This window comes from Papio anubis, chromosome 11 (genome assembly GCF_008728515.1).
Source record: "Papio anubis isolate 15944 chromosome 11, Panubis1.0, whole genome shotgun sequence".
Lineage (NCBI taxonomy): Eukaryota > Metazoa > Chordata > Mammalia > Primates > Cercopithecidae > Papio > Papio anubis.
In genome coordinates, this window is record NC_044986.1 from 87,184,129 (window position 1) to 87,327,992 (window position 143,864).

General features: G+C 43.3%; 3 protein-coding genes and 1 non-coding gene across 16 annotated transcripts; 3 read left to right on the forward strand and 1 right to left on the reverse strand.

Moving 5' to 3' along the window:
* The first annotated feature begins 18,049 nt into the window (after positions 1–18,049).
* Positions 18,050–60,151, forward strand: ZNF487 (zinc finger protein 487). Of its 9 annotated transcripts, none has more exons than XM_031652367.1 (5): positions 18,050–18,287; positions 19,096–19,173; positions 53,616–53,803; positions 54,063–54,158; positions 58,996–60,151. In XM_031652367.1, exons 3-5 carry the CDS (start codon positions 53,770–53,772, stop codon positions 59,478–59,480), a joined length of 615 nt encoding a protein of 204 aa, XP_031508227.1. In that variant the 5' UTR covers positions 18,050–18,287; positions 19,096–19,173; positions 53,616–53,769; the 3' UTR covers positions 59,481–60,151. The 9 variants fall into 9 exon arrangements, with proteins under 9 accessions (XP_031508227.1, XP_031508226.1, XP_031508229.1 ...); XM_031652366.1 differs by lacking the exon at positions 19,096–19,173 and adding an exon at positions 36,101–36,320; XM_031652369.1 differs by lacking the exon at positions 19,096–19,173 and adding an exon at positions 36,101–36,320 and having other exon boundaries at positions 53,636–53,803.
* Positions 38,178–38,239, forward strand: LOC116269584. The gene has a single exon (XR_004177206.1). It is a non-coding gene; the product is annotated as a U7 small nuclear RNA (small nuclear RNA).
* A 27,580-nt stretch (positions 60,152–87,731) lies between the features above and the next one.
* Positions 87,732–89,295, forward strand: LOC100998070 (zinc finger protein OZF-like; the record flags this gene model as incomplete). Its single annotated transcript, XM_021942964.2, has 1 exon — positions 87,732–89,295. A coding segment is annotated over one exon (1,404 nt), but the record flags the coding sequence as incomplete, so codon positions are not given.
* A 29,908-nt stretch (positions 89,296–119,203) lies between these two features.
* ZNF239 (zinc finger protein 239) lies at positions 119,204–136,354 on the reverse strand. Of its 5 annotated transcripts, none has more exons than XM_009214318.3 (4): positions 136,282–136,354; positions 135,356–135,396; positions 129,665–129,783; positions 119,204–121,032 (listed from the first exon to the last, which is right to left on the reverse strand). In XM_009214318.3, the coding sequence occupies exon 4, from the start codon at positions 120,938–120,940 to the stop codon at positions 119,564–119,566; it is 1,377 nt and encodes a 458-aa protein (XP_009212582.1). In that variant the 5' UTR covers positions 120,941–121,032; positions 129,665–129,783; positions 135,356–135,396; positions 136,282–136,354; the 3' UTR covers positions 119,204–119,563. The 5 variants fall into 5 exon arrangements, with proteins under 5 accessions (XP_009212582.1, XP_009212581.1, XP_009212583.1 ...); XM_009214317.2 differs by having other exon boundaries at positions 129,661–129,783; XM_009214319.2 differs by lacking the exon at positions 129,665–129,783.
* Positions 136,355–143,864: the final 7,510 nt, after the last annotated feature.

Genomic DNA, 143,864 nt, shown 5'->3' on the forward strand with positions numbered 1-143,864 from the left:
GGCCTCCCAAAGTGCTGAGACTGCAGGCATGAGCCACCGCGCCCGGCCGAGAGCCTCTTTTGGCTACTCCTCTCGCCTTTCCGGGGCCAGGCGTGTGCAGCTCAGTGGAGAAGGGTCCCTGCCCTCTACGAGACGTCCTGGCTGCCGAGGTCAGAGGCGGAGAACGGGAGACCTGAGGTGCGTTCCAGCATGTTCCTGCAGCCCTCCACTCCCTCCCGCAGTTGCGTAACGTCAGATCCCTGAAACACATCTCCCATACGCTACGCGTGACTGGTGGTGTTTCTCCCTTTGAACCCTGATAGATACAGGAGGCCACTAACAGAGATAAGGAATTGTACCATGTACTCCATACTTCAATAACTGGGTGCTTAGAGACGAGGCTGAGTTCTTACTGCTATCCTAACACCCACGGCAGAGGTTAACCTCCTATCTGACAAGTGGTCAACTTTTCTGCCTTCGGGAAGACTTGGGGCTGGGCTGAGGGAGATAATCTAGAACTTTTATAGTGATCCCGTGTACATTTCCCTAGAATGATGGATTAGGGTATAGGGATTAAATATACAATGTATACTTTAATATACATTAAAAAGTTCTGGAAGGATGTACCTCAAAATGTTTTTAGTGGTTTCTTTTTTCCCGTTTGGAACACTGGAACAACCGACTCTGTTATTTTAGCCCTGTCTCCTTCATTGCTTCTCCAAATTCAGGGACCTCATTGGAGCAAACTTGTTTGCAGGTCGTCTGGGCACCCTCTTGAAATAAATTGTCTCTCTTTGCTCTTACAGGTCTCAACTGCTTCTTACCAATGTTAATTCCACCGACTACTATCAGAATCTGATGAGCAATCCACTCATCAGATAAGCTGTTTCTACACTGTCCTGAATGACCATATTATAGATGCTGGGAAAAAAATTGTATTAAAGACTGAGTCAGTTGGGCATGGTGGCTCATGCCTGTAATCCCAGCACTTTGTGAAGCCGAGGTGGGAGCATTGATTGAGCCCAGCAGTTCAAAACTAGCCCTGGCAGCATAAGCGAGACCCTATCTCTACAAAAAAATTTTAAAATTAGCCAGGTGTGGTGGTGTGTACCTATAGTCTTAGCTACTTGGGAAGCTGAGGTGGGAGGATTACTTCAGCCTAGGAGGTTGAGGTTGCAATGAGCTGGGATCATACCACTGCCCTTCAGCCTGGGTGACAGAGCAGGACCCTGTTTCAAAAAAAAAAAAAAAAAAAAAAGTCGTGGACTTTGTTATCTTTATGCATATGACTCATCGATATATCTGTAGTTCCATATAGAAAGCACACTTAGGGCCGGGCGCGGTGGCTCAAGCCTGTAATCCCAGCACTTTGGGAGGCCGAGACGGGCGAATCACGAGGTCAGGAGATCGAGACCATCCTGGCTAACACGGTGAAACCCCGTCTCTATTAAGAAATACAAAAAACTAGCCCGGCGAGGTGGCGGGCGCCTGTAGTCCCAGCTACTCGGGAGGCTGAGGCCGGAGAATGGCGTGAACCCGGGAGGCGGAGCTTGCAGTGAGCTGAGATCCGGCCACTGCACTCCAGCCTGGGCGACAGAGCGAGACTCCGTCTCAAAAAAAAAAAAGAAAGCACACTTAGATTGGGCACAGTGGCTCATGCCTGTAATGCCAGCACTTTGGGAGGCCAAGGCTGGCGGATCACTTGAGGCCAGGAGTTCAAGACTAGCTTGGCCAACATGGCGAAACCCTGTCTTTACTAAAAAATACCAAAATTAGCTTGGTGTGGTGGCACATGCCTGTAATCCCTGCTACTCCAGAGGCTGAGGAATGAGAATAGCTTGAACCTGGGAGATGGAGGTAGCAGTGAGTCAAGATTGCTCCACTGCCCTCTAGTCTGGACAACAGAGTGAGACTCCATTTCAAAAAATAAATAAATAAAATAAAACATTTAGGAACATGCTATAGAAAACTAAAATTATAAATGTTAAAAATTTAATCTGTTATTTGTTACTGGAATATGTTCATTCTTGCACTTGGGACTAGACTTAGAGATTTTAGAAATTGCAGACCAAATAATGAAGCTCCCATGTAGATCTGACTCAGAAAAACACGGAACACTGTTGCGGAACACCATCCCTTTTCTCACTTTTTACCCCTATTCTGCCTCCTCCATCCCTGGAAACAAGGCAACAGTCCTCTTCTGTGGTTACACAGTACCTTGCTTTAGACATTCTAACTGCCTTCTTCATCCTCTCAAAACTCGATAATTTAGGTAAGACTTAAGAAGTTTCAGACTAGTGGCCAGACATGGTGGCTCACGCCTGTAATCCCAGCACTTTGGGAGGCCAAGGTGGGCAGATCACCTGAGGTCGGGAGTTCAAGACCAGCCTGACCAACATGGAGAAACCCCATCTCTACTGAAAATACAAAAATTAGCTGGGCATAGGAAATATATATGTTTCCATAAAGTATTGAATCTTCTGTTTAATCACATCAGTAGGAATCTAAAAGCAATTTTGGATTTTTTTTTTTTTTTTTTTGAGATGGAGTCTTGCTCTGTTGCCCAGGCTGGTGTGCAGTGGTGCCATCTCGGCTCACTGCAACCTCTGCCTCCCAGGTTCAAGCGATTCTCCTGCCTCAGCCTCCCGAGTAGCTGGGACTACAGGTGCACGCCACCATGCCCAGCTAATTTTTGTATTTTTAGTAGGGATGGGGTTTCACCATGTTGGCCAGGATGGTCTTGATCTCTTGACCTCATGATCCGCCGGCCTTGGCCTCCCAAAGTGCTGGGATTACAGACGTGAGCCACTGCACCTGCCTAATTTTGGATCGCTTTTTTTTTTTTTTTTTGAGACGGAGTCTCGCTCTGTCGCCCAGGCTGGAGTGCAGTGGCCAGATCTCAGCTCACTGCAAGCTCCGCCTCCCGGGTTTACGCCATTCTCCTGCCTCAGCCTGCCGGGTAGCTGGGACTACAGGCGCCCGCCACCTTGCCCGGCTAGTTTTTTGTATTTTTTAGTAGAGACGGGGTTTCACCGTGTTAGCCAGGATGGTCTCGATCTCCTGAACTCGTGATCCGCCCGTCTCAGCCTCCCAAAGTGCTGGGATTATAGGCTTGAGCCACCGCGCCCAGCCTAATTTTGGAATTTTCTACAAAAAATTTAGATTTTATTTCTGCTGCCATAAATATTAACTATTCCTACTCAAAAGCCTGGCAGCTGTCTGCCCACTGCTGTGTAGAACATATTTATGTGATCACTACCTTGCATGGTAACTCTGAGAGATGAGTGGTTTTATCTCAGAGGGACTTGTCCAATGTCATACAAATACATTATACAGCCAGAATTCATTGTACAAGGCCCAGATATGCATGGATTTCGCTAACCGTGGTTTTGTTAAGTAACATCAGTCTCCCAACAACAGGGTTCAAATATCAGTTACTACAGTATATTAAGTGTGAGCAATTACATAAAATATAAACTTCTTTGCTAGCTCGTCAGTGCACAAAGCACTGTGTGAATAACAAGTGTACATGATCAGTGACAAGTTGCATAATTTCTTTGAAAGTCTGTTATTTCATTCACTTATGCACAGAAAGGCATGTGGTTGTGTTGCTTCTTGTCTCCCACCACACCGGGCCTCTTGGTAGGTTTTTACAAAAAAACCTAATTCTCAGTATTTCTTTCTCTTTTCTTTCTTTCCTTTTTTTTTTTTTTTTTTTGTGTTGTTGTTGGGGGACAGAGTCTTACTCTGTCACCCAGGCTGGAGTGCAATAGTGTGATCTCAGCTCACTGCAAACTCCACCTCCCGGTTCCAAGTGATTCTCGTGTCTCAGCCTCCCAAGTAGCTGAGACTACAGGTACCCACCACCACACCTGGCTAATTTTTGTATTTTTAGTAGAGACGGTTTCACCATGTTGACCAGGCTGGTCTTGAACTCCTGACCTCAGGTGGTTTGCCTGACTTGGCCTCCCAAAGTGCTGGGATTACAGGTGTGAGCCACTGCGCCCAGCCTCAATATTTCTAATGTATTAAATTACATAGTACCAGATAAATATTAGTTTTACTATTTTCATTTCCCTGGACATTTAAAACTAAAAGAGTTTTATTGTTTTGGCAAAAAAGTTTGAAGGTTACAGAACAATCATTTTTCTTATTGCTCATTAAGATTGCTTTGCATGGTATCAGCTTGTATGTTCATTTTTACAGTCTTACACTACTTTGTGCTTACAGTACAGTACTTTCAGTACTTTTTACTGGGCAAAGCAAGGAGACACACACATGCACACACACATAGCAAATAAATCAGTCTGGCTTTAGAGGAAGATGATTAGAATAGGACCCAGGCACAGTGGGTTTCTGTGCAGCTATTTACCACTTAGGCAACTTTTGCAAAGTTGCTTAGCTTCCCCGGGATGAGTTTTCTGGACAGCAAAATAACCGGTCTTAACTGGGACTCTTTCTCTTCTATCCCAGCCAGTCTGAATTCTGCCAGCCAGGCCTAACTTTCATCCCCTAAGAGAGAGAGGGCCACTTGATTCAATATGTAACGAAGTAATGAATACTGAATCTGTAAAAGCAGTGAAAAGCAATTTGGTTTTCTGAAAATGTTAACTATAAACATTATTTCCTATCAGTTTGCTGATTTCCTATAAGTTGGCTGACTTAGTCACAAAGTTAGTTTTCATTCATCCTGACCACACCTGACAGGTCTGTTTCCATGACTGGGATCCCTCCTCATGGTTCTTTCTGGTGCTGAAATGCACTTGGGCAATCATGCCCCTTAAATGTACCTTTAATGGGTTAGATGTGGTGGCTCATGTCTGTAATTCCAGCACTTTGGGAGGCTAAAGCAGGAGAATTACTTGAAGCCAGTTCGAGACCAGCCTGGGCAACATAGTGAGACCCCCCCCCCCGGCCCTGCCAATCTCTTTAAAAAAATGTTTTTGGACGGGCACGGTGGCTCATGCCTGCAATCCCAGCATTTTGGGAGGCCGAGGTAGATGGATCACCTGAGGTTGGGAGTTTGAGACCAGCCTGGCCAACATGGAGAAACCCCTGACTCTACTAAAAATACAAAATTAGCCGGGCGTGGTGGCGCATGCCTGTAATCCCAGCTACTCAGGAGGCCAAGGCAGGAGAATCGCTTGAACCCGGGAGGCGGATGTTGCAGTGAGACGAGATGGTGCCATTGCACTCCAGCCTGGGCAACAAGAGCGAAACTCCGTCTCAAAAAAAAAAAAAAAAAGTATTTATGTTTATAAAATCTGAGAGGACAGCTGGGTGTGGTGGCACATACCTGTAGTCTCAGCTGTAGATCTCAGTGTAGATCATGCCACTGCACTCCAGCCTGTGTGCACAGTAAGACCCTGACTTGAAAAAAGCAAAAACAGAGGATGTAAAAAATTTCACTTTTGCTCTACTTTTTAACATCTGAAATATTTATAAAATATGGAAGTTCTTTCTAAGGACTGTTTCAGCATTGCTCGTGTCCTTCCTTCAGGCAGGGGCCTTGCCAGCTGTACTGGATGCAGCAGTAACTAAGCTGAAGTTGGTTGTTGCCCTTGATTACTTGTTAAATAAAGCCATTTCCCCTTGTTAAATAAAACAGGATAATTTAATTCAAAATACATGTGGGGCTGGGTCCAGTGGCTCACGCCACTTTGGAGGCTGAGGCAGGTAGATCATTTGAGGTCAGGAGTTCAAGACCAGCCTGGCCAACATGGTGAAACCCCATGCAGTAGTGGCATGTGCCTGTAATCCCAGCTACTCAGGAGGCTGAAGCAGCAGAATCGCTTGAACCTGGGAGGTGGAGGTTGCAGTGAGCCACGATCGCACCACTGCACTCCAGTCTGAGTGAGACCCTGTCTCAAAAAAAAAAAAAAAAAGGCCGGGCATGGTGGCTTACGCCTGTAATCCCAGCACTTTGGGAGGCCAAGGTGGGTAGATCACCTGAGGTCAGGAGTTCAAGACTAGTCTAACCAACATGGTGAAATTCTTGTCTCTACTAAAAATACAAAATTTAGCCAGGTGTAGTGGCGGGCGCCTGTAATCCCAGCTACTCTGGAGGCTGAGGCATGAGAATCGCTTGAATCCAGGAGGTGGAGGTTGCAGTGAGCTGAGATCGTGCCATTGCACTCCAGCCTGGGTGACAGCCTGACACACTATCTCAAAAAAAAAAAAAAGAAAAGAAAAGAAAAAAGAAAATACATGTGGGCTGGGCATCATGGCTCACGCCTGTAATCCCAGCACTTTGGGAGGTTGAGGCGGGCCAATCACTTGAATTCAGTAGTTTGAAACCAGCCTGGCCAACCAATAGTGAAACTCTGTCTCTACTAAAAATTTAAAAATAAGCCAGGCATGGTGGTGTGTGCCTGGAGTCCCAGTTACTTGGGAGGCTGCGGCAGGAGAATCACTAGAACCCAGCAGGGAGACTGAGGCAGCAGAATCACTAGAATCCAGGAGGTAGAGGTTGCAGTGAGCCAAAATTGCGCCACTGCACTCCAGCTTGGGTGACAGAGGAGACTCTGTCTCAAAAAATAAAAAGAAACCAAAACCAAAAAAAAACACAAAATATACGCGAACATGTGCTCACTTCAGTAGCATATGCAGTAAGATTAAAATACGCATGAACTCTTACAGAAAAACATTTCTAGTAGTCAGCAAATACTGAGAACTTATAGAAGATAGGAAGAATTAAATTGTTCTGTCCTTGCTTTTATTTATTTATTTATTTTATTTTATTTATTTGTTTTTTTTTTTTGAGACGAAGTCTCGCTCTGTCGCCCAGGCTGGAGTGCAGTGGCCGGATCTCAGCTCACTGCAAGCTCCACCTCCCGGGTTTATGCCATTCTCCTGCCTCAGCCTCCCGAGTAGTTGGGACTACAGGCGCCCGCCACCTCGCCCGGCTAGTTTTTTTTTTTTTGTATTTTTTTAGTAGAGACGGGGTTTCACCGTGTTAGCCAGGATGGTCTCGATCTCCTGACCTCATGATCCACCTGTCTCGGCCTCCCAAAGTGCTGGGATTACAGGCTTGAGCCACTGTGCCCGGCGCTTTTATTTATTTTTTAATGTCTTGGATACCAGCATCCTTGCTTTGTGTTTTTTTTTGGAGACAGAGTCTTGCTCTATCGCCCAGGCTGGAGTGCAGTGGCACGATGTTGGCTCACTGCAACCTCCACCTCCTGGGTTCACATGATTCTTCTGACTCAGCTTCCCAAGTAGCTGGGATTACAGGTGTGCACCACCACGACCAGCTAATTTTTTGTATTTTTAGTAGAGACAGGGTTTCACCATGCTGGCCAGGCTAGTCTCGAACTCCTGACCTTGTGATCTGCTTGCCTCGGCCTTCGAAAGTGCTGGGATTACAGGTGTGAGCCACTGTGCCTGGCCAGCATCCTTGCTTTTTAGAGCGCTTACTGCCAAGCTGAGGGATAAGTCAGATATTATACATTTTCAGAAAAGAAGACATATGCAGGAGCTGCATGTAACTGAAAACAAACAAAAAGAATATTTGAGAATCGAAAAGTTTGATTAAATCACACAGCAATGAAATATAAAGACTAATATAAAAATAGCACATTTCCAATCAATACTTATCTGAAATAAATGTATATTGTGCATCTGTTAGGAACCCTATACTCTACTAAAAACTAAATTAAAACCAACCACAAGGCAAAGTCAGAGCAAACCCTTCTGATGCTTATGGGGCAGCATTCCTTCACCCTGTTTCAGATATCAAGTCTCTGTGCTGTTCATAAATGAGACAACCTTACAATAAGCTGCTTTCAATTCATAGACATTGGATCATTGCCTTTGGTGTGAAGTCATCCATGTTAGGGTACAATTTCATGAGGTGACAAATGGAGTTAGAGTAAGCTCCCTATGCCTCCATTCTGATAAATTTTGCATCCACAGAGTAAAAGTGGATGGATAGCATATTAGAAGGCTGCACTTTCTTCTATACTTTTTTTTTTTTTTTTTTTTTAAAAGACAAGAGTCTCACTCTGTTGCCTAGCCCGGAGTGCTGTGACGCGATGTCAGATCACTGTAACCTCCGCCTCCTGGGTTCAAGTGATTCTACTGCCTTAGCCTCCCGAGTAGCTGGGATTACAGGTGTGTGCCAACAAACCTGGCTAATTTTTGTATTTTTAGTAAAGATGGGGTTTCACCATGTTGGCCAGGCTGGTCTCGAACTCGTGACCTCAGGTGATCCACTCACCTCAGCCTCCCAGAGTGCTGGGATTACAGGCGTGAACCACTGCGCCCGGCCTCTTCTATACATATTAGTAAGACTCCCACAGCATACTGCAGCATTTTGTGAAATAACAGAATAATAATCAAGGCTTGTCAGATAAAGGGGCTCCAGCCCTTCAGGATAAGTCAAGAAAGGCAGTACCTTAGCACACAGACTGAGCAACAGGTCAGATTTAAGATAGGACTTCCATTGTTCTGTCTCAGACTAGAGCTCATTGTATGATACAGGGGCCATTTAGCCATGCAGAGTTGTTGAGCACTTGAAATGTGGTTAGTTTGGCCATGGTGGCTCACGCCTATAATCCCAGCACTTTGGGAGGCCAAGGCTGTCGGATCACATGATCAGGAGATCGAGAGCATCCTGGCTAACATGGTGAAACCATGTCTCTACTAAAAATACAAAAAATTAGCCAGGCGTGGTGTCACGTGCCTGTAGTCCCAGCTACTCGAGAGGCTGAGGCAGGAGAATCATTTGAACCTGGGAGGCAGAGGTTGCAGTGAGCCAAGATCGCGCCACTGCACATCAGCCTGGGCGACAGAGCAAGATTCTGTCTCGGAAAAAAAAAAAAAAAAAAAAGAAATGTGGTTAGTGCCACTGAGAGCCTGACTTTTTATTTTATTACTTTTTGAGCCAGGGTCTTGCTTTGTCTGTAATCCCAGCACTTTGGAAGGCTGGGGTGGGTGGTTCACCTGACGTCGGGAGTTTGAGAACAGCTTGGTCAACATGGTGAATCCCCGTCTCTACTACAAATACAAAAATGAGCCAGGCGTGGTGGCATGTGCCTGTAATCCCAGCTACTAGAGAGGCTGAGGCAGGAGAATTGCTTGAACCTGGGAGGCAGAGGTTGCAGTGAGCCAAAATGGTGCCACTGCACTCCAGCCTGGGCAACACAGCAAGACTCCGTCTCAGAAAAAAAAAATAACAATAAACTCTACTGTATGTATATACCACATTTTGTTCATCCATTCATCTAACCAGTGGACACTTGGCTCACCTCTACCTTTTGACTATTGTGAATAATGCTGCTATGAACATGAACATACAATATCTGAGTTTCTGCTTTGAATTCTTTTGCATATAGACCCAGAAGTGGTATTGCTGGATCATATGTATGGTAATTCTATTTTTTGTTTCCTGAGGATCTGCCAGAACTGTTTTCCATAATGACTGCACCATTTTACATTTCTATCAACAGTACATAGTGCTGACATTTCTTCATGTCCTTGCCTTAATTTAAATTTAAAAACAAGTACTCATTCAGTTATTGGAAGACTTTTAAGTATGTTTGGATTAACTTAGGTATGTGAATCTACTTTTTCAACTATTATTTTATTTTTGAGATGGACTTTTTTAGTCCTCTTCTCCCTCTTTTCTGCCCTTAACATGCACATTCATCTTCCTTTTATTAGTGGATTCCCTGAGTGGAAACATCTGTCCACTGTTACTGCAGAAGGCTGGGCTGTCCCATGGTGACTGTCTGGTGTCCAGGCTGGAGTTTTTTCTGTTTTGTTGCTTTGTTGCCAGGCTGGAGTGCAGTGGCCTGATCTCGGCTCACTGCAACCTCCGCCTCCAGGGTTCAAGCAATTATCCTGCCTCACCTTCCTGAGTAGCTGGGTCTACAGGCACCTGCCACCATGTCCAGCTAATTTTTATATTTTTAGTAGAGACAGGGTTTCACCATATTGGCCAGGATGGTCTTGATCTCTTGACCTCGTGATCTGCCTGCTTCGGCCTCCCAAAGTGCTGGGATTACAGGCTTGAGCCATTGCACCCGGCATCAACTATTGTTTTTACGGGTTCTAAATAAAAATTAAGTATACCCAGGAAAATATAGCATCTGCATTGAGATGTGCTGTGATACCAGGTTTCAAAAACTTAATACAGAAAAAAAGAATGTCAAATGTCTCATGGATAACTTTATTAATCACATGTGAATTATAATATTTTGGATATATTGAATCAAATAAAAATACAACATTAATTTCACCTGTTTCTTTTTACTTTTATAAATGCAGCTAGTAGAAATTTTTTTTTTTTTTTTTTTTTTTTTTTTTTTTTTGAGATGGAGTCCTGTTCTGTCACCCAGGCTAGAGGGCAGCGGCGTGATCTCGGCTCACCACAACCTCCGCCTCCTGGGTTCAAGCAATTCTGCCCCAGCCTCCGGAGTAGCTGGGATTACAGGCATATGCCACCATGCCCGGCTAATTTTATATTTTTAGTAGAGACAGGGTTTCTCCATGTTGGTCAGGCTAATCTCAAACTCCTGACCTCAGATGATCCACCTGCCTCTGCCTCCTACAGTGCTGGGATTACAGGCGTGAACCACTGTGCCTGGCCGGCTTATGTATTTCTGTGTTCTATTCTACAGCACTGCTACAGAGGTAGCCTCCACTCTTACCACATAATTATGAAAGCCATCAGATTCCGGAAGACAGGCTCCTTCAGTCAAAGTTACAATTGTTATAAGTCAAGTAATCCCTCTTCTCCCTCTTTTCTGCCCTTAACATGCACATTCATCTTCCTTTTATTAGTGGATTCCCTGAGTGAAAACATCTGTCCACTGTTACTGCAGAAGGCTGGGCTGTCCCATGGTGACTGTCTGGTGTCCAGGCTGGAATACCCTATTTTCTGTTTTGTTGGTTATCCTGTACAGTGTTGATTAATTTCTGTGTCTGGGGAAGTCTGGGAGTAGGGGATGGGGTTGGGGGATGCTGACACCACCAAGAAAAGCTCAGGAGATGTGTCAATGTGTTTGCAGAGCCTAAGAGATACCTTCCTTCCTTCTCCTTTGATTTGACAATGCCGCCTTACCAAAACTTTTCCTGTTCCTACTGTAGATTTGTGGTTTTTATTTCTTATAGAGACAGGGTCCCACTATATTGCCCAGGCTGGTCTCAAACTCCTGAGCTTAACTGATCCTCCTGCCTCGGCTTCCCAAAGTGCTAGGATTATAGGCATAAGCCACTGCACTCAGCCACATTTGGGGTTTTAAATTTAATTTTATAATTATTTTAATTATTTTTAGATAGAGTCTTACTCTGTTGCCCAGGCTGTAGTGCAGTGGCATGATCATGGCTCAATGTAGCCTCAATGTCCTGGGCACAGGTGATCCTTCCACCTCAGCCTCCTGAGTAGCTGGGACCACCAGCACTTGCTACCACACCTGGCTAATTTTTTTGTTATGTTTTTTGTAGAGACGGGTTTTAGCCATGTTCCCAGCCTGTTTTAGCTTATTAATTTTTTTTTTTTTTTTTTGAGACGGAGTTTTGCTCTTGTTGCCCAGGCTAGAGAGCGGTGGCACAATCTCGGCTCACCATAACCTCCGCCTCCTGGGTTCAAGCAATTCTCTGCCTCAGCCTCTCGAGTAGCTGGGATTACAGGCACCTACCACCATGCCAGGCTAATTTTTGTATTTTTTGTAGAGACAGGGTTTCACCATCTTGGCCAGGCTGGTCTTGAACCTTGAACTCCTGACCTCATGATCCATCTGCCTCAGCCTCCCAAAGTGCTGGGATTACAGGCGTCAGCCACTGCACCCGGCCTAAATTTTTTTTTTTTTTTTAGAGACAGGGTCTCACTACGTTGCTTAGGCTGGTCTTAACCTTCCAGGCTCAAGTGATTCTCTCACCACAGCATCCTGAGTAGCTCGGAGTACACACATGAGCCCCTGTGCCTGGCTACATCTGTGGTTCTTTTTTTTTTTTTTTTTTGAGACGGAGTCTCCCTATGTTGCAATGGCACGATCTCAGCTTACTGCAACCTCTGCCTCCCTGGTTCAAGCGATTCTTTCACCTCTGTCTCCTGGGTAGCTGGGACTATAGGATCGCGCCACCACGCCCAGCTAATTTTTGTATTTTTTTTTTTTTGAAACGGAGTCTCGCACTGTCGCTTAGGCTGGAGTGCAGTGGCGTGATCTCTGCTCACTGCAACCTCTGCCTCCCAGGTTCAGATGATTTTCCTGCCTCAGCTTTCCAAGTAGCTGGGATTACAGGCGCTTGCCACCATGCCTGGTTAATTTTTTTTTTTTTTTTTTGAGACAGAATCTTGCTCTGTTGCCTAGGCTGCTCTGCCACCCAGGCTGGAGTGCAGTGGCCCGATCTCGGCTCACTGCAAGCTCCACCTCCCAGGTTCACACCATTCTCCTGCCTCAGCCTCACAAGTAGCTGGGACTACAGGCGCCTGACACCCACACCCAGCTCATTTTTTTGTATTTTTAGTAGAGACGGAGTTTCACCATGTTAGCCAGGATGGTCTCGATCTCCTGACCTCGTGATGCGCCTGCCTTGGCCTCCCAAAGTTTTGGGATTCCAGGCATGAGCCACTGCACCTGGTCACGCCTGGCTAGTTTTTGTATTTTTAGTACAGACGGGGTTTCATTATGTTGGCCAGGGTGGTCTTGAGCTCCTGACCTCCTGATCTGCCCACCTCCACCTCCCCAAATGCTGGGATTACAGGCATGAGCCACTGCACCCGGCCATGTTTTTTTTTTTTTTAAGTAGAGATGGAGTTTCGCCATGTTGGACAGGCTGGTCTCGACCTCCTGACCTTATGTGATCCGCCCACCTCATCCCCCCAAAGTGCTGGGATTACAGGCGTGAGCCACTGTGCCTGGCCTCATTTGTGGTTCTTACTCACTTACAGCTTGAGTAATTTCTACTATGGGAGCAGTCGGGAATCCTGGGCTCACTTGGATCTACGTGCCAACATAGACCGGGTGTGGTCACTTTCAGTAACTGATGGCTGCATGCCCATTTGAGGCGTTGTGTGGCAATTCAGGAGGGAACCCTGAAATGTCCAGTAGGGAGGAGTGGGTGGCAGGAAATGTATATGTTTTGAAACAGGGTCTTGCTCTGTCACCTAGGCTGGAGTGCAGTGGTGTGATCACAGCTCACTGCAGCCTCAACCTCCTAAGCTCAAGCAATCCTCCTGCTTCTGCCTGTCAAGTAGCTGGTATCACAGGCACATACCAGCAAACCTGGCTATTACCATAATTCTGTTGCTCATACCAGGGTCATTTATGATGAAATAATTATCATCACCGCCCCAGTCAAAAGCAAAACTAAAGCTCCTTCCTGAAGAGTATATTGTGCGTAAGAGTTTGTTTCAATACAACTTTTTTTTTTTTTTTTTTTTTGAGATGGCAGTGTTGCTTTGTTGCCCAGGCTACATGGTGTGATTTCAGCTCACTGCAACTTCTGCCTCCTGAGTTCAAGCGATTCTTCTACTTCTGCCTCCCAAGTAGCAGGGACTACAGGCATGTGCCACCACACCTGGCTAATTTTTGTATTTTTAGTAAAGACAGGCTTTCATCCTGTTGCCCAGGTTGGTCTCAAACTCCTGACCTCAAGTCATCTGCCCACCTCAGCCTCTCAAAGTGCTGGGATTATAGGTATGAGCCACTGCGCTGGCCTTTGTTTTGAGAGGGAGTCTTGCTCTATCACCAAGGCTGGAGTGCAGTGGGAGACCTCTCAGCACTTTTTTTTTTTTTTTTTTTAAGACGGAGTCTCACTCTGTCGCCCAGGCTGGAGTGCAGTGGTGTGATCTCAGCTCACTGCAAGCTCCGCCTCCCGGGTTCAAGCCATTCTCCTGCCTCAGCCTCCCGAGTAGCTGGAACTACAGTCGCCTGCCACCACGCCCGGCTAATTTTTTGTATTTTTAGTAGAGACGGGGTTTCACCGTGTTAGGATGGTCTCGATCTGCTGACCTTGTGATCTGCCTGCCTTGGCCTCCCAGCATTTTGGGCAGATCACCTGAGGTCGGAGTTTGAGACTAACCTGGTGAACATGGCAAAACCCCGTCTCTACTGAAAATAAAAAAAATTAGCTGGGTGCAGCAGTTCACGTCTGTAATCCCAACACTTTGGGAGGCTAAAGCAGGCGGATCACTTAAGCTCAGGAGTTTGAGACCAGCCTGGGCAACATGGTGAAACCTTGTCTCTACCAAAAATGCAAAAATGAGCCGGGCGTGGTGGCGTGCGCCTGTAGTCCCAGCTACTCGGGAGGCTGAGGCAGAAGAATTGCTTGAACCTGGGAGGCAGAGGTTGCAGTGAGTCGAGATCGCGCCCCTGCACCCCAGTCTGGAGGACACAGCAAGACTCAGTGTCAAAAAAAAAAAAAAAAAAAAAAGAAATGCTTGTTTTGGCCAGATGCAATGGCTCACAGCTGTAATCCCAGCACTTTGAGAGGCTGAGGCAGAAGGATCACTTGAGCCCAGGAGTTAGAGACCAGCCTAGGTAACACAGCAAGTCTCCCTATCTCCAGAAAAATTTAAAAATCAGCTGGACGTGGCTGGGGACGGTGGCTCAATCCTGTAATCCCAGCACTTTGGGAAGCCAAGACAGGCAGATCACTTGAGGTCAGGAGTTCAAGACCAGCCTGGCCAATACGGTGAAACCCCGTCTCTACTAAAAATCCAATAATTAGCCAGGCGTGGTGGCATGAGCCTGTAGTTCCAGCTACTTGGGAGGCTGAGGCAGGAGAATCGCTTGAACTTGGGAATCGGAGGTTGCAGTGAGCTGAGATTGTGTCACTGTACTTCAGCCTGGGCATTGCAATGAGACTCCATTTAAAAAAAAAAAAGCCAGGCACGGTGGCTCATGCCTGTAATCCGAGCACTTCGGGAGGCCAAGGGCGGATCATGAGGTCAGGAGTTCAAGACCAGTCTGGCCAACATAGTGAAACCCCCTTTCTACTAAAAACACACAAAGTTAGCCGAGTGTGGTGTTGTGCACCTGTAATCCGCTACTCTGGAGGCTGAAGCAGGAGAATCACGTGAACCTGGGAGGCAGAGGTTGCAGTGAGCTGAGATCCCGCCGTTGCAGTGAGCTGAGATCGCGCCATTGCACTCCAGCCTGGGAGACAGTGCAAGACACCGTCTCAACAACAAAAAAGGGTAGAAAAAAAAAATTGGCTGGGTGTGGTGGTGACCCCTGTAGACCCAGTTACTGGGAGGCTGAGAGGCTGAAGTGGGAAGATTGCTTGAGCTGAGGTCAAGGCTGCAGTGAGCTGAGATCCTGCCACTGCACTCCTGCCTAGGGGATGGTGCAAGACCCTGTCTCAAAGAGGAAAAAAAAAAAAAATTTATTTTGATTTCTCATTAGAGTATAGGCTCTGAAGTTTCATTTGTGCATATGAGTTATGTATCCTTCACACATAAATATAAGTTTATCTATATTGGCCATGCCTACTGGTCAGACTACCAGAGGCATACACATGATGGAATGATGATTTGCTATTTCAGTGAATGGATATATTCCTCACTGTGAACCAGTTATTATTTGGGGCTATTAGTTGCTGCAATGAGACATCACACCTCTGAAACCATGGGGTGTCTTAGACTTGTTAGAGGGCTTGTTATATCATTTGGACTTGTGGCTGGCGATTTTGGGGAGGGTCCAAGGACAGGGGTGTGTTTTGGACTGGGTGTTGTACTAACGCAGGGGCAACTCAGAGATTATTTTAACAATTTTAGGTCGGGCGCGGTGGCTCACGCCTGTAATCCCAGCACTCTAGGAGACCGAGGCAGGCGGATCACTTGAGGTCAGGAGTTTGAGATCAGCCTTGCCAACCTGGTGAAACCCCATCTCTACTAGGTGGCAGGTGCCTGTAATCCCAACTTCGGAGGCTGAGGCAGGAGAATTGCTTAAACCTGGGAGGCGGAGGTTGCAGTGAGCCGAAATTGTGCCACTTCACTCCAGCCTAGGCGACAGAGCAAGACTCCCTCTCAAAAAAAACAAAACAAAACAAAACAAAACAAAAACCTAATCCAGAAAGCAGGAGGAATAGAGAGGACCTAAAGCTGTCACTGGAGAAAAAGCAGTAATTACTCACACCAGCTGAAGAAGGGATGTTTATTCTTCTGTGTGTGTGGTTGCGCAGTGCGTTTTTATTTATGCAGAGAAGATTACTGATTGGAATTATTTTCTCCTTCCCTCAGTCACAGAGAGAACTCGTCTGGATCTTCTGTGAACCTGTTTATGTTCAAGTAATCCAGGCCAGCTACCGTGGGTCTCAGGGCTTTTTTTTTTTGGGACAGTGTCTCGCTCTTGTTGCCCAGGCTGGAGTGCAATGGCGAGATCTCGGCTCACAGCAACCTCTACCTCCCGGGTTCAAGTTCTTCTCCTGCCTCAGCCTCCTGAGTAGGTGAGATCACAGGCATGTGCCATCACACCCAGCTAATTTTGTATTTTTTTTTTTTTTTTTGAGACGGAGTCTCGCTCTGTCGCCCAGGCTGGAGTGCAGTGGCCGGATCTCAGCTCACTGCAAGCTCCGCCCCCCGGGTTTACGCCATTCTCCTGCCTCAGCCTTCCCGAGTAGCTGGGACTACAAGCGCCCGCCACCGCGCCCGGCTAGTTTTTTTTGTATTTTTTAGTAGAGACGGGGTTTCACCGTGTTCGCCAGGATGGTCTCGATCTCCTGACCTCGTGATCCGCCCGTCTCGGCTTCCCAAAGTGCTGGGATTACAGGCTTGAGCCACCGCGCCCGGCTAATTTTGTATTTTTAGTAGAGATGGGGTTTCACCATGTAGGCCAGGCTGATCTTAAACTCCTGATCTCAGGTTATCCACCCGCCTCGGCCTCCCAATGTGTTAGGATTACAGGCGTAAGCCACCACGCCCGGGCTTTTTATTTTTTTTCTTCCAAATGCTGCACCTAACCACATTTAGGTGGCAGGCAAAAGGATATTGCTTAGCAGCTTTGCTACAGAAATGGTAACTCTTGGGCAGGGCGCGGTGGCTCACGCCTGTAATCCTAGCACTTTGGGAGGCCGAGGCGAGTGGATCACCTGAGGTCAAGAGTTAGAGACCAGCCTAGCCAAAATGGTGAAACCCCATCTTTGCTAAAAATACAAAAATTTAACCGGGCGTGGTGGCGGACGCCTGTAATCCCAGCTACTCAGGAGCCTGAGGCAGGAGAATCACTTGAACCCGGGAGGCGGAGGTTGCAGTGAGCCGAGATCGCGCCATTGCACTCCAGCCTGGGCAACAAGAAAGAAACTTCGTCTCAAACAAACAAACAAGACAACTTTTGATCCCTGAGGCTGCTAATTCCAACTGTGTGCATGTGCTTAACAAATACCTCCGCACCCAGGCCTGGAAAGCTGGCTGCTTTGTTTAGAGCAAATACAGCAGGCCTGATGTAGCAGGAACTGACGATAACGAACTGGACGCGTGTTTCTCCTGCAGCGAAGGTTATGGTGCTGACAGCCTCTGCCTTACACTTTGTCCCTGGGAATCAGGCCTGTGGCCAGTCCTGCCTCCTGGAAAGCCGCGGTGCGTGAGAGGACCTGATGCGGAGAGGGACCCCGTCCTCTCCGTACTTCCCCAAGACCCGGCGGCACAGGCTGCCTGCGCTCCTTAAGCTAGGTCAGTTCTCAGGTCCACAGTTCTCGTTCTCCGGCCCGGAGTTCTCGTTCTCCTAACATCCTCCGCAGAAAACTACCTTCATTTTTCCCTCTTGCGCCGGTCTTGAAACGGGGCGTCCTTTGGGCTCACGTTGCGGCGCTCAGCGGCCTCAACCGTCAGCCGCCTCCCGGGCCTCAGGAGCAGTGGTTGGGGCCCGCCCTCCAGCGCCCGGTGCTCGGCCCAGCCCTGCTCCGAGCGCGTCACAATGGCGTCGCGGCCCCGCCCCCGGACGACCGGGCGCGGTCCCAGCCTCCTTCGGTTTCGTGGGGAAGCCGGACTGCGCCGTGTCTTCTAAAGAAGGTTGGGGGAAGAGTCCGGCCAGCGAACAAGAGGGCAGCTGGTAGCAGGGTGGGATGCCAGTGGCGTAGGGACGAGGCCCAGCCAGGCACGCGGGAGCAGCAGGACTTCCGGAAGCGCAGGCAGCGCTCGACCGGAAGGGGCCCGGGACTGGCGCAGGCCCCGCCCCTCGGAGGCCCCGCCCCTCGGAGGCCCCGCCCAGGGAGCGCTGCGGCAGTTTCCATGGTGAGATGGTCAACAGGCCCGAAAGTTCCTCAGCTACGACGACCACCAGGTACCTCGGGTTCCTCCCTCCTCCGAGAGACCGCCGAGGTGCGGGCTGTAAGAGCGGGAGCGTGGAGCCTCCGAGGCCGAGGTGAGGGGCGGCCGGCGGGCAGGGGCCGGGTCTGAGGTCGAGGGCCGCACACCCAGGGTCGAGCGGGGACCGGGCCCGTTAGGGGTGGGGACGGGATTTGGGATCAGGGAGAGTCATGGCAGAGAGAACACAGAGGATCCTTGACTCCATGCCGGAGCGGCCAGCCCACCCTAGAGAGGCGAGACAAGGGCAACCAGAAGTAACCAAGTCTGCGGAAGCGCTTCCTCCGGGCATGGATATTGGGAGAGTCCTGGACCAGTGACCCTGGACCTAGGAGGCATGAGAGGTCTACACACACTTGCAAGGATACCTTCATGGTTATTGAGTTGTGGTGAGAAAAGAGGCTCTTTTTAGTTTATTTTTTAAGGCAGTACATTCACATACTTGAGAGTCAGAAACTTACACAAGGCTTTATTACTCAAAACTCCCTTTTCCCAGTTCCTTCTGAGGAAATAGTTTCAAATCTTTGAACTTTTTTCTCCAGAAGTTTTCTTTCTTTCTCTTACATCGGCAGCTCTTCCCTGTGTTCTTCCTTCATTAGCTTTACTAAGTTTGTATTCTTTGGTCGGAAATACTTATTTATTTATTTATAAATAGAAACATGGGTATCATTAATGTTGCCCAGGCTGGTCTTGAACTCCTGGGCTCAAGTGATTCTTCTGCTTTAGCTTCCCAAAGTGTGGGGATTACAGGCTGAACCACGGCCTCTCGCCGAAATAGTTCTTCATTGATTTCCTTTGCCTCCTAGTCTTACTTTTCTGGTGTGTGTGTGTGTAATAGCCATTTGTTTTTTCTTTCTCCTTTCTAGTCATATCCTTAAATACATTTTGCACTAATTCCTTTTGAAACCTCATCATGGAAAGAACTTGAATTTAGCAGATTAGGGGTGAGTGCAGGCCTTTGTCTTAGCTTCCATATATATATATATATATATATATATATATATTTTTTTTTTTTTTTTTTTTTTTTTTTGAGATGGAGTCTCCGTCTGTCGCCCAGGCTGGAGTGCAGTGGCGTGATTTTGGCTCACTGCAACCTTCACCTCCTGGATTGAAGCAATTCTCCTACCTCAGCCTCCCAAGTAACTAGGAGTACAGGCACATGCCACCACACCCGGCTAATTTTTGTATTTTTAGTAGAGACAAGGTTTTGCCCTGTTGGCCAGGCTGGTCTCGAACTATTGACCTCAGGTGATCCACCCGCCTAAGCCCCACAAAGTGCTGGGATTACAGGCGTGAGCCACTGCACCCAGCCCCCATATATTAAGAAATATATCCTTGTGTATTGTTGGTAAGAATGTAAAATGGTACAGCAGCTGTGGAAAACAGTATGGCAGTTCCTCAAAAAATTACATAGAGAATTGCTATATGATCCAGCAGTACCACTTCTGGGTCTGTATCCAAGAGAAATGAAAGCGGGGACTCAGTTACTTGTACATTCATGTTCATAGCAGCATTATTTGCAATAGTCAAAAAGTAGAGGTAACCCCAGTGTCCATTGGTAGATGGATAAACAAAATGTGTCATATACAATAGAATATCATTCAGCCTTAGGAAGAAAATCTTGGCTGGATGCAGCAGCTCATGCTGGTAATCCCAGCTCTTTGGGAGGCCAAATGGGAGGATTGCTTGAGTCCAGGAGTTCCAGACCAACCTGGGCAGCATAGCGAGATCCTGGTTCCACAAAAAATAAAATAAAGAATACAAAAATTAGCTGGGCATTGTGGCATGTGCCTGTAGTCCTAGCTACTCTGGAAGCTGAAGTTGAAGGATTACATGCGCTTAGGATGTTTAGGCTTCAGTGAGCCATGATTGCACTGCTGTACTCCAGCCTGAGTGACAGAGCGAGACTCCATTTGTTCAAAAAATAAAAATAAGATTGCCGGGTGCGGTGGCTAATGCCTGGAATCCCAGCACTTTGGGAGGCCGAGGAGGGCAGATCACCTAAGGTCAGGAATTCAGCCTGGCCAACATGGTGAAACCCTGTCTCTACTAAAAATACAAAAATTAGTTGGGCGTGGTGCCGGGCGCCTGTAATCCCAGCTACTCAGGAAACTGAGACAGGGAGAATTGCTTGAACCTAAGAGGCGGAGGTTGCAGTGAGCCAAGATTGCACCACTGCACTCTAGCCTGGGTGACAGAGTGAGACTCCGTCTCAAAAATAAATAAATAAATAAATGAAAATAAAAATAAAAAAGAAAATGTTGTCATATGCTGCAACATGGATGAATGTTGACAATATTATGTTAAGTGAAGTAAACCAGTAATGGACAAATATTGCGTGATTCCACTTATATGAGAATCTAAAGTAGTCAAATTCACGTAAACAGAAAAGTAGAATGGTGGTTGCTAGAGGCTGGGGTAAGGAGGAATGGGAAGTTGTTTAATGGGTAGAGAGTTTCAGATTTGCAAGATGAAAATGTTCTGGAGATCTGTTTCACAACAATGTAAATCTACTTAAGATTGAACTGTACACTTTTAAAAGGTTAATTGGCAAGTTTTGTTACTTGTTACCCAGGCTGGAGTGCAGTGGAGACATCTCAGCTCACTGCAGCCTTTGCCTGCCTGGCTCAAGCAGTTCTCCCGCCTCAGCCTCCAGAGTAGCTGGGATTACAGGCGTCCGCCACCATGCCTGGCTAATTTTTTACATTTTTAGTAGAGGCGGGCTTTTTTTTGGCATGTTGGCCAGACTGATCTCGAACTCCTGGCCTCAGGTAATCCGCCCACCTCAGCCTCCCAAAGTGCTGGGATTACAGGTGTGAGCCACTACGTCCTGCCTATATTTCTAATCAAAAGAGTTTAAGGACAGGCACAGTGGCTCACACCTGTAATCCCAGCACTTTGGGAGTCTGAGGTGGTAGGATCACCTGAGATCAGCAGTTTGAGACCAGCCTGGTCAACGTTGTGAAACCCTATCTGTACCAAAAAATACAAAAATTAGCCCAGCATGGTAATGCCTGCCTGTAGTCCCAGCTACTTGGGAGGCTGATGTGGGAGAATCTCTTGAATCCGGGAGGCAGAGGCAGCAGTGAGCTGAGATTGCGCCACTGCACTCCAGCCTGGGCAACAGAGTAAGACTCTGTCTCAAAAAAAAAAAAAAAAGAAACAGAAGACTACCCTCATATTTATGGTCCTTTGTGTAGTTTTTCTTCATGGCTCTCTCCTTTGCCCTAGGGTAACCACTGTCTTCAACTTTATGCTTGTCACTTAAGTTGCCTTTCTTTATAATTTGACTAAAATTGTTTGTATCCCAAGAAAAAGACATATTGAGTAGTTTTGCATGACCTTGGACTTTTTTTTTTTTTTTTTGAGACAGTCGCTCTGTTGCCTAGGCTGGAGTGCAGTAGTGTGATCATAGCTCACTGTAGCCTCGATCTCCTTGGCTCCAGAGATCCTCCCACCTTAGCCTCCCAAGTAGCTGGGATCACAGATATATGCCACCACACCGGGCTACATTTTTTTTTTTTTTTTGGTGGAGACAGGGTCACCCTGTATTGCCCAGGCTGATCTTGAACTCCTGGGCTTAAGCAATCCTTCCACCTCAGCCTCTCAAAGTGCAGGTATTACAGGTGTGAGCCAGGCTGCTCTCAAACTCCTAACCTCAAGTGATCCACCTGGCTTGGCCCCCAAAGTGCTGGGATTATAGGCATGAGCCACCACACCAGACCAGTTTGCCTTCTTTTTTGTTTGTTTTTTGAGACGGAGTCTTGCTTCTTCGCCCAGGCTGGAGTGCAGTGGCAGGATCTCGGCTCACCACAACCTCCGCCTCCCGCGTTCAACTTCCGCCTCCAGGGTTCAAGCAATTCTCCTGTCTCAGCCTCCCAACTAGCTGGGACTATAGGCGCCTGCCACCGTGCCCGGCTAATTTTTTGGATTTTTAGTAGAGATGGGGTTTTACCTTGTTGGTCAGGTTGGTCTCGAACTCCTGACCTCAGGTGATCCACCTGCCTTGGCCTCCTGAAGTGCTGGGATTACAGGCATAAGCCATCGCACCCAGCCAATTTTTGTAGAGACAGGGTTTTGCCATGTTGCCCAGGCTAGTGTCTAACTCCTGAATTTGAGCCGTCCGCCTGCCTTTATTATGAGTGCTGAGATTACAGGCGTGAGCCACTGTGCCACACCGAGCCTTCTCTTGCCTTTTCTTTTGCTCTCATGCTCTTTTTTTTTTTTTTTTTTTGAGGCAGGGTCTCACTCCATCACCCAGGCAGGAGTTGCAGTGGTACGATCTCAGCTCAGTGCAACCCCTGCCTCCTGGGTTCAAGTGATTCTCCTGCCTCAGCCTCCTGAGTAACTTGGATTATAGGTGCATGCCACTGTGCCTGGCTAATTTTTGTATTTCTGATTGAGACAGGATTTCACCATGTTGGCCAGGCATGTTCTGAACTCCTGACCTCAAGTGATCCACCCTCGTCGGCCTACCAAAGTTCTGGGATTACAGGTGTGAGCCGCCATGCCTGGCCTTCCCCTGCCTTTGCATATACATTTTAGAATAAGGTTGTTTATAAAATATCTTGCTGTGGTTGGTCACATAGGCTTATGCCTGTAATCTGAGTGCTTTGGGAGGCAGAGGCGGGAAAATCAAAGTCAGCAGTTCAAGACCAGTCTGGGCAATGTAGCTAACCCTGTCTGTATGAAAAAAAATTTTTAATTTAGCTGGATGTGGTGGCACATGCCTGTAATCCTAGCTACTTGGGACATTGAGGTGTGAGGATTGCTTGAGCTCAGAAGTTTGAGGTTATAGTGAGCTATGATAATGCCACTACACTGTACCCTAGCCTGGGCTACAGAGGGAGACCGTGTCTCAAAAAAAAAAAAAAAAAACAACTCTGCTGTGAATTTGATAGGAAAAATGTTACATTTATATATTGTTTTGGAATTTTGGAGAGCATTGATGTCTTTATTATCTTGAGTCTTTTAATGCATTAATATATTACATCTCTTCATTTGCTTAGATTTTCCTGAATTTATTTTGTAAGCATTTTGTAGTATTCAGGGTATAAGTTGTGTTCAGCATACAAGTCTGATATGTATTTGTTAGATTTATAGCTAAGTGTGCTTGCTTCGACAGCACATATACTAAAATTGGAATGATAGATTAGCAATTTAAAGTATTTTTAAAATTTATAGCTTAGTAATTTTTTCAGTTATTACAAATGGTGTTTTATTTTTAATTTAGGTGTCCATGTTTTATTGCTAATATATAGAAATACAGTTGATTTTTTAGTTGAGCTTATGTTCTATGACTTTCTAAACTTACTCGTTCTAGCCTTTTTTTTTTTTGGAAACAGAGTTTTGCTCTTGTCGCCCAGGCTGGAGTGCAATGGCACGATCTCTGCTCACTGCAACCTCTGCCTCCTGAATTCAAGCAATTCTCCTGCCTCAGCCTCCCAAGTAGCTGGGATTACAGGTACCCACCACCACACCTGGCTAGTTTTTATATTTTTAGGAGAGACGAGGTTTCACCATGTTAGCCAGGCTGGTCTTGAACTCCTGACCTCAGGTGATCCACCCACCTTGGCCTTCCAAAGTGCTGGGATGACAGGCATTAGCTACCCTGCTCGGCCTAGTTTTTTTTTTTTTGAGACGGAGTTTCGCAGGCTGGAGTGCAATGGCATGATCTCAGCTTACCACAAGCTCCACCTCCCAGGTTCAAACGATTCTCCTGCCTCAGCCTCTTGAGTAGCTGGGGTTACAGGTATGCAGAGACAGGGTTTCCCTATGTTGGTCAAGCTGGTCTTGAACTGCCAACCTCAGGTGATCCACCTGCCTTGGCCTCCCAAAGTGCTGGGATTACAGGCGTGAGCCACTGTGTCTGGCTGGTTTTTTTGTTTTTTGTTTTTTTTGAGATGGAGTCTTGCTCTGTCGCCTAGACTGGAGTGCAATGGAGCGATCACAGCTCACTGCAACCTCCCCCTACCGGGTTCAAGCGATTCTCCTGCCTCAGCCTCCCAAGTAGCTGGGATTACAGGCACATGCCGCCGCGCCCAGCTAATTTTTGTATTTTTAGTAGAGACGAGGTTTCACCGTGTTGGCCAGGCTGGTCTCGAACTCCTGACCTCAGGTAGTCTACCTGCCTCAGCCTCCGAAAGTGCTGGGATTACAGGAGTGAGCCACCGCGCCCGGCCTGTTTTTTTTTTTTTTAATCAATTTTTTTTGTAGAGATGGAAGTCTCACTATGTCTCCCAGGCTGGTCTCAAACTCCTAGTCTCAAGCAATTCTCCCGAGCTCAGCCTCCCAAAGTGTTGGGAGTACAGACATGAACCACTGCACCTAGTGGAGGAGTTGTCTTTTTGTATATTGCTTGAATTTTTTTTTTTTTTTTTTTTTTGAGACAGAGTGTTGCTGTCACCCAGACTGGAGTGCAATGCCACGATCTTGGCTCAGTGCAACCTCTGCCTCCCGGGTTCAAGCGATTCCTCTGCCTCAGCCTCCCGAGTAGCTGGGACTATGGGTGTGCACCACCACGCCCGGCTAATTTTTTGTATTTTTAGTAGAGACGGGGTTTCACCATGTTAGCCAGGATGGTCTCCATCTCCTGACCTTGTGATCCGCCCATCTCGGCCTCCCAAAGTGCTGAGATTACAGGCATGAGCCACCGTGCCCGGCCTTTAAAAGTTTTCTAACAAAGCTCCTTCTCTCCTTGTCCTTTGGCTAGAAAGCGACGGCTCTCCTTAGGCTTTTAAAATCTGTACCCATTGATGTTTTCAGGTTGCTGGCTTCTCTAACATCTAGTCTGGAATATATGAGGCAAAAAGAATACCCAGCGAACCTAGCACCGTGTCATTCTTTGAGTTCCAAGATCCCGTGCTGATCTGCCATTTTCTACCTTTCAGTCCGTATCATGTTTATTTATATATACAATTTCCAGGGTGTTTAGCTTTACTTTATGGGAGGAGTATGAAGCAGTACCCTAAACTGGAAGTGTTGCTTTCATTTTTGAAAGACATTTTTGTTGCCGGGTGTGGTGGCTCACACCTGTAATCCCAGCACTTTGGGAGGCCCAGGTGGGCGGATCACGAGATCAGGAGATTGAGACCATCCTGGCTAACAGGGTGAAACCCTGTCTCTACTAAAAGTACAAAAAATTAGCTGGGTGTGGTGGCGGGCACTTGTAGTCCCAGCTACTGGGGAGGCTGAGGCAGGAGAATGGCGTGAACCCAGGAGGTAGAGCTTGCAGTGAGCCGAGATCATGCCACTGCACTCCAGCCTGGGCAACAGAGTGAGACTCCATCTCAAAAAAAAAAAAAAGAAAGAAAGACAATTTTGCTAATCTCTAGAATTAGATTTTGAGTTTTTCTTTCAATATTTTAAAGATTAATTCCATTGTCGTCTTTTTTTTTTTTTTTTTTTTTAAGAGATAAGGCCTCGCCATGTTGCTCAGCTGGAGTGCAGTGGCACAATCATAGATCATTGTAGCCTTGAACTCCTGGACTCATGTAAGTTTCCCACTGCAGCCTCCTGAGTAGCTGGGACAACAGACACTTGTCACCATGCCCAGCTATTTTTGTAGAGACCAGGTCTTACTATGTTGCCCAGGCTAGTCTTGAACTCTTGGACTCAAGCAATCCTCTCATCTCGGCCTCCCAGTGCACTGGAATTACAGGGATGAGCCATCAGGCCCAGCTCTGATTTAAGATTTTAAAAATCACTTGTTTTAAGCAATTTGATTATTTGACGTTCCCTGGTATCATTTCCTTCATGTTCCTTTGTTTAGGTTTCATTGGACTATCTTGGAATTATAGGTTTACAGGTTGTTGTTTTTTGTTTGTTTTTGAGATTGGGTTTCACGCTGTCACCCGGGCTGGAGTGGCATGATCTCAGCTCACTGCAACCTCTGCCTCAGGGCTCAGGTCAGCCTGTCATCTCAGCATCCCAAGTAGCTGGGACCACAGGCGCACACCACCACTCCAGGCTAATTTTTTTATGTTTTTGGTAGAGATTGGGTTTCACCATGTTGCCCAAGCTGGTCTTGAACTCCTGAACTCAAGTGATCCCCCTGCCTCGGCCTCCCAGGCAGTGTTGGGATTACAGGTGTGAGCCACTGCACCTGGCCTTAGATTTATGGGTTTTTATTTTAAGGGTGGAAAGATTTAGGCCATCATCTCTTCGAATATTTTTTCTGCCCACAACCCCCCATCCTCCTTCCAGTTATGTGTATCTTAGGCTGCTTTATTTATTTATTTTTTTTATTTTTATTTTTTTTTGGAGATGGAGTCTCACTCTGTGGCCCAGGCTGGAGTGTGGTGGCTCGATCTCAGCTCACTGCAACCTCCACCTCCTGGGGGGTTCAAGAGATTCTCCTGCCTCAGCCTCCCAAGTAGGATTACAGGCATGTGCCACCACGCCTGGCTAATTTTTGTATTTTTAGTAGGTACAGGGTTTCACCATACTGGCCAGGCTGGTCTCGAACTCCTGACCTCAAGTGATTCACCCGCCTCAGCCTCCCAAAGTGCTGGGATTACAGGCGTGAGCCACCGTGCCCAGCTTTCTTAGGCTGCTCTAAATCATCACATAGCTCAGTGATGTTCTTTTCATGATGTTCTTTTCATTGTTTTGGATTTTTTTTCAGAAGTGAACTTAGTTGCCTTCAAGTTCAATTATCTTTTCTCTTTTTTTTTTTTTTTTTTTTTTTTGAGACGGAGTTTTGCTCTGTAGCCCGGGCTGGAGTGCAGTGGCCGGATCTCAGCTCACTGCAAGCTCCGCCTCCCAGGTTCCCGCCATTCTCCTGCCTCAGCCTCCGGAGTAGCTGGGGCGCGGTTACCTCGCCCGGCTAGGTTTTTGTATTTTTAGTAGAGACGGGGTTTCACCGTGTTAGCCAGGATGGTCTCGATCTCCTGACCTCGTGATCCACCCGTCTCGGCCTCCCAAAGTGCTGGGATTACAGGCTTGAGCCACCGCGCCCGGCCTCAATTATCTTTTCTTTTCTAATATCTAATCTGCTGTTCATTTCATTCAGTGTATTTTTCATCTCAAACATAGTTTTCATTTTCAGAATTTTTTTTTTTTTCTTTGGAGACGAGATCTTGCTAGGTTATGCAGGCTGGTACCGAATTCCTGGGCTCAAGCAATTTTCCCACCTCAGCCTTCCAAAGTGCTGGGATTATAGGTGTGAGTCACCATGCCTGGCCCATTTTCAGAATTTTGAGTGGATGTTTTTATATCTTTCCTATACTGTAATTCTCATTGTAGGTCATGTTTTCTTGTCTGTTTGCATGCCTGGTATCTTATTGTATGTTAAACATTGTGAATTTTACTTTTTGGATGCGGGATATTTTTGTATTCCTATGAATCTTCTTGAGCTTTATTCTGGGATATAGTTAAGTTATCTGAAAACAGTTTGTTCTCTATGGTTTTTGTCTTTATAGGATTATTAGGCAGGTCCAGGGCATTGCTCATTCTGGGTCGAATTATTCCTCACTGCCAGGCTAGATCTTCCTGAATACTTTACCCAGTGGACCATGAATTATGACATTTTCTTTTCTTTTCTTTTCTTTTCTTTTCTTTTCTTTTCTTTTCTTTTCTTTTCTTCCTTTTCCTTCCTTCCCTTTCCTTCCTTTCCTTTCCTTCCTTCTTTTCTTGGACAAGTCTCACTCTGTTAGGCTGAGTGCAGTGGCGCGATCTTATCCTGCAACCTCCTGCCTCCAGTTCTGGCGATTCTCCTGCCTCACATCCTCCTGAGGCTGGGATTACAGGCATGTGCCACTAATGCCCAGCTAATTTTTGTATTTTGTGAGACGAGGTTTCACTATGTTGGCCGAGCCAGTCCTTGGGCACTCCTGACCTCCACTCCTTGGCGATCTCTTGTCTCGGCCTCCCAAAGTGCTGGGATTACAGGTGTGAGCCACCACGTGCAGCCTGAATTATGACATTTCTAATCTGCCTGGTAGGAACAGGCACTATTCCATGCCCTGTGTGAGCACTGGGCACTGTTTCCTCTGATCTTTTTAGATGGTTCTTTTGCCAGATGTGGGTAATGTCCTTATACTCATGTGCTGATCAATATACTGCTGAACTCTCAAGGGGTACACTGCAGGTCTCTGAGGTTTTCTGTCCATGCAGCTCTTTCTTCTCTGGTGCTGTGTTCTATGAATTCTAGCTGCCTGTGTTTCCCCAGACTATCAAATCTATCTTTTCAACTCAAGGAATCTGCCAGGCTCTGCCGTAGTTATTTTTCCTTGTAGCACATTCTATAAACTACCCAAGTCAGTAAGCTGGGGCACTTGTAGGACTCATCTCATTTGTTTCCTATCTCTCAGGGATTCCTCTTTGTTGTCTGATGGTCAGGGTCTTGGAAACTGTTTTTATCCTTATATTTTGTCAAAAAAATTTTTTCAGGTGTAATCTGATCCTTACTCAATTTGTCTTGCGCAGAAGTGGAGAATTGAAGATGGGGCATCAAGCATTCATTTAATCTCTTATTGAATTCTAATAATAAAAGTACAGTTGACCCTTAAACAACATGGGTTTGACCTGTGTGGGTCCATGTATATGTGGACTTTTTTCTTTTTTAAAGAGACGGGGTTGGCTGGGCTCGGTGGCTCCCACCTGTAATCCCAGCACATTGGGAGGCTGAGGCGGGTGGATCACTTGAGGCCAGGAGTTTGAGACTGACGTGGTCAACATGGCGAAACCCCATCTCTACTAAAAATATAAAAAATTAGCTGGGCCTGTGGCACACACCTGTAGTCCCAGCTGTCGGGAAGGCTGAGGCAGGAGAATCGCTTGAACCTTGGAGGTGGAGGTTGCAGTGAGCCAAGATCATGCCACTACACTCCAGCCTAGGTGACAGAGGAAGACTCCATTTCAAAAAAATAAATATATGAAAATAAAAAAAATGAGCTGGGCATTGTGGCGGATGCCCATAGTCCCAGCTACTGGGGAGGATGAAGCAGGAGGATCACTTGAGCCGGAGATAGAGGCTGTGGTGAGCTATGATTGCATCATGGCACTCCAGACTGGGTGACAGAGTAAGAACCTGTCTCAAAAAAATAAAAAATATAAAAAATATAAAAAGCCGGGCACAGAGGCTGATGCTTGTAATCTCAGCACTTTGGGAGGCTGAGGCGGGCAGATTACCTGAGGTCAGGAGTTCAAGACCAGCCTGGGCAACATGGTGAAACCCTGTCTCTACTAAAATATACAAAATTAGGGTGTAGCAGCATGTGCCTGTAATCCCAGCTACCCTGGAGGCTGAGGCAGGAGAATCGCTTGAACCTGGGAGGTGAAGGTTGCAGTGAGCCAAGATTGTGCCACTGCACTCCAGCCTCGGCAACAGAGCAAGACTCTGTCTCCAAAAAAAAAGTGAACTGTATATCTAATGGTACTGAAAACAGAGAAACCACAAGACCCTGGTATATATTGACATACACAAGTTACAGAGAATAGAAATGTACTGGATGTTGAAGCACAGTGATGCGTATATTATTAGTCAAGTCAGCTCACTATTTAAAGCTAATTTCATAGGAAAATTCTACTTAATTCAGTCTAACATTATGTAAGTAACCAAGGAACAGTTAACAGCTGTGTTACAGAAGTGGAACTGTGCGCTTGTGAAATCAGTATTTAAAAAAAATTCCTTTTCAGTATTTTGTAATGCTTCAACATGTATTTTGAGCTTATTTCTGTTTATGTTGTTGTAATGTTCCTCAGCAGTTAACATCTATTGAAGCTTTTTTTTGTTTGTTTGTTTTAATGAGACTGAGTCTCACTCTGTTGCCCAGTCTGGAGTGCAGTGGCACAATTTCAGATCACTATAACTTCCACCTCCTGGGTTCAAGTGATTTTCCTGCCTCAGCCTCCCAAGTAGCTCAGATTACAGGCACCCGCCACCACGCCTGGCTAATTTTTATATTATTAGTAGAGATGGGGTTTCCCCATTTTGGCCAGACTGGTCTCAAACTCCTGACCTCAGGTGATCCACCTGCCTCGGCCTCCCAAAGTGCTGTGATTACAGGTGTGAGCCACTATGCCAGGCCTGAATGTTTACTTTTAATTTTAATCTAAGTTTTAATTTAAATACTGATACTTGATTCAGTTATTGGAAAACTTTTTTTTTTTTTGAGACGTAGTTCTGCTCTTTTTGCCCGGGCTGGAGTGCAATGGCGTGATCTTGGCTCACTGCAACCTCCACCTCTCGGGTTCAAGTGATTCTCCTGCATCAGCCTCCCAAGTAGCTGGGATTTTTTTGGCATGTGCCACCACGCCCGGCTGATTTTGTGTTTTTAGTAGATACAGGGTTTCTCCATGTTGGTCAGGTTGGTCTCGAACTCCCAACCTCTGGTGATCCGTCCGACTTGGCCTCCCAAATGCTGGGATTACAGGCATGAGCCACCAAGCCTGGCCTCTTTTTTTTTTTTTTTTTTTGAGATGGAGTCTCACTCTGTTGCCCAGGCTGGAGTGCAATGGTGAGATCACCAACCTTTGCGGAGACCTCAAAGATTGAGGTCACCACAACCTCTGCCTCCTGGGTTCGAGTGATTCTCCTGCCTCAGCCTCATGAGTATCTGGGATTACAGGAGTGTGCTACCACACCTGGCTAGTTTTTTGTGTTTTTAGTAGAGATGGGGTTTCACCAGGTTGGCCAGGCTGGTCTCGAACTCCTGGTCTCAGGTGATCTGCCCGCCTTGGCCTCCCAAAGTGCTGGGATTATAGGTGTGAGCCACCGCATGCCCAGCCGGAAAGCTTTTAAGTGCCCAGAATAATTTGGGTATGTGAATGCCTGTTTATCCATAGTCAATTTAATAAAATCTAATTATAGATCAAGTATTTCTGATGAAAATTTATCATCCAAATTTAAATGGCTGTTAAGTGTGAAATAATAGTAGATATCAACAATTTAGAAGAAAAAGAAGCCTTAACATCTCTATTTCCTTATCTCTAAAGGTGATAACACTTGCACTGTGGTGATCCTACTAGTAATACATTTGGAGCCACGTTGGAAACCTCAAAGTTTGCACCATTATTATTATTATTTTTATTATTATTATTTTTTTGAAATGGAGTTTTGCTCTTGTTGCCCAGGCTGGAGTGCAATGGCGTGATCTCGGCTCACTGCAACCTCCATCTACCAGGTTCAAGCAATTCTCCTGCCCCAGCCTCCGTAGCAGCTGGGATTACAGGCATGTGTCACCACACCCAGGTCATTCTGTATTTTTAGTAGAGATGGGGTTTCTCCACGTTGGTCAGGCTGGTCTTGAACTCCTGACATCAGATGATACACCCGCCTCGGCCTCCCAAAGTGCTGGGATTACAGGCGTGAGCCACTGCACCTGGCCAAAGTTTGCACCATTATTATTATTATTATTATCATTTTTCTTTTGAGATGGAGTTTTGCTCTTATTGCCCAGGCTGGAGTGCAGTGGCGTGATCTCGGCTCACTGCAGCCTCCATCTCTCGGGTTCAAGCAATTCTCCTGCCTCAGCCTCCTGAGTAGCTGGGATTACATGCATGGGCCACCATGCGCAGCTAATTTTGTATTTTTAGTAGAGATGGAGTTTCTCCATGTTGGTCAGGCTAGTCTCGAACTCCTGACCTCAGGTGATCCTCCCACCTCAGCTCGCAAAGTGCTGGGATTACAGGCGTGAGCCACTGCACCCGGCCAGTTTGTACCATTATGGGAGCACTTGCAGAGCCTGCCAACTGATAGTAGGGTGGAAAAGAAGAGGACAACTAGAAGAGAGTTCCTACACCACAAAGTAAACTTCGCTGGCTCTGCGAGGAGCAGGAAACCTGCATGATGAGAACAAGGACTGGGTGGCACTGCAGGAAATGCTCAATTCCAGTTTCAGTTCCTGTGTTACGACTTTTTCTTTGCTGCAATTTCATCTTTGTTGGCCAATTCTCTCTTAATTTTCCATTTTTTGTATGTTCTATGTAAATGTAGTTTTTATGAACTAGAGAGTCTGACTTCATATTTGATCTTTGACTACTGACAGCTTTTAAACCCCACCTCTTCCCGCCCCTTCTGTCCCACACCTGGATGACTGATTTGAAAGCCCAGGTGCTTCCTCCTTTGGCTCTAAAGGCAATGCAAGCCACACAGGCCCCAGCATGTGCATTGGAGCCTTCACTTCTGCCCCATTCCTTGACCTTAATAACACCCAAAGCCAGTCTCTCCTCCCTGCTCTCGAGCCATTTTTTTTTTCTTCTTTTTCTTTTTCTGGAGACAGGGTCTTATTGTGTCGCCCAGGCTGCAGTGCAGGGCCATGATCACAGCTCACTGCAGCCTAGACCTCTGGGCTCAGGCAATCCTTCCAGCTCAGCCTCCCCAGTAGCTGGAACCACGGGGGTGTGCCACCATGCCTGGCTAATTTTTAAATTTTTTTTGTAGAGATGACGAGTGCCACTATGTTGCCCAAGCTGGTCTCAAAACTCCTGGGCTCAAGTGATCCTCTCTTGGCTTGGCCTCCCAAAATGCTGGGGTTACAGGCGTGAGCCGTTGCACCCAGACTCAAGCTATTTTTGAACCTGTTTGGGATTCATCCCTGTTCTACCCCAGAAAGCCTCATGTGAGTCATAAGCCTTTACATATTCTCTCTGTGTGTGTGGGGCTGTCACCAGTTTTGAAAAACCAGGTTTTGGGTGGGGAATCTATCTCGTATCTTTGGGTAATATCAAAGATAAACACAGCAGACGTTAAAGTGGTGAAAACATTTTATTCAGTAACCACTGACAATAGAGGAAAGAGCTGAGCTCCATTCTGATTTGTGCAGTGATGATTGGGCTTTTTTTCTTTTTTTGATGGTTGGATATTTCATATCTTTTTTCCATTTTCTTCCCTTTTTTTTTTTTTTTTTCAAATACTCTCCACTGAATGTAGTCGATTGGTGATTTTAAAGGGGGAATGAGGGAGTATGGAGGGGTACGAGTGGGGGCTCAGTAGAGTTGTGGATATGAAAAATTACAAGGGACCAGTGTAGATGTGATGAGGCCAGCGGTGTCTGCCTGCTGGCAATGATCAAAGTTAGGATTCTGTCCTCCCACAGAGACTGGGAGACAGAGGCCTTATCTTTCCCAGTCACTACATTTCAAAGCAGTGGCTCCTCGAGGAAGCAGTGTTCCTTGAGAAAGACACTTCTGAGCTGTAGGAGATACACACATGCATACACATACACAACGTGTATCACATAAACATCTCAAAGGGACAGAGGAAAGATTCATAATTGTAAGTCCTTTTTACTAAATGCTCTAAGAGAGGGCAGTCAGGGGCTTATGGTCCGATGTTGGCAAGAACAGTAAGTTACCCTGGCAGCACTGAGATTTCTCAGGGAGGCAGTTTAATGGTGGGGACTGGGGTCATCCTGGGAACACAGGCTATGCTACTAGAAACCATGCCAATTTGTCTCTCAGTGCAGAGTTTCAGATGGAGTTATGTGGGGAGAGTTCTGCAGTTCTCAGTAACCACAACATTGTATATCACTGGAAGATGAAGCCCACACAACTACAGATGTTACTGTTTCTGAGTGAGCTGAATAACAAACTTACAGTGAGCAGTCACCAACAGACAGAAGTGATGTGACTGGTTACTGATCATGACATGCATTTGTTTTTTTTGTTTTGTTTTGTTTTTTACATGCATTTGTTATTAATATAATGATGTGTAGACTGAAGAGCTAGCAGCCAAGCCTGCACTTTATGTGAAGACTCACAGTTAATATACTGTGTACTTGAAATTTGAGTTGTGTTGTTGGGGGACTGGTGTTATTAAATCATGGTGACTGAAATTCGTGTATATTAGAACTGTACAAAGCAAGGGTTGCCTGATGAGTATAATGCTCTCATGTTTTATGGGAATTTATACAGATTTAAAACAACATGAATAAATATTTGAAAGTTGTATGTTATGCACAAGGTTTGAAATAATGCAATTCTTTTAATATTTTAAAAAATTGTTAGGACTCAGATTTTCTTTTATCTCTTCTTTTTTTTTTTTTTTTTTTTTTTTAGGGACGGAGTCTTGCTCTGTCGCCCAGGCTGAAGTAGAGTGCAGTGGCATGATCTCAGCTCATTGCAACCTCCACCTCCTGGGTTGAGGCAGTTCTTCTGCTCAGCCTCCTGAGTAGCTGGGAATACAGGTGCACACCATCATGCCTGGCTCATTTTTTGTGTTTTAGTAGAGATAGGGTTTCACCATGTTGCCCAGGCTGGTCTCAAACTCCTGAGCTCAGGCAGTCCTCCCGCCTCAGCCTCCCAAAGTGGTAGGATTACAGGCGTGAGCCACTGCGCCTGGCCCTCGACTCACAGATTTTCAAAGTACTTTTGAACAGTAAGCCGAGGACAGTGTTTATTATGACTATACTGGTCTCCTTTCACTAGCTTACAAAATTTAACTCCATCACTTGTCAGTCTCCTACAAATGCCATCTATGTGCTTTGAAACTTGTGAATGATCTGCTGATTTGTGCTATTTTAATATTCAATGTTGTTGAAAGAATAGTTTTTAAACCAAGTAATGCAAAAATTCATTTAGTGTAACATTAATGCTTGTGCTGTAAAACATGCTGGAAAATCGATAGCTCTGGAATAAACTTTGGATTTTTAATTAAAATTGATTTTGATGTACTTGATGCAGTTAAATTGGTAGAGACTAGTCTGAAAAGCTGAGAAAAGATAAAGCAGAATTAAAACAAAATTTCCCTTATTCGTAGAACCATGTCAAGAATGCATTCTCTCTACACCTATTCCAATGGGAACATTAGCACTTGATTATGCAGGGAGTGAATCATGCCAAGTCTTCACATACACATTGCTTCCATCACCGCTGTGCAGTTAGCCGTGACTGCGCCCCTGCACTCAAGCCTGGGCAACAGAGCCAGACCTTGTCTCCAAAAAAGTCCTTTAAGGGATACGAGGCTGTGTGTGATAGTCGTTTTCTTTTAGTTTGCACTTTTATTCACCCCCAAATTCTGTGTATTGCAAGTAAGTCTCAAATTTTGAGAAGCGAGCACCATCCCATTGGCATTGTGATTACAGCTGCATCACAAAGCCGCTTTGCTTTCCGGAGGAATCCATGCGCCACGGGCTCTTTCGCTTTTCCATGCCTGCCGTGCAGGCGTCCTTTGCGGTCTTTTGTCTGCGACCGGGTCAGCGCCTGACGCGCCCCCGCCCAGCTAGAGGACGCGGGGCGGGGCGGGGCGAGGCGAGGGTTCGTAGCGGAGCCTGACGGGAAACGGCCCCCCTAGGTCCCTGGTGCGAGGCACGCCTGTGACAGCGACGGGCACTGCCGCGCATGCGCTGCCCATTTCCCGTAGTGGCAGGGCTGGGCCGCGGTCGGGTCACCTTTGGGGTCAAAGAGCACGCAGAGCCCGCGGGAGGGTGGGGCCGCGGCCTTGGCCCTTTGGTGCGTAGGAGACAGCGCGCCAGGCTGGCAGCAGGTCATGGCGGCATTTGCCGCTCTTGTGCCGACGCTACTGCGCACCCTAGTGGGGACTACGGGGATGCTTCGCGCTCCAGAAGGGAGGCGGGCACCGCCCGCTCTAGCACAGCCCGGGAGCTGGACCTCGGGGCTCACCGCTCTGCCTGCCCACTAAAAGCCCATTCGGCGGAAGTCCAGCGTTGCGTCGTTACAGCACTGAGCGCCAGACATCGTTGCCAAGTATAATGCCAGCTCCGTTTTTTCCTGGGGCACTTGTAGTCAGGGTTTGTGGGCCCGCATTTAATAATGGAGGGCCCCAGGCCTCGTCTGAACCGTCCAGCCAATGTGTCCTCAGTCGTCTTAATGGATTTTTGAAGGACCAACCCGAGATTCTGGGGCACAGGGAGTCCCAAGACTTAGGGCCCTGATGTAAGCCCCAAATAAAATGATTTTGGCCCCTAGGGCCAGTTCCTAATTTCTGAAAACAGAGCAGCACTTGTGAGGTAGAGGAAGCATGGCCCACCTGAATGGAAACCTCTCACCAGAGTTTTCACAGCAGCAGAGGACGAGGCTGAGAAAGAACACGACCCAGGTTTGCACGGAGAGATGCAATATGTAATGCTTGTGCTCCACAAGCCATCCCAGCTGACTCAACGGGAGTTGTGCTCCAGCTGTCAGAGAGGTGAGCTGGACCTAAGGCTAGGGTCAGGCTTGCCCAGGAAATGTCTCTCCATCTTCAGGGTTGAGAGAACCTGGTTGGGAGGGAAAGAAATGCTACCTACTTCTTTTTTTTTTTTTTTTTTTTTTTTTTTTTTTTTTTTTTTTTGAGGCGGGGTCTGGCTCTGCTCGCCCAGGCTGGAGTGCAGTGGCGGGATCTCAGCTCACTGCAAGCTCTGCCTCCCGGGTTCCGCGCCATTCTCCTGCCTCAGCCCCTCCCGAGTAGCTGGGACTACAGGCGCCATACCTCGCCCGGCTAGTTTTTTGTATTTCTTAATAGAGGCAGGGACAGTGGCTAGCCAGGATGGTCACCGATCTCCCTGACCTCGTGATCCATGCGTCACGGCCTCCCAAAGTGCTGGGATTACAGGCTTGAGCCACAGCCGGCCATGCTACCTACTTCTAAAGAAAATTTTTTTTTTTTTTCTTTTGAGATGGAGTGGCAGTGTAAGCCCAGGCTAAGAGTGCAGTGGCGATCACCGGTACTGTATTCTCTGCCTCCGGGTTCAGCGATTCTCACCACTCCGGCCTCCCAGTGGCACAGAGATTACAGGCATGACACCCGCGCCTGGCTAATTTTTGTATTTTTAGTAGAGACAGGTTTTCCCCACGTTGGCCAGGTTGGTCTCGAACTCCTGACCTCAGGTGATCGACGCACCTCCACCTCCCAAAGTATTGGGATTACAGGCGTGAGCCACCACTCCTGGCCAAGAAAATTCTGTCTTAAACACCCCAACGGCCTTTGAATTTTTCTGAATTATCTACTCTTTCCAGATCCTGAGCTCCCTGTGCTATGCCCGTTACCACAGTGGCCTTGAGAGATGTGGGTGCTTCCACCATGCTTACTCAGAAAGTAGAGGAGGAAACAGCTTCCTGGATTACCAATTTCTGCCTGACATGAAAGATGAAAACCATTGAACTCCAGAGGGGTGAATGTCCAGGTCATCCCATTCATTAAGTATTCCAGAGGCTGAGGCAGGAGAATCCCTTGAGCTCGGAAGGCAGAGGTTGTAGCAGAGAGCTGAGAATGGGCTGCACACACTCCCAGCCTGGGTGACAGAGTGAGACTCCATCTCAAAAAAAAAGCCTAGTGTGGTGGCTCATGCCTGTAATCCCATCACTTTGGGAGGCCAAGGCGGGGGGGTGGTGGGGGCTGCAGGATCACAAGGTCAGGAGTTCGAGACCAGCCTGGCCGACATAGTGAAACCCTGTCTCTACTGAAAATACAAACAATAGCTGGGCATGGTGGTGCATGCCTGTAATCCTAGCTACTCCAGATGCTGAGGCAGGAGAATCGCCTAAACCCGGGAGGTGGAGGTTGCAGTGAGCTGAGATCGTGTCACTGCACTCCAGCCTGGGCGACAGAGCAAGACTCCGTCTTGGGAAAAAAGAAAAGAATTTCTCATGAGACAGCTTGAACATGCGAGTTGGAGGTTGCAGTGAGCCGAGATCATGCCACTGAACTCCAACGTGGGCAACAGAGGGAGACTCCGCCTTAATTTAAAAAACAAACAAACAAAAAAGAATTCTTCATGAGACATTAAGATTTACAGCTCTTTGCTGGGTGCGGTAATCCCAGCACTTTGGGAGGCCGAGGCGGGCGGATCACGAGGTCAGGAGCTGGAGACCATCCTCGCTAACACGGTGAAACCCCATCTCTACTAAAAATACAAAAAATTAGCCAGGCATGGTGGTGGGCGCCTGTAGTCCCAGCTACTCGGGAGGCTGAGGCAGGTGAATGGGGTGAACCCGGGAGGCGGAGCTTGCAGTGAGCCGAGAACCCGCCACTGCACTCCAACCTTGGCAACAGAACTAGACTCAAAAGAGTTACGGCTCTTAGAATTTGTCTAGCAGGCTTTCCACTTTTTGCCAGTGTGAACCCAAAATATCTGAGATGGGCCTCAGTTAATTTAGAAACTTTATTTTGCCAAAGTTGAGGACATGCGCCTGTGACAGCCTCAGGAGGTCCTGATCAGACATGCACCAATGTGGGCAGAGCACACTTTGGTTTCATACATTTTAGGGAGACTTGAGACATCAATCAATATATGTAAGATGAACATTGGTTCAGTCCGGAAAGGAAGGACAACTGGAAGCAAAGGTGGGACAACTTGGAGGGCAGGTGGCTTGCGGGATCTTAGGTAGGTAAGAGACAAATAGTTGCATTCTTTTGAGTTTCTGATTAGCCTCTTCAAAGGAGGCAATCAGTTTTGCATTTATCTCAGTGAGCAGAGGGGTGACTTTAAATAGAATGAGAGGCAGGCTTGCCCTTAGCAGTTCCCAGCTTGACTTTTCTCTTTAGCTTAGTGATTTTGGTGCCCCAAGATTTATTTTCCTTTCACACTGGAAAGCCCCTTAAAAAAAAAAAAAAAAAAAGAGTTATTGGCATTGAAGTCTAAAAAACATTCTTTTTCCAGTTTTCCTGTAGATGGCTTAGTAGACAGTCTTCATTCTTTCAATGAGTACCAGAAATCAGTGCAGTCTGCTGCCTGTAATTGAGTACTTCGTGCGGGTGGAGTACTCCAGTCAGTGCATTTCTAGGGATGGAGGCACCTTGGTCCCATAGACCTCTTTCTGATGGTCCTGCTTGATCCAGGCATAGAAGCTGAGATAGCTGCATGAAAGAATGGATTATATCACCTTCAGATAAACTCCTTAAATGTATGTATAGATTGTACAACAGCAAGGTTAAAGCTGTATTTTCTGGCAAGTATCTCCACGTTTCCCTTTCTCATTTTGAACAACATGGCTTGCTGGTTCTGCCTGGTAGGGGTATCCAAATGTCATGGATACTTTAGTGCTTGCCTTAATTGAGCATTCTGTCCAGTTGATGCTCATGTTTAATCTCCCTAGAATGTCTTCTCAGTTGGTTTCTGATCTATTTCTTCCTCTGTAATTATTTCTTTTCTCTCTTGTCAGTGAAGTCTTCTTCCTCTTCCTGCCTCTCATTATTGCTGTTTCCAAGGTATCTAGTCTCTCTCTCTTCCTCTCTCTCTCTCTGTCTCTCTTTCTCTCTTTTCTTTCTTCTTTTTTTTTTTTTTTTAGGCATAGTCCCACTTTGTCATCCAGGCTAGAGTGCAGTGGCATGGTCTTGGCTCCCTTCATCCTCTGCCTCCCAGGTTCAAATGACCCTCCTGCCTCAGCCTCCCGAGTAGCTGGGACTATAGGCATATGCTACTACACCCAGCTAATTTTTGCACTTTTAGTAGAGACGGGGTTTCGCCATGTTGGCCAGGCTGGTCTCGAACTCCTGACCTCAGGTGATCCACCCACCTTGGCCTCCCAAAATGCTGGGATTACAGGAGTGAGCCACTGCACCTGGCCCTTGGTTTGCTGAGACTTTTTATCATCCAGTGGGTACTGAATTTGAACTTTTTAAGAAAAATTTTTAAGTCGGGTCTCACTCTGTCACCCAGTCTGGAGTGCAGTGGTGCGATCACAGCTCACTGCAATCCTCTGACTTTAGTCTCCCAGGTAGCTGGAACTACAGGTGCACAGCACAATGCCTGACTAATTTTTTTATTTTTTCTACAGACAGGGTTTTGCCATGTTGCTCAGGCTGTGAGTTTAATTATTATTATTATTATTATTTTTTTTTTCTGAGACAGAGTCTCACTCTGTCGTCCATGCTGGAGTGCAGTGGCTCAATCTCGGCTCACTGCAAGCTCTGCCTCCTGTGTTCACAACATTCTCCTGCCTCAGCCTCCCGAGTAGCTGGGACTACAGGCGCCCGCCACCACGCCTGGCTAATTTTTATATTTTTAGTAGAGATGGGGTTTCACCGTGTTAGCCAGGATGGTCTCGATCTCCTGACCTCATGATCTGCCTGCCTTGGCCTCCCAAAGTGCTGGGATTACAAGCGTGAGCCACTGCGTCCGGCCGTTTAATTATTATTATTTGTTTTTAGCTAATAGACCAGAAGAATGAATTTAATTATTATTGAGATGATTATATTGTTTTCTTCTTTTTCAGTGGATTGATTGATATTAACCTATGGATCGAGTTAATTTTGTTAATGTTTTGATTTTCAAATGTTAAACCAGCCTATTTTCCAGGAACAAAGTTATATTGTTGTTTTATCCTTTTAAAATATATTCCATGACAAATTGTTAGATATTTTTGTGTCTTTGTTTCTGAAAGAGTCTGTTGTTTTCTTTCTTTTTTTTTTTTTTGAGACCAAGTCTTGCTCTGTCACCCAGGCTGGAGTGCAGTGGCATGATCTCAGCTCATGGCAACCTCTGCCTCCTTGGTTCAAGTGATTCTCATACCTCAGCCTCCTGAGTAGCTGAGATTACAGGCGTCTGCCACCATGCCCAGCTAATTTTTTATATTTTTAGTAGACACGGGGTTTCGCCATCTTGACCAGGCTAGTCTTGAACTCCTGACCTCAGATGCCATCCACCTCAGCCTCCCAAAGTGTCGAGATTACAGGTATGAGCCACCACGCCTGGCTGTTATTTTCCTTTCTTAAAAGTCTTTTTTTTTTTTGGAGACAGAGTCTCACTCTATTGCCTAGTCTGAAGTGTAGTGGCGCTATCTCAGCTTACTGCAACCTTCACCTCCTGGGTTCAAGTGATTCTTGTGCCTCTGCCTCCCAAGTAGCTGAGATTACAGGCATGCACCACCAGGACTGGCTAATTTTTGTATTTTTAGAGAGACACAGTTTCACCGTGTTGGCCTGGCTGGTCTTAAACTCCTGTCTTCCAGTGATCTGCCCATCTTGGCCTCCCAAAATACTGGGATAACAGGCGTGAGCTGTCAAACCTGGCCTCTTCTAATATTTATTTATTTATTTTTTGAGACGGAGTTTCACCGTTGTCGCCTAGGCTGGAGTGCAGTCGTGCGATCTCTGCTCACTGCAACCTCCACCTCCCCGGTTCAAGCGATTCTCCTGCCTCAGCCTCCTGAGTAACTGGGATTACAGGGGTTAGCCATCACGCCCGTCTACTTTTTGTATTTTATAGTAGAAACAGGGTTTCACCATGTTTGTTAGGCTGGTCTCAAACTCCTGACCTCAGGTAATCTGCCTGCCTCGGAGCCAACGTGCCCAGCCCAGCCTTTTGTTTTTTTGAGACAAAAAACAAAACTTGCTCTGTTTTGTTTTTGCTCTGTTTGTAACTTGCTCTGTTACCAGGCTGGAGTGCAGTGGTGTGATGATCATAACTCACCTCTCCCTTGAACTCCTGGGCTCAAGCAATCCTCTGATCTCAGCCTCCTGAGTAGGTGGGACTACAGGCATGTACCATAATGCCTGGCTAATTTTTTATATATTTTTTAGAGATGGTGTTTTGGTATGTTGCCCAGGCTGGTCTTGAACTCCTGGGCCCAAGTGATCCTCCTGCCTTGGCCTCCCAAAACGTTGGGATTACAGGTATGAGCCACTGCCCCTGGCCTTTGTTAGGTGTTTATATTAATTTTATGCCTGTTTCAGAAAATATGTTTAGTATTTTCTCTTTATTCTCCATAAGTGCTTGTGTAAGTTTGGTGCTATTTATTCCTTATTGCTTGTAAAATTACAGCAGTGAATTTTTCTAGGGTCTGGCTTTTCTTTATGAATAGTTTTAAAATTATAGATTTAATTTCTTTATATTAGGGAAATTATACTTTAGAACTTGATACAAGTCCAAGTTGTTTCTTTCTACCTTGTCTTTTGTCATCCCCAGGTGGGTGGCAGGTGTGTTTGTTCCAGGGCAAAGCTATGTCTCACACACACTAATTCGCATAACCCCATTCAGACCAAAACTTGTTCACAGTTTACTTTGCTTTTTGTCTCTTTATCTCCAAGGTTGGTCTGTAGGGAACTCAAAGCCTTAAGGCTATCCCAGTCCTTAAGGCTATCCCAGCAGTGACCTCTAGTGGTGAAATCTTCAGTCTTCCTCTTAACATGACTTTCTTTTTAAAAAATTAATTATCTAGTGAATTACTCTTTCTGTTTGTTTGTTTGTTTGTTTTTGAGACAGAGTCTTGCTCTGTTGCCCAGGCTGGAGTGCAGTGGTGCGATCCCAGCTCACTGCAACCTCTGCCTCCCAAAGTGCTGGGATTATAGGGTTGAGCTACTATGCCCAGCCCATCTTACATGGCTTTCTAGCCACATTTGGTATCATTGATTACAGGCACACCTCGTTTTATTGTCCCTTGCTTTAATGTACTTTGCAGATATTGCGCTTTTTTTCTTTTTTCTTTTCTTTTTTTTTTTTTTAACAATTGAAAGTTTGTGGAAACTCGGCATTGAGCAAATCTGTAGACACTATTTATTTATTTATTTATTTATTTATTTATTTATTTTTGAGACAGAGTCTCCCTCTGTCACCAGGCTGGAGTGCAGTGGCTTGATCTCAGCTCACTGCAACCTTGGCCTCCTGGGTTCAAGCGATTCTCGTGCCTCAGCCTCCTGAGTAGCTGGGACTACAGTTGTGTACAGTTGGCATCAAGTGATCTTCCCACCTTGGTCCCCCAGAGCCCTGGGACTGTAGGCATGAGCCACAGTCTCACAACTATTTTTCTTTTTTAGCATGTGCTCATGTTGTGTGTCTGGGTCACATTTTGGTAATTCTGGCACTATTTCAGACGTTTTTATTATTATCTATTATGGTGATCTGTGATCCGTGATTTCTGTTATTATTGTAATTGTTTTGAGATACCCTAAACTGTATATAAGTCAGTTAAAATTAACAAATGTTGCCTGTATTCTGACTGCTTCACTGACTGGCTGTTCCCCTTTCTTTCTCCCTTTTTCTCTTGCCTCCCTATTCCTTGAGACACAACAATATTGAAATTAGGGTAGTTAACTACCCTACAGTGGCCTCTCAGCGTTCAAGTGAGAGGAAGAGTTATACATCTCCCACTTAAATTCAGAAGCTAGAAATAATTAAGCTTGATGAGGAAGGCATATATCAAATGCCAAGACAGGCCCAAATTAGGCCTCTTGTGCCAAACAGCCCAAATGTAAATGCAAAGGAAAACTTTTTTTTCTTTTCTTTTCTTTTTTGTTTTGAGACAGAGTCTCACCGTGTCACCCAGGCTGGAGTACAGTGGCACGATCTCAGCTCACTGAAACCTCTGCCTCCTGGTTCAAGTGATTCTTCTGTCTCAGCCTCGTGGGTAGCTGGGATTACAGGTGCGTGCTACCACGCACGGCTAATTTTTTGTATTTTTAGTAGAGACTGGGTTTCATCATGTTGGCCAGGCTGGTCTTGAACTCCTGATCTCAGGTGATCTACCCGTCCTGGCCTCCCAAAGTACTAGGATTACAGGCATGAGCCATTGTGCCTGGCTGGCATATTGTTTATAGCATAGTTTGCTGAATTTTTTTTTCTTTTCTTTTTTTTTTTTTTTTCGAGATGGAGTCTTGCTTTGTCGCCCAGGCTGGAGTACAGTGGCGTGATCTCAGCTCACTGCAACCTCTGCCTCCCTGGTTCAAATGATTCTCCTGCCTCAGCCTCCTGAGTAGCTGGGATTACAGGTGTACACCACCACCCCCAGCTAATTTTTGTATTATTAGTAGAGATGGAGTTTCACCATGTTTGTCAGGCTGGTCTCCAACTCCTGACCTCGTGATCCACCCACTTCGGCCTCCCATAGTGCTGGGATTACAGGCATGAGCCACCATGCCCAGCTGGTTTACTGATTATTTTAAACAAATTATTGAGTCCTAATGTTCTGAAAAAAATATTTCTTCAAAATGTTACTGCTCATCAACAACTAGTCACACAAGAGCTATGAGGTATGAAATTAATGTTGTTTTCATGCTTACTAGCACACATACATTCTACAGCCCATGGATCAAAGAGTAATTTTTTTTGTTTTTTTTTTTTGAGACAGAGTTTCGCTCTTGTTGTCCAGGCTGGATTGCAATGGCATGATCTCGGCTCACTGCAACCTCTGCCTCCTAGGTTCGGCAATTCTCCTGTCTCAGCCTCCTGAGTAGCTGAGATTACAGGTGCCTGCCGGCTAATTGTTTTGTATTTTTTTCAGTAGAGATGGTTTCACCATGTTGGCCAGGCTGGTCTTGAACTCCTGTCCTCAAGTGATCTGCCCACCTCAGCGTCCCAAAGTGCTAGGATTATAAGCGTGAGCCACTGCGCCTGGCCAAGGAGTAATTTTGACTTTCAAGTTTTATTTTTCATTTTTCTTTTTTTGAGATGGAGTGTCGCCCAGGCTGGAGTGCAGTGGCATGATCTCAGCTCACTGCAACCTCCGCCTCCCAGGTTCAAGTGATTCTTCTGCCTCTGCCTCCTGAGTAGCTGGGACTACAGGCACACGCCACCACTCCCGGCTAATTTTTGTATTTTTAATAGAGACAGGGTTTCACCATGTTGACCAGGCTGGTCTCAAACTCCTGACCTCGTGATCCACCCACCTTAGCCTCCCAAAGTGCTGTTATTGCAGGCGTGAGCCACTGCGCCTGACCTTCAACTTTTATTATTTAAGAAATAAATTTGTGGCCAGGCGTGGTGGCTCATGTCTGTAATCCCAGCACTTTGGGAGGCCAAGGCGGGTGGATCACCTCAGGTCAGGAGTTCGAGACCAGCTTGGCAAACATTGTGAAACCCTGTTTCTACTAAAAATACAAAAATTAGCTGGGCATGGTGGTGCATACCTTGCATACCTGTAATCCCAGCTACTTGGGAGGCTGGGGCAGGAAAATCACTTGAACCTGGGAGGCAGAGGTTGCAGTGAGCCGAGATTGTGCCGCTGTACACCAGCGTGGGCAACAGAGTGAGACTGTATCTCAGAAAAAAAAAAAAGGAAATTTGTAAGGCTATAGCCGCCATGGATAGTGATTCCTCTGATAGATCTGGGCAAAGTAAATTGAATACCTTCTGGAATGGATTCACTGCTCAAGATGCCACTAAGACCATTCATGATTCATGGGAGTAGGTCCAAATAACAACATTAATAGGAATTTGGAAGAACTTGAATCCAACCCTTATGGATGACTTTGAGGGATTCAAGTCTTCAGTGGAGGAAGTCACTGCAGATGTGGAAATAGCAAGAGAAGTAGAATTAGAAGTGGAGCCCGAAGATGTGACTGAATTGCTGCAATCTTATGGTAGAACTTGAACAGATGAGGAGTTGCTTCTTATGCATGAGAGAAGAAAATTGTTTCTTGTGATTGGATCTATTCCTGGTGAAGATGCTGTGAACATTGTTAAAATGACAACAAAGAATTTAGACTTAAATAAACTTAATAAGGCAGCAGCAGGGTTTGAGAGGATTGAATCCAATTTTGAAAGATGTTCTATGGGTAAAATTAAACAGCATTTTGTGCTATAGAGGAATCTTTCATGAAAGGAAGAGACGGCCGAGTGCAGTGGCTCATGTTTGTAACCCCAGCACTTTTGGAGGCTGAGGCAGGTGGATCACCTGAGGTCGGGAGTTTGGGACCAGCCTGACCAGTATGGAGAAACCCCGTCTCTACTAAAAATACAAAATTAGCCGGGCGTGGTGGCACATGCCTGTAATCCCAACTACTCGGGAGGCTGAGGCAGGATAATCGCTTGAACCTGGGAGGCAGAGGTTGCAGTGAGCCGAGATTGTGCCATTGCACTCCAGCCTGGGCAACAAGAGTGAAACTCTGTCTCAAAAAAAAAAAAAAAAAAAAGTCAATCAGTGTGGCATACTTGTCATTTTATTTTAAGAAATTGCACAGCTATCCCAGCCTTCAGCAAACCACCACTCTGATGAGTCAGCAGTCATCAACATTGAGGCAAGACCATCTACCAGCAAAAAGATTATGATTCACTATAGGCTCAGATGATTGTTAGCATTTATTTTATTTTACTTTATATTTTGAGACATAGTTTGGCTCTTTCACCCAGGCTAGAGTGCAGTGGTGTGACCTTGGCTCACTGTGACCTCTGTCTCCTGGGTTTAAGTGATTTTCCTGCCTCAGCCTTCCGAGCACCTGGGACTACAGGCGTACACCACACCCGGCTAATTTTTGTATTTTTATAGAGACGGGCTTTCACCATGTCGGCCAGGCTGGTCTCGAACTCCTGACCTCAGGTGATCCACCAGCCTCGGCCTCCTAAAGTGCTGGGATTATAGGCGTGAGCCACTGCGCCTGGCCAACATTTATTTATTTATTTTTAAAAATAGAGACGGGGTCTCTTATGTTGCCCAGGCTGATCTTTGACTCCTTGGTTCAAATGATCCTCCCACTTCAGCCTTCCAAAGTGCTAGGATTACAGGCATGAACCAGTGTACCTGGCCTGCATTTTTAGGCCATGGAGTATTTTAAAATTAGAATATGTCTGTATGCAGTGGCTCATGCACTTTGGGAGGCCAAAGTGGGCAGATCACTTGAGGCCAAGGGTTTGAGACCAGCCTGGCCAAAATGGTGAAACCCTGTCTCTACCAAAAAATAGAAAAATTAGGTGGGCATGGTGGTGTACTCCTGTAATCCCAGGTACTCGGGAGACTGAGGCATGAGAATTTCTTGAACCTAGGAGGCAGAGGTTGCAGTGAGCTGAGATCACACCACTGCACTCCAACCTGGGCAACAGAGCGAGACTCTGTCTTCCAAAAGAAAAAAAAAAAAATTAGGACATGTACATTGGTTTCCTAGACATAATGCTATTGCACACTTAATAGACTATAGTATAGTGAAAACATACCGTTCACATGCATGGGAAACCAACATACTCATGTGACTCAAGTGACATTTGCTTTATTGCGGTAGTCTGGAACTGAATGCACATTGTCTTTTAGGTATGCCTGTGTTTTTCCCTTCTGGTTGATTTTCTTCACTTGGCTTACAGGACACCACACCCTTTTAACTTCCCCTTTTAATTTTGTTTTGGTTGGGGGAACAGTGTTTTACTCTGTTGCCCAGGCTGGCGTGCAGTGGTGCCATCACGGCTCACTTTAGCCTTGAGCTCCCTGGGCTTCGGTGATACTCCCACCTTAGTCTCCTGAGTAGCTGGGACTACAGGTGCATGCCACCACGCCCAGTTAATTTTTCTATTTATTTATTTAGAGACAGAGTTTCGCTCTTGTTGCCTAGGCTGGAGTGCAATGGTGTGATCTTGGCTCACTGCAATCTCCACCTCCCGGGTTCAAGCGATTCTCCTGCCTTAGCCTCCCGAGTAGCTGGGATTACAGGCATGCGCCACCACACCTGGCTAATTTTTTTGTATTTTTAGCAGAGATGTGGTTTCTCCATGTTGGTCAGGCTGGTCTTGACCTCTCGATCTCAGGTGATCCACCCACCTCGGCCTTCCAAAGTGTTGGGATTACAGGCGTAAGCAAGCACGCTGGGGCAATTTTTCTATTTATTGTAGAGATGGGATTTGCCATGTTGCCCAGGCTGGTGTGGAAGTCCTGGGCTCAAGCACTTTTCCTAACTTGACCTCCCAAAGTGTTGGGATTATAGGTGACAGCCACTGTACTTTGCCTTAACTTTTTCCTTTCTTTTTTGAACAGCGTCTCACTGTCACACAGGCTAGAGTACAGTGGCATGATCATAGCTCATTGCAGCCCCGACATCCCGGGCTCAGATGTAGGTGTTCAAGTGATCCTCCCACCTCAGCCTGTCAAGTAGTTGGGACTACAGGCATGCACCACCACACTAATTTTTGTATTTTTTTGTAGAGACAGGGTTACACCATGTTGCCAGACTTAACTTTTAACTTTCCTTCTCTCATCGTTTGCTGGTTCCTCCTTTTCTTCCTGCCACTGAATGTTTATGTGTAGTCCTTGGTCATTGCGATGCAGGATTTTTCTTGGCCCCTTTGTTGGACTCGTGACAGGGCTGTCCCATTTAGTCAGCCCACCGCGCTCAACCACTTGCAGGATGGAGCACGTGAGTGAGTGCAGGATCTGGCTGGCTGCTCTGGGCACTGGCAGGAACAAGCTCCGTGTCCAGAATGGCTAGCCAGATCCCGCACTTGCTCGCACACATGGATGGCGGTGCCAAGGTGAGGGTGCCCACAACCCCAGAACCCTAGAGGAAGTATTACAGTGCTCTCTTAGTTTTGCTGTCTGCAGACAGCTGTGTGTTAGCAGCTTAGTTGGCCCCTTGCCTCGTTGCATGGGGTGGCTGCCCTCCTCTGGTGAGGACAAAGGACCAGTGTGACAGTCTTTCTACGTACCCGCACTCGGTGGATCCTGAGCTCTCGTCTGGTGTCCAAGAAGAATGAGGTCACACAGGCAAATTGAAGGATAGTGAAGGCAGATAATTTTATTGAGCAAAGAAAATGGCTCTCAGTAGAGAGGGGAACTGGAAAGGGAACGGGAAGGGTAGGTTGCCTTCCCTGAAGTCAGGTTGCCCTTTGCCTGAAGTCAAGCCATTGCTCTGAAGTCAAGCTGTCTCTCTGAAGTCAAATCGTCTCTCTCTGAAGCCAAGCTGTCTCCCCCTCTACTGACTGAGTCGGGGGTCTTTCTTATGGGACTCAGAATGGAGAGTGTGGGCTCATTGGTTTGTGAGTATGCAAAAAACGTTAAAGTGAAGACACCACTCAATGGTGGGCATGCCAGTGTAGAAAACCAGTTAGGAGAGGTCGGGCGCGGTGGCTCGCGCCTGTAGTCCCAGCACTTTGGGAGGCCGAGGTGGGCGGATCACGAGATCTCCTGACCTGGCTAACACGGTGAAACCCCGTCTCTACTAAAAATACAAAAAATTATCCGGGCGTGGTAGCGGGCGCCTGTAGTCCCAGCTACTCGGGAGGCTGAGACAGGAGAATGGTGTGAACCCGGGAGGTGGAGCTTGCAGTGAGCCGAGATCGCGCCACTGCACTCCAGCCTGGGTGACAGCGAGACTCCGTCTCAAAAAAAAAAACCCAATTAGGAAAGGGTAGCTATATATAAAATAGATGAAAAGCGGGGATTAGAGGAAAGCATGCCAAAGAGGAAGACAAGTTCTCAGTCTGGTCTGAGGATTTAACTTGTATCTTGGCTTTCAGGCTTTAAACTGTCTTTGGCTTGGAGGTTGCACTGGGGACCTGCCCCTATTTACCTTGGCATTTGGCTGCCTCCTTTTGTTATCACTTGTACTTTGTCTGGCCGAGGCCTCTCCCTTGGCAGTGTCTTGTCAGCAGTACTCTCTGGGGCCTGATCCCTCCTGGTAATCTCTCCAGCTCAGATTTCTTCTTACACTTTGGATGCATATAATTAACTGTCCACTCCACATCTCTGCTTGAGTATTTCATAGACCCAAGCTCAACATGATTAAAACTGGCCTCTTGGATTTTCTCTCCCAAACCCACAACCTCTGGGGCATTCCTTCGCCTTCTTGTTTGATAGCAGACCCCTTGGAATTATTTTTGACCTGTTTTTTTCTTGTCTTACACATCTTATTTGTCAGAAAAACCTCTGGGGCATACATCCGGAATATATCCACAGAGTCTGACCTTTTGCAATCCTCTCCATGACATCTTTTGCCTGGATTACAGCAACCGTTGCAGAGCAGTCTTGTTGCTGCTCAGACCTTGGCCTCTGGCTTAGCATTTAGAGTGCCTGTGTAGGATGAGTCAGGTTGCTAAACAGCAATCCTCTGCCCAACATCTACGTTTTTTACTGAGTAAAAGCCAAAATTCCACCAGTGGGTTATGTGGTCCATTACATCTCTGACTTCACTTCCTTCTCAGCCTCTTGATCACTATGCTCCAGCTCGACTTACCTTCTTGCTGGATGTACTAGTCATAACACCACTTTTGTCTTTGTACCAAATGTGTCCTTTTCCTGGAGTATGTTTCCTAGGGAGCCTTCCAACTTATTCTGTTATAATTTATAAAGGATTTATAATTTATAATCATTTATAATTAAATATTAAATATGTCAACCATATTTAATAAGTTGATCATTGGCTGGGTAGGTGCAGTGGCTCATGCCTGTAATCCTAGCACTTTGGGAGGCTGAGGCGGGAGGATCACTTGAGTCTGGGAGGTAGAGGTTGCAGTGAGCCATGTTTGTGCCACTGCACTCCAGTCTGTATAACAAAGCGAGACTCTGTCTCAAAAAAAAAAAAAAAAAGTTGATCATCCTTTGGGACTTGACCATATATTAGGACACTTTTTTTTTTTTTGAGACAGAGTTTCCTTCTTGTTCCCCCAGACTGGAGTGCAATGGCATGATCTTGGCTCACTGAAACCTCTGCCTCCCTGGTTCAAGCAATTCTCCTGCCTCAGCCTCCCGAGTAGCCGTGCCTGGCTAATTTTTTCCTATTATTAGTAGATACAGGGTTTTACCATGTTGGCCAGGCTGGTCTGGAACTCCTGACCTCAGATGATCTGCCTGTTTCGGCCTCCCAAAGTGCTGGGACTAGAGGCATGAGCCACCACGCCCGGCATAGGACACTATTTAACTCTGTTTTGGGACTTTTTCTTTTCACTGGAGTATTTTTCTTTTTATTAGAGGAGTTCATAATAAACAGTAATATATAGTAAGATAAGCCCATTTATAATTTTTGTTTTTGACATACCTTTTTTTCCTTTTTTTTTTGAGATGGAGTCTTGCTCTGCTGCCCAGGCTGGAGTGCAGTGGCGTGATCTCAGCTCACTGCAAGCTCTGCCTCCCAGGTTCACACCATTCTCCTGCCTCAGCCTCCCGAGTAGCTGGGACTACAGGTGCCAGCCAGCATGTGGAGCTAGTTTTTTGTATTTTCAGTAGAAACGGGGTTTCACTGTGTTAGCCAGCATGGTCTCGATCTGCAGACCTCATGATCTGCCCACCTCAGCCTCCCAAAGTGCTGGGATTACAGGCATGAGCCATCACACCTGCCCCCCCACTCCCCCACCCCCACCCCCTTTTTTTTTGAGATGGAGTCTCACTCTGTAGCCCAGGCTGGAGTGCAGTGGCACAATCTCGGCTCACTGCAGCCTCCGCCTCCTGGGTCCTGGTTCAACCAATTCTCCTGCCTCAGCCTCCCAAGTAGCTGGGATTGCAGGCATGCGCCACCATGCCCAGCTAATTTTTGTATTTTTAGTGGACAGAGTTTCACCATATTGGCCAGGCTGGTCTTGAACTCCTGACCTCGTGGTCTGCCCGCCTCAGCCTGCCGAAGTGCTGAGATTACAGGCGTGAGCCACTGTGCCCGGCCCCTTTTTTCCCGTTTAAATAGAAATTCAGTGGATCTCCTTCGCCTTTTTTTTTTTTTTTTGAGACGAAGTCTTGCTCTGTCGCCCGGACTGGAGTGCAATGGTGCAATCTCGGCTCACTGCAACCTCTGTCTCCCAGGTTCAAGCGATTCTCCTGCCTCGGCCTCCTGAGTAGCTGGGATTACAGGCCACCTTTTTTTTTTTTCCCCCCAGAACCAAATGTCAGCTTACCTTCTCCACCTTTTATAAAAGCAACTTAAGAACAACAGCCAAGCTGGGCAAGGTGGCTTATGCCTGTAATCACAACACTTTGGGAGGCTTAAGGTGGGAGGATCAGTTGAGCCCAGGAGTTTGAAACCAACCTGGGTAACATAGTGAGACCCCATCTCTCCAAAAATTTAAAAATCAGCCCGGTGCAGCGACTTATGCCTGGAATCACAGTACTTTGGGAGGCTGAGGCCAGCAGATCGCTAGAGCCCAGGAGTTAGAGACTAACCTGGGCAACATGGTGAAACTCTGTCTCTGTGAAAAGACAAAAAAATTAACGGGATGGTGGTATGCATCTGTAGTCCTAGCTACTCAGGAGGCTGAGGTGAGAAGATTGCTTGAGCCCAGGAGGTTGAAGCTGCAGTTAGCTGTGTTCGTGCCGCTGCACTCCAGCCTGGATGACAGAACAAGACCGTGTTTCAAAAAAAAAAAAAAAAGCAGGGGCTGGGTACGGTGGCTCAAGCCTGTAATCCTAGCATTTTGGGAGGCTGAGGCGGGTTGAGGTCAGGGGTTTGAGACCACCCTAACCAACATGATGAAACCCCGTCTCTATTAAATACAAAAATGAACCAGGCCTAGTGGCGCGCCCCTGTAACGCTAGCTACTCAGGAGGCTGAGGCAGGAGAATTGCTTGAACCTGGGAGGTGGAGGTTGCAGTGAACTGAGATCGCGCCATTGCACTACAGCCTGGGTAACCTTCCTGGAGCCCCAGGTACTTGGGAGGCTTAGGCAGGAGTATTGCTTGAGCCCAGGAATTTGAGGCTATAGCATGCTATGATCATCCCTGTGAATGTACTCCAGCATGGGCAAAACAGCAAGACCTGGCCTCTAAAAGGAAAAATGATTTATTACCTATATTTTGAGACAGGAGTCTAGCTCTGTCACCCAGACTGGAGTGCAGTGGCATGATCTTGGCTCACTGCAACCTCCACCTCCTAGGTTCAAGTGATTCTCCTGTCTCAGCCTCCCTAGTAGCTGGAATTACAGGTGCGCACCACTATGCTTGACTACTTTTTGTATTTTTAGTAGAGACAGGGTTTCACCACGTTGACCAGGCTGGTCTTGAACTTCTGACTTCAAGTGATCTGCCTGCCTTGGCCACCCAAAGTGCTGGGATTACAGGCATGAGCCACCACGCTCAGCCTAGGTTTTTTTTTTAAATCAATTTTCTTTTTTAATCAATCTGCTAAAAGGCTGCCACCTCACAGATTGACTACCAGGCCACCACACAGGATCTTAGGAGGCCAGGCTCCTCCCCCCTGCACAAGGCTCAAACTTCCCCTGCCTCCACCTCATTCTCCCAGTACGCAGGTGGGTCCTCAGTCTGTTGCAGGCATGTGCAGACAAGACCCTGGGCAGATTCCCTTATCTGCAGAAAAGCATCTGGTGTAAACACTTGTGGGGTTGGTCGGAGATTCTCCGGGGACCCCCCCTTATCTACCTCCTGCATCTATCACTAGCGGGACCTCATATAATTTTTGTATGAATTAAGAAAGTAAGCTGGGCATAGTGGTTCACATCTGTAATCCCAGCACTTTGGGAGGCCAGGGCAGGAGGATAGCTTGAGCCTGGAGTTCAAGACCAGCCTGGGCAACATGGTGAGATCTTGTCTCTACAAATAAAAAATTAGCTGGGTGTGGTGGCGTGTGCCTGTTGTCCCAGCTACTTGGGAGGCTGAAGTGGGAGAATTGCTTGTGCCCCAGTGGTCAAGATTGCAGTGAGTTGTAATCATGCCACAGCACTCCAGCCTGAGTGACAAAGCGAAACCCTGTCTAGAAAAAAAAGCAATCAGTATACCAGCAGAGTCCTCATACCAGGATTTCTCATTTTCCTACAATGTATAATATTAATAGTAGGCATCTTATGTAGCATTTTCTCTTCAGCTATCAACAGTGAACATGACAAGGTGTTAGATCTCATACATGTTGTGTGTTCTCCACTTCTGATCACTATAGAATGAAACGTACTGTTCTAGGGATCAGTGTCCTTCAGTGATGTGGCTTTGGGCTTCACCCAGGAGGAGTGGCAGCATCTGAACCCTGCCCAGAGGACCCTGTACAGAGATGTGATGCTGGAGAACTACAACCTCCTCCTCTGTACAGAGACGTGATGCTGGAGAACTACAGCCTCCTCCTCTCAGTGGGTAAGGATTGTGTAATTTAAAACTCCAAATAACATTTATTTCCTTTTTAGCTGCTGATTGCAGGTGGTTTCTTTGTATGATTATGAGTTAAAGGCTTGAAACTCAGGAGTTGAAGCTTGATTGATCCCTTTTGGGCACTGTAAAAAATATCTGTGGTGTTTTCCGTAATGAAATGCTCAAGTGGACCTATTTTTGTGCAGACACAGCTTTGTCCTCCACAGGCTATCTGGCCCACGTCCTGTGTCATTTTCATTCACAGGGTATTATATTACCAAACCAGTGGTGATTTGCAAGTTGGAGCATGGAGAGGTGCTGTGGATATTAGAGGAAGAGTCCCCAAGTCAGAGCCACCTAGGTGAGTTAATAAGTATATAGGAATCTATAATCCCAGGGAAAAATTGGATCCTAGGGAGATAGTTCACATATTGACATCTTTGAAATTTTTCAGGAATACATTTTTAGAGTTACCAGAACTTTGGAAGTGACTAAGAAGAGCTGGCCTGCTTGCCTCAGATGTATATATTATTACACACCAGCAGATAACAGCTAAATGATCTTTGTTTTCTTCCAAAAACTTAATCCTTGCCTCTCTCAGTTTTGTCAAATGAATGTCATTTGACTCTTCCTTCTATATCATTTCAGTTATCTTCTTTTCATCATATATTATGTATTTATTCAATACGTATTAATTTGGCAGCTACGATGTTGGCAGTTCCATCTGTGTTAGAGATATAGCTCTAATACCATGGCTGTGTTCTATTGGTAGAAAAGAATGAGATGTAGTGTGCGCTTTGTGGAAGGGCCTTTTTGAAGTCAGTAGTTTAATAAACACAGATTTGAATCATGTGTCAGTGGAATATTCTGGCCAGATGGTATATCCTGTGTCGTGAACCTTAGGCCAGAGTGTCATTTGTGCAGGACAGCAGTGAGCCGGGCTGGGTGGAAGTCGGGGTAATGGGGAGCATGTGAGAGATGCTGTCAGACAGACTGCTCACTGGGGTGCTATATATTTGGAATTTGTAGCCAAAACAGAATTTGCTGCTAAATTGGATTATGGGCATAAGAAAAAGCTAATAAGCATGATCTCAAAGGTTTTATACTGAGGCACTGGCTGTGTGATGATACCATTAACTGGATGGGAGAAAATGGGGAGAAACAGTTTTGGGAAGAAATAAGAGATAGACACATAAATTTAAACAAACATTCTTTGTATAAAATAGTAATGATGCCCAGTTGGATGTAAAACAATAAAAATAAAATACTGAAAAATAATCCAACATGTGAATCAGTTACCAGTTGATCTGAATTGTGTTCTAAAATCCTTGTTTTTTTTTCTTTTTCTTTTTCTTTCTTTTTTTTTTTTTCTTTTCTTTTTTTTTTTGAGACAGTCTCTCTCTGTCTCACAGGCTAGAGTGCAGTGTTACAATCTTGACTCAGTGCAACCTCTGCCTCCCAGGCTCAGAGATTCTCATACCTCAGCCTCCCTAGTAGTTGGGACCACAGATGGTGTGTATCACCACACCTGACTAGTTTTGGTATTTTTAGTAGAGATGAGGTTTTGCCATCTTGGCCAAGCTGGTCTCAAACTCCTGGCCTCAAGTGATCTGCCCCCCTTGGCCTCCCAAAGTGCTGGGATTACAGGTATGAGCCACTGCGCCTGGCCTCTAAATTCCTTTCGTTGTTAAGAAGAAATACTGTTGCATTAAATATAAATGGTAACATGTAATGAGTAAATGCTAAAAGAAAGTAATATGTGTAATTTCTAGACTTTTAAAAAGAAGAAAATGGAAAAGAAAAAAATTAAATGTATTGGATTAGACTAAAAAAAAAAAAAAAAAAGACCGATGAGGCCGGGCTTGGTGACTCAGGCCTGTAATCCCAGCACTTTGGGAGGCCGAGGCGGGTTGGTCACCTGAGGTCAGGAGTTCGAGATCAGCCTGACCAGCATGGCAAAATGCCATCTCTACTGAAAGTACAAAAATTAGCTGGGTGTGGTGGTGGATGCCTGTAATCCCAGCTATTCAGGAAGTTGAGGCAGGAGAAACTTCAACCCGGGAAGCAGACATTGGCGCGAGCAGAGATCGTGCCACTGCACTGCAGCCTGGGTGACAAGAGCAAGACTCCATCTCAAAAAAAAAAAAAAGAAATGAAAGAGTGGGGAAAGGCCGGTAAAAATTAGAACAACTGGAAACTCTTAAGTGAAAAAGAGAAAACCAATCCAGTTATTTTAGAAGTCATAATACAGTGAAAGGGGCTAAACCATCTTACTAAAAGATGGATATTGTCAAATCAAAAACCAAGTTATATAAGCTCAGTACGGTGGCTCACTCCTGTAATCCCAGCACTTTGGGAGACCAACCCAAGAGGATTGCTTGAGGTCAAGAGTTTGAGGCCAGCCTAGGCAGCATAATGAGGATCCATCTGTACAAAAAATGAAAAATTAGGCCAGGCACGGAGGCTCCTGCCTATAATCCCAGCACTTTGGGAGGCCAAGGTGTGCGGATCACCTGAGGTTGGGAGTTCGAACCAGCCTGACCAACATGGAAAAACCCGTCTCTACTAAAAATACAAAATTAGCTGGGCGTGGTGGTGCATGCCTGTAATCCCAGCTACTTGGGAGGGTGAGGCAGGAGAATCACTTGAACCCAGGAGGCGGAGTTTGTGGTGAGCCGAGATTGTGCCATTGTACTCCAGCTTGGGCAATGAGAGTGAAACTCCTTCTCAAAAATAAATAAATAAATAAATTACCCAGACATGGTCGTACACCAGTAGTCTCAGTTTTGGGAGGCTGAAGTGGGAGGATCGCTTGAGCCCAGGAGTTTGAAGCTGCAGTGAGCTATGATCATGCCACTGCATTCCAGTCTGGATGACAGAGTAAGAGCCTGTCTGTAACAACAAAACAAAAATCAAGCTATATGGAGTTTGAGAATCATATATGAAATGTGAACAGGAAACCTTAGAATATAAAAGAAGTATAAATGATATATGGTCCAAATAATAAACAAAATAGAATGTTACCTCTCAGTGGACCCAAATTTAACTTTTGAGTTTATTTTTGACACAGTTCTTTTTTTTTTTTTTTTTTTAAATGAGATGGAGTCTCGCGTTGTCTTCCAGGCTGGAGTGCAGGTTGATCTCTTTTGATCCTATCTCAAAAAAAATTTTTTTTTCTAACTTAGATAAACAAAGAGAAAATTTATATATATATATATATATGTGTGTGTGTGTATATATGTATCTATATAAACTTGTACTGATGGGGTCTTGCTGTGTTGCCCAGACTGGTCTTGAACTCCTGGCCTTAAGCAATTCTTCCACCTCTGCCTCCCAGAATGCTAGTTTAGAGGCTTGATCCACTGTGCCTGGCCTACTTATATTTTTTAATTGAATGAAACTCATTCTGTTTTTGCTGTTATCATTTGAGTTAATTGGTCCCATTTATAATCTAAGAAGCATGATACTATTTTAGTGATCTATTTTTCTAAAGTTTGAAACATTTTGCTATGTTATTTCCTTAGCAATTATTTCAACATTACTCATCAGTTATGTCCAACTGTGGTAAAATAAACTAAAATAGAAAAGAATAGAATGATGGAATTGCTTATAAGGATAATACAATAGTGAAGATCACTGTCACTATTATATCATCCTTCAGTTTTCTTATTGAGCTGCTTGAAGTATTGCATCACTTGTGACAAAAATATAAAAGAAGCCTGGAGAAACCTTATTTGTAGTTTCTTTCTTTCTTTTTTTTTTTTTTAATTTTGTTTATTCATTTCTTTTTGAGATGGAGTCTCACTCTGTTGCCCAGGCTGGAGTGGAGCGGTGCAATCTCAGCTCATTGCAACCTCTACCTCTCAGGTTCAAGTGCTTCTACTGCCTCAGCCACCCGAGTAGATGGGACTATAGACACCTACTACTGTGTCCTGGCTTTTTTTTTTTTTTGTATTTTTACTAGAGATGGGGTTTGCCATGTTGGCAAGGCTGGTTTTGAACTCCTGACCTCAGGTGATCCTCCTGCCTTGGCCTCCCAAAGTGCTGGGATTACAGGTGTCAACCACTGTACCTGACTCTTCCTTTTCTTTTTGTTTTGTTTCTTTTCTTTCTTTCTTTTCTTTCCTTTCTTTCTTTTTCTTTCTTTCTTTTTTCCTTCCTCCCTCCCCTCCCCTCCCCTCCCCTTTCCTTTCCTTTCCTTTCCTTGACACTGAGTCTTGCTCTGTCACCCAGGCTGGAATGCAGTAGCATGATCTCAGCTCACTGCAACCTCTGCCTCCTGGGTTCAAGCAATTCCCCTGCCTCAGCCTCCTGAGTAGCTGGGATTACAGGTGCGCACCACCACACCTGGCTACTTTTTGTATTTTTAGTAGAGACGTGGTTTCGCCATGTTGTCCGAGCTGGTCTGGAACGCTTGACTTCAGGTGATCCACCCTCCTCGGCCTCTGAAAGTGCTGGAATTACGGGCGTGAGCCACTGTGCCCAACTCTCTCTCTCTCTCTTTTTTTTTTTTTTTTAATAATTCAATGGGCACAGTTGAAGTTGAGAACTTTTATTTTCTTCCATTAATTGCAAAGAGTAGAAAATTGACAAGAGGAAGTCTCTTCACAATTATTAGGCAAATCAGAAGATGAAGCAGAAGCATTGTAGACTCTAGTAATTACAGTGTAATTGATCATATAAGTGAAATCTCAGACTATGAGTTACATGATGATATTCTAGATGAATAAAGGTATGCATATGATCCTGTTATAAGAACAGCCTGGGTCGGGTACAGTGGCTTATGCCTGTAATCTCAGCACTTTGGGAGGCCGAGGCAGGTGGATTTCTTGAGCCCAGTAGGTCAAGGCTGCAGTGAGCTGTGATGCTGCCACTGCATTACAGCCTGGGCAACAGGAGTTTGAGACCAGCCTGGATAACATGGCAAAAAACTCCATCTCTACAAAAAATACAAAAAATTAGCCAGGCATGGTAGTACATACATGTAATCCCATTTACTCGAGAAGCTGAGGTGGGAGCATCACCTGAGCCTGGGAAGTTGAGGCTGCAGTGAGCCATGATTATACCACTGCACAATCCAGCCTGGGTGACAGAGCCAGACACTGTGCCAAAAAAAAAAAAAAGCATGTGAATATGTCTCCTTTTCATAAGAAATATATTAACATTTATAATCTGTGGTAACTTATTCTTGTTTCTAGACTGCTGCATAGATGATAACCTGTTGGAGAAGAGACAGGAAAATCAAGACCAGCATTTGCAGAAAGTTGATTTTTTCAGCAACAAAACACTGACTATGGACAGAAATGGTGTATTAGGAAAAACATTTTATCTTGACACAAACCCCATTCTATTAAGAAAAATACGTGGCAACTGTGACTCATATGGAGTGAATTTGAATTATATTTTGGAATTAATTATTAGTAATACAAGCTCCTTTATAAGGAACCCTTCTGAGTGTAATGCACATGGGAAAGTTTTCCTTTGTATGAAGCGTGAAAATCCTTATGCCAGAGGGAAACCTTTGGAATATGATGGAAATGGGAAAGCCGTCTTTCAGAATGAGGACCTATTTAGGCATCAAACTCTGAAGCAGTGTTTTGAATACAATCAGTGTGGGAAGGCTTTTCATGAAGAGGCAGCCTGCATTACCCATAAGAGAGTGTGCTCATGGGAGACCCTGTGAATATAGTGGACATGTGAGAGCCTTTCCGATAGACCAATATTCATTGTTCATCAGATAACTCATATAAGGGAGAGTTCCTATGAATTCAATGAATGTGAGAGGAGGTCTGGTGAGAAGCCACCTGTAAGTAAACACCACAGAGTTAATGGAGATGGAACACTATGAGTGTAATGCGAGAGAATAGTTTTGGCAAGAAATCACTCCTCATTCTACGAAGTTACAGAGGAGAGAAAACTTTTGACTGTAATAGAGATTTGAAAGTATTCTGCAAGAAGCCAAATTTCACTCAGCATCAAGAAACACGTATAGGAAAGAATGCCTATAAAATTAATCAGCATGCTAGTACATTTTGCCGTAAGCCAAAGCTTTCTGTATATCAGAAAACAGAGAGGAGAAAAACTCTATGAATGTAGTGAATGTGGGAAAACCTTCTACCAGAAGTCATCCCTCACAGCACATCAGAGAACACACACAGGGGAGCAACCCTATGAATATAATGAAACCTTTTACCAGAATCCTGACTTTGCTAAACATCAGAGAGACAACATAGAGGAAACCCTTGTCAACATCCTGAAGGCTCAGAAACCTTCACCTTCTTGGACTCATTCCATAGCAGAAACAACCCAGGTTGGGGTGAGAACACCCAATAAAGATGAGAAGTCTTTTGCCTAGAAGTGATGTTTCATTGAACAGCAAATAATTGACATTTTATCTTTTTTTCTTTTCTTTTGTTGTTATTTTTTTGAGACAGAGTTTCGCTCTTATTGCCCAGGCTGGAGTGCAATGGCGTGATCTTGGGTCACTGCAACCTCTGTCTCCCGGGTTCAAGCGATCCTCCTGCCTCAGCCTCCCAAGTAGCTGGGATTACAGGCGTGCGCCACCATGCCTGGCTAATTTTGTATTTTTAGGAGAGACGGGGTTTCACCATGTTGGTCAGGCTGTTCTTGAACTCCTGAGCTCAGGTGATCCACCCGCCTTGGCCTGCCAAAGTGTTAGGATTACAGGCGTGAACCACCACACCCAGCCCTTCTTTTTTTGTTGTTTTTTGTTTTTTTTTTGAATCAGAGTCTCACTCTGTTGCCCAGGCTGGAGTGCAGTGGCACAATCTCAGTTCACTGCAGCCTCCTCCTCCCAGGTTCAAGTTATTGTTGTGCCTCAGCCTCCCAAGTAGCTAGGACTATAGGCATGTGCCACCATGCTCAGCTAATTTTTGTATTTTTTGTAAAGACAGATTTTTACCATGTTGGCCAGGGTGGTCTGGAACTCCTGACCTCAAGTGATCTGCCCACCTTGGCCTCCCAAAGTGCTGAGATTACAGGTGTGAGCCACCATGTCTGGCCAATAATTGATATTTTTATTTATTATTTTGTTGAGATGGAGTCTCACTCTGTTGCCCAGGCTGGAGTGCAGTGGGCTGATCTCGGCTCACTGCAACCTCCGCCTCGTGGCTTCAAGCGATTCTTCTGCCTCAGCCTCCTGAGTAGCTGGGATTACAGGTGTGTGCCACCAGACCCAGCTAATTTCTGTATTTTTAGTAGAGACAGGGTTTCGCCATGTTGGCCAGGCTGGTCTTGAACTCCTGACCTCAGGTGATCTGCCTGCTTCGGCCTCCCAAAGTGCTGGGATTACAAGCATGAGGCACCGCACCTGGCCTTTATTCTCTTTTTATTCTTACCTTAGAATCACAAGATGGTAGTGCAGGAAGATTATACAGTATTTAACTATTTCTGCCTTATTTGAAAGATAAAATATATGGAGCCTGAGAGAATCAGTGAATTATTACAGGTCACTCCTTTGTTACTGATCAAGATAAGAGTTTATTCCGGGCGCGGTGGCTCACACCTGTATCCCAGCACTTTGAGAGGCCGAGGCAGGTGGATCACCTGAGATCAGGAGTTCGAGACATGGCCAACATGGGGAAACCCTGTCTCTACTAAAAATACAAAAAATTAGCTGGGCGTGGCCGGGCGCGGTGGCTCAAGCCTGTAATCCCAGCACTTTGGGAGGCCGAGACGGGCGGATCACGAGGACACAAGATCGAGACCATCCTGGCTAACACAGTGAAACCCCGTCTCTACTAAAAAATACAAAAAACTAGCCGGGCGAGGTGGTGGGCGCCTGTAGTCCCAGCTACTCAGGAGGCTGAGGCAGGAGAATGGCGGGAACCCGGGAGGCGGAGCTTGCAGTGAGCTGAGATCCGGCCACTGCACTCCAGCCTGGGGGACAGAGCGAGACACCGCCTCACAAAAAAAAAAAAAAAAAAAAAAAAAAAATTAGCTGGGCGTGGTGGCAGGTGCCTGTAATCTCAGCTCCTCGAAAGGCTGGGGCAGGAGAATCGCTTGAACCTGGGAGGTGGAGGTGGCAGTGAGTTGAGATCGTGCCACTGCATGCCAGCCTGGGCAACAGAGCGAGACTCTTTCAAAAAAAGAAAGTTTCGTGGTTTCTTTATTCCTTTGCACAGCTGAAACAAGTCTTATCAAAAGAGTATGAAACTGTAATGAAATTCGAACAAATATTTAAAAATCTTGTACTGAAGCATTCATTCTCTTTTTTAGAGTTTCTGTAAATTGTTCAACAATATTCCCAGTATTATATTCATAGGAAAACAGATAAACAGTACAACCTGAGTGTTTCCTACCACATCAGTTTTAATGAAGACACTTTTATATTAGGATCCTGTCATTTATAAATTGTTTGTATTTTAAATTTTTTTGTCTTAGTGACATAAATTGTTAATCATTGGGATACATGTGTTTACTTTCACCCAGTGAAAAATTGCATGTCTAAACTCAACACAATCTGGTCATAGAGATGTCTCCACATTGTTCAAATGGTCTCTTCTGTGTAGCATTTTAGGAAGTTGGATCCAGGAGCAGCAAGGTGGGCCAGATTTCTCCTAACTTTATTCTTAGCTCCTCTTTCCCAGCATTACCTTTACATTTTCCCAAGACCAGTAGAAAATGAACAGATCCCAGGTGAGTTGTTTAGTTGTTATTATCAGCTTTATTTGTAATGCATTGTATGAGGCTTTTAAGGGTCATTAGAATGGAAATATAGAAATCAACAGGAAAATAGACAATAGCAGACTGATAGCATGATTTAATATATAGGTAAGTACAAGTTTTATGGTCTTTCATAGTTATCAAAATTGAGCTGTAAATTTGAATATTTTTGATAGCCATTGCACAAGGCAGACATCTGTCACATGATTTATATTTCCATAAAGAAAAACAGTATTGATTATGAATGGGGCGTGAAAACTTCCTGGCAGTGAGTCTGAAATTGTTCTCTTTTTGCACTCCGGATGGGCCATGAAGTGTACAACCTTCCAATAACTTCAATAAAAGAAATTCAGCCTCTTTCAGTAGTTCTTCAGTGGGAACAAAGGACTCAAGAGCTATGAGAAAACTCAGTGAATATAGGTTTTCAGAGAATCAAAATATTGTAGTCTGGTATAGTATGTAGATTAGTAGAGTAACCACTAGCCATATGTGGATATTGAAATATAATTAAAATCTGTTTCATAAGTCACATAGTAACATTTTAAGTGCTTAGTTGCCACATGTGGCTAGTGGCTACCAAGTTGGACAGCACTGCTCTAAGCCATTTTCTGGTGTTGCTGCTTGATACAAGGATAAAATATAGAGGATCTGGAGGAAGAAATCAAGTGCATCTTCAGACTATTTCAGTAAATGATTTTTTTCCCCATTTAGGTGTATTTATGGGGTAGTATAGACAGTTCGCAGTTACACTCTCTGGCATTTGTGCCTGTAATTCTATTTCACATTTCAGACCTTTCTTTTCTGAACAAACCAGAAGAGGTAAAGGAACTGAGAAAGTGTGATTTACGGTATAAATTGAAATGGATATATTATGTTCAAATATTAATATAATAGTTGATAAACCAAGATTCAGAGCAAAACCAAAATACATTACAAAAAGTATGAATGGCTGAATTTCTTATCCAAGACAGACTATCATACCGTGTTTAAAAAACCAGAATACAGCCATATTGTTTCTTAAAAACATGCTTTTAAGAAATCTAGAAGGCTGGGCGGGGTGGCTCACACCTGTAATCCCAGCACTTTGGGAGGCCAAGGTAGGCAGACACCTGAGGTTGGGAGTTTGAGACCAGCCTGACCAACATGGAAAAACCTCGTCTCCACTAAAAGTACAAAATTAGCTGGGCGTGGTGGTGCATGCCTGTAATCCCAGCTACTCGGAAGGCTGAGGCAGGAGAATCGCTTGAACCTAGGAGGTAGAGGTTGTGGTGAGCCGAGATTGCACCATTGCACTACAGCCTGGGCAACAAGAGTGAAACTGCTTCTCAAAAAAAAAAAAAAAAAAAAAAAAGAGATGAAGGAAGGAAAGCAAAGAAATGGGAAAAATATTTTTGGCAAAAGCAATTAAAAGGCAAATAAGAGCACCTTTATTTATATCAAAGTGGAACTTGTACCCATAATGGTATGAAAATAGATATCACACAATGATAAATAGCAAAATTAGACAAGAGGATAAAAGTCATCTTTTTATGTAGCCAAATAGAAAAGCAGCTGCTACCTTGGTTATTGAAAACTATTAAGAGAGGCAAAAACCTCTTTCAGCTTATGACAGATCAAAGAGGTTAAAAATAAGGCAAGATAGCTAACTATCCTGTATTCTACCCAATGGAATATTTTACTCTTCAAGGAAAAATTGCAAAGATTGAAGAGATAATCATACCTAAAATTCAGTGGTATTTATTCTGTGTCAGATGGTTTTCTAAATATCTTAAATTTATATAATCTAATCTCTACAGCAAACGTGTAACATGGATATCATTGTTTTCCCAAAATAAAACTGAAGTAAAAAGATTAAGTGCCGTGTCTATTATGGGATCTAGGTCAACAAATTTTTCATCCCTCTTTTTTCATCATTACATCATATTCTGGTCACTAAGAACATTTTTTTGTTGTTTTTTTGATACAGAGTCTTGCTCTATCACCCAGGCTGGAGCGCAGTGGCATGATCTCAGCTCGCTGCAACCTCCGCCTTTCAGAATCAAGCGATTCTCCTGCCTCAACCTCCCGATTAGCTGGGATTACAGGCGCGTGCCACCATGCCTGGCTAATTTTTTGTATTTTTAAATGAGATGAAGTTTCATTGTGTTAGCCAGGATGGTCTAGATCTCCTGACCTCGTGATCGGTCCACCTCGGCCTCCCAAAGTGCAGGGATTAGAGGCGTGAATCACCGTGCCTGGCCCAGAAAAATTTTTTTCTTTTTTTTTTTGAGATGGAGTTTTGCGCTTGTTGCCCAGGCTGGAGTACAATGGCGTGATCTCCGCTCACTGCAGCCTCCGCCTCCTGGGTTCAGGCAATTCTGCCTCAGCCTCCCAAGTAGCTGGGATTACAGGCATGTGCCACCACGCCTGGCTAATTTTTTGTATTTTTAGTAGAGACAGGGTTTCGCTGTGTTAGCCAGGATAGTTTCCATCTTCCGACCTCAGGTGATCCCCCCGCCTGGGCCTCCCAAAGTACTGGGATTACAGACGTGAGCAACTGTGCCTGGCCCGAACATTTTTAATACTAAAAAATCGAAATTTGTTAAGAAGTAGAATTTTGAGGCCAGGCACGGACCCACGCCTGTATTCCCAGCACTTTCGGAGGCCAAGGTGGGCGGATCACCTGAGGTCAGGAGTTCGAGACCAGCCTGGCCGACTTGGCAAAACCCCGCCTCTACCAAAACTACAAAAAAAAAAAAAAAAAAAAGTCGGGCGTGGTGGCGGGCGCCTGTAGTCCCAGCTACTCAGGCTGAGGCAGGAGAATTGTTTAAGCCGGGAGGCGGAGTTTGGAGTGAGCCAAGATGGCTCTACTGCACTCCAGCCTGGGTGACAGAGCAAAACCCTGTCTCAAAAAAAAAAAAAAAAAAAAAAAAAAAAAAAAAAGAATTTCAAGATAATACATCCTTAATTGTGAGCTTTAAAACGGAAAGGAATAGATAGATTACTTATGATATATAATCATAAAATAAGTCATCCCTTAAATAAAACTTTGGACTTAAGATAAATCCAAATTATTAATTATCTGGAATAAATCGTAAGGCGAATACATGACAACTTTAGGGCAACAAGTAAATTTATTGCAGAATACTGTAACTTACTTTTAAAACTAAACTGAAAATAATTATGAATTATATATTTGCTCAAATAAACTGGAAAAAAAGCAAAGCAGGACAAGGTTAGGATAAAATCATAAATGAATATAATTAAAACATAATAAGGAGCAAAGCTAAATGTAAAACTAAAAGCAGTTTGTTGCAACTGGTCATAAAAGTGATTAAATCTAAAGTTGGCATTAATAAGGAAGCAAGGTAATAAAGCAAAAATATAAACAACTTTGAGAAAGTACACCTAATAGCAAAATCTTGTAACACAACAAACAAAAATCACAAAAAATATAGGGAGACTACATCGAGGATTATACCAAAGAATAAATACAGCATGTTCTATTAGAATATCCTCTCCATGAAAGTAGTAATTTTGATCACAACAATCTTTCCAACACTGTAATAGCAGATGCTCAATATATATTCACTGAATAAATGACTGACCAAATAGGGTGTATATCAAATAACGTATGGCTTCTTCAACAATAAGAAACTTACGGGAGGCCGGGAGTGGTTGCTTACTCCTGTAATCCTAGTACTTTGGGAGGATGAGGTGAGAGGATCACTTGAGGCCAGGAGTTTGAGACCAGCCTGGGCAACATGGCAAAATCCTGTCTCTACAAAAAAATATGAAAAAATTAGCTGGGTATGGTGGCCTATGCCTGTAGTCCTGGCTACTTGGAAGAATCACCTGAACCCATGAGGTCAATGCTGTGGTGAACAGCGATCACGCCAGCCCAGGCGACAGAGACAGACCCTGGCTCAAAAAGAAAAACCAAAACAAAAACACTCCCCAGCTTCTTGGAGATACTACATCAACACATTTAACTTGAATACAGAATAATTATATGAAAGTCACTAGGCTGGGTGCAGTGGCTCATGCCAACGTGGGAGGATTGCTTGAGGCCAGGAGTTCAAGACCAACCTGGCCAACATAGACTCCATCTCTAAAAAAGTGAAAAAAACTTAAAAAGTCACTAGCTAACAGGTAATTAGATACACGTTTATTTATTTATTTTTATTTATTTGTTTTTTGAGATGGAGTCTCGCTCTGTCACCCTGGCTGGAGTGTAATGGTACGATCTCAGCTCACTGCAATCTCTATCTCCTGGGTTCAAGCAATTCCCATGTCTCAGCCTCCTGAGTAGCTGAGATTATAGCCGCCGGCCACCACGCCCAGCTAATTTTTGTATTTTCAGTAGAGACAAGGCTTTACCATGTTGGCCAGGCTGAGCTTGAACTCCTGACCTCAGCTGATCTGCTCGCCTCCACCTCCAAAGTGCTGGGATTACAGGCGTGAGCCACCACGCCTGGCCTAGATACAAATGTTAAACATGTTAGCCAATAACAAGTTGCAAATAGAAATGGAAGAAAAATGGGAATACTTGTAATGTCAAAAATGAAAAATTAGGCATAAATTTAGTTTCATTGAGAAAAGTACATTGGAGCAAAGTCCTGAAGGAGGAATCATAAAAAATACTAAATCCAATAGAAGGCTTAAAAAGAGAAAAAAGATCAAAGAACAGCTGGAACAAGAAGAAAGATAGAAACAAATAGGTTATAGACTTAAACAGTCACATCAGTATTCATGTTACATATAAATGCCCCAAATATCCAAAGGCAGATATTGCCAAATTGGATTTTAAAAAAAGCAATGCCTATTTATATACTATAGACAAGAAGCTCATATTCATATAAAGACAGAAATAGCATAAAAGTAGAAGGATTGAGGCCGGCGTGGTGGCTCATGCCTGTAATCCCAGCACTTTGGGAGGCCAAGGCAGGCGGATCTCTCGAAGTCAGAGGTTTGAGACCAGCATGGCCAACATGATGAAGCCCCATCTCTACTAAAAGTACAAAAAAATTAGCAGGGCATGGTGGCTGGCACCTGTAATCCCAGCTACTTGGGAGGCTGAGGCCAGAGAATCTCTTGAACCCGGGAGGCAGAGGTTGCGGTGAACCAACATTGAGCCATTGCGCTCCAGCCTGGGCACAGAGCAAGACTCCGTCTCCAAAAAAAAAAAAAAGTAGAAGGATTGTACAAGGTATACCATGCTAACACTAATCAAATTGATATGCCAAGCTAACACTAAACAGACAGATTTCTCTTTTTTTTTTCTTTGAGACCGAGTCTTGCTCTCTTGCCCAGGCTGGAGTGCAAGGGTGCCATCTCGGCTCATGGAAACCTCCACCTCCCAGGTTCAAGCGATTCTCCTGCCTCAGCCTCCCCAGTAGCTGGGATTACAGGCAGCCACCACCATGGCCAGCTAATTTTGGTATTTTTAGTAGAAACAGAGTTTCACCATATTGGCCAGGCTGGTCTCGAACTGCTGACCTTGTGATCTGGCTGCCTTGGCCTCCCAAAGTGCTGGGATTACAGGCATGAGCCACCGAGCCTGGCCTAAACAGGCAGACTTCATATCAGATTAAATATCAGACAGGATATTTCAAAACAGAGCATTACAAGTTGAGTATCCCCAACCTGAAACCTGAAATGCTTTGAAACTTTTTGAGCACTGACATGATGCTCAAAATAAATGTTCAGAGGAGCATTTCAGATTTCAGATTTTTGCATTAGGGATGCTGAAGCTGTTTACAAGTAGAAGGCAAATATTCCAAAATCTGAAAAGATTCAAAATCTGAAACACTTCTGGTCCCAAGCATTTCGGATAAGGGATAGTCAATCAACCTGTATCAGGGCTAAAAAGAAACTTATATAATGATAAACAAGTCAAGAGGACACAAAAATCCTAAATGCTTATCTACCTTGTAGTTCTATAACTTTTGCTTATTTGTCTTGTAGTTCTATAAAAATCCTAAATGCTTATCTCCCTTTTAGTTGTATATATTCTTCAAAATATTCTTCAAAATATGTGAAACAAAAAGTTACAGAACTGCGAGGAAAAGTAGACAGTTGCACAATTATACTCAGAGACTTTAAAATCCTTAGTAACTGATAGAACAAATAGAAAACTCTGGACCGGGTGCGGTGGCTCACACTTGTAATCCCAGCACTTTGGGAGGCTGAGATAAGTGGATCACCTGAGGTCAGGAGTTCAAGACCAGGCTGGTCAACACAGTGAAATCCCGTCTCTACTAAAAAAAATACAAAAAATTAGCCAGATGTGGTGGCATGTGCCTGTAATCCCAGCTACTCGGGAGGCTGAAGCAGGAAAATCACTTGAACCCAAGAGGCAGAGGTTGCAGTGAGCCAAGATTGTGCCGTTGCACTCGAGCCTGGGCAACAAGAACAAAACTCTGTCTCAAAAAAAAAAAAAGAAAGAAAGAAAAGGAAAAGAAAAGAAAAATCTGTAAGGGTATACAATATCTAAGGAAAACTATCAACACAACTAACTTGACCTAACTGACATTATTACTACACACTATAACAGAATATACATTATTTTCATGTGCACCTATGATATTTACCAAGACAGATCACATTCTGGGCCATAAAACAAATCTTGATAAGTATTAAAGGATTCAAGTCATGCAAAATAGGTTCTCTGACCACAGTGGGATTAAATTAGAAATCAGTAATAGAAAGCTATGGAAAAATAACCAATCATTTGGAAACTAACACACTTCTAAATCACCCATAGGATGCAGTCAAAATTGAAATGGAAATTGTAAAGTATTTTGAACTGACTGCAAATGGAAGTGCAACATATGAAAATTAGTGATATGTACTAAATAGTATTTAGAATTTATAGCAGGCCAGGCATGGTGGCTGATGCCTGTAATCCCAGAACTTTGGGAGGCTGAGGCAGACAGATCACTTGAGGTCAGGAGTTCGAGACCAGCCTGTCCAACATGGTGTAAAACCCGTCTCTACTAAAAATATAAAAATTAGCCAAGTGTAGTGGCGGGTGCTTGTAGTCCCAGCTACTCGGGAGGCTGAGGCAGGAGAATTGCTTGAATCTGGGAGGTGGAGGTTGCAGAGAGCCGAGATCGCGTCGTTGTGCTACAGCTTGGGCAACAAGAGCGAAACTCCATACTGCCCCCCCACCTCCCCCCAAAAAAACCCGAAAGAATTTGTAGCATTAAATACTTGTTAGTAAATAATTTCATTTCAGATCTATTTTTTGTAAACATATGGCAAGATATTCAAATAAATATATTTGAATATAACATAATAAAATATACCGTTGACCCTTGAACGACACGGGTTTGCACTATGTGGGTCCTCTTACACATAGATTTTCTTCCATCTCTGCCACCTGTGAGATGGCAAGACCAACCCTTCCTCTTCCTCCTCCACCTCCTTAGCCTACTCCACGTGAAGATAATGAAGATAAAGACCTTTATGATGATCCAGTTCCACTTAATTAATAGTAAATATATTTTCTTTTTCTTACGATTTTGTTAATAGCATTTTCTTTAGCTTACTTTATTGTAAGAATATAGTATGTAATACTTATACCAAGTATGTATTAATTGACTGTTTATGTTATTGGCAAAGCATCTGATCAACAGTAGGCTACTAGTAGTTATTTTGACTGCGAGGGGTAGGGGCAGTGGCAGTGCCTCTAACCCCTGAATTTTTGTTTTTCTTTTCTTTTTTTGAGATGGAGTGTCACTCTGTCACCCAGGCTGGAGCACAGTGGTGTGATCTTAGCTCACCACAACCTCTGCCTCCCAGGTTCAAGTGATTCTCCTGCCTCAGCCTCCTGAGCAGCTGGGACTATAGGCATGCCCCACCATGCCCAGCTAATTTTTATATTTTTAATAGAGACAGGATTTCACCATGTTGGCCAGGCTGATCTCAAACTCCTGACCATAAGCATTCTGACTGCCTTGGCCTCTCAATGTGCTGGGATTACAGGTGTGAGCCACCACACCTGGCCAAGATCTGTTATTTCTTACTCCGTCTCCCCTCTTCAGCTTCCTCTTACCTAGACTGGATTGGCAGCTTGTTAGTGTTTCTGTAGCACTTTCCTTGCAGAGATTACATGGGCCCTGCCCATTTCAATACATCTGGTTTTGGGCCCATTATATGAAAGATTATGTATAGGATTCCCAAATTGCAATTCTTTTTCTAAAATTCCATTGTCTTTTTTGTTCTACTACTGCAGAGGAGAAAGCTGAAGCTAGGATACCTCTCTTTCTTGTGTAGTCAGCTCTTCTTTCATCTGGAACTTGTGAGATTTTGTCCTTGTCATTCAGAATTATATAAATGTATGTGTCAGTGTGCCTTTTACATTAACTCTAGGTTGGTATTTTTCTATTCTTTTAATTGTTTAGATATTTCATTCCACTCTTCTTACTTATGTGGATTTTCAGAATTTTGCTGTAATTCTTTTCCTTTTTTTCTAGTGTTCTCCTCCCCTCCTACCCCCTGGTGGGTTCTTTTAAGATTTTCTCTTTGTCTTTGATTTTAAGATTTTCTCTTTGTCTTTGATTTTCTTTGAACGTGATACGTCTAATTGTGTGTTGTATTTATTTTTCTTGGTCCTTGGTGTTTTCTGAGCTTTCTGGATCTGTCATTAGTTTTGGAATGTTTTGGCCATTATTACTTCAGATATTTCTTCTTCATTCTCACTTGCTTTTCTTTTTGGTATTTTAATTATGAGTATGTTATACCTTTTGATGTTGTTCTACAGTTCTTAGTTTTTTGTTTTTTGTTTTTTTTTGAGACAGTCTTACTCTGTCCCCCAGGCTGCAGTGCAGCGGTGCGATCTCGGCTCACTGCCACCTCCACCTCCCAAGTTCAAGCTATTCTCTTGCCTCAGCCTCCCAACTAGCTGGGATTACAGGTGTGTGCCACCATGCCCAGTTAATTTTTGTATTTTTAGTAGAGATGGGGTTTCACCAGTTTGCCAAGCTGGTCTGGGGCTCCTGACCTCAAAAGATCCACTTGCCTCGGCCTCCCAAAGTGCTGGGATTACAGGCATGAGCCACCACTCCTGGCCTCCATTCATGGTAAGTGCCCTATATAGGAGTACCATTTTTTAGTCTTTTTGTCTGTTTTGAGACAAGGTCTCGCTGTGTTGTCCGGGGTGGAGTACAGTGGCATGATCCTGGCTCACTGTAGCCTCGATCTCCTGGGCTCAATCGATCCTCCCACCTCAGCCTCCCAAGTAGCTGGGACTACAAGGCATGCACCACCATGCCCAGCTAATTTTTGTTTTTTTTTCCTGTAGAGACAGGGTTTCACCATGGGGCCCAGGCTGGTCTCTAACTCCTGGACTCAAGCGATCCACCTGCCTCTGCCTCCCAAAGTGCTGGGATTACAGGTGTGAGCCACTGTGCTTCAACCTTTTTATCTTTTATGCTGTATACTTACTATGCCTTTTCTATGTTTAGACACATAAATACTTACCATTGTGTTACACTTGCCTACAGTATTCAGTACAGTCACATGCTGTACAGGTTTGTAGTGTAGGAGCAATAGGCCATATCATATAGCCTAGGTGTGTAGTAGCTATACCATCTAGGTTTTTGTAAACATACCTAACGACATATTTCTCAGAAATGTGTCACTGTTATTAAGTGATACATGATTGTACATTTAAATTGATTATTGATAATGAAGGATTTATGCCATTGTGGGTTTTTTTTGTACATGTCTTATATTTTTTGTTCCTAAATTCCTCCTTTACTGGCTTATGTGTTAGATACGTGTTTTCTTTCTTACTATTTTTTTTTTTTTTTTTTTTTTAGATGGACTCTTGCACTATTGCCCGACCTGGAGTGCAATGGCGCGATCTCGGCTCACTGCAACCTCCGCCTCCTGAGTTCAAGCGAGTCCCCTCTTTCAGTCTCCTGAGTAGCTGGAACTACAGGCACCTCCCACGATGCCTGGCTAATTTTTTTGTATTTTAGTAGAGACTGGGTTTCACATGTTGCCAAAGGTGGTCTCAAACTCCTGAGCTCAGGCACTCCGCCCACCTAAGCCTCCCAAAGTGCTGGGATTACAGGTGTGAGCCACTGCGCCCAGCCTCCTTGTTACTGTTTTTTAAAGAGATGGAATATTGCTGGGTTGCTCAAGCTGGAGTGCAGTGGCTGTTCACAGGTACAGTCACAGTGCACTGTGACCTCGAACTCATGGGCTCAAGCGTTCCTCCTGCCTCAGCCTCCCTAATAGCTGGAATTATAGGCATGCACCACCATGCTTGGCTTTACCACTCTGGTTTGAATTAATACCAACTTAATATTTATAGTAAACAAAAACTTTTCTCCTATATATCTCTGTCCCCCTCAAGTTATTATGTCATATTTACATTTTTTTTTGAGACAGAGTCTTGCTCTGTCACCCAGGCTGGAGTGCAGTGGCGTGATCTTGGCTCACCTTAACCTCTGCCTCCCGGATTCAAGTGATTCTCCTGCCTCAGCCTCCTGAGTAGCTGGGATTACAGGTGTGTGCCACCACGCCCAGCTAATTTTTGTATTTTTAGTAAAGACGGGGTTTCACCATGTTGGTCAGGCTGGTTTTGAACTCCTGACCTTGTGATCTGCCCGCCTCGGCCTCCCAAAGTGCTGAGATTACAGGTGTGAGCCACCGTGCCTGGCCCATAATTACATTTTTATACAATGTTTGTTCATCAACATTGTCTTATAATTACTGTTTTATGTTTTATTCATTTTTTTTGAGATGGAGTTTTACTCATGTCACCCAGGCTAAGTGCAATGGTGTGATCTCAGCTCACTGCAACCTCTGTCTCCCAGGTTCAAGCAATTCTCCTGCCTCAACCTCCTGAGTGACTGGGATTACAGATGCCCGCCACAATGCCCAGCTAATTTCTGTACTTTTAGTAGAGATGGGGTTTCACCATGTTGGCCAGGCTGGTCTTGAACTTCTGATCTCAAGTGATCTGCCCACATCAGCCTCCCAAAGTGCTGGGATTACAGGCATGAGCCATCACACCCAGCCAGTTTTATGTTTTTTAAACCACATAGAAAAGGGGATTTCAGTTGTCAAAAATGCATGAATACCAACTTTTATGTTTGCCTGTGTGATTACCTTTACCAGTGTTCCTTTCCTCTTCATTTGGATTTGAGTTACTACTTGGTGTACTTTCACTTTGCTGTGAAGGATTTTTAGCATTTCTTGTCAGGAACATCTACTTATGATGGAGTAGCTATGGTTCTACTCCCCACTTCACTCCTGTAGTTGAAGTCCCTGAGCCGAAAAACCTTCCTTATCAAAAGGACCAGGCCCAGGTCTGGCTCTGTGGCTCGTGCCTATAATCCCAGCACTTTGGGAGGCCAAGGGTGGGAGGACTGCTTGAGCCCAGGAGTTCAAGACCAGCTTGGGCAACAGAGTGAGACCTTGTCTTTATAAAAGATTGAAAAATTAATAGGGCACACACACCTGTAGTCCCAGCTACTTGGGAGGCTGAGGCAGGATGATCACTTGGGCCCAGGAGGTTGAGGCTATACAGTGAGCTGTGATAATGCCACTGCACTCCAGCCTAGATGACAGATTGAGACCCTGTCTCTAAAATAAAATAAAAAAATAATAAAATAAAATAAATAAAATAAAATAAAATAAAATAAAATAAAATATAAATCCAGGCACAGTTCCTGCTTATCCCTGAGTAGTACGTTTCAGTTGCCTGCCAGCTCTCAGAGTTAAACCAGACAATTGCATCCTCCTGCAGGAACTAGGGGTATAAAGCTCTCTTGATAGTGAAAAGCCTGCTTCCCAAAGCCCTTGGCTGTTCACTTATTCCTGAGTGAAATCTCTCTGTGGTCTTGTCTGTTGCAGTGCCCTCCTCTCCTGGGCTGTAAGTACAAGTGACTGATAAATGCTGTCAAAATCACCTATGAGGCGTTGAGTATGCTTCAGCCATCCCATGACCCAAGGGTAGGAATTCCTTCCTCACCCACAGGGTGAAGAGGAGGCAATGACAATTGGAATCATGAACAGGATGGTCCTAGGGCCCCTGGTGAGCTGTAATTAACTGTTCTTGGCAGATAACTGGCTCCATGATACAGCAAAGGCTGCCTGGGCCCAAACTGGAGGTTGCTGGTGGGCTTGTGCTTTGGCCTTCATTGTTGTCACTTCTTCCTACCCTAGGTGGCTCTTGTCTCCAACATGAGGATTGTTATTTGACTCTACGGTGGCATACTATGCTCTTGGGTTTGGTGTGTTCATAGGTGGTTTCTGAGGCTCCCTCCTGTAAAGGCAGTGACAACACAGCGCTGTAACCAGTTGGTGCTTGAGTTCAGCTTACCACGAGTCAGGCCAGGTATCTTTTGTTGCTGTGTCTACTCTGTGAACCATCACTGGCTACTTGGGGGAGCTATACAGATGTTATTTGTGATTGTGCACCCACCCCTTGGGACAGGTCCAGTCTTCCTCAGGTTAGTGGAAAGGAAGAAAGAAGACCACTACTCCAGGGAGAATTAAACATGACACCGTGGTTGCCTAGTGAGTGTTTTTCAGGCAAGAGTAATGGCCTTGCCTGGCACTTGGGCGTTGCTTCCCCTGCTTCACCAGGCGCTTCTCCCCTGGTGTCTAAGAGCATGAAGGTGTGAATCCATTGTAGCCCGCAACCCAGGGGCTGATAAAGAAAAGAGTAGAAGGAGCATTTGGTACCAGCCTCTCCCACTGGAGGATGTAGCTCAACTGCTTTCCCCATGCAAAACCCCCAGCCAGTGCACCTGGGCTTTGCTTAGTATGGCTGCTTACCAAGAAGCCAGAGGGCTAAGCTTGGAATGGCACAGCTTGTTGGCTCCCACCTGAGCCATAAACAAAATGACCTAATCATTTATTCACACTATTTTTAAAACATTCACTTAGAAAATATGTGTTTCAAGATTTTTTTGTAATGCTATTTTCCATTCTATTGTCATGAATGTGCATAGTAACGAAGCACACACTATAAAATTTTCTTTAAACATATATATTTTTGAAAACCATAAATTACTAAAGTTTTATCATATCTCACCCTATTTAAAGTGATAACTTTTAAATTAAAATAATTCACCATGGATACATTTGAAAGCAAAATATTGTGATAGTAATTTATCAAAATAAAATAATTTTATTCACTTATCAAACTTTCTAAAGGAGATCATTAATCTTTTATGGTGTTATTACAAACAAAATGATTTTGTTTAGATATCTAAATTCCGTTTATCATCTTCTTGAATTGTTTGTCAAGGAATCTAATTTATCTGGGCTATAAAAACTTGCTGCTTTGAGCTTTTATTTTTTCATCATTCTATTCCATTGTAAACTGTAATGTAACAAAAATGCTGTCTCTGTTATGCCATTACAGAATTTCTTGTAACAGTAACCCATTAAAGTATATTAAAAGTGAAAAAAAAAAATTCCCTTCCTTGATGTGGATCCTAACCCTGGAGAGATTGATTGGCCCTTCCCGTTAGAAGAGGCAGCTGCCTACAAGGTGAGCCGTTGGGTCCCTGAACCTTTCCCTGTTCTCACCCAGAAGGTCCACATGGTGATGGGACAGTGACTGAAATGGAAAGCTGCAACTTATTGTGGCTAGAAATCTAAAATATTGCTTGGTAATTTATATATAGACAGCAATAAAAAAGCCTGTGTCATGGAAAAGGCAGGACTGTTGCTAAGGATAGTTTCAGTCCACCCACTACTGGGCCATGGGCCTTGCAGGTTTCCACTGCAGTATTTTGCTGCCTGAGCCTCCATTGCAAGAAAAATCTTGCTCTGTAGGGTCATAGAGAAAAGTCACCCTATGGCACCCTGTGGCATTGTGAGGGGGCTAATTCAAACCCAGCCTAAGCCTGAGGTTCTTAAACCCTGTAAACCAACCATTGCCTTGCAGGGAAGGAGGAGGCCTCTCACCCTGATGATAATGACTTGAGGCTCTCTGGAGAAAGATACCTATAAATATAAGCAGGATAAAAAGAACTTCTCCTCCCTATCTGTATGTTCTTAGGGAGTTTCTGAATATAAAATAGAGACTAAATAAGTATGCCTCACCTTAACTGTTGTCTCTCCCAGATTCCCTATGGTCATAGCACTTATGACCTTAGAATATACCGTGGTGGACATGGAATCAGTGAGCAATAAATTAAAATGAAGTCATTGGCACTTAACAACTTGGCTTAATGAAAAGGGACCTTATGAAAATCACAGTTAAAATAATGTCGGGCTGGGCATGGTGGCACGTGCCTGTAATCCCAGCACTTTGGGAGACCAGGGTGGGTGGATCTCCTGACGTCAGGAGTTTGAGACCAGCCTGGCTAACATGGCCAAATCCCGTCTCTACTAAAAATACAAAAATACAAAAAAACCCAAAAACAAACAAACAAAAAAACTAGCCAGGTGTGGTGGTGCATGCCTGTAATCCCAGCTACTCGGGAAGCTGAGGCAGGAGAATCATTTAAACTGGAGAGGTGGAGATTGTAGTGAGCTAAGATTGCACCACTGCACTTCAGCCTGGGTGACAAGAGTGAAACTACATCTCAATAAATAAATAAATAAAAATAAAAATAAATAAAATAGTTAATATGGCCAATGTAAATTAAAACAGAGCCTTCAAGAATTAAGGCTGGGCATGATGGCTCCCAGCATTTCAAGAGGCTGAGGCAGGCAGATTGCTTGAACTCAGGAGTTCAAGACCAGCTGGGGCAACATGACAAAACCCTCTCTGTACCAAAAAAAAATTAGCTGGGCATGGTGGTGCACACCTGTAATCCCAGCTACTTGGGTGGCTGAGGCATGAGAATTGCTTGAACATAGGAGGTGAAGGTTGCAGTCAGTCAAGATTGTACTACTGCACTCCAGCCTGGGTGACAGAGCAAGACTCTATCAAAAAAAAAAAAAAGAATTGAAACTTGTAAGAAGGGGTGATTATCCCTACTGTACCTGCATTTAGCAGCCAAACTTGGCCTCTTTAACCTGGAAAGCATGAATATGAATAGTGCCTCATGGTGGATTACTGGAATCTTAAGGTCCTCAGACCTGATACCCAATGTTATTGAACTTACTGACTCCATCTAATAAGCAACTGGTAAATATTTTGCTATTATAGATTTGACTTGTGTTAGGGTTCTCTAGGGGGACAGAACTATCTATCTATCTATCTATCTATCTATCTATCTATCTATCTATCTATATAAAATATGGGAGTTTGTTAAGTATTAACGCATACAAACACAGGGTCCCACAACACACTGTCTGCAGGCTGAGGAGCAAGGAGAGCTAGTCCAAGTTCCAAAACTGAAGGACTTGGAGTCTGATGTTCGAGGGCAGGAAGCATCCAGCATGGGAGAAAGATGTAGGCGGGGAGGCTAGGCCAGTCTCTCTTTTCACATTTTTCTGCCTGTGTATATTCTAGCCTCGCTGGCAGCTGATTAGATGGTGCCCACCCAGATTAAGGTGGGTCTGCCTTTCCCAGCCCACTGACTCAAATGTTAATCTTCTTTGGCAACACCCTCACAGACACACCCAGGATCAATACTTTGTATCCTTCAATCCAATTAAGTTGACACTCAGTATTAACCATCACAAGTCCACCCCTTGTCAACTTGAACCCATACACATCTCCTGTGGTCGTACATAATCTTCAAATAAAGACAATAATAAGGTCATAATTATGCCTAACATAATACAACTATCCTTCATACAACAGGAAACATACCAATTCCCAACCCAAATACTATTACATAAAGTTAACAATACATAAATGCTGATGTGAAGTCAATAAATATTATGTCACATGATAAAGAGAAAGGAAATAAAGTAAAGTTTTTTTAGTACAAGTATATATATGCACAAACATGTTCTTAACAAAAGACAGAGGAAATACTCATGACAATTACAGTCCTCGTTTCTGCAGGGGGTCACATGGTCATAGCTGGTATTCATGACTACCTTCTACTATCCATTCTGTATTCCCTTTGCCTTCAGCAAGCACCTCAGCAGGTCATGGTTTTTTTCCTGGTGGAGTGACCCAAACCTTCATTCCTGAAGGGTCTGGGTCATTTGTAGTCCTGGCTGGATTGGGCTTTTATAGTTTCCTATTGACCTTAATTAGAGTGCACGGTAATACTAAGAGACACCCTAATGATCTCCTGTGTTCCATACATACTCTTCCTTACCTCCGTTGTGGAGTACTAGACTGATTCCATCTTGATAGTCTGGGTCAGTCACCCCAGGCAACACTCTAACTCCTTTTTTTTTTTTTTTTCGAGAACGAGTTTTACTCTGTCACCCAGGCTGGAGTGCAATGGTACGATCTCGGTTCACTGCAACCTCTGCCTCCTGGGTTCAAGCAATTCTCCTGCCTCAGCCTCCTGAGTAGCTAGGATTACAGGCGCATGCCACCATGCCCAGCTAATTTTTGTATTTTTAGGAGAGACAGGGTTTCACCATGTTGGTCAGGCTGGTCTCGAACTCCTGACCTCATGATCCGCCCGCCTTGGCCTCCCAAAGTGCTGGGATTATAAGCGTGAGCCACTGCGCCTGGCCCTGTAACTCCCTTCTTAGCCTGTCCACTTAAAGGTAGGAGAAGCCCAAAGTGTCCAGGTGGCAATCTTCCAGTTTAATGGAATTGTCGTTGGGTCTCCTGGTGGCAGTGTTCCTTCCTATGGAACTAAGACCTCTAGGTCAGCAAAATGTAATGTTGCAGGAATAGGAAGCAAAAATTTTGCTAGTGGAACACCAGGGGTGATGGTAAGTGGTTCCACTTTCACTTCCACCCCTTGATTCCTGGACCCATGAATCCTAGCTAAGGGAGAACAGTACCAAATATTGGACGCTGATTCAGAGCATACACAGCCTTCTGGAGAACTTTGCCCCAGCCTTGCAAAGTATTGTCATCTAGTTGGTGTTATAATTGTGACTTCAAAAGGCCATTCCACTGTTCTGTCAATCCAGCTGCTTCAGGATGATGGAGAGCATGGTAAGACCAGTCAATTCCATGAGCATGAGCCCACTGCTGCACTTTTTTAGCCATAAAGTGAGCACCTTGGTTAGAGGCAATGCTGTGTGGAATACTGTGATGGTGGATAAGGTATTCTGTGTGTCCACAGATGGTAGTCTTGGCAGAAGCGCTGCATGCAGGATAGGCAAACCCATATCCGGAGTAAGTGTCTATTCCAATGAGGACAAATCTCTGCCCATTTCATGATGGAAGAGGTCTAGTATAATCAACCTGCCACCAGGTAGCTGGCTGATCACCCGAGGAATGGTGCCATATCAAAAGCTCAGTGTTGGTCTCCGCTGCTGGCAAATAGGACATTCAGCAGTGGCCATAGCCAGGTCAGCCTTGGTGAGTGGAAGTCCATGTTGCTGAGCCCATGCATAACCTCCGTTCTTGCCACTATGGCCACTTTGTTCATGGGCCCATTGGCGATGACAGGGGTGGCTGAGGAAAGAGGCTGAGTGGTGTCCACGGAACGGGTCATCCTATCCACTTGATTATTAAAATCCTCCTCTGCTGAGGTCACCTGTTGGTGAGCACTCACATGGGATACAAATATCTTCAGAGTTTTTGACTACTAAGAGAGATCCATCCACACACCTCTTCCCCAAATTTGTCACCAATTTTCCAGTAATGCTTCTTCCAAGTCCCTGACCACCCAACCAAACCATTGGCTATAGCCCATGAATCAATATATAATAGCACATCTGGCCATTTCTCCTTCTGTGCAAAGTGCACAACCAGGTGCACTGCTCAAAGTTCTGCCCACTGGGAAGATTTCCCTTCACCGCTGTCCTTCAGTGATGTCCTAGAAAGGGGCTGTAGTGCTACAGCTGTCCACTTTTGGGTGGTGCCTGCATATCATGCAGAATCACCTGTGAACCAGGCCCTAGTCCTCTTTTCCTCTGTCCGCTGATCATAGGGAACTGAAGGACTTGGAGTCCGATGTTTGAGGATAGGAAGCATCCAGCACAGGAGAAATATGTAGGCTGGGAGGCTAGGCCAGTCTTTTTCACCTTTTTCTGCCTGCTTATATTCTAGTCATGCTGGCAGCTGATTAGATTGTGCCCCACCCAGATTAAAGGTATCTCTGCCTTTTCCAGCCCACTGACTCAAATGTTAATCTCCTTTGGCAACACCCTCACTGATACACTCAGGATCAATACTTTGTATCCTTCAATCCAATCAAGTTGACACTCCGTATTAACCATCACATGGCTAATATGCTCTGTTCAGAGCCTATTTCAACAGCCTCTAGGCTGTAGTTTTCCTTCATTTTTAAAGGGACACAGTATGCCTCTACCAGGTTATCCATGGGGTACTGTAGCAGCCTTGTCATCATATAGTCTTTATAGGCAAGATCTCAGCTGCATCCAAATTTCTCTAAGAGGACAACTATGATATCACACTGACAACATCTTTTGAGAAGTTACTTTTGACACACAAATTCAGGACATACAAGTACTGAAAAAGGAGTACACAAAAAGTGGTCTCCACATGTTGTGTGAGGGGTCTTGCCACCTCTGTTAAATTCCTGAAAGCTATTTGGTAATCTGAGGGCCATTTCTTCCCTGACACCATCAAGAAGCAGCTATTGACTTTCTCAGTACACACAATGTTAATACGAATATCTTTTAGTCCTCTTTGAGATCTAGAGGTGACATATTCCTCATTTACAAGTTTTACTTAATTTCACTGACGCTGTTACTTGCAAGTTGGCTCACCTTGAATAGATTCCCTTCAACAAAAGGCTTTAGAATCTGTCCACATTGCAATACGACAGGAATCCCATGAGTCTCCTCAAAGACCCCTTTACCATAGGGGCTTTCGCGGCCTTCTCTCATAACTCATGATGACCACAAATTGCCCATGAGCCCCTGATGCAAGAAACTGTCCTCTTTGACATTGCACTGTACATCATTAGAGCAACAACTGTTGGTCACATACTAGGGTCTCTTGGAAATGGAGGCTTTTACAGGTCCTGAGCTTGTGACCCTCCATACCAGCTGCCCATCGTTCCTTGGGTCACAGAAGCAGCGCCCTGCAAGTTTGGCACAGCTACCAAAACCTCCTTGATGTAGGATGGAGCCACACCCGAGCCCTCTGGCATACTCCATCTGCGGGCGGGATGGCTTCCTTTCTTCTCAATCTCTTGGCAAATGCCATGGTACTGGAGGAGGTCCTTGGCTACCTGAGGATCCCTATAAGATTAACTGAACAGAAATAGGAGTTTCTAGACTATACATGCTGGAGCTCGGTGGAATGTTGCTGCTTTCCATCCTTTATTCAGGATGCCCCTGATCAAGGGTCAGCACCAGTGGCCACTTTCAGGCAGTCGTCCTAGCACTGGATGTCCTAACCCTGGCCAAAAAATGATACTGTCAGTACATTTTTAGGCCATTGCCTAAGAGTTGCCCCCTTTGGGGTAAAGATCTCTGGGAATCTCTTGCCTCAGAGATACCCAGAATATAAATCAAAGTAACAGGTGTCAAGGCCACAATACAGCACCTCACCTGAACACACCTTTCTGACCAGACATTACTGATAGTGACCAAGGCACTTCGCAGAATACACAGTGGTGAGCTTTTGGAAAAGGCATTCAATGAAAGTTCTACCTCCCGCCGGGCATGGTGGCTCAAACCTGTAATCCCAGCACTTTGGGAGGCTGAGGTGGTCAGGAGATTGAGACCATCCTGGCTAACATGGTGAAACCCCATCTCTACTAAAAATACAAAAAATTAGCCGGGCGTGGTGGCAGGCACCTGTAGTCCCAGCTACTCAGGAGGCTGAGGCAGGAGAATGCTGTGAACCTGGGAGGCAGAGCTTGCAGTGAGCCGAGATTGCGCCACTGCACTCCAGCCTGGGTGACAGAGCAAGACTCTGTCTCAAAAAAAAAAAAAAAAAAAGAAAGTTCTACCTCCCATCTAGGTCCCAAGCAGCTGGTTTAGTTGGGAGTTCTCTGATTTAAGTTACAAAGGAGCAAATGGATACCCTGCTGTGTATCACTATTGCCACAGGCATTGACTGAATTTATGTCCCCTAGGTATAGCACTTCCTACGCCAGTGCCACACAGGTTCCCAGACTGTCTGCATTGGTCATAAAATGGGACACCTCTAAAGTTTGTGTTTTTGATGACCGTCTTGCCATATTACCCTCTTTCTGTCAACTTAATCTTGAAGTGCTTATCCACCTCTTGTCTGCCCTGCTCAGACCTTCATACTCTGTTGCTGGAATGAAGCCTGGCACACGATTGTCCCATAATAACATATCTGTTAGATGGATGGATGGTGATTCCCAGGGCTCTTCTATGCATCTTCAGAAGCTATCCTGTGGATCTTCTGTTCTCTCATACAGCAATTCTCTCAAAACATTATTCACAACTCTCTTATACATTCTCAAGACTTAAAGCTTGTGATTCTCAAATTATATCACTCTCTCACTTGTCCTGTTTGCTCTAGAGTCCTACAGTATTTTACTTACTTATGTTAAATTCTTCTTGCGTTTTAATTCTAACTTTCTCAATATAGTAAAAGCTAAAAAGTAAAATTGTATCTCACAAATCTTAAATTTTCACTTCATATTTTTAATTCATCACCACATTTTTAATTCATTAGGTCTACTATAACTGATAAAAATGAAATCACTTTAAATCTTCTAGCTCGCTGACATTTTTTTTGAGATAGGGTCTTGCTGTGCTGCCCAGGCTGGTCCTGGACTCCTGGGCTCAGATGTTGCTTCTGCCTCAGTCTCCTGAGTAGGTGGGATTACAAATGTGAGCCACCATACATGATCACACTCTTAATGTTGTTTTGCAGTTCTTCTTTCACTTTTATGAAGTGTCTTCAAAATACCTTCTTATTCTTACTTTCTACTGACATCACCCACAAGCAGATCCATGTATTTATTATGATCATGCTCTGATTAATCTAATTCGTGATAGAATTAGATTTAAAATGTAAAACTTCAAATGTCTGATTTACCTTGTTACTAGCCTGGCAGGATAAATCTATGATTTCTCTACTCTTACCTAACGCCTAAAATGTAAGCTTTTTTTTTTTTTTTTTTTTTTTTTTTTTTTTTTTTATTCAGATTTTTTTTTTGTTTCCCAGGCTGGAGTGCACTGGTGTGATCTCGGCTCACTAGAAGCTCCGCCTCCCTGCTTCAGGGGTTTCTCCTGCCTCAGCCTCCTGAGTAGCTGGGCCTACAGGCGCCTACCACCACACTGGCTAATTTTTGTAGTTTTAGTAGAGATGGAGTTTTATCATATTGGCCAGGCTGGTCTCGAACACCTCACCTTGTGATCCACCTGCCTCGGCCTCCCAAAGTGCTGGAATTACAGGCGTGAGCCACTGTGCCTGGCCTAAAGTGTAAGTTCTTTAACAAGCCTCACATGTGGCCACATTTAGCCTGACCAAATTTATTTTTCTCTATTGCCCCAAACCCTGCCCAACTCCATTTGGTAAAGTCACCTAGATGTCTCTCAAACATGTAGTGCTCCTTACCTTGTTTGCCCTTTTCATTCTAGCGTGTATCTTTCCTGTACAGATGGTTAAATGAATGAATAAGTGAAAAGTGGTTAAAGCAATGCCTGGTATATATAATAAAGTCTTACTGCTATTGTTCTTGTTACATACATTTTAGGTTAGAGCTGAAGTTTTCTAATTTTTTTTTTCGTGAAATATCCATTAGCTGCGTTATTCATGTACATAAAATGACTGTATGTTAATCTACTATTAGATTATCTAATACCTGATTATCTGATACCTGACCAGATTGAGTTCTTGACTAGTTTTTTTTTTTTTTCCCAATTACAATTTTCTACCCCTAGAGAGAAAGATCCTTCTTTTACTCTTCCTTCTTTTACTAAGTAACATGCAGTAGATATTACTTTGTTGATTGTATAGCCTGGGTTGTGAGTACTCTTTTATATTTATTCACACAGAAAACCAAGGAACTCTTTTTAAGTAGATATGCTAAGCTGAAAATATTCAGCTTGATTATTGGGGGTAAATTGGCAAGAAGTTTAAGGTTTGTGTTTTGAAATAGCTTTCCAAGAAATTGTGATGCATTCCACTTACTAGTATGTGTCCACTGATTTACTACTCATTCAGATAATTTAAAAGAAATCAGAAATAGAGCAACACCTGCTCGGACCTTAGGGTGCATTTGTGGCAAAAGAACAAAACCATCATGAAAATATTTTAAAGTTAAACTGTTAGAAAGAAATATTTGTTATAGAGCAGTGCCATACAAAGTGAAAAAGTTAATATCGCCACCTTTTAACTGCACAGATTTATGAAGATTTTTTTGGATATTATGGGATAATAGCTATTTCTTGAAGGCATCCTGCTGCTGAGTAGGGCTAAGATTGAAAGGCCCAGTAACGAAGTAGATGCTTATAAATGCAGGTCTGTGGTTGGGGATGAGCAATTTATGGAGGAAAGACTGTTTGGATTGTGGACAGCAAAGGATAGTGATTGTGGTAATAAGGAGTGATAGTTGCCAATAGCAAATAGAATCTATTTGTCAGATCTGGTCTGTGAGTGTGGACTTTATCTGTTTTTTTTCTTAGTGCTTTGGGACACTAGGCTCAAGGATGGGTAGGTTTTTGACCATAGTATTGTTAATATTGTGTTGAATCTGAGTAAGAACAGAGTGATAGTGTCAGAGGAAACTTCATAATAAAAAGATATAGTTGATTATCATGATTCATGGTATTTATGTTCTGGAAAGTTACCACAAGCACTGAATTAATGAATATTGAATCATTGCTCCCAGAAGAAATACAGGGTTAGTTCCTGCCAGGCTTTGCCCACATTTTTGTTAGCTGATCCATACATAACGTTTTTTTATATGAGTTTATTTTAAAAAATCTTATTTAATATATATAACTGATTTATTAATATTGAATTTATGGCCAACGGCACTACAACTCATGCCTGAATAAAGCTAATTTGACACACATATTTTCTCCACAGGCACATCACAGCCTTCTTGCACTTAGGAACACAAGAGACAGTACTTCAGTCCTACACTAGGGGACTATTTTAAACAGTGAAATCACCAGCAAAACCCACAAAACTGAAAAATGTGGCACTAACGGTAGCAGGGAAGGGCACTTGTTTATAGTATGAGAACTGAAACAAGAAGCTAGAGCATTGACTTGTTCAGTTTCACCTGGGAATATGTGTGTTGGGTGACTGAAATTTTTAAGTGCTCAGTGCATGTTCTTGACAACGAAAGCACCAAGAGTCTTGGTTTTGGGTTTACAAATAGGTTTGAATGAGTAGATGGATTTGTAGTCACAAAATCCATGAATAATGAGGATTAACTGTATGAAGATCAGTAAAGATTCTAAGATTAGGTTGAAAACTGTGGTCTTTAAAGCTCATAATGGAAAGAGAAACCAGACATACTGAAATAAATAAATGGTTAAAAAATTATATATGTATATTCATATATATAATATATACAGTTATATATTATATATTATATGTATGAAAAGTAAAGGATGACTTTATATATAAAAATAGAGCTGTGTGAGGTATAAGACTTTATGAAGTAAGTTGATAAATAGGGAAATTTTATGATTTGGTGGCTATGACAGGTTCATTAATGACAACTGTGGTAGAATAAAATGAACATAAAACAGCAGAATAAAACTACATACCTGATCTTGTTTCCATAGCCTACATGTCTGCTTTTTCTGGGCATTGGCTTTTTGTGTGAATCAGCTAGAGTGAGAATTACTGTCTGGGCAATAGGAGTTTTCTTTTGCACATGGACAATTATTGCTCTCTGAATTTGTAATTTGGTGTTGATGAGTGGAGGAGAAAAGAAGAGCCAGGCAAGGTGGCTCATGCCTGTAATCCCTGCACTTTGGGAGGCCGAGGCGGGTGGATTGCCTGAGGTCAGGAGTTCGAGACCAGCCTGGCGAAGATGGCGAAACGTCGTCTCTACTAAAAATACAAAATGAGCCGGGCGTGGTGGCAGGCACCCGTAATCCCAGCTACTTGAGAGGATCAGGCAGGAGAATCGCTTGAACCTGGGAGGTGGAGGTTACAATGAGCCAAGATTGTGCCACTGCAATCCAGCCTGGGCAATGTCTGAAAAAACAAAAAATAAAAAACAAAAAATAAAAATAAAGAAAAGAAGTAGTGATGCATTGGAAACATATGTATTAGTGAGTATTTTACAGCAGGAGATAAAAACCTGTATTTGCCTCCTCCAAACTTAATTTTTCCTTTGCTGTTGCCTCTCAAACACTATCACCTAATTTTTTTTCTGGCAATTTTACCTACTATTCAATGCCTTTAATGATTCCCCTTCATGCCTCTACCGTTCATCCTAAAGTATCATTTGTTGTATTTGTTTATTCCACTTTATCCAGTTTTGAAAGTCACATTTCTAAAGTGCAAGATTGCTGTGTTTTTATTTGCAGATTCTTCTCCTTTTTTCCTATTCAGTTTGTTTTGTCTAATCCTAAGGGAGTGAGATGTATGCCCTCAGGATTACTTTCAGACCAGATGCCTGGGCTATCCTAGAGCATTTACATATTACATCCCCTTTCCACATGAAATGTGTTAATATTTACAAGATATGGTAAACTATTCTCATTTCCAGAATTCTGGAAAGTCGAACTGATGCAGAAGAACCAGGAAAACCAAGACCAGCATTTGGGGAAAGCTGGTTTTGTCACCAACAAAATATTGACAGAAGACAGAAATAGTGTTTTAGGAGAAACATTTAATGTAAATTCAAACCTTGTTCCAATGAGAAAAATACCTGATAAATATGACTTATGTATAATGAATGTGAATTATATTTCAGAATTGTTAGTAATAGAAACTCCTTTGTAAGGAAGCTTGATGAGCTCAGTGCACATGTGAAATTGCTCCTTCATATAAGACATGAGCATCCTTATGCCAGAGATAAACCTTTTGAGTGTGACAGAAATGAGAAAGCCATATGTCAGAATGAGGACTTACTTCAGCATCAGGATATTCAAACTCTGAAGCAAATTTTTGAATACCTTGAGTGTGGGAAAGCTTTTCATGAGAAGGCAGCCTTCAGTACCCATAAGAGAGTGTGCCCAGGGAGAAACCCTGTGAATATAATGAACAACTAAGAGCCTTTTCTGACAATCCAAACCTCCTTGTTCCTCAGAGAACTCACACAAGGGAGAATCACTATGAGTTTAATGACTGTAGGAGGAGGTCTGTTGGTGAGAAATCTCTAAATAAACACCATGGAGAAATCATGGGAAAAAATACTATGAGTGTGAGAATAATTTTGGCAAGAAATCACTCTTCTTTGACACTGAAAGAGCTCAAAAAGGAAAAACAAGCTTTGAATGTAATGAAGGTAGGGGAATCTTTAAGAAACCAAGTCTCTCTCAACAGCATACATACACAGAAAAGAAAACCTTTCAAAATAGTCATTATGGGAGTTCTTTTTGGCATATATCAGTTCTCTTTAAACATCAGCAAACACACATAAGAGAAAGATTCTATAAACGTAATGAGTGTGGGAAAACTCTCAGCCACAGTTCATCTCTCGTGGTACGTAATAAGATACACAGAGGGGAGAAACCTTATGAATGTATTGAATGTGGGAAAACCTTCACAAATGGGTCAGGCCTTACAGTTCATCCACAGATACACACAGGGCAAAAACCCTATGAATGTATTGAATGTAGGGAAGCCTTCAGATATAAGTCAGGCCTTACAGTACATCAGAGAACACACACAGGTGATAAACCCTATGAGTGTAGTGAAAGTGGAAAAAAATTCTGTGAGAAGTCAAATCTCCAAGTGCATCAGAGAACTCACACAGGGGAGAAATCCTATGAGTGTAAAGACTGTGGAAAAACCTTTGTTTACAGTTCATTCCTCATAGTACATCAAAGGATACACACAGGTGTAAGACCCTATGAATGTAACGAATGTGGGAAAATATTCTCACAAAAGCCAAACTTCATTTATCATCAGAGAACTCATACTGGAGAAAGGCCCTATGAATGTAATGACTGTGGGAAGTCTTTCTCAGTGAAGTCAAAACTTATTGTGCATCAGAGAACTCACACAGGGGAAAAACCCTATGAATGTAATGAATGTGGGAAAACCTTTTTCCAGAAGTCGTCTTTTATAGTACATCAGAGAACACACACAGGGGAGAAACCATATAAATGTAATGCATGTGGGAAAAGTTTTTCCCAGAAGTCATCCCTTACTGTACATCAAAAAAGACATAAAAAAGAGAAGCCATATAAATGTATTCAATGCAGCAAAACATTTAACCAGAAATCAGCTCTTACTAAGCATCAAATAACTCACTCAGGAGAGAAACTTCGTAAATGTAATGAATGTAGCAAAACTTTTTACCACAAGTCATCCCTCAGAGTACATCAGAGAACCCACACAGGAGAGAAACCCTACAAATGTAATGAATGTGAGAAGACTTTCTACCAGAAGTCATCACTCACAGCACATCAGAAAACACACCGAAGGCAGAAATCCTGTGAATCTACAAATGTGGAAAGCCTTTTATCAGAATTCATGAATCTGAGAAAGTACAGAAAGAAGAAGTCTCTGTTAGCATCTTCTGAAAGTCCAGAAACCTTTTCGTGCTTAACCTACTCAGTTTAAATTAAAAACAGTGAAGGGGAAAAACTTTGTAAGTATGATAAATATTTTGCCTGGTAATAAAGGGCCATCTTAGTGAGCAGCAGATATTTGATATTTGAAACATCTTATGAATATTTTGAATAAGTTGTAGCTTTGAAAATGATTCATTTTTGGTTATACATCAGAGATTTTTTTTTTTTTTTTTTTTTTTTTTTTTTTTTGAGACGGAGTCTCACTGTGTCTCCCAGGCTGGAGTGCAGTGGCGCGATCTCGGCTCACTGCAAGCTCCGCCCCCCGGGTTCACGCCATTCTCCCGCCTCAGCCTCCCAAGTAGCTGGGACTACAGGCGCCCGCTACCGCGCCCGGCTAGTTTTTTGTATTTTTAGTAGAGACAGGGTTTCACCATGTTAGCCAGGATAGTCTCGATCTCCTGACCTTGTGATCCACCCGCCTCGGCCTCCCAAAGTGCTGGGATTACAGGCTTGAGCCACCGCGCCCGGCCTCCAGAGATTTTAGCTCACTGAAAATATACGTTTGGTAATTGAGACTAAAAACTTCCTCTAGAAATATTATACTAAAATTCTTGTTTCTGATATACCAAAATTTTATTGAAAATATTCAGTTATAGACATACTGTGTTTAGGTTGAATAAATATAAATATACCAAACACAAAGGCAAAGTGTCATTAGGTTATGTCAGTGTGCTTTATTTTTATTTTATTTTATTTTTCTGTATTTCAGTAAAACTTTACTTACTAAAGTCCAACAGAGCTTAAAGGTTAAAAAAAAAAAAAAGTACTTACAAAGACAGGCAGCAGGCTGGACTTGGCCTACAACCACTAATTTACTGACCCCTGTGCTAAAATCAAGATGCTGCTAATGCAATCAATCCTCTTTTTAACAGTACCCTACATGCATGCTATTATCCTTCAAAGGCAGACCTTTATACTGCATGCTTTCATTTTGATTTTTCAAACGTTCAGTTTGCAAGTTACAATACAAGTGCTGTAAGGGAATAATATCTTGTGGTACTCAATACAGAACTTCAATGTCAAAGCAACTTTTCATTGTATTAAACCATGGAAGTGTGAATAAGGCCAGTGTAATGGAAATAAATAATTCTACGCAAATACATTCTATAGTAATAAATCTGCAATCAAGAAATCCACTTGGGTGCTGGAGTAAATGGCCTTGAACAGAAATAACTAGTATCTAGGAAATGCATAATCACATAAATAAAACTTTCTAAAATAAAGCAAAAGGTTACATTAAGTATTTTTCTTTCTTCACACTTGAATTTTTATTCTAAGTGACTAAACAAAAAATACACTATCAAGGTGAAAAGGCAATTCAGAAAAGAAATACAAACACCTAGCAAATAAGTGTAAATATATGCAATCTCCAAAAAAAGTAAATTATAGCCAGAAGAAAGAATCGGTTAAAAAAATTAGGGTGCATAATTTGCATTTGAAGATTTCCCTTACAAGCCTGAATCCTCAATACCAGATCTTCATCTTCCATATCTCAGCTCAGCCTCTCCAAATATAGCTGCCTCATCAGGTATTTCAGTTTAGATCTGGCCAGATGATCAGGCTATTCCCCTGTCTAGTCTGGGCCACAAAAGACCCAAGTGACATTGAGAAAAATCAAAGATGAGCCATGCATTGTAGCTCATGCCTGTAATTATCTGGAGTTGAGTGGGGAGGATTGCTCGAGCCTGGGAGTTCAAAGCTATTCTGGGCTCAAAAAAAATTTCGATACTGAAATTCCTTGGTCACTTCTATAGTGGATTTCTTTCTTTCTTTTTTTATTATTATATTTTAAGTTCTAGGGTACATGTGCACAACATGCAGGTTTGATACATAGGTATACATGTGCCATATTGGTTTGCTGCACCCATCAACTCATCATTTACAGTAGGTATTTCTCCTAATGCTATCCCTCCCCCACCCCCTGACAGGCCCCGGTGTGTGATGTTCCCCATCCTGTGTCCAAGTGATCTCATTGTTCAGTTCCCACCTAGGAGTGAGAACATGCAGTGTTTGGTTTTCTGTCCTTGTGATGGTTTGCTCAGAATGATGGTTTCCAACTTCATCCATGTCCGTGCAAAGGACATGAATGCATCCTTTTTTATGGCTGCATAGTATTCCATGGTGTATATGTGCCACATTTTCTTAATCCAGTCTATCACTGATGGACATTTCGGTTAGTTCCAAGTTTTTATTATTGTGAATAGTGCCGCAATAAACATATGTGTGCATGTGTCTTTATAGTAGCATGATTTATAATCCTTTGGGTGTATATACCCAGTAATGGGATTGCTGGGTCATATGATAATTCTAGTTCTAAACCTTTGAGGAATCGCCACACTGTCTTCCACAGTGGTTGAACTAATTTACACTCCCACCAACAGTGTAAAAACATTCCTATTTTTCCACATCCTCTCCAGCATCTGTTGTTTCCTGACTTTTTAATGATTGCCATTCTAACTGGCATGAGATGGTATCCCATTATGGTTTTGATTTGTATTTCTCTGATGACCAGTGGTGATGAGCATTTTTTCATGTATCTGTTGGCTGCATAGATGTCTTCTTTTGAGAAGTGTCTGTTCATACCCTTTGCCCACTTTTTGATGGGGTTGTTTCTCTTTTTCTTGTAAATTTGTAAATTTGACTTCTTTGTAGATTCTGGATACTAGCCCTTTGTCAGGTGGGTAGATTGCAAACATTTTCTCCCATTCTGTAATAGGTTGCCTGTTCACCCTAATGGTAGTTTCTTTTTGCTGTGCAGAAGCTCTTTAGTTTAATTAGATCCCATTTGTCAATTTTGGCTTTTGTTTTCATTGCTTTTGATGTTTTAGTCATGAAGTCCTTGCCCATGCCTATGTCCTGAATGGTATTGCCTAGGTTTTCTTCTAGAGTTTTTATGGTTTTAGGTCTAACATTTAAGTCTCTAATCCATCTTGAAATAATTTCTGTATAAGGTATAAGGAAGGGATCTAGTTTCAGCTTTCTACATACAGCTAGCCAGTTTTCCCAGCACCATTTGTTAAATAGGGAATCCTTTCCCCATTTCTTGTTTTTGTCAGTTTTGTCGGATATCAGATGGTTGTAGATGCGTGGTGTTATTTCTGAGGCCTCTGTTCTGTTCCATTGGTCTATATATCTGTTTTGGTACCAGTACCATGCTGTTTTGGTTACTGTAACCTTGCAGTACAGTTTGAAGTCAGGTAGTGTGATGCCTCCAGCTTTGTTCTTTTTGCTTAGGATTGTCTTGGCAATGTGGGCTATTTTTTGGTTTTATATGAACTTTAAAGTAGTTTTTTCCAATTCTGTGAAGAAAGTCATTGGTAGCTTGAAGGGGATGGCATTGAATCTATAAATTACTTTGGGGAGTATGGCCATTTTCACGATATTGATTCTTCCTATCCATGAGCATGGAATATTCTTCCAGTTGTTTGTGTCCTCTTTTATTTTGTTGAGCAGTGGTTTGTAATTCTCCTTGAAAGGGTCCTTCACATCCCTTGTAAGTTGGATTCCTAGGTATTTTACTGTCTTTGTAGCAATTGTGAACAGGAGTTCACTCATGATTTGGCTCTCTATTTGTCTGTTATTGGTGTATAGGAATGCTTGTGATTTTTGCACATTGATTTTGTATCCTGAGACTTTGCTGAATTTGCTTATCAGCTTAAGGAGTTTTGGGGCTGAGATGATGGGGTTTTCTAAATATACAATCATGTCATCTGCAAACAGGGACAATTTGACTTCTTCTTTTCCTAATTGAATACCTTTTATTTCTTTCTCTTGCCTGATTGCCCTGGCCAGATCTTCCACCACTATGTTGAATAGGAGTGGTGAGAGAGGGCATTCTTGTCTTGTGCCGGTTTTCAAAGGGAATGCTTCCAGTTTTTGTCCCTTCGGTATGATATTGGCTGTGGGTTTGTCATAAATAGCTCTTATTATTTTGAGATATGTTCTATCAACACCTAGTTTATTGAGAGTTTTTATCATGAAGGGCTGTTGAATTTTGTCAAAGGCCTTTTTGGCATCTATTGAGATAATCATGTGGTTCTTATTGTTGGTTCTGTTTATGTCATGGATTATGTTTATTGATTTGCATATGTTGAACTAGCCTTGCATCTCAGGGATGAAGCCAACTTGATCGTGGTGGAAAAGCTTTTTGATGTGCAGCTGGATTTGGTTTGCCAGTATTTTATCGAGGATTTTTGCATCAATGTTCATCAGGGGGATATTGGTCTAAAATTCTCTTTTTTTGTTGTGTCTCTGCCAGGCTTTGGTGTCAGGATGATGCTGGCCTCATAAAATGAGTTAGGGAGGATTCCCTCTTTTTCTATCGATTGGAATAGTTTCAGAAGGAACAGTACTATCTCCTCTTTGTACCTCTGGTAGAATTCAACTGTGAATCTGTCTGGTCCTGGACTTTTTTTGGTTGGTAGGCTATTAATTATTGCCTCAATTTCAGAGCCTGTTACTGGTCTATTCAGAGATTCAACTTCTTCCTTGTTTAGCCTTGGGAGGGTATATATGTCCAGGAATTTATCCATTTCTTCTAGCTTTTCTAGTTTATTTGCATAGAGGTGTTTATAGTATTCTCTGATGGTAGTTTGTATTTCTGTGGGATCAGTGATGATATCCCCTTTATCATTTTTTATTGTGTCTATTTGATTCTTAGTGCTCTTTTCTTCTTTATTAGTCTTGCTAGTGGTCTATCAATTTTGTTTCTCTTTTCAAAAAACCAGCTCCTGGATTCATTGATTTTTTTGAAGGGTTTTTTTGTGTCTCTATCTCTTTCATTTCTGCTCTGATCTTAGTTATTTCTTGCCTTCTGCTAGCTTTTGAATGTGTTTGCTCTTGCTTCTCTAGTTGTTTTAATTGTGATGTTAGGGTGTCAATTTTAGACCTTTCTTGTTTTCTCTTGTGGGCATTTAGTGCTATAAATTTCCCTCTATACACTGCTTTAAATGTGTCCCAGAGATTCTGGTATGTTGTGTCTTTGTTCTCATTGGTTTCAAAGAACGTCATTATTTCTGTCTTCATTTCGTTATTTACCCAGTAGTCATTGTGGAGCAAGTTGTTTAGTTTCCATGTAGCTATGCGGTTTTGAGTGAGTTTCTTAATCCTGAGTTCTAATTTGATTGCACTGTGGTCTGAGACACAGTTTGTTGTGATTTCTTTTCTTTTACATTTGCTGAAGAGTGCTTTACTTCCAATTATGTGGTCAATTTTAGAACAAGTGCAATGTGGTGCTGAGAAGAATGTATATTCTGTTGATTTGGGGTGGAGAGTTCTTAGACATCTATTAGGTCTGCTTGTTGCAGAGCTGAGTTCAGGTCCTGGATATCCTTGTTAACCTTTTGTCTTGTTGATCTGTCTAATATTGACAGTGGGGTGTTAAAATCTCCCATTAATATTATGTGGGAGTCAAAGTCTCTTTGTAGGTCTCTAAGGACTTGCTTTATGAATCTGGGTGCTCCTGTATTGGGTGCATATATATTTAGGATAGTTAGCTCTTCTTGTTGAATTGATCCCTTTACTGTTATGTAATGGCTTTGTCTCTTTTGATCTTTGTCGGTTTAAAGACTGTTTTATCAGAGACTAGGATTGCAACCCCTGCTCTTTTTTTGCTTTCCATTTGCTTGGTAGATCTTCCTCCATCCCTTTATTTTGAGCCTATGTGTGTCTCTGCATGTGAGATGGGTCTCCTGAATACAGCACACTGACGGGTCTTGACTCTTTATCCAATTTGCCAGTCTGTGTCTTTTAATTGGGGCATTTAGCCCATTTACATTTAAGGCTATTATTGTAATGTGTGAATTTGATCCTGTCATTATGATGTTCGCTGGTTATTTTGCCCATTAATTGATGCAGTTTCTTCATAGCATCGATGGTCTTTACAATTTGGCATGTTTTTGCAGTGGCTGGTACTGGTTGTTTCTTTCCATGTTTAGTGCTTCCTTCAGGAGCTTTTGTAAGGCAGGCCTGGTGCTGACAAAATCTCTCAGTATTTACTTGTCTGTAAAGGATTTTATTTCTCCTTCATTTATGAAGCTTAGATGGATATGAAATTCTGGGTTGAAAAGCCCCTAGTCTCTTCTGGCTTGTAGAGTTTCTGCTGAGAGATCTGCTGTTAGTCTGATGGGCTTCACTTTGTGGGTAACTCGACCTTTCTCTCTGGCTGCCCTTAACACTTCTTCCTTCATTTCAACCTTGGTGAATCTGACAATTATGTGTCTTGGGGTTGCTCTTCTTGAGGAGTATCTTTGTGGTGTTCTCTGTATTTCCTGGATTTGAATGTTGGCCTACCTTGCTAGGTTTGGGACGTTCTCCTGGATAATATCCTGAAGAGTGTTTTCCAGCTTGATTCCATTCTCCCTGTCACTTTCAGGTATACCAATCAAACATAGATTTGGTCTTTTCACATAGTCCCATATTTCTTGGAGGCTTTGTTCATTTGTTTTTTTCTCTAACCTTGTCTTCTCACTTTATTTCATTAATTTGATCTTCAATCACTGATACTCCTTCTTCCACTTGATTGAATTGGCTATTGAAGCTTGTGCATGTGTCACAAAATTCTCGTGCCATGGTTTTCAGTTTCATCAGGTCATTTAAGGTCTTCTCTACACTGTTTATTCTAGTTAGCCATTTGTCTAATCTTTTTTGAAGGTTTTTAGCTTCCTTGCAATGGGTTTGAACGTCCTCCTTTAGCTCGGAGAAGTGTATTATTACCCACCTTCTGAAGCCTACTTCTGTCAACTCGTTACAGTCATTCTCCATCCAGCCTTTTTCTGTTGCTGGTGAGGAGCCGCAATCCTTTGGAGGAGAAGGAACACTCTGATTTTCAGAATGTTTAGCTTTTCTGCTCTAGTTTCTCCCAATCTTTGTGGTTTTATCTACCTTTGATCTTTAATGTTGGTGACCTACAGATGGGGTTTTGGTATAGATGACCTTTTTGTTGATGTTGATGCTATTCCTTTCTGTTTGTTAGTTTTCCTTCTAACAGTTAGGTCCCTCAGCTGCAGGTCTGTTGGAGTTTGCTGGAGTTCCACTCCAGACCCTGTTTGCCTGGGTATCACCAGTGGAGGCTGCAGAACAGCAAATATTGCAGAACAGCAAATATTGCTGTCTGATCCTTCCTCTGGAAGCTTTGTCCCAGAGGGACAGCCACCTATATGAGGTGTCTCTTGGCCCCTACTGCAAGGTATCTCCCAGGGTTAGGCTACATGGGGGTCAGGGACCCACTTGAGGAGGCAGTCTGTCTGTTTTCAGAGCTCAAATACTGTGCTGGGAGAATCACTGCTCTCTTCAGAGCTGTCAGACAGGGATGTTTAAGTCTGTAGAAGTTTCTGTTGCCTTTTGTTCAGCTATGCCCTGCCCCCAGAGATGAAGTCTAGAGGCAGTAGGCCTTGTTGAGCTGCAGTGGGCTCTGCCCAGTTAGCGCTTCCCAGCACTTTGTTTACCTACTCAAGCCTCAGCAATGGCAGACACCCCTCCCCCAGCCAGGCTGCTGTCTCACAGATCGATCTCAGACTGCTGCCCTAGCAGTGAGCAAGACTCCGTGGGCGTGGGACCTGCTGAGCCAGGAACGGGAGAGAATCACCTTGTCTGCCAGATGCTAAGACCTTGAGAAAAGCACAGTATTTGGGTGGGAGTGCCCCATTTTTCCAGGTAGTCTGTCACAGCTTCCCTTGGCTAGGAAAGGGACATCCCTTGACCCCTTGTGCTTCCGGGGTGAGGCAACACCCTGCCCTGCTTTAGCTCACCCTCCGTGGGCTGCACCCACTGTCCAACCAGTCCCAATGAGATGAACCAGGTACCTCAGTTGGAAATGCAGAAATCACCCGTCTTCTGCATTGATCACGCTGGGAGCTACAGACTGGAGCTGTTCCTATTCAGCCATCTTGCAACGCCCCCTGTGAGTGTGCTTTATAAGAGAAATATTATATGTGCTGATTTTGTCACAGGACCTCATCATAATCTTATGTAAATGTGCCCTTAATTTAATAATTTTAATGATGGATTTAAAATTTCCCACACTTAATGTTTTTCTTTTTTAGCTATAAAAAAAATGTGTATTTTAAATAAAATATTTGTAGAGTGTAAGTTGATGTATTGAAATCTTGTTACATTCTACTCATACATAAATAAGTGTTAGCATTTGATATGGTTTGGCTCTGTGTCCCCACCCAAATCTTATGTCGAATTGTAATCCCCATGTGTCAGGGGAGGGGCCGGGTGGGGGGTGGTTGGATCTTGGGGGTGGAGTTCCTCCTTGCTGTTCTTCTGATAGTGAGTTCTCATGAGATCTGATAGTTTAAAAGTGTGGCACTTACCCTTTTTCTCTGTCTCTCCTCTTCTGCGATGGTAAGATGTGCCTTACTTCTCCTTCACTTTCAGCCATGATTGTAAGTTTCCTCAGGCATCCCCAGCCATGTGGGACAGGACTGTGAGTCAATTAAACCTCTTTTCTTTATAAATTACCCAGTCTCATATAGTTCTTTATAGCAGCGTGATAACGGACTAATACACCATTATTACTAAACTGTTTACCTGGTAAGGAATCCAGATAGGCCAGACATGGTGGCTCATGCCTGTAATCTCAGCACCTTGGAAGACCAAGGCAAGAGGATTGCTTGAGCCCAGGATTTTGAGACCAGCCTAGGCAACACGATGAGACCCTGTCTCTATATTAAAAATGTATGATTAAACAAAAAAGAATCCACACAATGTGACTGTAAACTCAGAGTCAGCCAAATGGAATAATAAACTATGCAACAATTAACTACAAAATTATTTAAAGGATTTTTGCTTTCACCCATAAAAGGAATTTTTGCTTCCACTCATTCTCCAGGATTTGTTGTCTTAAACAACTGGCAAACTGACCAAGATATATGAAATAACTAGAAAACTGGAAAAATGTATGAAACAACTGTTTTAAGACTTGGATATTAGGAATTGCACAACCATGATTATTGAAGGAAAGAAAGCAAATATAGCCAGTCCTATGATTGGCACAGCTTGTTGTCAGAAGGAAATTCCTAGACTATGGCATAGATAGAGATAACTCCAAACATATTCTTATTCTATGAAGCATAAATATTTCAGAGTTGAAGAAGGTTAAGTCAGCTGTAGTATGTGGACTAGCATACCGGAAAGGGAGCCAGCAGAGACACTTAGAGAAATCTGAGTGCCAATCTGCATATGCAACAGGTCATGTTCTTTAAGACTTGGCAAAGAACAGCTGCTGCCAAAGGAGCAATTATTGGGGAACTCAAAGACAAACACTTCCCAGAGCTCATACAGAGCTGGGAATCATTCAAGCTCCCACCAGCCAAGACTCTTCCTCCTTCAGTTCCTGAGATGACAGTCTCTTTCTCTGTTAATATGGATTTTTGAAGATCCCATGGATATACTGGGAGTGGACAAGGATTGGGCATGTTTGAGATGCTGTACTGGTCTGCTTGGGCTGCCATAACAAAATACAACAGACTTGGTGGCATAAATGACAGACATTTATTTTTGCATAATTCTGTAGGCTTGAAGTCCATCATCAAGGTGCTGGCAAATTCTCTTTCTGGTAAGTGCTTCCTGGCTTCTGGATTGCTGCCTTCTCACTATATCCTCACATGGCATTTCCTCATGGCTTGCAGGGTTAGGGATGGGGAGAGACAGCATGTGCTCTAGTATCTTTTATTTGAAAGACATATTCTATTAGATCAGAGCCCACTCCTACTACCTTATTTAACCTTTCCTGCTGCCAAAGAGGCCCTATCTCAAAATAAAGCCACACTGGGGCTTAGCGCTTCAATATATGAATTTTGGGGGGACACAAATATTTCATTTATTATATTCTGCCCCAGCCCCTCAAAGTTCATGTCCTTGCATTTGAAATACATGCATTCCATCCCAACAATCCCAAAAGTGTTACTCATTCCAGCATCAATTCTATAGATCTAAAGTTCAAAATGTCATCTAAATATTATCTAAATCATGAAAGGGTGACCTTTGAGGTATGATTCATTCTGAGGCAAAGTTCCTTTCCAACTATGAAACCAGTGAAACCAGACAGGGTATGTGCTTCCAAAACGTAGTGGTGGAATATGCATAGGATAGACATTCCCATTCCACAAGGAAGAAATCTGAAAGAAAGGGATGATGGTCCCAAGCCAGTCCAAAACCAGCAAGACAAATTCCATTAGATCTAAGGCTTTAGAATGACCTTTTTAGTGGCCAGCCATGGTGGCTTATGCTTGTAATCCCAGGACTTTGGGAGGCCAAAGCAGGTGGATCACTTGAGGTTAGGAGTTTGAGACCAGCCTGACCAACATGGTGAAACCCCATCTCTACTAAGATTACAAAATTAGCTGGGCATGGTGGCACATGCCTGTAATCTCAGATACTTGGGAGGCTGAGGCAGGAGAATTTCTTGAAACTGGGAGATGGAGGTTGCAGTGAGCCAAGATCGTGCCATTGCACTCAGCCTGGGCAACAAGAGCAAAACTCTGTCTCAAGGAAAAAAAAAAAAAAAGCCTCTTTGGCTCAACGCCCTTCCTACCTGGGGCAGTGGCCTCAACTCTCATGGCCTTAGGTTGTTGTCCCACCCCATACTCTGTGGGGTGGCCCTGCCCACAAGGCTCCAGGCAGGGTTAGCCTGGCCTGTTTAAACTGAAGAGGTGTTGGCTTTATTCTTTGAAACCAAGGAGGGAGACTTTATGATCTTTGGGGTCATTCTTCCCTTTCAAAGAATAGTGCAAGTCCCAACCAAATAGCTCTGTTGCCCCATCCTGCAAAATCCAAGACATCCGGCAGCCTTCCCTTCTCCATCACCTTCAGTTCAATTTGACAGAGTTTCTGCTTATATAATTCCTTAATCTCTCTGTCGAGTGGCAATCCAGCCACATCCTCAGTGTTTTCCTCAGAACATGTTTCTCTTTTGCAGTGTGGACAGGCTCAGAATTTTACAAATCTTTAAGTTCTGGTTCTCTTTTGCCACTCATTTCTTCAATTCTCTATCTTCTCTTTCTGTAAGCAGTCAGAAGGACCCAGGCCACACCTTCTTTGTTTTGCTTAGAAATCTCAACTAAATATCTGGTTTTATCACTTGCAGATTCTACTTTCCACAAAACTCGAACACAACTCAGCCAGTTTTGCTACCTTATAACAAAGATTGCCTTTCCTCCAGTTTCCAATAACAGCGTCCTCATTTCTGTTTAGGCCTCACCAGAATGGCCTTTAACATCCACATATCTATTAGCATTGTGTTCATGATGACATATGTATTCTGGGACAATAGAGACTTCCTCTGTTTCCCTTACTTTCTTTCTGAGCTCTCACCAGAATTTCCTTTAATCTTAGTATTTTCATCAACAGTCCCTTAAGGCAATCTAGGCTTTTTCTAGCACATACTTCAATGCTCTTTTGGCCTCTTCCCATCACCCAGTCCCAAAGCCACTTCCACATTTTTAGGTATTATAGCAGCACCCCACTTTATGGTGCCAAAATCTGTATCAGTATGCTCATGCTGCCTTAAAATACTACAGAAGGGGCCAGGCGCAGTGTCTCATGCCTGTAATCCCAGCACTTTGGGAGGCCAAAACCAGCGGATCACTTGAGCTCAGGAGTTTGAGAACAGCCAGGGCAACATGGTGAAACCCTGTCTCTACTAAAATACAAAAATTAGCTGAGCATGGTGATGGGCACCTATAGTCCCAGCTACTCAGGAGGCTGAGGTGGGAGGATCACTTGAACCCATGAGGCGGAGGTTGTAGTGAGCCAAGATAGCGCCACTGCACTCCAGCCTGGGTGACAGAGCAAGACTCTGTCTGTAAAATAAAATAAAATAAAATAAAATAAAATAAAATAAAATAAAATAAAATACTACAGAAGAGATGGCTTAAATAAAAGAAAGTTATTCTCTCACAGTTTTGAAGGCTAGAAGTCCCAGACTGAGGTCCTGGAAGATTAAGTTTCTTGTGAATATTCTCTTTGTTCCTGGCTTACAGATGGCCACCTTCTTGCTATGTCCTCACACAGCCAGCCTGCCTGCCTGCCTTCCTTTCCTCCTTCCTTCCTCTTCCTTCCTTCTTCTTCTTTTCTTTTTCCTTCCTTCTTTCCTTCCTTCCTGCCTTCCTGCTTTCCTTTGTTGTGGGAAGTCAGGGACCCCGAACAGAGGGACTGGCTGGAGCTGTGGTAGAGGAACATAAATTGTAAAGATTTCATTTTAATATGGACATATATCAGTTCCCAAATAATACTTTTATAATTTCTTACACCTGTCTTTACTTCAATCTCTGAACATAAATTTTGAAGATTTCATTTTAATATGTACTTTTATCAATTCCCCAATAATACTTTTATAATTTCTTATGCCTGTCTTTAATCTCTTAATCCTGTTATCTTCGTAAGCTGAGAATATACATCACCTTAGGACCACTGTGATAATTGTGTTAACTGTATAAATTGATTGTAAAACATGTGTGTTTGAACAATATGTAATAAGTGCACCTTGAAAAAAACAGAATAACAGCAATTTTCAGGGAACAAGGGAAGACAACAATAAGGTCTGATTACCTTTGAGGTCGGGCAAAATAGAGCCATATTTTTCTTCTTGCAGAGAGCCTATAAATGGACATGCAAGTAGGGAACATATTGCTAATTTATTTTCCTAGCAAGGAATATTAATAATTAATACCCTGGGGAAGGAATGCATTCCTAGCGGGAGGTCTATAAACAGCCGCTCTGAGAGTGTCTGTCTTATGTGGTTGAGATAAGGACTGAAATACGCCCTGGTCTCCTGCAGTACCCTCAGGCTTACTAGGATTGGGAAACTCCACCCTGGTAAATTTGTGGCCAGACCGGTTCTCTGCTCTTGAACCATGTTTTCTTTTGTTTAAGATGTTTACAAAGACAACACATGCACAGCTGAACATAGATCCTAGATCCTTATCAGTAGTTCTGATTTTCCCCTTGTCCTGTTTCCTCAAAAGCATGTGATCTTTGTTCTGCCTTTTGCCCTCTGAGGCATGTGATCTTTGTGACCTACTCCCTGTTTGTCCATCCCCTCCCCTTTTGAAATCCTTAATAAAAACTTGCTGGTTTTGTGGCTCAGGTGGACATCATGGTCCTACCAATATGTGATGCCACCTCTGGAGGCCCAGCTGTAAAATTCCTCTCTTTGTACTCTTCTCTTTATTTCTCAGCTGGCCGACTATTATGGAAAATAGAAAGAACCTACGTTGAAATTTTGGGGGCTGGTTCCCCCGATATGTATTCCTTCCTTCCTTCCTTGCTTTTCTTTCTTTCTCTTTTTTCTCTCTCTTTCTTCTTTCTTTCTCTCTCTCCTTCCTTACCTTCCCCTCCTTCTCTTCTCCTCTCCTCTCTTCTCCTCTCCTCTCCTTTCCTCTCCTCTCTTCTCTTTTCTTTCTTTTTTTCAGAGTCTTGCTCTCTCTCCCAGGCTGGAATGCAGTGGTGCCATCTTGGCTCACTGCAACCTCCACCTCCCGGGTTCAAGTGATTCTCCTGCCTCAGCTTCCTGCGTAGCTGGAGTTACAGGCATGTGCCACCATGTCCGACTAATTTTTGTATTTTTAATATAGACAGGGTTTCACTATGTTGGCCAGGCTGGTCTGGAACTCCTGACCTCAGGTGATCCACCCGCCTCAGCCTCCCAAAGTGCTGAGATTACAGGCATGAGTCACCTCTCTCTCTCTTTTCCTTCCTTTCCTTCCCTCCTTTCCTTCCTTCCTTCCTTCCTTCCTTCCTTCCTTCCTTCCTTCCTTCTCTTTCTTTCTTTCTTTCTTTCTTTCTTTCTTTCTTTCTTTCTTTCTTTCTTTCTTTCTTTCTTTCTTTCTTTCTTTCTTTCTCTCTTTCTCTCTTTCTCTCTTTCTCTCTTTCTTTCTCTTCTCTCTCTTCTCTCTCTCTCTCTCTCTCTCTTTCTCTCTCTCAGCCAGGTGCGGTGGCTCATGCCTGTAATCCCAGCACTTTGGGAGGCTGAGGTAGGCAGATCATGAGGTCAGGAGATTGAGACCATCCTAGCTAACATGGTGAAACCCCATCTCTACTAAAAATACAAAAAAAATTAGCGAGGCATGGTGGCAGATGCCTGTAATCCCAGCTACTTGGGAGGCTGAGGCAGGAGAATTGCGTGAACCTGGGAGGTGGAGCTTGCAGTGAGCTGAGATCGTGCCACTGCACTCCAGCCTGGGTGACAGAGCAAGACTCTGTCTCAAAAAAAAAAAAAAAAAAAAAAAGACAGAGTGGAACTAAGCCTTGAACAAACCATTATTACTTGTCTAATGTGTGCCCCCTGCCTCGTGCCCAGTGGGTCCAGGAGAGGGAGCTCAGATGTTAAGAATGCACAAGTACAGCTTAGCACCTGGGTGCCATCATGTTCTGTGGTCTCAGAGTGACTTTCTATTAAAGAGAAAGGGAAGTTAAGAGAGATTAGGAACCACACTCAGTCTCCATGGGATGTTAGGGCCCTCATGTCTTCCTCAGCATTGATAGTTCCTGGGTTCATGGCTGATATGGTCAGGATGTGTGTACCCTCCACATTTCATGTTGAAATATGACCTCCATTGTCAGAGATGGGGCCTAGTGAGGTATTCGATCATGGGGGCAGATCCCTCATTAATGGCTTAGCACCATCCCCTTGGTGATGAGTGAGTTCTCAGTCAGTTCTCTTGAGAGCTGAGTGCTGGTTGTTTAAAAGAGTTTGGTCTCTCCTTCCTCAGGTCTCTCTTGCTTCCTCTCTTGCCATGTGATGTGCTGGCTCACCCTTTGCCTTCCAGCATCATTGGAAGCTTCCTGAAACCCTCAGCAGAAGCTGAGCAGACTCTGGCACCATGCTTCCTGTACAGCCTGCAGAACCATGAGCCAAGTAAGCCTCTTTTCATAAATACCAGCCTCAGGTGTTCCTTTACGGCAATGTGAGAATGGGCTAATACAGTGGCCCTGGGCTCAGGATTAACAAGGCTGTGCTAGCACCAAGCAATCATACTGGAAGGCTGAGGTGGGAGGATCACTTGAGCTGGGGAGTCGAGGCTGTGATGAGCTTCCTGGATTCAAGTGATTCTCATGCCTCAGCCTCTTGAGTAGCTGGGATTACAGGTCTGCGCCACCACACCCAGCTAATTTTCGTATTTTTAATAGAGACGGGGTTTCACCATGTTGGCCAGGCCGGTCTTGAACTCCTGGCTTCAAGTCATCCTCCTGCTTCAGCCTCACAGAGTGCTGGGATTACTGGCATAAGCCACTGTGCCTGGCCCAAGTAATTGTTTTGTATTGATTGAATTTTTCTTTGTTTCTTACACTTCAGTTTAGATTTTAGGGTATAAGTATACTTATAAAAAAATGAGATCATGTCTTAAATATTCTTTTTTTTTTTGAGACAGATTCTCGCTCTGTTGCCCAGTGCCCAGGCTGGAGTGCAGTGGTGCAGTCTCGGTTCACTGCAACCTCCGCCCCTGGGTTCAAGTGATTCTCCTGCCACTCGCAAGTAGCTGGGATTACAGGTGCTCACCACCATGCCCAGCTAATTTTTGTATTTTTAGTAGAGACAGGGTTTCACTATGTTGGCCAGGTTGGTCTCGAACTCCTGACCTCAAGTGATTCCCCCGCCTCAACCTCCCAAAGTGCTAGGATTACAGGGGTGAGCCACCATACGCAGCCAATATTCTTGTGTAACTTGCATTTAAAATTTTATGATATTCCGTGAACTCTTTCCATGTCCCTATTCTATCTTGAAAATATGCTTAATGGCCAAATATTTTTCCACTTTTCAAAACTGCATTTGGTTTTACCCATATCCTATATTTTGACATTTAGAAAACTTCTGTTTTTGCTCATGTAGGGGATTATTCCACTAAATGTAGACAAGATAATTTTGATCAACCTGTGAAATAAAGAAAATGGACAAAGCTGAACAAAATATTTTAGGCTGGGCGCAGTGGCTCTTGCCTGTAATCTCAGCACTTTGGGAGGCCGAGGCAGACGGATCACATGAGGTCAGGAGTTTGAGACCAGGCCGGCCAACATGGTGAAACCCCGTCTCTACTAAAAATACAAAAAATAGCCAGGCTTTGTGGCGCGTGCCTGTAATCCCAGCTACTGGGGGAGGCTGAGGCATGAGAATCACTTGAATCCGGGAGGTGGAGGTTGCAGTGAGCCAAGGCACACCAGTGCACTCCAGCCTGGGTGACAGAGCGAGATTCTGTCTTGAAAAAAATAAAAATACTTTAAATATTCTTTCTAAGCACATAACTAATAAGACAGTGATCATTGGGGTATGATGTAGAAAGAATGGGAATTCCATGTCAGCACAACGTGTGAGGCTGCCTTTGCTCTGGAGACTCAGGCTGACCTGAGAGAGGCAACAGGCTGAGGTTTGCTTTTCAGGGTGTTGCAGGGATGATGGGGCAGAAAGAGACCTCTGTGGCCCATGGATGAGATGGACCAGGGTACCTCTGCCTTGACCAGACCCATGGAGGATTCTGTACAGGTAGCATGAACAAGAAGAAAATCAGCCTTCCCACAAATTGCAGTCAGACTTCAAGATGTTTGGGAGGCCCAGAACATTCTTAAGCCCTGAAATCTCTTTTTAGTTTTAATTTTTTTGAGATATGGTCTTACTCTGTTGTCCAGGCTGGAGTGCAGTGGTGTGATCATGGCTCACTGCATTCTCAACTTCCTGGCTTCAAAGGATCCTCCCAAATAGCTGGGACTGCAGGCATGTGCCCCCATGCCCGGCTAATTTTTTTTTTTTTTCTGTAGAGACAGGATCTGTTGTCCAGTTGCCCAGGCTGGTCTCAAACTCTTGGACTCAAGCAGTCCTCCTGCCTTGGCCTCCCAAAGTGTTGGGATTACCCGCATGAGCCACTGCACCCAACATGAAATTCCTTTAAAGATATCAAGGAGTGTGGCCCCTCTTAGCAGCAAGAAAAATTCCTCTGGAGGAGGAAGCATCATCTTAGGTCTCTCTCTCTCTTTTTTTTTTTTTTCGGAGACCGAGTCTCGCTATGTCGTCCAGGCTGGAGAGCCCTGGTGCGATCTCGGCTCACTGCAACCTTCGCCTCCCAGGTTCAAGCAATTCTCTGCTTCAGCCTCTGGAGTAGCTGGGATTACAGGAGCCCATCACCACGCCCGGCTAATTTTTTTTATTATTTATTTATTTATTTGTTTGTTTGTTTTCAGACGGAGTCTCGCTCTGTCGCCCAGACTGGAGTGCAGTGGTGTGATCTCGACTCACTGCAAGCTCCGCCTCCTGGGTTCACGCCATTCTCCTGCCTCAGTCTCCCGAGTAGCTGGAACTACAGCCACCTGCCACCACGTCTGGCTAATTTTTTGTATTTTTAGTAGAAATGGGGTTTCACCATGTTAGCCAGGATGGTCTTGATCTCCTGACCTTGTGATCCACCCACCTCGGCCTCCCAAAGTACCGGGATTACAAGTGTGAGCCATGGCACCTGGCCTCTTTTTTTTTTTTTTTTTTTTTTTTTAGCGCTAGAAAAGAACATCATACACATAAATTCATTGCATTATACAAATAAACACCTGATTGACAGATCACATCTTGTGAAATTTATATAGAAAATTGATACAGGTTATAATAATTTGTGCAAAGGTAATATTAGGAAAATTGGAAAAGATTAAATTATGCAGAATGGAAAATTCACTTAAGAATAAAAGAGGCAGCAGGGCACTGTGGCTCACTGTAATCCCAGAATGTGGGGAGGCTGAGGTGGGTGGATTGCCTGAGGTCAGGAGTTCAAGACCAGCCTGGCCAACATGGTGAAACCCTGTCTCTACTAAAAATACAAAAATAAACTGGGTGTGGTGGCAGGCGCCTGTAATCCCAGCTACAGGAGGCTGAGGCAGGAGAATCATTTGAACCCAGGAGGTGGAGGTTGTAGTGAGCTGAGATCACGCCACTTCACTCCAGCCTGGGCAAAAGAGCAAAACTCCATCTCAAAAAATAAAATAAAATAAAATAAAATAAAATAAAATAAAATAAAATAGGTGTCACTGTTTTGCTGCAGAAAGTCCTCTTTCAAAGCAAATTCACTGGTATTGGTATAATTCTGATAAGAGTGTTTACATTTCTAAATGTTTTCAAACATTCTGGTATCCAAATGCTGTGTCAAAAAGATGCTAAAATATCTTGTGCCACTTGCCTTCTTATTACAATCTTACATACTTTCATCGTGCCCCATAATGATCTTCATGGATGCTATATCCATTTATAATTCCATGGGTGAGGCCAGGCACAGTGGCACTGTAATCCCAGTGTTTTGGGAGGCTGAGGCAGGAGGATCACTTGAGTCTAGGAGTTTCAGCCTGTAGTGAGTTATGATTACGCCACTGCACTGTAGCCTGGGTGACAGATCCAGACCTTGTCTCAAAAAAAGAAAAAAAAAAAAAAGCAAAATCCATAGTTGCGTCGTTCATTATTTAATCAATCTCTATTTTCCTGTGAAGGCAGGAGTGTTCACCATAGTTTCCATAGCACAAAGGACACGTTTTGCTACATGCCAAGCACTCTTTAAGTGTTGAGGTGAATCTGTGAAGTAGTTTAATGATTGCTTTCCCTTATTTTTATAAACATTTGCATAAACAGAGTTTCTAAAAATTGCAAGTAACTGAGGTTTTCTTTTGGAGTACAAAGAGCCATCAATGCGTGGGTGTTTGCAAAAATATTACCTAGGCAGGACATCCAGGTTCCATCTCACAGAGTTAACACTAATGTAAAGAGGGACTTGTAAATCACTTAATGAGATGGGATTTAATTAGAGTCACTAGGTATTACATCTAGCAATTCTACCCACCCTCCCTTCCAAATCTAGCTATTTTTTCCTTTGAGAATTATCACTGCAGAACTTGTTCATCAACTAGTATATATCTGGTTCTTTCATATTTCCCATTTTCTTTTCATGAGAAGATTCAATGAAGATGTGAAAGTGTGTCTGAAGTGAGTTCCCTTGAGGTTTGTTTTTAATTTTAATTAATTAATTATTATTATTTTTTTGAGACAAGATCTTGCTTTGTTGCCCCTGAACTTCTGGCTTCAAGTGATTACCGCTTCGACCTCCCAAAGTGGTGGGATTACCAGGATGAACCATCATGTCCAGCCTAGAAGTTTTGTTTTTATTTATTCTGCAAAATTGTTGTGTACCTTCTGCAGTCTAGAAACTTCATTAGCCTCAAGGGAAACAACTGAACATGAGTTTCAATTCCTGCTGCAAAGACCATTTGTATTCACTACCGGGTCCCTTGTGGATTTTTATTAGGTGCAGTCCCTAAGTGGTAATTTTGCCATAAGAAGTGAGGTCCTGGCTGGGGGCGGTGGCTCACGCCTGTAATCCCAGCACTTTGGGAGGCCGAGGTGGGCGGATCACGAAGTCAGGAAATCGAGACCATACTGGCTAACATGGTGAAACTCTGTTTCTAATAAAAAATACAAAAAATTAGCTGGGCGTAGTGGCGGGCGCCTGTAATCCTAGTTACTTGGGAGGCTGAGGTAGGAGAATTGGTAGGAGAATTGCTTCAATCCAGGAGGTGAAGGTTGCAGTGAGCCAAAATCACGCCACTGCACTCCAGCCTGGGCGACAAAGCGAGGCTCCATCTCAAAAATAAAAATAAAAAAAATTTAAGAAATAAAAAATAGGCCGGGCGCGGTGGCTCACGCCTGTAATCCCAGCACTTTGGGAGGCCGAGGTGGGCAGATCATGAGGTAAGGAGATCCAGACCACCCTGGCTGACACGGTGAAATCCCGTCTCCACTAAAAATACAAAAAAATTAGCTGGGCGTGGTGACCGGCGCCTGTAGTCCCAGTTACTGGGGAGGCTGAGGCAGGAGAATGGTGTGAACCCAGGAGGCGGAGCTTGCAGCGAGCCGAGATCCTGCCGCTGCACTACAGCCTGGGTGACAGAGCAAGGCTGTCTAAAAAAAATAAAAATAAAAATAAAAAAATAATAAAAATACAAATAAAAAATAAAGTAAGGTCCTGGAGTTAGGACTTTGAAAGGAAGGATACAGATGCTGAAATCTTAAAAACTTGGGCGAACACCAGAAACGGTAGGAAAATTTGAATATTGACATGCACTGGTTTCTTTTTGCTGCATTCAACGAAGTTCTGATAATAGATTTAAATTAATACTACATCTAGGCATATTGCACGCAGAGATGGAAGGAAATCATGCATTTCTTTTTTTGTGTGAGACAGGGTCTTGCTCTGTTGCCCATGCTGGAGTGCAGTGGCACAATCATAGCTCAATGTAGCCTCAACCTGCCAGGCTCGAGTGATCCTCCCACCTTAGCCTTCTGAGTAACTCAGACTACAGGTGAGTGACACCACACCTGGCTAATTTATTTTTATTTTTGTAGAGATAGGGTTTCACTTTGCTGCCCACTTTGAAGCTCCAGGCTCAAGTGATCCTCCTGCCTCAGCCTCCAAAATGCTGGAATTACAGGCATGAGCCACTGAGCCTGGCCCCAAAACGCTTTTTTTTTTTTTTTTTCCTCTTAGACAGAGTCTCACTCTGTTACCCAGGCTGGAGGGCAGTGGCACAATCTTGGCTGACTGCAACCTCTGCCTCCCAGGCTCAAGCAATTCTTGTGCCTCAGCCTCCTGGGTAGCTGGGGATTACAGGTGTGCACCACCATGCCCGGCTAATTTTAAAAATATTTTTGGCCGGGCGCAGTGGCTCACACCTGTAATTCCAGCACTTTGGGAGGCCGAGGTGGGTGGATCACGAGGTCAGGAGATCAAGACCAACTTGGCCAACATGGTGAAACCCCATGTCTACTTAAAAAAAGAAAAATTAGCTGGTTGTGGTGGCATGTGCCTGTAATCCCAGCTACTTGGGAAGCTGAGGCACGAGAATCGCTTGAACCCAGGAGGTGGAGGTTGTAGTGAGCCAAGATCGCACCACTTCACTCCAGCCTGGCGACAGAGCGAGACTCTGTCTCATAAAAAACACATTTTTTTTTTTTTTTTTTTTTTTTTTTTTTTTAGTAGAGACGGGGTTTCATCATGTTGGCTAGGCTGGTCTCGAACTCCTTGCCTCAAGTGATCCATCTGCCTCAGCTTCCAAAAAGTACTGGGATTATAGGTGTGAGCCACCACGCCTGCACCAAAGGGCTTTTAAGAAGAAACTTTCCTATGTATTTACTTACTAGACAAATCCATTGAGCTTGTGGCACAGTATGTTACCTCTTCAGCAGAACTGGTCCTTTTTTTAGACAGATTTTTTTTTTCTCTGCAAGTTTTTATACAGGCTAAATGGATTTATAAAGTGTCATACAAGTACTAGGTATTAAAATCAGCTTTACTGAATTAAAATTTATGAACAATAATACCTGCCAATGTCATTAAATATACAATTGAACGAATTTTTGACAAATATATACATCTGTGTTACCACCACCACAAACATGATATATTGCAGGTGTTGGCAAACATTTTCTGTAAAGGGCCAGATAGTAAATGTTTTCAGTTTTGCATGACATCCGGTCTCTGTCACAACTACTCTGCAACTGTAGTGCAAAATACATGTATGAACAAGTCCTTATTCCAGTAAAACTTTAAAAAACCAGGTGGCAGGCTGGATTGGGCCTGTGCACTGTAGTTTGTTGACATGATATAGAATCTTTCCATCACCGCAAAAATGTCCTCATGCCACTTTGTAATTATTTCTTTTTCACACCCCCACCCACTGGCAACAACTGGTCTGCTGCTTATCACTACAGTTTTGTCTTTTCTACGGTTTCATAAAAATAGAATTGTAATCATGCAGTGTGTATTCTTTTTTGCCTGGCTTTTTTCACTTAGCATAACAGTTACAAGATTCATCTGTGTGTCCTATTTGTGCATGTTCTGCAATTTTTTAAACTCTACAGTGTTATCTCCAGTTTTGGGCTATTACAAAGAAAGGTGTAATGAACATTTATGTGTAGGTTTTCTGTGAACACAAGTTTAATTTCTCTGGGAAAAAGGCACAAGGGTACAACTGCTGGGTCATACAGTGTTTGTTTACATTTTAAAGAAATTGCCAAACTAATTTCGGGAGTGGGATGCCATTCTACATTCCTACCATTAATTTCTCAAGATGCATTTTTTTTTTTCCTTTTCTTTCTTTCCTTTTTTTTTTTTTTTTTTGAGACAGAGTCTTACTCTGTCACCCAGGCTGGAGTGCAGTGGCACGATCTCGACTGACTGTGGCCTCTGCCTTCTGGGTTCAAGTGATTCTCCTGCCTCAGCCTCCCGAGTAGCTGGGACTACAGGCGTGCCCCACCACACCCGGCTAATTTTTATGTTTTTAGTAGAGACAGGGTTTCACTATGTTGGCCAGGCTGGTCTCGAACTCCTGACCTCAGGTAATCTGCCTGCCTTGGCCTCCCAAAGTGCTGGGATTACAGGCATGAGCCACCACACCTGGCCGTGATCCATTTTTTCATATACTTGCCTGCATTTGTTATATTTACTATTTTATCTGTTTTAATATGTGTGTAGTGATGACTCATTCTGGTTTGAATTTATATTTCTCTAATACCTAACGATGTTTGACATATTTCTATGTGCTTATATGCCATTTGTATCTTCACTTCAGTGAAATGTATCTTTGTGTCTTTTGTTCATTCTCTAACTGGATTGTTTGTTTTCTTACTGCTGAATTTTGAAAGTTCTTACATGATACAGTCCTTTGTCAGATATGGGTTATAAACATTTTCTTCCAGTATGTAGCTTGAGACAGAGTCTCACTCTGTCCCTCAGGCTGGAGTGCAGTGGTACGATCTCAGCTCACTGCAACCTCCGCCTCCCTGCAACCTCCGCCTCCCAGGTTCAAGCTATTCTCCTGCCTCAGGCACCCAAGTAGCTGGGATTACAGGCACCCACCACCACGTCCAGCGAATTTTTTTTTTTTTAGTAGAGACGGAGTTTCACCATGTTGGCCAGGCTGGCTCGAACTCCTGACCTCAGGTGATCCGCCCGCCTCGGCCTTCTTTTCATCTTCTTAAGGGGTCTTTTACAGTGCAAACGTTTTAAATTTTGATAAAATTCCATTTTTTCCATTTATCGTTTTATGCATTATGCTTTTAATATGTCAAGAACTCTTTGCCTAGCTTAGGTACTAAAGATTTTCTCCAGTGATTTCTTCGACAAGTGGTATAGTTTTAAATTTAAAACCAGGATCCATTTTGAATTAATTTTTGTATTAGGTGTGAGGTTTAGGTTGAAGTTTTTTTTTTTTTTCTAACTTATGGATATCTATTTGCTCCAGCACTATTTATTTAACATATTGTCCTTTCTCCATTGAATTGCTTTTGCACTTTTATCAAAAACTAGTTTTCTTTGCTTGTGTGGGTCTATTTCTGGATTCTCTCTTCTGTTCCATTGAACTGTTTTATCTCTGCCAATTCCAAACTGTTTGATTGTTTTTAACTATAAGGAAGTCTTAAAGTCAGGTAGAATGCTTTCTTTCATTGTATTCTTTTTCAAAAAGATTTTCAGTGGTTGCAGTTCCTTTGCCCTGTCATATAAATTTCACAGTAAACTTGTGTACATCGACGAAAAAATATTGCTGAGATTTTGATAGGAATTATGTAAAAACTACAGATCAGTTTGAAGAGAACTGACATCTCAAATATCAATGAATATATATGTCTCGACTTATTTAGATCTGCTTTGATTTCTTTTATTAGTGTTTTGTAATTTTCAGCATACAAGTCCTGTACATGTTTTATTAGATTTATACCTAAGTAATTTTTTGTTGTTGTTGAGTGATTGTGAATGGGATTCAGCTTTTAACTTCAGTTTTCACATAATCATTGCTAGTACATAGAAATGCAGTATATTGGTATGTTGATCTTGTATTCTGTGATGTTGATGAACTCATTTATTCTCGTAGTGTGTGTATGCATGTATCCCTTTGAATTTTCTGTGTAGATAATTGTGTCATTTGCAAACAGTGACAGTTTTTAAAAATCTGTATGTCTTTTTCCTTTTTATTGCCTTATTGCACTGACTCGGACTTCCTGTACTATGCTGAATAAGAGCTGTGGGAGTGGAATCCTTGCCTTATTCCCAGTCTTATGAAGAAAGCACTGATTTTTACCATTAAGTATGATAGTAACTGTACATATTTTTAGGTACTCTGTGTAAAGTTGAATAGGTTTCTCTCTTTTCCTAGCTTGGTGAGGTTACTATGAATGTGTGTTGAATTTTGTCACATTTTTTCCTACATTATTTGATACGTGATTTTGCTTCACTGGCCTATTAATATGGTGGATTAATATATTGAACTATTCTTGCATTCGTAGAATAAGCCTCACTTAGTCGTAGAGCATGATTCTGTTGATATATTTTTGGGTTCAATTTGCTAATTTTCTTTCTTTCTTTCTTTTTTTTTTTTGAGATGGAGTTTTGCTCTTGTTGCCCGGACTGGAGTGCAATGGCTCACTGCAATCTCTGCCTCCTACCTTCAAGTGATTCTCCTGCCTCAGCCTCCTGAGTAGCTGGAATTACAGGCATGCATCACCATGCCTGGTTAATCCTGTGTTTTTAAAAGAGATGGGGTTTCTCCATGTTGGCCAGGCTGGTCTCGAACTCCTGACCTCAGGTGATCCACCCGCCTCGGCCTCCCAAAGTGCTGGGATTACAGGCATGAGCCACCACGCCCAGCCTCAATTTGCTAATGTTTTTTGAGGACTTTGTGTATGTAGGATATGAACGGTATTGATCTGTATCCTGTATCCTTCAATATTAAGGATATTGGGCTGGGTATGGTATGTAATGAAATGTAATGAAAACTGTAATCCCAGTTTTCTTAGTACAGTCTGACGGCTTTGGTATTAGGAAAATATTGGCATCATAAAATGAATTTGTACTTCTCTGATGATTAATGATATTGACCATCCTTTCATGTGCTTACTGCCCATTTGCATACGTTCCTTCATAAATTGCCCATTGTTTCGTTTTTTTTTTTGTTTGTTTGTTTTTTTTTGAGACGGAGTCTCGCTCTATCACCCAGGCTGGAGTGCAGTGGCGCGATCTCGGCTCACTGCAAACTCCGCCTCCTGGATTCACGCCATTCTCCTGTCTCAGCCTCCTGAGTAGCTGGGACTACAGGCGCCCGCCACTATGCCCGGCTAATTTTTTGTATTTTTAGTAGAGACGGGGTTTCATCGTGTTAGCTAGGATTTTTTCTTGATCTCCTGACCTCGTGATCCGCCCGCCTCAGCCTCCCAAAGTACTGCGATTACAGGCGTGAGCCACCGCGCCCGGCACCCATTCTTTCGTCTAGTTTTTTTTCGAGGCAGAATTTCGCTCTTGTTGCCCAGGCTGGAGTACAGTGGTGCGATCTCAGCTCACTGCAACTTCTGCCTCCTGGCTTCAAGCGATTCTCCTGCCTCAGCCTCCCAAGTAGCTGAGATTGCAGGCGAGCGCCACCAAGCCCAGCTATTTTATTTTTTGTATTTTTAGTAGAGACGGAGTTTCACCATGTTGACCAGGCTGGTCCCAAACTCTTGACCTCAGGTGATCCGCCTGCCTCAGCCTCCCACAGTACTGGGATTACAGGCGTGAGATACTGGGCCTGGCCTTTTGCCGAGTTTTGAACATTTTTCTGAATTACTGGGTTGTAAGAGTCTTTAATATATTCTGTATGTAAGTCCCTCTTCATCAGATATTTGTTGTATAAATATTTCCCCCTACTCCGTAACTTTCATTTTCTTAATATGGTTTCAAACAACGTAAGTTTTAAAAGTGATAAAACCCAACTTAATTTTTTCTTCTAAGATTTATGTTTTTCATGTCCTCTTTAATGAAGATTTTCTTCTAGGCACTTTATGGTTTTCATGCTTATATTACTCATTTTTCCCCTATACAAAATTTCAGTTGTTACAGAACTGTGTTGAAAACTCTATCTTTTCCCTTTATCTTTGCATCTTTGTTGAAAACCACTTGAAAATATATGGGTGAGTCCAATTCTGTTTACCTGTATGTGTATCCTAGATCCAGTACCATTCTATCTTGATCACTATAGCTTTAATCTTGAAAAAAGTCCGTAATCACAGCACTTTGGGAGGCTGAGGTGGGTGGAACACCTAAGGTCAGGAGTTCAAGATCAGCCTGGTCAACATGGTGAAACCCCATCTTTACTAAAGATACAAAAAAATTAGCCAGGCGTGGTGGCACACACCGTAATCCCAGCTACTTGGGAGGCTGAGGGAGAAGAATCACTTGAACCCAGGAGGCAGAGGTTGCAGTGAGCCGAGATCGTGCCACTGCACTCCAGCCTGGGTGACAGAGGGAGACTCCATCTCAAATAAGAAAAAAGAAATCTTAAAAAATAGTTTTGACTTTGTGGGTCCTTCAGGTTTATAACTCATGAATACAGTGTATCTATTTATTTTAGGACTTCTTTTCTTTCTTCTAGCATTAATACATGTTTTGTAGCTTTAGTACAGGTCTAATAACTTTGTCCCTATATTTCATGATTTTGATGCTGTTTTCATAATTTCAACTTTTTGAAAATATTGAGCTTGTATCCTGTGACCTTGCTAAACATACTTGCTAGTTTTAAAAACATTTTCAGACACTTTTATGGTTTTCCATATAGACAATCAGATTGTCACAGCAAAGTCTCATGCCTTCTTTCACATTCTGTATCCCTTTTCTTGAGACAGGGTCTCACTCTGTCACCCAGGCTGGAGTGCAGTGGTGCGATCACAGCTCCCTGCAGCCTTGACCTCCTGGGCCTCCAGTGATCCTCCTGTTCAGCCTCCTGAGTAGGTGGTACTACAGGCACATGCCACCATGCCTGGCTAATTTTTATTTAAGTTTTGGTAGAAATGAGGTCTCATTATGTTGTCCAGGCTAGTCTTGAACTCCTAAACCCAAGCAATCTTCCCACCTTGGCCTCCCAGAATGCCAGAATTATAGGCATGAGCTACCACACCCAGTCTCTTTTTTATTGGCTTATTGTACTGGCTAGAACATCCACTACAAGGTTGATTGGAAGTGGTGACTAGACATCTTTACCTTGTTTCCAATCTTAGGAGAAAAGTGCTTTTTACTTCACAGTTAAGTACGATGTCAGATGTAGGTTCTCCCATAGATGCTTGCTCTTAGATTGTGGAAGCTCAATTTAATTCCCAATCAACTGAGCGGTTTTATCATGAATGGGTGTTAAATTTTTTCAAATGTTTTCCTACATTTAAAAAACTATGTGGTTCTTCTTTTTAATATTAATATGAAACATATTGCTTTTTGAATGTTAAAGCTTGCATTTCTAGGATAAACCCTACTTGGCCATATGTGTTTCCTTTTATAGATTGCTATGTTCAACTTGGTATTTTAAAAAGGATTTTTATGTCTATATTAAGAGATGTTGATCTATGAGTTTTTCCTATGATGTCCTTTCTGACTTTGGTATCTGGGTAATGTTGGTCTCATGACTTTTCTTTGGGGGAAGGTTATCAGCTACAAATTCAATTTAACAGGACTATTCAAGTTCTCTCTCTCTTGAGTGGGCTTTGGTTCTATATTCCTTACAATTTTCTTTTTTTTTTTTTTGAGACGGAGTCTCGTTCTGTCGCCCAGGCTGGAGTGCAGTGGCCGGATCTCAGCTCACTGCAAGCTCCGCCTCCCGGGTTCACGCCATTCTCCTGCCTCAGCCTCCCGAGTAGCTGGGACTACAGGCGCCCACAACCGCGGCCGGCTAATTTTTTGTATTTTTAGTAGAGACGAGGTTTCACCGTGGTCTCGATCTCCTGACCTTGTGATCCGCCCGCCTCGGCCTCCCAAAGTGCTGGGATTACAGGCGTGAGCCACCGCGCCCGGCCATATTCCTTACAATTTTCAATTCCATTTAAGTTGCTGAATTTATTGGCATTAAGTTACTAATAAAATTCCTCTGTATTACCTTCTTGGTGTATAGGACCTATAGTGATATTTCCTCTTTCATTCCTGACACTAGGAATTCTTTCAATCCTTTCAAAGAGCCAGGTTTTGGTTCCATTAAATTTTCTTTATTGTTTGTCCATTTGTAATTTTGTGACTTTTAGCTCTTTATCATCTCCTATTCTACTTGCTTTGGATTATTTCTGTTCTTTTTCTCATTTCATAAGGTAGAAGTTTAGACTATCGAATTGAAATCTTTTTATCTAATGTAAGTATTTAATACTCTGATTTCACCTCTAAGCACTGCTTTAGCTACATTTAACAAATTTGACACTCATTCAGTTCAAAATATTTTCAAATTTTTCTTTCTCTTTATTGCTCATTTACGAGTATGATGTTTAATTTCCAAATATTAAGAGATTTTTTGGACATCTTTGTTATTGGTCTCTTACTTAATTCTGTCCTGTTGAGAGAATATACCTTGTATGGTTTTCATTCTTTAAAAAATTTTAAGACTGTTTTGTTATACTCCATAGTAGGTACACTTAAAAATAATGTATACAGGTTGCACAGTGGCTCACATCTGTAATCCCAGTGCTTTGGGAGGTCCTGGAGGGAGGACTGCTGGAGCCTGGGAGTTCAAAACCAGCCTGGGCAACAGAGCTAGACCCCATCCCTACAAAAATAAAAAATAGCTGGGTGTGGTGGCACATGCCTATAGTCCTAGCTACTCTGGAGGCTGAGACAGGAGGATTGATTGAGCCCAGGAGTTCACGGTTGCAGTTAACCGATTGCACTACTGCACTCCAGCCTGGGTGAGTGACACTGTCCCTAAAAAATAAAAAAATATATTAATATATCATGCTAATGAGTGAAGTGTTCTACAAATGTCAATTAGTCAAGTTAGTTGATAGTGCTGTTCAAGGCTTGTATCTCCTAAGTGACTTGTGCTATCAATTACTTGATTAAATATCTAACTATAATTGAAATTGTGCCTTTTTCAATTTTCAGTTTTTATTTCATGAATTTTGAAGCTGTTTTATGTGTACTTAAGCTAGAAAGTAGCTTTGCTGTAGGATTCCCAAATTTCCACAATATAGAGGTCTTTCCCTTGGGGCCATTCAACTTCTGCAGAGAAGAAACTTCCCATCTCTTGCTGGACGTTAAACCTCTGGTCAGCCATGTACAGGAGCTGGGGAGCAGTATGTGTGTTTATGTAATGAGGAGGAATGTTCCATATACAAATGGCCATTAGTTTCATTGCTTTCTCTTCACATCTCACTCCCATCCTCCAAGGTACTAAGCATTTCTGAGCCTGGAGCCAAACTGGTTCCTTCTTTTCCTTATACCCATATGTAAGCAGCGTAACTGTGCCTGCTTCTGCTCTACTGGCTATCTTTCCATCTTTCAAATTTTCATTTGCTGATAGTCTTTCTCCTATTCTCCTTATTGCTGTAGTTTGATAAATTAAAATTTTCCTTGCATCTTAATGTTGTCCAATGTGATGAGACATGTTTAACAAAAGCGCATTCTTGAACACTTTCTCTGCTAGCCATTTTTAGCTTATCAAGCCCCAACATGATTTCTGCAGCCTCTAAGCTGCCCCGTGCTCCTTATGTATTCATTTTTCCACCTCTGCCTCTGGAAACTATTTGTTGTTATCACCTGCTCTTAGGTACCCTCCTGAGTAGCTGCGTCTGAAGCTGTGTGCCAGCACACCAGCAAATTTTAGCACTTTTTTGTGGAGACAAGGTTTTGCCATGTTGCCCAGGCTGGTCACAAACTCCTAGGCTCAAGTGATGCACCCTCTTCAACCTCCCAAAGTGCCAGGCATGTTGCTTTTGACCCTCCCTCACATTCACTCTGGAAGTATCCCAATAAACTAGCTGTACTCACCAAAAAGGACTACTTATGTTCCTGAATAGTTGCCTGGGAGGGGCTGTTCAACTTCCTATCAAAATGGTATATGGGAATGTACTACATGAGTAACTCTCTTCCAGCTTTTTGTTGTGTGGCTACAAACTATTGTACCTGTCTGCAATAAACGCAAGGATTTCCATGTCCCTTGTATTTCCAACTGCCCTCTTGGCCTAAAATGGACACAGTGTACAATCATAGTTTAGAGGTGGCTAATCAGGACTGGAAAGAAATATGAAAAACACAAAGCACATAATTTGAAGAGAAACCAGAGTTTCAGTATCTCAGAGAATGTGAACAAAGGAAAACATGCCCTGCTTGAGAATAAATATAAAGTTCTTGCCATTAAAATGCTGGGTAGAGTATGTAGTTGAACTGTAAAGTACAGACACTTTTACTCTTCCCATCTGAAAATAAGAACAATCCAGTCATTGTACAGCATAAAAAAGTGCTTGATACTTAAATACTTTGAATGAATGATTTTTTCAGTGAGGAAACACATCTAAATAACCCTTACATCTCTCTCCTTTGTAGAATATAAAGGTAAGAGTGATACTAAATATTTAACAGTTTTTACAGTATGAGCGCTGTGAAGACCTGAACGGGCAAATGTCACTTAGCGAGCATCTTTCTTATGAACCCGCTGGTGGATGTGAAGGTTGGAGCTCTGGCTGAAGCCCTTCCCACACTTGCTGCACTCATAGGGCTTCTCTCCAGTATGTACTCTCTGGTGGATGAGGAGTTTGGAACTCTGGCTAAATCCCTTCCCACACTTGCCACAGTGATAGGGCTTCTCCCCAGTGTGGACTCTGAGATGGATGCGAAGATCCGAGCTCTGGCTGAAACCCTTCCCACACTCATAGCATTGGTAAGGCTTCTCTCCCGTGTGGATGCACCGGTGAATGTGAAGGTTCGAGCTCTGACTGAAGCCCTTCCCACACTCGCCACACTTGTAGGGCCTCTCTCCTGTGTGTACTCGCTGGTGGATGTGTAGGTTTGAGCGCTGACTGAAGCTCATACCGCACTCCCCACACTCATAGGGCTTTTCTCCAGTGTGGACTCGCTGGTGGATATGTAGTTTGGAGCTCTGACTAAAGCCCTTCCCACACTTGTCACATTTATAAGGTTTCTCGCCTGTATGGACAGCATGATGGATGAGCAGACTTGAGCTCCTGGTGAAGCCCTTCCCACACTTGTCACACTTATAAGGCTTCTCATCTGTGTGGACTGCCTGATGGATAAGCAGACTCGAGCTCCTTGTGAAGCCCTTCCCACATTGTTCACATTTGTAGGGTTTTTCTTCTGTGTGGTCTCTCTGATGAAGTAGTAGTTCTGAGCTTTGACTGAAGTTCTTACCACACTGACCACATTCATATTGTTTCTCTGCAGTGTGGATTTTCTCATATGGATGACCATCTGGGCTGGTGTTAAGTATTTTCCCACAGTTATTATGGTCACAGGGTTTCTCCTCTGTATGAGCTCTCTGCTGACTACAACTGATCACCTGTGATTTCCATCCATAAATGTCTCTGCAGTTACAGTTAATGGAATCCAAAGATTCTTTTAACTGGCCATTCTGGCAAGTTGCCTCACCATTTAACAATGGGGAGGCCAGTTCTTTTCCATCAGACACCATTTTAACTTGAAGGTTCTCTGAAAAACTTTCTCCCTTTATCACTTTTCTCTCAGTGCTTTCTTCCGTTACAAAGAGATGTTTGCTTTCCTGATGATCCTGAGGCTCATTCTTACAGAACTTCACTGAAGAGTATTGTGTGTCTATTTGGCTTGGGACTTTTAAAGGCAAATATGTTTCACTTTCACTGTTTTTGAAATAATCACTTTGAAGAGTCATCACACTGTCCCTGTTTCTGGAAATACGAGAAGATGCTTCTCCCCACTGTTGACAAAAGGAAAGGTCTAGTTCAGGCTCCCCATCCACTTCCCCTTGATGATTCACGATACAATCCTGACTTCCGGTAATTGTACTGGCCATGCCTTCCAAAATTAGCCAGGAGGAAAGCTCATGTAACAGATCCTGAAGTGCTTTCTGCTGAAGATTCTCCACAGAATTTTCATTCAAGTCTCCTAGGGAACAGAGAGAATTCAGTGGTAAGAACAAAGGGTAGACTTCAAGATTTCAGAGTGAGAGTGCCTAAGGCCTGAAGGCTTAGTAACTACGAAAAAGTTCAGCTTGTCCTTATAGTCATGTCCTTTGGGTTAATGTCGGGTGCATTTGTATCTGGGTACAAGATAGAAATTTTCTCTTGGCTTTTAAGCATAGCCAAGGAAAGTCTTCCCTAACTAATCCTATAGAAGACTATAAGTCCTATATCCTTGCTAACAGTAACATTTCATCTCATCTCATTTCATTTTTTTTTTTTTTTTTTTTTTTTTTTTTTGAGACAGAGTCTTGCTCCACTGCCCAGGCTAGAGTGCAACGGCGTGATCTGGTCACACTGCAACCTCCACCTCCTAGGTTCAAGCAATTTTCCCACCTCAGTCTCCCAAGTAACTGGGATTATAGGCCCACGCCACCATGCCCAGCTAATTTTTGTATTTTTAGTAGAGATGCAGTTTTACCATGTTGACCAGGCTGGTCTCAAACTCCTGGCCTCAAGTGATGCATCCGTGTCAGCCTCCCAAAGTGCTGGGATTACAGGCATGAGTCACTACACCCGGCCTACTTTCCTTTAAGTAAATTTGCATTTCATTGGTATTCTGCTTTCATAGGTATGGGGGACACAAGGAAGAAAATATAAATCCTTTTGCTTAACAAGCTAAAGCTTCCTGGGAAGACAAATATACCAAATAATGATAATACTAAGTGAGTGGTGTAGATGAATGTATAGTACAATACAGTGCAAGAGATGTATGCATAACCAGCTAGGAAAGTACAGAAGAGGAACGCTCAACTCAGACCCCGGTGTTTGGGAAGATTTCTGGGAGAAAATGACAAGAAATAAAAAAAAAAAAAAAGAAGTGAAACGTGGAGAGAAAATATGACATGTTAAAGAAAACTACAAGTGGCTTCTTGCGAAGGAGATAAAAACGGTAAGAGTGGTGAAGAATGTGCCACGGAGGGGAAGTAAGGAGCCAGAGCAAAGGGCTTAGTGTCTAATAATAAGGACCTTAGGGCTAAACCCTGCACGGATTGAAAACTATTAAAGGATTTAAATTCAGAGTGAAATTATTGACTTTGTGACTATAAACACCACTGGAAAGTAAGACTTTAGGTAGCAAGATGGCTGCCATAGCAAATCATAAGAAAAACAGTAAGGATGATAGCTGTGGAGAGAATGGGAGAAATTCATTCTAGATCATGTGATGATAAATTAAACCTCGAAGAGAAAGGAGGCCCCAAGCCTGTTCCTTGGGATTGCTGCCTGAGTGAATGGGTACCGTGGTACTCTATAATCAGAGAGGAAATGCAAGAGGAAGAGGCTGAAGTAGGGAAGGGGGCAGAAACTCAAATCTGCCTTGTATAATCTGTGGTGTTAGTGGAACATTCTTGCAGTACTGGTCAGTAAGCAGAGAGATATATATAGGTCTGGAAGTCCTGTGAGAGAACTGTGCTAGGAATACAGAGTTTAGACTTACTGGTACATTAAAAAACCAAAACCAAAACAAAACCCTCCCCCAGACTTACTACAACAGTTAGAGTGAATAGCCTAATATTACACTGAAATGACAAGAAATCCATAATAGTCTTGGGAGAACAGAAAGGTCGACATCATCAGAATAAAAACATCGAGGAACTCGTAAATGATAAAGAGCAGATGGATTAGGAGTGATGGAGAAACTAGGGGAAAAATGTACAGCTCAAATTATATATAACAGAAGGCTTCCTCATGGGTAAAACATCTTAAGAAATCATAGAAATTCAATTACCAAACTCAGAATCAATTATTACAAAGTAAGGGAGCACTGACCCCATTTTCCTGGAGTCTATGTCTCAGAAAATAATAAACAGTGATAAAGACATTTCTTAATTCAACTTAGGCATTCCTAACGTGCTGTGCTAGTTTTTGCTGTTAGCAGCACTCTCCCAGCCCACCCTCTTCCTCTTAGAAATAGAAATATTGGATGGCTAGCAGCAGTGGCCTCATATAAAGCCTCAAGAATAAAATAAATGATCTGCCAAAGAAAGACTGCTAATAATGTTAACTGAACTGAACAGAGAAGCAGAGGTTGAGGTAATGCTGAACCTACACAATGACCGATGGATTGAGGAACAAAAAAGAAGCAACTGACAACATAAGTGCCCAGGATAAAACTTCAAGCTAATCTTTTTAATGGGAGTTCTGACAAGGAAGATAGCCCAGGGCTGGAAATGAAGAAGCAGAGCATGCCCCCAATAACTCAGTGGCAAAAGAGGTGGCCTTAAAAAATGGCCTACACCACTGTGCAGGGGAGTACAGGGAAGAGGAGGCCCACCTGAGGCTCAGCCCTAGCCCTTAGACCACCTGCGGGGGGAGTTTACTACCTGGGTAGCCCCCTTGCCCACACATCCAGCTACAAAACAATTCAAATTTTTTATTTTTCCCAAAATAAAACCTCACTTAGCTCTGCCAACTGTCAAAGAAAAAAAAAAGAAAAAAAAAAGGCCTACAACATCTACCATCTGGATTCTTATTACCTCCCTCCCTAGCCCAATCAGCAGAAGCGTCCCCTAAAGTAGAACACACATACATGCCAAAGTGGGTCAAGCATGGGTTGAGGACACACTCCAATATCATACTGAGAACACAAGAATTTTGAAAAAATAGGCCGGGCGCGGTGGCTCAAGCCTGTAATCCCAGCACTTTGGGAGGCCGAGACGGGCGGATCACGAGGTCAGGAGATCGAGACCATCCTGGCTAACACAGTGAAACCTCGTCTCTACTAAAAATACAAAAACTTAGCCGGGCGAGGTCGCAGGCACCTGTAGTCCCAGCTACTCGGGAGGCTGAGGCAGGAGAATGGCGTGAACCCGGGAGGCGGAGGTTGCAGTGAGCTGAGATCCGGCCACTGCACTCCAGCCTGGGTGACAGAGCGAGACTCCATCTCAAAAAAAAAAAAAAAAAAAAAAAAAAAAAAAGAATTTTGAAAAAATATATAAGGAGACAAACAGAATTTAAAAGGTACATAATTAAAATCCCAGAAAAACTGGAGTGGATATCATATTTAAACACAATCTAATAATAAAATATAAACATATTGCTATGAAAATAATAATTCTAAATAAAATGACTGAAGATGATGATAGGTTATGTAACTTGTTTCCTAGATATGTGTCAGGCTGTTTTAGTCAAAGGCCTGCAATTTAGATGAGTTAAATAGTAAAATGAACACATGGCTAAGATGGAAGATTGAGGAATTCTCCAAGAATGCATATGAAAAGACAGACAGATAGAAAGATAAAAGTAAAAGCCCATCTCCAAGGAGTTGCATGAGGACAGTGAAGATCGAACACATGGAGAGAAAATGATCAAAGAAATAACAACAAAAAAATGTTTCCTAGAATGCAAGATTCAGGGCCCAATAAATGCTAAAAAATGGTATGTAAAAACACCCCGAACTAAACATACTCTTTTAAAACCTCAGGACTTCAAGGAAAAAACAAACAAACAACAACAACAACAACAAAAAAACCAAAATGCTAAAAGCTTCCAAACAGAAAAGCCAGGTTATGTGCAAATAAGTGAGAATTATATTGACACTGAACAACTAATTGGCAATATTGCAAATCTTCAATATCTTCAAATTTTGGGTTAAAAGTCATTGTGAAATTATAATTTTTAACCAGCCAATTAACCATTTCAAAGAGAGGAAAAAATAGACACTCTTTCAAACATGAAAAGATTCAATTACTAAAACAATCACTCAGGAATATACTATAGGAAAATTTTTTAAAATTTAAGAAAAAGGATACATGCTACAAGAAATAACAGTAAGCCAAGAAGTCAATAAAATACATAATTAGGCCAAGCGTGGTGGTTCATGTCTGTAATCCCAGCATTTTGGGAGGCTGAGGCGAGGTGATTGCTTGAGCTCAGGAGTTCAAGACCAGTGTGTGCAGCATGGCAAAACCCTCTCTCTACAAAATACAAAACAAAACAAAAACCCTCAAACCCCAAAACCATAGTTGAAAAATAAAAGAAAAAATAAACAAAACTCTACAATAACAGTATGGAGTCAAAACCCCCCAAATAAAATATATTTTTAAAAGGCAAGTATTAGCTTCAGAGGAAAAATAAAAAAATAAAAAAGGAACTATAATCATATTGTACTACTTGACTCTATAGTGAACAACTAATTACAAAGTCAAAGCAATGTAAGCATTCATCACTGACATGACTCTAACAAATTCTTGGGAGGCTAGGCATTTGAGGAGGTAATATGAAAAAGCTACATCCTCATCTATAATATGGGGAAGTCAATAGAAATTACAAAATATTGATAAATGGAGAAATAACAGTATATCACAATACACTAAATTTAAATGATACTGAGGTACCATTTTCCACCTGTTAAACTAGCACAAACCCGAAGTCTGAAGACACACATTACTTGTGAGTGTAAACTGATATGAAGGACATTTTGACAATTATCAATCAATGTCATAAATATATGCACTCAACATTCCAACTTAGAGCTTTACTCTTCAGATTTCCAGGCATAATTTGTGAAATGACATTTACATGAGACTACTCACTTTTTAAGGGCCAATGACCAGAACCTGGATAGACAAGAGCTACAGACATGAAAGAAACTTTTCATTGTGCACCTTTTATATTTATTTATTATTTATTTATTTATTTATTTATTTTTTTGAGACGGAGTCTCGCTCTGCCGCCCAGGCTGGAGTGCAGTGGCCGGATCTCAGCTCACTGCAAGCTCCGCCTCCCGGGTTCACGCCATTCTCCTGCCTCAGCCTCCCGAGCAGCTGGGACTGCAGGCGCCCGCCACCTCACCCAGCTAGGTTTTTGTATTTTTTAGTAGAGACGGGGTTTCACCGTGCACCATGTTAGCCAGGATGGTCTCGATCTCCTGACCTCGTGATCCACCCGTCTCGGCCTCCCAAAGTGCTGGGATTACAGGCTTGAGCCACCGCGCCCGGCCTATATTTATTTTTTAACCATGTGAATGCATTTATTGTTTATTTAGAAGAGTAACTATGTATAAACATATCGTCTGGAGTAGGAAGACAAACCCAATATGGAACAGCTAGAAAGATGAAAACTGAGTGCCTTTGGAAGCCACATTGTGGCTGATGGAGCAGCAGAGTCAGGAAACAGGAATGTTTTCACTATGAGCTGTCCATACAACTTGTTTTACCCAGGTGAATGTATCACTTTGTCTACACATTTCAAAAGTAATGGCAAAAATGAAAAAGAAAAATGACAAAAGAAAAACAGGGCAGTTTGTAGCAGTTAAATCATGAAATGGGTGAAATGATTAAATGGATTTGAAAGGATATTGCTTCAACAGCCATATCGTACAGTACTTGGAAGTAGGCTAGTGGTTATAGAAATTGTAGGTGTGTGAAAATGAATGGGGGAGGAATTTTATGAAAGGTGCATTTTAATGAAAGTGTGATGTTAGCTTTTAAAAAAATGTTTAAAATAATATGAAGAATGAGGCCAGGCACGGTGGCTCATGCCTGTAATCCCAGCACTTTGGGAGGCTGAGGTGGGTGGATTACCTGAGGTCAGGAGTTCGAGATCAGCCTGGTCAATATGGTGAAACCCAGTCTCTTCTAAATATACAAAAAATAGCAGGACATGATAGCGGGCACCTGTAGTCCCAGCTACTCAGGAGGCTGAGTCAGGAGAATCACTTGAACCTGGGAGGTGGAGCTTACAGTGAGCTGAGATTGTGCCACTGCACTCTAGCCTGGGTGACAGAGTGAGACTTCGTCTAAAAGAAGAAGAAGAAAAAAAAAACTATGGAGAATGAGTGTACAACATTAGGAGAAAATACTGACATGAGAAAAGGGGTTCTTTTATAGGGAGTTAACATGGCAGAAAAAAACTCTAACACATACTGCATAAAACAGCAAATTAAAAATACGCACAGTGTAATCTCATAAAATTTTAATGCATATACTTGTACATACATAAATATAGAGTTCATAGAAAGTGATTTGATTTCACATTATACTGTGTTGTTTGAGTTTTTGAGACTTTTATGTCTTACTTGCAAAAAAGAAAAATGTTCAACAAGTTTGTTCCATTTTATGTCAATAAAAATGAAAACCTAGAGCAGAGCTTGAAATTGGAAGCCCATCTCCTATTTCACTTTTGTCTACGTGTAAATCACTCTCCACAGAGCAGTCACAGTGATACTGGGTCAATCAGAGCATACCATTCCCTGATCCAATGGCTGCCCACTCAAAATAAATCTACTTCTTTTTTTTTTTTTTTTTTTTTTTGAGATAGGGTCACACAGTGTCTCCTAGGCTGGAGTGCACTGGCGCTATCTCAGCTCACTGCAACCCCCACCTCCTGGGCTCAAGCGATTCTCCCACCTCAGCCTCCCAAGTAGCTGGGATTACAGGCATGTGCCACCACGCCTGGCTAATTTTTGTCATAAATCCACTTTTTACCAGTGCCGTCAACGCCATAACTGAGCCAGGCCGTGTCCACCACCTCTTCTCAGTCCTTCTTAGATGCACCCTGTGGTCTACCACACTCCTCCTTCCAGGTCTTTGGGTCTCCTCTTGCGTGGTTCTCTTTGCCTGGATGTTCTTCCCCTCCCTAGTCACCTGTTTAAACTATTGATCCCTTAGCTCCCAGTTTAATGTCACTTCAGAGGCTCTCCCTAAGACACATACACAACCCGCATTCCATCACATGCCTTCGTTCTCTCAGAGCATTGTTCCATTCTTCATAGGACTTACCAACTGTATAGTAATACTTCAAAGAATGACATCATAAATGATGTTTAAAGGAGACAAGCGTACTTGCAACATCTAACTTGAGCTTGAAAAATGATGGCAACAATCTGACTAATTTTTACCCTATTTTAAGCATGAAACAGACTCATTTTAGGGCAACATCTGTGGGATCCAGGAGTGTTAATAAACTTAAAATAAGTTAAAGTTAAAAAAGAATTGGTGGGAGATTTTAGATACTGAGGACGAGAAGAGAGAAACTGTTTTTTTTTTTTTTTTTTTTGAGACAGGGTCCCACTCTGTTGCCCAGGCTGCAGCCTGGAGATCTTTGCTTGCTGCAGCCTGGAGATTTTTGCTCACTGAAGCCTCAACCTCCCTGGCTTAGGTGATCCTCCCACCTTGGCCTCCCAAGTAGCTGGGACTACAGGCACATGCCACCAGGCCCGGCTAACTTTTTATATTTTTTGTAGAGGGGGTTTTGTCATGTTAACCGGGCTGGTCTTCAGCTCCTGGGTTCAAGTGATCCTCCTGCCTCTGCCTCCCAAAGTGCTGGGATTACAGGCATGAGCCACTGTGCCCAGTCACTTTTCGGTGTTTTTTGTAGAATGGCTGCTTTTGGCTATAAAATGGCAATTTCACATGGTTCAACCTAGTAGGTATACATTCATCTCCCCATCTAATTAAAATTCTTTATCAATCTATTTTTTAATGGCTACATACTTTTCTGTGATCCATGATAATTTGGCTGACCAATCCCCTGTGATACATTTAGGGGGTAAATATTTTTTTCACTATTTTAAATAATTCTATAATGAGTATTTTGTTCACAATTTTTGGTTAAAATTACTATTGCCTTAGAATAGATATCTAAAAAATGAATTACTGCATTTGAAAATGTTTAAGGCTCCTTGATTCAGGCAGTCAAAAAGTGTTTTGGCTGGCTGGGTGTGGTGGCTCATGCCTGTAAGCCCAGCCACTCCGGAGGCTGAGGCAGGAGAATCACTTGAACTTGGGAGGTGGAGGTTGCAGTGAGCCGAGATCATGCCACTGCACTCCAGCCTCCAGCCTGGGCGAAAGAGGTTGGTTGACTCCTGCTCAAAAAAACTAAAAAAGTGTTTTATTTATTTGTAGAGTATGAGAGTGTCTCACCATGAGTTTTGATTAATTTTGGGAGGGGAGAGGGATGAATTTCTGAATGTGTAAGAAAATAAATAATGGAAACGATATTGCAAGGCAGGGGAGGACATTCAATGAAAAATAAAGTCCAAGCTAAGATGGCACAAGACCAATGTGGGGGAAATGTGGGGAAAGGCAAGAGTACAGAGAAGCAAGTGATCATTACTGGGAAAGACCACAACCTCCTGCAGAGGTAGAAGGGAAGTAAGTGAATAGATCAGCTAAAACAGTAGCACACAGGAAACATCCCAGAAGTCCCTGCTTTCGACACAGACTGCAAGATATCAGATAACTCCTGGAACATTGAAAAAGGGACTCCTCTGTTGTGGATTAGCCTGGCTTATAACTTGCCATGATGCCTGGTGCTCTTTGGGGTTCACTTGCTATTATATAATGATCTTTATCTTGTTCCATCTGAGAGATCACATTTCAGAAACTCACAGGGATTGGGTGATTGTGCAGAAAGCAAAATCAGTCCCACCTCTGGCTTATAAAGGATGGAACAGGTATGATTTTTGAGACAACCCAGTAAAACTACTATTCTCCAATTCTTACCAAGTTCTTTAGCTGCTTAGAATAGTCAGAAAACATCCTTTTGTGTCAAAAAGGAAGTGGGAAACAAAGATGCCAATGGGCAGGTGCCCAAGTTCACATGTCCTTACCCACCAAGACCAAGTTCCTGTAGTTCCCAGCATTATAGCTCTGCACAGCTTCCTGGGAGCAGAGTCCAGGCGGCCTCACTTCTCGGTGAAGGCCACAGAGGCATTCTTGAATGTAACTGGTTCCTAAAACATTAAGCACATTCCTCCTCAACAAACAACCATCTGCACAAATGCCCTGGAAGGGGGGTGAAGTCAGTAGCACTGGAAAAGGTAAGAAAGGTATAGAAGAAGTTTGCAGCTCAGGGGATCTAAGTGAGCTAAGTCAAGTTTTGTTGCAAAATCTTTCCTTTCTCAATTGGCTACTTCCATCCAAATCATTTCCTTCCTGCCCACAGCTACTGAATCTTTCCGTGTCACTGTCTTCTTGTGTCATTGCTGAATTGTCATCTTCACCCCATTCCCACCATTATCCTGACAACCTTAACTCTTTCAGGAACAACTGACCCAACACTCTGACCTCACATTTCTTAATCTCCACAGTGCCAGTGATCTCAGCCACATTTCATCAAACTGTAATAACCATAATTGGGACTAGTCCACTACCTGGACTCCTCTACTCTTAAAATATTAATCTCTCTAATATCCTACACTTTAAAAATCACTTCCTATGCTTTCTGTTCTTCCGCTTATAAACTAAGTAGTTGAACATTACTGGGAAAATAAAATAGCACATACACACACAGCCATAAAACACTCTCCTGAGGGATCCTTTGACTTAAAATACCATTTACTGCCAAATATTTATTTCCAGCCCTTACCTCTTACCTCACCTCCAGACTCCAACTTTCTACCTTTTAACATCTACACTGGGACGTCTAAAGGTGCTTAAAACTTAACAGGCCCTGGCTGGGCACAGTGGCTCATGCCTGTAATGCCAGCATTTGGGGAGGCTGAGGTGGGCGGATCACTTGAGGTCAGGAGTTTGAGACCAGCCTGGCCAACATGGTGAAACCTTGTCTCTACTGAAAATACAAAAATTAGCCAGGCGTGGTGGTGCATGCCTGTAGTCCCAGCTACTTAGGAGGCTGAGGTGGAAGGATCTCTTGAACCCGGGAAGCGGAGGTTGCAGTGAGTCAAACAAACAAACAAAAAACAAAACAAAAAACTGAACAGGCCCTAACAAAACTCCTGCTCCAGCAATATCCATCAGCATCTGCTCTTCCCCAGTTGTCCCCATTTTAGTAAACAGCCACACGAACCACTCAATTGCTCAAACCAAATCCAAGAAGTCATTTCATTCTCATCCTCACATCTCACCCATCACCTAGCTCCTTTACCTCTAAAGCATACCGGCATCCACTCAGCTCCCCTGCCCTGCACTGTCACCTCTCTAGGCCTAGGCAGCACTTGCTCTCACCCACACCAACCTCCTTCTTGGTCTGACTCTACTCTTGCTCCCCCAAACATGAGTTTTCCACATGGCAGCCAAGGTGATCTTTTAAAACAAAAACAAGGCCAAGCGTGAAACCCTCCAAAGGCTTTTCAGTGGCCATGAAGTAAAATTCAGACTCTTCATCCTGGCCCGTGAGGCTCTCCTGTCACCTCCCCAACCTAGGCCTCTCTTATCATATTCAGCACCAGTGACCCAGCAGGCCCTTGAACCGCATCACTCATTGTAGCTTTTGTGCTAGCTGCCCTCGCCATTCCTCATCATTCAGCTCTCAGTCCAACCATTGCCTCTTCAGAAAGCATGTCACTGACCATCTAATCCACTGGCGCACCCTATATCTATCATTTTCCTAGTTTAATTTAACTAATTTCTTCTTATGACTTATGCCTTACCTTATTTTCTTATTTATTCACTTGCTTTCTTATTTACTGTCTCTCCCTGCTGAGATTTAAGCTCCCCAAGAACAGAGAGGCTGCCTCATTTGTTCATGACTGCATCCCCAAGACCTCAAGCAGGGCCTGGCACATAAAGGGAGTCCAAATATTTTTTCAGTCAATGTCAGCAAATCTGGTTCCCTTCAGGGCTCTGTCTGATGAAGCAATGCTTCTTCAACTACCTGTGGTGAAGTTTTTTGTTTTTGTTTTTCAAGCTCTCAATTTCAGTACTTGTATCTGCACCGTGCATGGGCTGGCACCACTCTCTAAGGCACAATTTCAAAAGTAAAGTAATAGAATACATAAAAAGTCATAAAGGCTGTCTCATAAATTTGATCAGCTAAGCCAGCTTCGGCCTGAGGCTAAAGAGGCACCACTTACTCCTTCCTTGGGCCTGCCCTGCAGGGGTGACATGACTTATCTGACTCGTCACCAGTGGGGAAGGATGAGGGTAAAGATGAAGGTAAGGATGGGTGTTGTCTCCCAAGCTTTCTGTTCAAGGTCACTGGTCTCCACTCTGAGGAAGAGGGCTGGAAAAGGAGCCTCAAGCCCTGGAGTAAAGGTGGCACAAACAACCAGAAGCAAAGATTGCTGCCTTCACGTTCCATCACCACATCCTTTAGCAAGGCATGACCCACGGCATATTAAAAGCAAGTGGGCTGGTTGCTCTTCCCAACCAGACCTTCTCTTCAGACCAGAGGGAAAAAAAATGTCTTTCTGTTTAAGGCTAATCTCTTCCTGTGTATTCTAGATCAAATCCCTTCTTCTATCTTTAGAGATGCAAGCCCACCAATTATGTTTTCTCTCCCTTATTTTTTATCTGTCTTCCATCCAGTCATCTGGATTGTCTAATCCTCCTTTTCTACCTCAACAATATTCAAACCATGTCAGATCCTGTCAATTCTGCCTCCTACATTTCCCTCCAGTGTGTTACCTCTTTTCCATTTCCACTGCCAGTCTTAGTAAGACGCTTATTTTTTTTTTCCTTACCTAGGCTACAATAACTCCTCACCAATTCTTCGTAGTACAATTTTTGTCATCTTTCAGTCCCTAGGTTAGACAATCAGAGCTATTAATTTTTTAAGGTCCTGAAGATAAAATGGCAGGCGGGATTCCATTCTGAGAAGGGAAAGGATATGTTGGTGGACTATTAACTTTGTGGTAGGTAAAAAAAAAATGACAGGAGTAGACCAAATGAGAGGAATCATTGTGACAAGGGAAGGGAGAAAAGGAAAGGAAATAGTGCTCCTAAGCAAGACAAAGCTGGGACTGAAACACTGAATAATCAACAGTCTTCCCAGGTATCAGTGGCACTAAGGAGTCACTCCAAGGCTGTGCTCCTGCTTACAGTGGAGAGAGCAGACTCGATATTCTAAAGGCCACAAAGAGGAAGGTCACAAGATCAATTGTTTCCTGTTTCTATCAGACAAATGTCAACCTCCTTAGAACTACATACATGCCATCACATGGCCTTCCACTTCTTTCCAGAGCCCCTCTCTGCTGTATCTAACTTTACTTTGAAGTGAAAAAGCAGGAAGAGGCACACTAGATTACCTGGAGTCATTCAACACATCATACTTGAGTCTAGCACAGTCCTTTCTATCATAAGCCCTAACTTATTGAGTTCTCCCATCCATTTTGGAGCTTTCAGTCTTAGGACAATAGCCTCTTTCAGAAGCATGAGGATGAGTTAGAATTCTTCTCCTTTGAGATCTCATAGCATCTTTCACATCCCTCTACTATAGCTATTAAGTCTGTCTCCCAAGTTGGCTGTAAGATTCTGAAGGATAGGTGCCACACTCAACTTATCTTTGTTGTTTGACGCAGAGTCTCACTCTGTTGCCCAGGCTGGAGTGCAGTGGCAAGATCTCAGCTCACCACAACCCCCACCTCCTGGGTTCAAGAGATTCTCCTGCCTCAGCCTCCTGAGTAGCTGGGATTACAGGCATCAACATGACCAGCTAATTTTTTGTATTTTTAGTAGAGATGAGGTTTCACTATGTTGGCCAGGCTGGTCTCAAACTCCTGACCTCAGGTGATCCTCCCCACTCAGCCTCCCAAAGTACTGGGATTACAGGTGTGAGCCACCACGCCTGGCCTCAACTCATCTTTAAATCCCCAGCAGCTACCACAATTGACTTGGAATCTGAAAGATAAATATAAATTCATATTCAATTTAAATGAATAATAAATAACACAACTAAAAGAAAACTTAAAGACAGTCAAGCCTAAGACCCTCAGTTTACAGATGAAAAAAACAAAGTTCATAAGGGTGAAGTGATTTACCCAATGTCACAGAGGAAGGGTAGGGTTAACTAACACTCCCGCCTTTCAGCAGACCTAAGGACAATGTGTGGTACATAGAAAACACACAGTGATTGGAATTAAGTCCTTTCTTTAAAAAAGTTGTTGTGTAACACACACCAGAATCTCAAAATTTACTAAACTAGCAATCCCCAGTTGCAGCAGCAGTGAATAATTAACCATTAGGGAGCAGGCAGAAGTGAAGGAAGGAAAATGTATTGATTCTACTCAGGTTAGTCTCCCTTCAAGTCCTCAATTACTTTTCAGGGCACAGAGAAGCCATGCTCTCAGTACCTCAAGACAGCTTACTGTCCTCTAAACAGATTTTTCTAAGAGCTCGTGTGTGAGGGCTGTATTTGCCAAGCAAAAAGATGGCCTTTGCTGGTAGTGTTAAAAAACATTTTTTTTCCTTAAAACGCAGTCTGATATTTTATTCAAACAATTTCCGGTGTGATGACCTGTTTAGTTAATGGAGAAAGAACAGCCTGAAGTTAGAAAACACGGGGTTTATTTCTGGCCTGCTGCTCTCTGCAACAAAGGACAAGGCACTTTCCTTCGGCTCTCTCAGAGTTAGCCGAGTTAGAGCTCTCCACCAGAAAACGCCAGGACAGGGCAAAGAGGGGGCCGACCATCTCAAACACCGTGGGATTCTAAGTGGAGGCTGACCATCTCGAATACCCTGGGAGCCCAAGGGTTAATTTTGAGGTAACCTCCTACAGAGGGTTTTACAGAGACAAATGAGAACTCTCTTTAAAAAAGTATGACTTGGTAATTTAAAATTTATTGGGACAGTTAAATATGTAGACATGCTAGTGAAAGAGAACAAATCAACCTGAGTATAAAGGATGAATAACTCATTTTACCTACCCTAGAGACACTTATATCAAGTGTATAGAGAGTATTTCACAATAAACCTTTGGATATACAAAGATCAAAAGAATAAAAAAGGAGTGAAACTCTCCTTTCACTAGGTCTGGAAGAGAGAAGCTTAGTTCTTAAAAAAACACCAGAGACTTCTGATGCATAGCCTGGTTGAGAAGCATTTCTAGAGTGATTTTGTAACCACTGTGCTGCCATTTAACGAATTTCCTCGTTTTTGACTCTTTCATAGTTAACAAATTATCACTATTAATATGCATATTTTTTGTGTACAGGTAATATCATATGCTAATCAAAATGGTAAGCTCCTTGAAGAAAAGCACCGTGGTTTATCATTCTGTTTTGCTGAGACCACTTAGCACTGGGATGAGTATGGAATAGCTTGGAATGACTTTCAATGTGAGTGAAATGTCTGGCAGGAAAAGGTAGGCTTCCAGATGCTCCCCAGGAGGGCACAGCCCACTGCTCTGAGGAGTGGAATAAATTCTTGGGTAGGATGGGCCAGTGAAAACTATCTGTGCAGACCCTGGTGACATCATCTGCTAGCTACATGTCCTTAGTATCTTAATGTCCCTATAGCCATAGCTATAAAATACCGTACTGGGGGCCTGACAATAAAGAAAACAACACATGGCACAGGGACATTTCAGAGAGATGGCATTTTAGGAGAAATGGAGCGCCAACTCACCCGGACCTTGGTCATTTCTTACTCCCAGTGGGGATGGATTCCTGGAAAGGCAGAGTTAGGGAAAGAGAAAAAGCCATGAAAATCAAGTCCAGCAAGACTGCAGGGAAAAAGTTACCCAGCTCCTGCCTCTGACGCTTCTTCAGTCAACCCTTCCACTAGCACTCCCTCCATGAGGTGAGAGGTGACGCATTTTCTGTCACCATCTTCATCTCTCTCCACAGGGCTTTCGATTAAACAAGCCAAGTCTTCCCCCCAAAAAACCAAGAAGCTAAGTAAATTCCGCAGCCGCCGGCAGCTCTAAGCCGTGCCCATTTCCTCAGACTTTGCCGATCTCTGTCCTAAAGTTCTAGCTAAGAGGAGGAGATCTCGGGTTATATGACCGTTTCTCGGGATGGGTTTCGGTTGCCCAAGACGCCTTCCCCGACCTCATTCTCAGGAGCCTGGCTCGTTCCTGCGGTGCAGGGGCTCAGATGCAAGCTCTTTTCAGCTAAGGCAGTGCTGCGGACAGAAACCTCAGTCTCTTACAGGAGCCCCCCTCCGTCGCCTAACGTCCACCAAAAACCCCCTGCAATCACGCCAGTCACAGGCGAGGAAAAGGCCGGCGTGGCCAACCACGAAGCCCCCAGCCGGCCCAGGCCAGATCTCGGCCAGGCGGGAGGAGGGGCCATCGGAGGCTCGGCCGCTCAGCTGCACGGCCCCACAGCCTTCGCTGTGGCCGCAGCCAGGCTCCGGGGGTGCAGCAGCTTGGAAATGCGGCGCCGGGACACACGTGCCGCTGCGGGCCGCGCCTCCGCTGGTCGCGTGCCCTACCATCGCCGCCCTCCCGGCTTCCACGGCTCGCCGGCCCAGCGCCTTCGCCGCGGCACACCCATTTCCTGATCCCTGAACGCCTCTATCAGCGGCCGGGGAAGCCCGGCCAGTCTCACCTCCCACGTGGAACCCCACACCTGCAGGGGCCGCATTCCGGATGCTGCCGGCTCGCGCGCCTGGAGCCCCGAAATACAAGTCCCAGCAAGCCGCGGGCGAGCCACGCCCACTTCCGGCGCGGGCCACGGAGCTCTGCGCTCTGCGGAGCGGGATTCTTGGCCGGGGGTGGGGGCCGGCGGGGTGACCATCTTTGAGTCAGCGATGCGTGTATTCAAGACCTCGTCCTCGTTTTTTATTACAAACTCATAAGAATTATTTTGGGAATACCTATTAAGGTGTTTTTCATTTGTTAAAATACTATTGGGGGAAAAGGACGTAAATACCCATAATTTCATCTTTACCTTTCAAAACATCCTGAAGTGAATATTTGCTATTCGGCATCTTCCATCTCACCTCTGAAGGTCATCCATTTAACAGATATTATTTGAGAGCCAGCGGTGTACCAGGAGCTGTTCAAGATGCTTGCACAAAAGTCACTGCCCTATTCTAGTGGGGGAAACAAGCAATCCATAAATACAGTGAATACATGGCGTCGTGTGTGTCATGAGGTGGTACGGAAAGCATAGAGCTGGGCGGGGGGTTGCAGGGTGTGAGTGTGTAGGGCTGGGGGTGTACTTTGCAATTTTAGATAGGGGATCTTGGAACAAACACAGGAGGTGAGGGAATTAGACAAGTGGCTCCCAGCAGTCAGAACTGTCCTAAACGCACACAAGGGTTGTTTATGCCAGGATTTTACATTTCTTTCACTTCTCGCCGAGTGACACAGAGCTACCCGTTTGGTCTTTTCCCAATTCCTTTCTTTCAGATTTATTTTGGAGAGAAAAGAGATGTTGCCTGGACCTCTCTTCTATATCCTCCCCCTTCCTTGGTGTATTAGTTTCCAATTGCTGTCACAACAACTTACCACAAACTTAGTAGTATAACAAACATGTATTCTCTTAAACTTCTGGAGGTGCCAAGTCTGAAATCAGTTTTACTGGGCTAACGTCAGTGTCGGTGTGGCTAGCTCCTCCTGGAGGTTCTAGATGAGAATATTTCTTTGCCTTTTCCGGCTCCCAGGGACTGTTTGCATTCCTTGGCTTATGGCCCGCTCCTTTATCTTCAAAGCGCATGACTGCAATCTCTGCCTTCATCATCACATCACATGCTGGGGCACTGACTCCTCGTGGGGCCTTCTAATAACGACTGTTGTGATTACATCAGGCCCAGCTGACTAATCTTGGGATAATCTCTCAACGTTAAGATCCTTAATTTAATCACATTTCAAAAAATCCCTCTTGCCATAGAAATTAACATCCACAGCTTCTGGGGGTTAGGACATGGACATATCTGGGGGACTATTATTTTCAGACTTCGATGCTTGGAGAGGCCCATGTCCCCTTCAGTCTCCTCTTCAGAGATGCTCTCTTACCTTTTGCCTGGGGAACACAAAATGTCTCCCTTGGACCTTACTCCTCTCCTCAATGGAAAACCACAGAGCTTTTCCCTATTTAGATTCTACCACCCTTGCCCTGACCTTCACTTCCTCATGTGCACACTCCCCTCCTCGTGCAATATAAGAGGCCATGGCCCATGGTTATGGCCAGTCCTGTGTATGTGCGGTTACCCTTAACTCTCTTGCCCCAGTCTTTCTTGGTTTTATTCTCTTGATAGAAACCCAAATCTGCTTGAATCCAGTTCCTGGCCTGCACCTGCATGGCAGAGGTTGTTTGAGAAAACCACTTGGCTGGGATGATTGGTCTCATTTTCAGTTTATAGCCATTAAGTTCAAGTGAGCCGTTCATGCTGCCTGGCTATCCTTCTACATTTCTTAGTCCATTCATTCTCCTAAATGACTCTTTCACAGCTTCTACTTTCTTTTCATTATTTATTTATTTTTTTGAGCCAGGCTGGAGTTCAGTAGCACGATCTTGGCTCACTGCAATCTCTGTTTCTTGGGCACAAGCGACCCCCCCACCTCAGCCTCCTAAGTAGCTGGTACTATAGTCTTGCACCACCACGCCCAGCTAATTTTTGTGTTTTTTTTTTTTTTTTTTAAGAGATGAGGTTTTACCATGTTGTCCAGGCTGGTCTCTACCTCCTGAGATCAAGTGATCCTCCCACCTCAGCCTCCCAAAGTGCTGGGATTACAGGCTGAGCCACCATGCCTGGCCTTCTACTCTCTTTTCAAGCCTCCAACAACTCCTCCCGTCTCACTGAGTGCTGATGACTTTGCTTTTTGTTACTGAGTAAAGAGAACTTTTGTACCGCCTCACAGGCACGTCTGCCCTCCTTTCTGCATTATAATCTGTATGCTTTACTTTTCTTTCTGAGTGACTGGCCCTAGTTCCTATATGAGAAAATTCTTTTGCACCCTGGATGTTAACTGCCTTCTCATGAATGAGGGCCTTCTCTCTCTTCTGTATTTCAAGATTTTCATTCTGTACTGAATTATCAGCATACTAATGAATACACTATAATATTGTCCATAAAATAAATAAAACCCCTTACCTTGCACCCTATTTCTCTCCAGCCACTACCTTATTTCTCTGCTTTGCTTTACAGCAAAACTCCTAAAAAAATTGTCCCTAAGGGATGTTTCCAATTTCTTTTCTCCCATATTCTCTCTTTTTTTACATGCAAAACCCAAAATTTAATTTCTTAACTTAATTTAAAAAATTGATATATAATAGATGCACGTATTTTGGGGCTACATATGATAATTTGATTAATATTATGTGTAAAGATCAAAGCAGGGAAATTGGGATATCTATCACTAAGTATTTATCTTTTCTGTATGCCAGAAATATTGAAAAGATTCTCTTCTGGCTATTGGAAACATACAGTAGGTTAATGTTAACCATAGCTAACCTACTGGTCTATTGAACAACAGGTCTTATTTTTTCTATCTAACTGTGTATTATACCTTGATATGGTTTGTCTCTGTTTCCCCATTCAAATCTCATCTCGAATTGTAATCCTCACGTGTTGAGGGAGGGACCTGTAATTCCCACAAGTGGAGGGAGGGAGGTGATTGGATCAACAGGGGCAGTTTCCCCCATGGTGTTCTCATGATAGTGAGCGAGTCCTCACAAGATCTGATGGTTTTGTAAGTGTTTGGAAGTTCCTCCTTTGTTCTTCTCTCTCCTGCCACCTTGTGAAGAAGGTGACTGCTCCTTCTTCCAACATGATTGTAAGTTTCCTGAGGCCTCCCCAGCCATGTGGAAGTGTGAGTCAATTAAACTTCTTTTCTTCATAAATTACCCAGTCTCAGGCTTTTTTTTTTTTTCATAGCAGTGTGAAGAAAAAAAAAAAAAACAACTAATACATACCCCTTAACCAACCTCTATTCAGACCCCCACCTCTACTCTTACTGAACTCTGGTTACCACCAATCTACTCGCTATCTTCATGAAATCCACTTGTTTTTTTTTTTTTTTTAAGTTCCCACATATGAGTGAGAATATGCAATATTTGTCTTTTTGTGCTTGACTTATTTACTTAACATCATGGCCTCTAGTTCCATCCATATTCCTGCAACTGACAGGATTTCATTATTTTTTTTATGACTGAATAATATTCCGTTATGTACATACACCACATTTCTTTATCCATTCATCCATTGATGGCCACTTAGGTTGATTCCATATTTTGGATATTGTAAATATTGTTGCAGTAAACATGGGAGTGCAGATAGCTCTTCAGTATATTGATTCCCTTTCTTTTGGACATATACCCAGTAGTGGAATTGCTGAATCATATGATAGTTCTGTTTTTAGTTTTCTGAGGAGCTTCCATACTGTTCTCCATAGTGGTTGTACTAATTTACATTCTCATCAACAGTGTACAAGGATTCCCCTTTCTCCAAATTCTCACCAGCATCTGTTATTCCCTGTTTTTAGATAAAAGTCATTTTAACTGTGGTGAGATGATAGCTCATTGTGCTTTTGATTTGCATTTTTCTCATGATCAGTGATGTTTAGCATTCGTTTATATACCTGTTAGCAATTGTATGTCTTCTTTTGAGAAATGTCTATTCGGATCTCTTTTGTCCATTTTTAAACTGGATTATTTGTGTTTTTACATAGAGTTGTTGGAGGTCCTCATATATTCTTGTTATTAGTCCCTTGTCAGGTGGATAGGTTGCAGTATTTTCTCCTATTCTGTGGGTTGTCTGTTCACTTTGTTGGTTGTTTCCTTTGCTGTGCAGAAGCTTTTTAGTTTGATGTAATTCCATTTGTCTGTTTTTGCCTTTGTTGCCTATGCTTTTGAGGTCTTACACAAAAAAATTTTTGTCCAGACCAGTGTCCTGGAGTGTTTCCTCAATGTTTTCTTCTAGTAGATTCATAGTTTCAGGATTTAGATTTAAGTCTTTAATCCATTTTTATTTGATTTTTGTTTATGGTGAGAGATAGGGGTCTAGTTTCATTCTTCTGCATATGGTTACCCAGTTTCCCAGCATCATTTATTGAAAAGACTGTCCCTTTCTCCAACGTATGTTCTTGGTTCCTTTGTTGAAAATAAGTTGGCTGTAAGTACATGGATTTGTATCTGGGTTCTCTATTCCGTTCCATTCGACTGTCTGTTTTATGCCAGTACCATACTGATTTGGTTACTATAGCTTCGTACTATATTTTGAAATCAGGTATTATGCTATCTTCAGCTTTGTTCTTTTTGCTCAGGATTGCATTGGCTATTTGCGGTCTTTTGTGGTTCCATGTGAATTTTAGGATTTTTTTTCCTATTTCTGTGAAGAATTTTTTTTTTTGTGAAGAATGTTATTGGTATTTTGATAGGAATTGCATTGAATGTATAAATTGCTTTGAGTAGTATTGTCATTTTTTTTTTTTTGAGACAGAGTCTCACTTTGTTGCCCAAGCTGGAGTGCAGTGGTGTGATCTCAGCTCACTGCAACTTCTGCCTCCTGGGTTCAAGTGATTCTCCTGCCTCAGCCTCCTGAGTAGCAGGGGCTAGAGGTGCCCGCTGCCACACCTGGCTAATTTTTTGTATTTTAGTAGAGACCGGATTTCACCCTGTTGCCTAGGCTGGTCTCGAACTCCTGAGCTCAGGCAATCCTCCTGCCTCAGCCTCCCAAAGTACTAGGATTACAGGCATGAGCAACTGCTCCTGGCCAGTAGTATTATGTTTTTAGCAATACCAATTCTTCCAGTCCATGAGCATGGACTATCTTTCCATATTTTGGTGTCCTCTTCAATTTTTTTCATCAGTGTTTTATAGTTTTCCTTGTATAGATCTTTTACTTCTTTGGTTAAATTGGTTCCTACGTATTTTATATTCTTTGTAGCTATTGTAAATGGGGAAAATTGTAAATCAAAAAATGTGTTTTGATTTCTTTTTCATATTGTTTGCTGTTGATGTATATAAATGCTACTGATTTTTGTATGTTGATTTTGTATCCTGGAACTTTACTGAATTTGTCAGTCCAAAGAATTTTTTGGTATAGTTTTTAGGATTTTCCAAATATAAGATCACATTGTCTGCCAGCAAGTCTAACTTGACTTCTTCCTTTCTAGTTCGGATGCCCTTTATTCTTTTCTGTCACCTAATTGCTCTGGCCAGGACTTCCAGAATTATACTGAATAAAAGTAGTGAAAGTGGGGATCTTTGTCTGGCTCCAGATCTTAGAGAAAGGATTTTCAATTTTTCCCCATCAAGTATGATGTTGGCTTTGGGTTTGTCTAATATATGGCCTGTATTATTTTGAGGTATGGAATACACCCAGTTTGTTAAGCATTTTTATCATAAAGGGATGTTAAATTTTATTGAGTGCTTTCTCAGAATCTATTGAAATTATATAGCTTTTGTTCTTGGTTCTGTAAATGCAATGTATCACATTAATGTATCGTGTAAATCAATAAATGTTTATTAATGTATCACATAAGTCAATAAATGTTTAATATTTCTCGATTTATGTATGTTGAACCATCCTTGCATTTCTGGGATGAATCCCACTTGAACATGGTGAATGATCTTTTTAATCTGTTGTTGAATTCAGTTTGCTAGTATTTTGTTGAGGATTTTTGCATCTACATTCATCAGTGATATTAGCTTCTCATTTTCTTTTTTTGTTGTGTCTGGTTTGATATCAGGGTAATGCTGGCCTCATAGAATGAATTTGGAAGTATTTCCTCCTTTTCATTGTTTTGAAGAGTTTGAGTAGAGTTGGTATTAGTTCTTCTTTAAATGTTTGGTAGAATTCAGCAGTGAAGCCACCTGGAGTTTTCTTTGATGGGAGCCTTTATTACAGCTTAGAGCTCATTACTTGTTATGGGCTTGTTGATATTTTGTTTTCTTCATGGTTCAGTCTTGGCAGGTTCTCTGTGTCCAATTTATCCATTTCTTCTAGGTTTTCCAATTTGTTGTTGTATAGTTGTTCATGGTCTCTAATGTTTCTTTGTATTTCTGTGGTCTCAGTTATGTCTCCTTTTGTTGTTTCTGATTTTATGTATTTGGGTCTTCTCTCTTTTTTCCTTAGTCTAGCTAAAGGTTTGTCAATTTTATCTTTTCAAAAAACTACTTGTTTTGTTGATATTCTCTCTCTATATATATTTTTACCTCAACTTCATTTATTTCTGCTCTGATCCTTATTGTTTCCTCCCTTCTAATTTTGGATTAAGTGTGTTCTCGCTTTTCTAGTTCGTTGGGGCACATTGTTAGATTTTTTATTTGAAGTCTGTCTACTCTTTCTTTCTTTCTTGGTTTTGTTTTTGAGACAGAGTCTCGCTCTGTCACCCAGGTTGGAGTGCAGTGGTGCAATTATGGCTCTCTGCAGCCTCGACTTCCCAGGCTCAAGCGATCCTCCCACCTCAGCCTCCCGAGTAGCGACTACAGGTATGTACCACTACAACAGCTAATTTTAAAAATTTTTGTAGAGATGAGGTCTCACTGTGTTGTCCAGACTGCTATTGAACTCTTGGCCTCAAGCAGACTTCCCACTTCGGCCTCCCAAAGTGCCAGGATTACAGGCATGAGTCACTGTGCCTGGCCTGTCTTTCTGCTTTTTTGGTGAAGGTGTTTATTGCGAAAATCTTCCCTCTTAGTAGTGCTTTTTCTGTGTTCAATAGATTTTGGTATGTTGTATTTCCCTGTTCATTTATCCAAGAAATTTTAAAAATTTCTTCCTAATTTCTTCATTGACCCTTTGGTCACTCAGGAGCATGTTGCATAGTTTCCATGTGTTTGTGAAGTTTCTGATGTTTCTTTTCGTCTTGATTTCTAATTTTATTCCATTGTAGCTAGAAAAGATACCTAATATGATTTCCACTGCTTTTTTTTTTTTTTTTTTGAGACAGGGTCTTGCTTTGTTGCCCAGGCTGGAGTGCAGTAGCACAGTGATGGCTCACTGCAGCCTTGACCTCCTGGGCTTACATGATCCTCCCCCCTCAACAACCTGAGTAGCTAGGACTACAGGTACATGCCACCACACCCAGCTAATTTTAAAATTTTTTGTAGAGATGGAGTTTCACTTTGTTGCCAGGCTTGTCTCAAACTCCTGGCCTCAAGTGATCCTCCTGCCTCAGTCTCCCAAAATGCTGGGATTACAGGTGTAAACCACCATGCCTGGCCCGATTTCTACTTTTTAA

What these genes read in the sequence shown, in the direction of transcription:
- ZNF239 (XM_009214315.4), bottom strand. An exon ending in AAGAAATGACCAAGGTCCGG is followed by an intron (nt 121,033 to 135,355) that starts GTGAGTTGGCGC and finishes TCTGTTCCCTAG; the next exon opens with GAGACTTGAATGAAAATTCT.
- ZNF487 (XM_031652367.1), top strand. Translation starts at nt 53,770, where the DNA reads ATGCTGGAGAACTACAGCCTCCTCCTCTCAGTGG. An exon ending in CAGCCTCCTCCTCTCAGTGG is followed by an intron (nt 53,804 to 54,062) that starts GTAAGGATTGTG and finishes TTTCATTCACAG; the next exon opens with GGTATTATATTACCAAACCA. An exon ending in CCCAAGTCAGAGCCACCTAG is followed by an intron (nt 54,159 to 58,995) that starts GTGAGTTAATAA and finishes TCTTGTTTCTAG; the next exon opens with ACTGCTGCATAGATGATAAC.